Source organism: Bufo gargarizans, chromosome 2, assembly GCF_014858855.1.
Source record: "Bufo gargarizans isolate SCDJY-AF-19 chromosome 2, ASM1485885v1, whole genome shotgun sequence".
Classification (NCBI taxonomy): Eukaryota; Metazoa; Chordata; class Amphibia; order Anura; family Bufonidae; genus Bufo; species Bufo gargarizans.
Window position 1 is genome coordinate 8,537,126 of NC_058081.1, and position 144,179 is coordinate 8,681,304.

At 44.0% G+C, this 144,179-nt stretch overlaps 2 protein-coding genes across 2 annotated transcripts; one reads left to right on the top strand and one right to left on the bottom strand.

Annotated features, from left to right (window-relative positions):
• Nucleotides 1-30,452: 30,452 nt before the first annotated feature.
• On the top strand, nucleotides 30,453-110,859 carry LOC122925414 (olfactory receptor 1009-like). The gene is made up of 5 exons (XM_044276776.1): nucleotides 30,453-31,357; nucleotides 65,564-65,615; nucleotides 96,884-96,964; nucleotides 107,515-107,707; nucleotides 110,819-110,859. The coding sequence occupies exons 1-5, from the start codon at nucleotides 30,453-30,455 to the stop codon at nucleotides 110,857-110,859; spliced, it is 1,272 nt and encodes a 423-aa protein (XP_044132711.1).
• Nucleotides 110,860-113,661: 2,802 nt separating this feature from the next.
• LOC122925415 (olfactory receptor 1J2-like) lies at nucleotides 113,662-115,547 on the bottom strand. The gene is made up of 2 exons (XM_044276777.1): nucleotides 115,506-115,547; nucleotides 113,662-114,588 (listed from the first exon to the last, which is right to left on the bottom strand). Exons 1-2 carry the CDS (start codon nucleotides 115,545-115,547, stop codon nucleotides 113,662-113,664), a joined length of 969 nt encoding a protein of 322 aa, XP_044132712.1.
• Between the last annotated feature and the right edge of the window lie 28,632 nt (nucleotides 115,548-144,179).

Genomic DNA, 144,179 nt, shown 5'->3' on the forward strand with positions numbered 1-144,179 from the left:
GAAACTCTCCAACTTGAATCGACGAGAAGTTTTTCAAACTCATTGAGAGGATGATTGATGATCTACTTTGGGGAAGAAAGCGAGTGAATCTAAAGTTGAGCTATTTTTATAAGCCGTAGGGGCAGGGAAAGTTTAATCTCCCCTCCTTCAATGGCTATTTTATAGCTGGGCAGCTATGGTTATTTCCTCAAAGGGAGAAAAGTGGTCCGTGTAAGATGCTGGTGAAACGATCTCCATATAATAATATACAGTGGCGGAAATAATTATTTGACCCCTCACTGATTTTGTAAGTTTGTCCAATGACAAAGAAATGAAAAGTCTCAGAACAGTATCATTTCAATGGTAGGTTTATTGTAACAGTGGCAGATAGCACATCAAAAGGAAAATCGAAAAAATAACTTTAAATAAAAGATAGCAACTGATTTGCATTTCATTGAGTGAAATAAGTATTTGAACCCCTACCAACCATTAAGAGTTCTGGCTCCCACAGAGTGGTTAGACACTTCTACTCAATTAGTCACCCTCATTAAGGACACCTGTCTTAACTAGTCACCTGTATAAAAGACACCTGTCCACAGAATCAATCAATCAAGCAGACTCCAAACTCTCCAACATGGGAAAGACCAAAGAGCTGTCCAAGGATGTCAGAGACAAAATTGTAGACCTGCACAAGGCTGGAATGGGCTACAAAACCATTAGCAAGAAGCTGGGAGAGAAGGTGACAACTGTTGGTGCGATTGTTCGAAAATGGAAGGAGCACAAAATGACCATCAATCGACCTCGCTCTGGGGCTCCACGCAAGATCTCACCTCGTGGGGTGTCAATGGTTCTGAGAAAGGTGAAAAAGCATCCTAGAACTACACGGGAGGAGTTAGTTAATGACCTCAAATTAGCAGGGACCACAGTCACCAAGAAAACCATTGGAAACACATTACACCGCAATGGATTAAAATCCTGCAGGGCTCGCAAGGTCCCCCTGCTCAGGAAGGCACATGTGCAGGCCCGTCTGAAGTTTGCCAATGAACACCTGAATGATTCAGAGAGTGACTGGGAGAAGGTGCTGTGGTCTGATGAGACCAAAATAGAGCTCTTTGGCATTAACTCAACTCGCTGTGTTTGGAGGAAGAAAAATGCTGCCTATGACCCCCAAAACACCGTCCCCACCGTCAAGCATGGGGGTGGAAACATTTTGCTTTGGGGGTGTTCTTCTGCTAAGGGCACAGGACAACTTATTCGCATAAACGGGAAAATGGACGGAGCCATGTATCGTGAAATCCTGAGCGACAACCTCCTTCCCTCTGCCAGGAAACTGAAAATGGGTCGTGGATGGGTGTTCCAGCACGACAATGACCCAAAACATACAGCAAAGGCAACAAAGGAGTGGCTCAAGAAGAAGCACATTAAGGTCATGGAGTGGCCTAGTCAGTCTCCGGACCTTAATCCAATCGAAAACCTATGGAGGGAGCTCAAGCTCAGAGTTGCACAGAGACAGCCTCGAAACCTTAGGGATTTAGAGATGATCTGCAAAGAGGAGTGGACCAACATTCCTCCTAAAATGTGCGCAAACTTGGTCATCAATTACAAGAAACGTTTGACCTCTGTGCTTGCAAACAAGGGTTTTTCCACCAAGTATTAAGTCTTTTTTTGTTAGAGGGTTCAAATACTTATTTCACTCAATGAAATGCAAATCAGTTGCTATCTTTTATTTAAAGTTATTTTTTCGATTTTCCTTTTGATGTGCTATCTGCCACTGTTACAATAAACCTACCATTGAAATGATACTGTTCTGAGACTTTTCATTTCTTTGTCATTGGACAAACTTACAAAATCAGTGAGGGGTCAAATAATTATTTCCGCCACTGTATTTACTCTGTTGGAATCTGGGCGATTAATTAATGTCGAACAAGAGTATAGAGAGACTGGAAAACTATTTTCTAGATCTTGGACCACCATTAGAAGATGGTTTTGTATTAAAGGTTCTTTTTTGTGCACTCCTCTTTGGTATAATTTTTATTTACAGGATTTTGATAAATTAGTGGGGGATAAGTTTTAGGGAAAAAAAAGTAATATTGTGTATGTTTCATAAGTGAGAAATGGAGAGATACTCCCCTTCTCTTGTTTAGCACAAATAATCTAAGTTGGTTTAGGTATTTTCAGATACGTTCAGCAATTGCCAATTTAAAAGAAACTTCAATGTTGGAGATAGACGCTTCCTCTCTAGAGATGAGCGAATTTCTTCAAAATTAGATTTTTTTTTAGAATAGTGCCGCCCCGTTATTGTACCCCTCATATGCCGCGTTAATACATGATTGCTGCATCTGAGTGTAATTTTACACAGTTTTTAACAATAAAAAACAATAACATCAAACTTACTGGCTCCATTTGCTCATGACGGGCCGTCCGCAGCCATCTTGCTTGAAGATCTCGGCCAAAATCCTGTGCTACGTGAGATGTTGCAATCTTGCGCCACATGGGATTTAGGCCGAGATCTTCAAGCAAGATGGTGGCTGGCGGCCTATCCCAAGCAAATGGAGTAGGTAAGTTTGAATTTGTATGTTTTTCACACTATTTCAGGATAAATTGATTCACTGACACGAAGCTCGAGGAAATTCGGCTTCGGTGCAAATCAAATTTTTCCTGAAATTCGGATCGAATTCCACTTTGTCAGCTTCGATTCGCTCATCTCTATTCCTCTCCTTTGAATGAATTGATAAGAAATTTAAGCTTAAAGTGGAAGATTTCACAACTAAAACTTATTTTTTTTTAGTTAAGGCACTATTTAATGAGGTTGTTTCTCCGGGCCAAAGGGCTTGGGGAACTGATTGCCCAATGGTTTGGTAGAGGATTGGGAAATATATTAGGGGAATTTTGACTGGTATCACACAATTTGAATCAAATATTAGCACAGTTTAATATTTTACACAGAGTGTATATCACTTTGATATGGCTTAATAAATGTGGTTTATGAGAGTCTGCAAATTGTCCATGGTGTGATTCACAGATGATGGATTTTATGCACATGTTTTAATTGTGTCCCGACTTAAAAGTCTATTGGGGTATAATTCATAAGTTTACTACTCAAAAACTGAGGATAGCACTTCCATTTACACCTGAGTACTGGATACTGGGTGATCTATCCAAGGTGAACTGTCATAAATATAAAAATATCCTTTTGATTAGAATTACATTTTTAGCTAGACTCCTGATCACTCGAGTCTGGATGTCACACAATACTCCAAACTCTAAGGAATAGTTATTGTCACGAACTATGGATCCCACAGCTCTGACGTAGTGGTCTGTGACGGAGTCTGCGCACACACAGAGACCTCACGTGACCGGGGTATTACCATTCGGCTAACACCCCCCACTACACTTCGGTAACTGCCACCACGTGGGTTCCCGGTCCACGAGCCGACTATCCGGGTAATTCACTATCACACAGATCAGTGGATGAACCGGATATCACTTACTGACCAACCGCAGTCAATCACCCCCAGCTACAATTCCTAAATGCAATTTAACGAACTACCTGGTAACGTCTCTTCAAAGGCAAGGTACGTTGTTCAGCAGCTTAGAATATGGAAGACTTGGCCATTTAGATTTTATAATCTTTAATAAGAGGTAAAAAGCAGTGCATACAAGTCTAATGAAAATGAATATAAATCTACAGAATAATAATAACAATATAAATAATCACGACAGTTCAAATGAAAGGGAAAAAGATGAAAGAATACTTAGTTTCTCTGGAGGGTTTCAGATGGTCGTTCATATGTCCTTTTTGAATCCTTGCAAACCCCTTTTCAGTATGTATCAGGGGAGACCCTCAAAGTTCTTCTGATACAGGGATATGCCGTCAATGTCCAATTAAGTGGCTGGTGATGTTTCATGGGTCTCTCTCCTCTGTCCTTGTGCATGGATTTTTATGAACTCTCCCATGGGCAGGAGACTTACTCCTGACAGCCAATGGCACCCGAGTGACTGTGAAGCCTAGGGATGGCCCCCAAGTGTTTTATGACCCCATCAAAGTTCAGTTCCTACAATGAGGATTATACTTAAGCCCGTATCTCCTTGATACATCGGCATATTTTTATACAGAATACATATTTGCGATCCTTATTTATTTACCTACAGAATGAGACCACACACGGTAATGCTGGGACCTGTAGTTCTTCTACCACCCATAGGTCAGCTACGGAATCACATCCTCTAGTCATATTTGATACCCAATTAACCACAATACTCTGTAGAGCCCGGATCTGGTGTCAGAAAGGGCATAAGTTGATTCATAAATGAAATATGAAAGTGGACTGGTTTTATGCCCAGAGCTAATTAAGGGCTATTAGCTCCCCTCAAACCAGACCTGGAAATTAATGACGTCACGCTCCAGCCAGGCTTGACAGCGAGCTGATCTTATCTTACAGGACAGGATGAGCTGGGCCTGGTATAGCCTTTATGACCTTTTATTGCTGGCCTTACAGAGTAGTGGTAATAAAAGTGTCCATCTATATCATAGGTGACCCAGGCTTTCGGAAGATGAGAGTTCACAGTTTTTTTTTTTTACATATGCCAGAAGCATATAAGATGGCTACCCAGAGGAATTATGTATGTATGCCGGCACACCTCCCTCTTTTAAAAGGTTGCCTGGGGAAATGGCCACAAGCCTATTCCACAGCAACCCAGCCGTCTCCGTCCGATTCTCCCTGCCGCGACAACCCGTCGGCATTTCCATGTAAACTACCTTTTCTGTGCTGCACGGTGAAGTTGTACTGCTGCAAAATCAGGCTCCATCTCAGCAGTTTCGCATTGTCTCCTGCGAGACGTGCCAACCAGCTGAGGGGATTGTGATCAGTGATCACTGTGAAATTGCGTCCATACAGGTAGTGTTGTAGCTTTTGCAGGGACCACACAATAGCTAAACACTCCTTCTCTATTGTGGAGTAGCTGGTCTCCCTGGCCAGTAACTTACGGCTCAGGTATAGTACAGGATGCTCCTCCCCGGCCTGGTTCACCTGACTCAGGACTGCACCCAGACCAAAGGCGGAAGCATCCGTGTGGACCACAAACTTCCGAGTGAAATCTGGGGCCTGAAGCACAGGAGCACTGGCTAGTGCATCCTTCAGGGCCTGGAAGCCTTGCTCGCATTCCGGCGTCCATGACACCATCCTGGGCAGCTTCTTCTTGGTCAAGTCTGTCAGAAGCTTGGCCAGGGCGCTATAGTTCGGGATGAACTTCCTATAGTACCCGGCCGTTCCCAAGAAAGACATGACCTGCTTCTTGGTGAGAGGTGTTGGCCATCTCGTAATGGCTTTCACCTACTCTATTTCAGGCCTCAGTGTGCCTCCTCCTACTCTGTGGCCTAAGTAAGTGACCTCATTCATGCCCAGCTGGCACTTGCTAGGCTTAACAGTTAGTCCAGCCGCAGCAAGTTTGTCCAGTACTTGCGACAGGTGCACCAGATGCTCCTTCCACGTGGGGCTATAGACGGCAATGTCGTCTAAATAGGCGACAGCACATTCTTCTAGTCCTTCCAGCAAGTCATTCACAAGCCTTTGAAAGGTGGCTGGTGCATTCTTCATCCCAAACGGCATTACAGTAAATTCGTATAAGCCGAAAGGGGTGATGAAGGCCGACTTCTCCTGAGCCTCCGAGGTCAGGGGAATCTGCCAATACCCCCTGCTCAGGTCCATGATTGTCAGGTAGCTGGCTCCTGCCAACTTATCTAACAGTTCATCAATCCTGGGCATGGGGTAAGCATCCGAGGTTGTGATGGCATTCAGTTTCCGATAATCCACACAGAACCTGGTTGTCTGATCTTTCTTCGGGACCAGAACCACCGGTGAGGCCCAAGCGCTGTGGGATTTCTGAATGACCCCGAGCTGCTTCATCTCCTTGATCTCCCTCCTGAGGTCTGCCTGGACCTCCAGTGAGACACGGTAGGCGGACTGCTTTGTGGGAGCATGTGTACCTGTGTCCACATGATGGACTGCAAGGTGAGTTCTCCCGGGTTTCCCTGTAAAAGTGTCACGGTGAGCCGTCAACACTTCTAAGAGCTGAGATCTCTGCTGGGACGAGAGTTGAGGGTTGAGGGTTAAGTCCACCTCCAACTCTCGAGTGTCAGCTAGCAGATCTAGTAGGGGGTCGGCCTCCTCCCTTTCGGGCAGGCTGCAAACCGGCATAACATGTGGCGTTCTCTCGTGATGCTCCTTGAGCATGTTGACGTGAAACGTCTTCTGTCTCCTACCTCCCTCTCCAAGGCCCACCACATAATTTACCTTACTCAGACATTTGACAATGGGGTACGGCCCTTCCCATGCAGCTTGCAGTTTGTTTTGCCGCATTGGCAGCAGGACATAGACCTTCTGCCCCTCCTGGTAGATTCTCTCTCGGGCAGTGCGGTTATATCACTGCTTCTGTTTGCTTTGGGCCTGCACCATATTCTCCTGTACCAGACCTACCAGCGACTCCATTTTGTCTCGGAACCTGAGGACATAGTCTACTACAGAGACTTCAGTTCCGGCAACCTTGCCTTCCCAAGACTCTCTGATTAGGTCTAGGGGACCTCTTACTCGTCAACCATACAGGAGTTCGAAGGGCGAAAACCCGGTTGACTCCTGGGGAACCTCTCTGTAGGCAAATAGCAGGTGAGGTAGATATCGTTCCCAGTCCTTCCCTTGCGCCTCCACAAACGTCTTCAGAATCTGCTTCAACGTCCCGTTGAAGCGCTCACAGAGGCCATTTGTTTGTGGGTGGTAAGGGCTGGCCACGATATGGTTCACCTGTATTTTCCTACAGAGCCCCTGCATTAGTTCAGACATGAACTGAGGTCCTTGGTCGCTGAGAAGCTCAGCTGGGAACCCCACTCTCGTGAAGATCCCCAGCAGGGCGTCTGCAACCTTGGCCGTCCTAATGGAGGATAACGCCACTGCTTCCGGGTAGCGCGTCGAGTAATCCACCAGGGTTAATATGAACCGTTTACCCGAACTGCTGGGGATGGCCAGTGGACAAATGATGTCCACGGCCACCCTCTTGAAGGGTTCATCAATTATTGGTAAGGGATTCAATGGAGCTCGGTGACTGTCTCCTGCTTTGCCAACTCGCTGACAGGTGTCGCAGGACCTGCAGTACTTGGCGACATCTGCCCCGAGGCCAGGCCAGAAAAAATTCTGCATCACCCGGGACTTTGTTTTGGTTATTCCCAGGTGACCAGCTAAGGGGATCTCATGAGCCACTTGCAGTAATTGTTCCCTGAACTGCACAGGTACAATGAGCTGCCTCTTGAGTGGCCCCACCCTACTGTCACTGTGGGAGATGTCCTCCTTATACAGTTTCCCATTGTCCCAACACACTCGGTATTTGTCTCCCTCAGTGGGAGGGCTGGCAGCTAACCCTCTTAGCTGCTCCAAGGTAGGGTCATCTCGCAGGGCCTGCTCAAAGGCGGTACTACAAGTCCCAGCCAGCTGTCCTGTGGCGAACAGGGACAGTGGCTGAGGCTCTGACGCGGTTAAGTCCACGGGGTCCGAACCGGTGGAAGGGGACACTTCCACTTGCTCTTCCCTAATGGAGCGTTCCGCTGCGGCTTTTGCAGCCCTGCGAGTGACGGGCAACACAGGCACAATAATGTCATCACATTTAACACTTGCACAACTTGAATCAGTTAAACACATGTCCGCTACCTGTGTACATACACCCGCCATCCCCTCTACATCTCCTGTCATAGGAGAACTTCTCCCACACACCCCACCTCCCACCTCCCGATGTCCATCCCCAAGGTTATCTGATGTTACGCAAACATCTTTGTACAGTACCTCGGTATGTCCAGGGACCTCCATAGGAACGGGTGAGTCCTGTGTGCTTCCAGGGGGCACGTAGCACGAGACCAATCGTCCTAGGTCAGTGCCTAATAAAACATTTGTGGGGATCTCTGCAGAGACTCCCACCTCCCTTACTCCACTCCCAGCCCCCCAATCAAGGAAAACACGAGCTAGGGGAACATTAGGGCTCACCCCCCCAACTCCCGTGATGGTGAGGCTTTTGCCGGGAATAAGGTCTGCGTCATCCACTAGTTCAGGCCGAACTAGTGTGACTTCGGCTCCTGTATCGCGGAAGCCTGTGGTGCATCGGTTGCCCACAGTAGCCGACTGTAGGTTGTCTGCGGTGTGTCTTGCAGCTCTATTCACCAACAGCACAGATGATGGGTGGCGGGCAAGCTTGCCAGGGGGTGCTGTCTTCTTCTCCGGGCATGAGTGGCTGAGGTGTCCTGGCTTGCCGCACGCATAGCACTTGCGCGCGTCTGTCGGTGCTGGCTTGACTCCTTCCGGTCTTTGTGCAGGCCTGTGAAAGGGTCGCTGGACAGGAACCGACAAAGCTGGCCGGGAGGAAGAAGCAGATGAAGAGGTTTCTCCCAGACGGGACAGAGTGTCTTTGAATGCCCGAGTGCTGGGCATGGCGACATATTCATCGGCTAGCTCGGCCGCCTCTCGCGCACTCTTCGGCTTGTGCTCACATACATATTTTTGCACATCTGTGGGGCAATTGGAGACAAACTGTTCTCGGACCATCAGATCCACCAGGGACTGCTTGGTGTCCTCTGTGAGGGGATCAGACCACTGTTGGAAGGTGGTCTGCAACTTGCCCAGATGGTCCATAAAAGTATCTCCGGTCCCTCTCCACAGGGACCGTAACCGTAAACGGTAAGTCTCTGGAGTCAGCTGGTACTTGACCAGAATAGCCTTTTTGATGACCGCGTAACTGGTACGCTCTGCTAATGGTAGTCCGACCAGGGCCTCCATAGCTTTGCCCTTCAGTGCGGACATTAGATGTCCCGCCCACTGTGGCTCTGGTACCTGGTACTGTTGGCATGAGGTTTCAAAAGCATGCAGGAAAAGATCAATGTCACAGTTCTCAGACTCCATCACAGGCAGTTTTGGCTTGACCATCAGAGATGGGCCTGTGGATGTGGCATGCCGGTCGGACCCCTGAAGCTGTACTCGGGCCAGGTCCAGTTCATGCCTGCGGACAGCTTCCCGTTCTCGTTCTGCAGCCTCGCGCTCAGCCTTGCGCTCTGCAGTCTCAAGCTCAGCCTTGCGCTCTGCAGCCTTGAGCTCAGCCTTACGCTCTGCACGACGTGCCTCCAGCAGCTGAAAATATAAGTCCGGGTTATTGAGCATTAGTTGGTCCAGACCATTTTGGGATGGCATAGAGACAGAGTTATGTCCAGCTAGAGGACTGCAAGCCCCAGCAGGCTGTCCTCCTCCCAGTTCATCATCCTCATTCTGGAAGGGGTCACCTGGCTCAGGGGCCCCAGAGTCTCCTCCATTCTCTGAATCCTGCATGGATGACTCTTGACTCCTCCGTGCACATAACTCCTGGATGAGGACAGTCTTATTTTTCCCATATACTTGGATGCCTTTGTGCTCACACAGAGCTGTGATATCAGCCACGCTCAGGACGTCATAATTCACGGATTCGGACATTATTGCCAAATAAAAGATAGGACAGAAAACAAGAGAGAGGGGAGGGTACTGTCGTGAATTATTATTCTATCAAAACTAATGCACTGTGCTTCGTCTTCCAGAATTTTTCAATCCTTTAGTACAGAGTTATGGACATAACTTCATGCACTAATATTCTAAGCATACAGAATCCCGTAAGCTGCCACCAGAAAAATGTCACGAACTATGGATCCGACCGCTCCGGATCCCACAGCTCTGACGTAGTGGTCTGTGACGGAGTCTGCGCACACACAGAGACCTCACGTGACCGGGGTATTACCATTCGGCTAACACCCCCCACTACACTTCGGTAACTGCCACCACGTGGGTTCCCGGTCCACGAGCCGACTATCCGGGTAATTCACTATCACACAGATCAGTGGATGAACCGGATATCACTTACTGACCAACCGCAGTCAATCACCCCCAGCTACAATTCCTAAATGCAATTTAACGAACTACCTGGTAACGTCTCTTCAAAGGCAAGGTACGTTGTTCAGCAGCTTAGAATATGGAAGACTTGGCCATTTAGATTTTATAATCTTTAATAAGAGGTAAAAAGCAGTGCATACAAGTCTAATGAAAATGACTATAAATCTACAGAATAATAATAACAATATAAATAATCACGACAGTTCAAATGAAAGGGAAAAAGATGAAAGAATACTTAGTTTCTCTGGAGGGTTTCAGATGGTCGTTCATATGTCCTTTTTGAATCCTTGCAAACCCCTTTTCCGTATGTATCAGGGGAGACCCTCAAAGTTCTTCTGATACAGGGATATGCCGTCAATGTCCAATTAAGTGTCTGGTGATGTTCCATGGGTCTCTCTCCTCTGTCCTTGTGCATGGATTTTTATGAACTCTCCCATGGGCAGGAGACTTACTCCTGTCAGCCAATGGCAGCCGAGTGACTGTGAAGCCTAGGGATTGCCCCCAAGTGTTTTATGACCCCATCAAAGTTCAGTTCCTACAATGAGGATTATACTTAAGCCCGTATCTCCTTGATACATCGGCATATTTTTATACAGAATATTTATTTGCGATCCTTATTTATTTACCTACAGAATGAGACCACACACGGTAATGCTGGGACCTGTAGTTCTTCTAGCACCCATAGGTCAGCTACGGAATCACATCCTCTAGTCATATTTGATACCCAATTAACCACAATACTCTGTAGAGCCTGGATCTGGTGTCAGAAAGGGCATAAGTTGATTCATAAATGAAATATGAAAGTGGACTGGTTTTATGCCCAGAGCTAATTAAGGGCTATTAGCTCCCCTCAAACCAGACCTGGAAATTAATGACGTCACGCTCCAGCCAGGCTTGACAGCGAGCTGATCTTATCTTACAGGACAGGATGAGCTGGGCCTGGTATAGCCTTTATGACCTTTTATTGCTGGCCTTACAGAGTAGTGGTAATAAAAGTGTCCATCTATATCATAGGTGACCCAGGCTTTCGGAAGATGAGAGTTCACCGTTTTTTTTTTTTACATATGCCAGAAGCATATAAGATGGCTACCCAGAGGAATTATGTATGTATGCCGTCACAGTTATATCTTGTGAAAAAGGTAAAAAGATATGAGAGGGTCTTATATAACCAGAGAGAATCTGAGGAAAAATGCTCTGGGGGCTCTGGAAGTGGCAACTTTCTTCTTGTTACCCCCCCATTGGCCATTTTTTTAAATTTATTGTTATTATTACTATTATAGAGACGCATCGCTAGGGAGGGAGGGTAGGGTTGGCTTGAATGGGTTGGTGAGGGATAAAAATAGGGATAGTAATGTCATTGTTTAATTATGTATTTGTTATTTCTTAAATAAAAATTATTTAAAGAAAAAAAAACTAAAAAAATAAATACGTATCTGCTACTGCTACCACTACCACCACTACTACTACTATTACTACTACTACCACTACCAATAGTCAGTCGACCTACTGCCTTGTATGCTTCATGCTATGTTGCTTCTGCTGATGCTACTATTGGGGCCCCGTGCCTCTTATTACCCTACCATTTCCACATCCATACTGCACTGCTTCTGCTCCCAATTAAAAGGGAGGATTTTTTTTAGGCTTGTTCACAACAAGGCACTTTTTCTTCTGACAATTACCACTTGTGCATGTTGTATGGACAGCATGCTGACCCTATCAAGGCATAATTGTTGTGACACTTGGTTCCCCAACAAGCCATAACACTGTGCCTTTAAATGCCATCTTCCCCTGATAAGGAACAATTCAGAAAGCTTTGTAATGTGAAAATGCATGAGACATGTGCCTGTGTGGTGTGTTTTTAAACAATTAATTAAACAGTTATTTAATGCCATCAACCATGCGTTTACCCACAGCTATGTATGTCATAGTCACTCAGACATCATTTACTATTGTCATCATTGCTTTCTAGAGCTTGGGAGTAAAAAGGAATTGAAGAAAATGCACAAAAAGAGATAACACATTTTCCTAAAAAAAATATGAGTCCTAGGAGACTAGAGGGTGTAATTTCCAGAGCAATTGGAGCCAATCTGGGTCAGCTCAAACCTGTTTGGGTCCAAACAGAACGATTTGAAAAATTCGGCAAACCTGAACCAAACAGAACCTTGACACAGGTTTAATTATCCTTATTACATTGGTTTATGCACTCATTCACATTGTTCCTTCTATTTCTCTAAACACTAATCATGGCTGTGACAATATATTTTATTAACACTGGAGGACTTATTCTCTATCCAAAGGATAGGTGATAACTGTCATATTAGTGGTTGTCTTACCTCTGGGACTCCCGCTCTTTATCAGAAAGCGGGCCCCCTAACCCATGGAGATCCAGAAAATGTGCGGAGCGTCTAATTGGAAAAGCGTGCTTCCTATCCATTAATTGTGATGCGAGTGGAGATGATAGATGAGTACAGCGCCCCTTTAATAATGTAACATATAGTATACTAGTCCTCATACACTCTCCTAATGTCAATAAACACAAAATTTGGTCTAAAATAAAGACCAGGGTTGCTGGTGGACATGTTTTAATATGAGACTAAAGAAGAAACGGAGCTCAAAACGCCAAATGTGGAATTATTATAAATATTTATTTGTATCATAAAAGGACATCAGGGTTACATATAACAAAATGCAATAGGACAGGGGCAAAAAGGAGCAGGGAAAAAATTGCTAATAGCGCCACCCTGGATGGGGGGCTCCGGTCATAAATATAGGAAGGTATGATTGGCGGAATGAGTACATAGTAGTACAAATAGATAATAATGGCATAATAGCACCGCAGATACACAATAAATCAAGTAATGGAGGTGAGTCCAAAAATGTAAAAAGAACAAACAATGTGAATCAAGGTGAAAAGACCCATGCACAAAAGAGCAGGAGCGTCCGGTTTAAAAGGCAATGCTGACAGCAAAAAGGCGCTACCCCCATCCTGGCTGGTCCCCTCTTGGTCATTATTGTGGTGAGTTCCATTCTAGTGTGTACATTCCGGTTTTGCTCCACATGGATTTCCTTTTTGCTGTCAGCATTGCCTTTTAAACCGGACGCTCCTGCTCTTTTGTGCATGGGTCTTTTCACCTTGATTCACATTGTTTTTTCTTTTTACATTTTTGGACTCACCTCCATTACTTGATTTATTGTGTATCTGCGGTGCTATTATGCCATTATTATCTATTTGTACTACTATGTACTCATTCCGCCAATCATACCTTCCTATATTTATGACCGGAGCCCCCCATCCAGGGTGGCGCTATTAGCAATTTTTTCCCTGCTCCTTTTTGCCCCTGTCCTATTGCATTTTGTTATATGTAACCCTGATGTCCTTTTATGATACAAATAAATATTTATAATAATTCCACCTTTGGCATTTTGAGCTCCGTTTCTTCTTTAGTCTGATTTGTGCTCGGGAGCTTTAGCCGAGTTATTTCTTTGTGGGCGTCATTTTGGGTATATTGGGTGAGCACTGGCCCCCCTGGACCTTCCTGTCCCCACTCTGACGCCCCCAGGGTCACCCCCCTTTTTTATGTTTTAATATGAATCTATGTTTCCAGATATAGATTCTACCTCTACCACTAGAGTCTCTTCTGCTATACATAAACTAATTATTAAACAAGGTTAGGCCTCATGCACGCGACCATTTTTTTTTAAGGTCCGCAAAAACGGGGTCCGTAGGTCCGTGATCCGTGACCTTTTTTTCGTCCGTGGGTCTTCCTTGATTTTTGGAGGATCCACAGAGCCAAACGGATCCGTCCTGAATTACAATGCAAGTCAATGGGGACGGATCCGTTAGACGTTGACACAATATGGTGCAATTGCAAACGGATCCGTCCCCCATTGACTTTCAATGTAAAGTCAGGAGTCCCTTTAATACCATCGGATCAGAGTTTTCTCCAATCCGATGGTATATTTTAACTTGAAGCGTCCCCATCACCATGGGAACGCCTCTATGTTAGAATATACCATCGGATTTGAGTTAGATCATGAAAATCAGATCCGACAGTATATTCTAACACAGAGGCGTTCCCATGGTGATGGGGACGCTTCAAGTTAGAAAATGCTAAAAGAACTGTGTACATGACTGCCCCCTGCTGCCTGGCAGGTGCTGCCAGGCAGCAGGGGGCAGACCCCCCCCCCTGTATTTAACTCATTGGTGGCCAGTGCGGCCCCCCTCCCTTCCTCTCCTGTAGTTAACACATTGGTGACCAGTGCGGCCGCCCCCCCCTCCCTCCCTCCCCTGTAGTTAACACATTGGTGGCCAGTGCGGCCGGCCCCCCCTCCCCGGGCGCTCCTCCTGCTGGTAAGTGAAAGGTCTGTGCGGCGCATTGCTTATAGCACAGACCTGTCACTTACCAGTAGGAGGAGCGCCGGCCGGTCACAGACAGTGCAGCTCGCAGGTAAGTATAATGCTTCTAAAAATTTCTAAGTGACCATGACAACCAGGACTGCAGTAGCGTTCTGGTTGCCATGGTTACCGATCGGAGCCCCAGCGATTAAACTGGGACTCCGATCGGTACTCTCCACTGCCACCAATGATAGGGGGGAGATTTTAATTAGGAGGGGGGCCCACTGGCCACCAATAAATCTACAGTACAACAGGGGAGGGAGGTGGGGCCGGCCGCACTGGCCACCAATGTGTTAACTACAGGGGAGGGAGGGGGGCCAGCCACACTGGCCACCAATGTGTTAACTACAGGGGAGAGAGGAGGGGCCGGCCGCACTGGCCACCAATGTGTTAACTACAGGGGAGGGAGGGGGGCCCACCCGCACTGGCCACCAATGTGTTAACTACAGGGGAGGGAGGGGGGGCCGGCCGCACTGGCCACCAATGTGTTAACTACAGGGGAGGGAGGGGGGCCGGCCGCACTGGCCACCAATGTGTTAAATACAAGGGAGGGAGGGGGTGCCCACTGGCCCCCAATGAATTTAAAACTGGGGAGGGAGTGGGTCTGCCCCCTCCTGCCTGGCAGCACATGATCTCTTACAGGGGGCTATGATACGCACAATTAACCCCTCAGGTGCAGCACCTGAGGGGTTAATTGTGCGGATCACAGCCCCCTGTAAGAGATCGGGTGCTGCCATGCAGCAGGGGGCAGTCATGTACACAGTTCAAAGTATATTCTAACTAGAAGCGTCCCCATCACTATGGGAACGCCTCTGTTTCAGAATATACTGTCGGATCTGAGTTTTCACGAAGTGAAAACTCAGCTCTGAAAAGCTTTTATGCAGACGGATCTGCGGATCCGTCTGTGTGAAAGTAGCCTACGGCCAGGGACCATGGACACGGATGCCAATCTTGTGTGCATCCGTGTTTTTTCACGTGAACCGTTCTCCGTCAAAAAAATAGGACAGGTCCAATTTTTTTGACGGACAGGAAACACGGATCAAGGATGCGGCTGCAAAACGGTGCATTTTCCGATTTTTCCACGGACCCATTGAAAGTCAATGGGTCTGCGAAAAAAAACGGAAAACGGCACAACTGCCATGGATGCCCACAACGGTCATGTGCATGAGGCCTTATTTGGATATCTGGTGTTGAACAGAAGGGCCTGAGAGGGGCTTCACCTTCTCCTCCTCCAACGTTTTTAAATTTCTAAAACCCACTTCTCATTGGACTAATTAAGTTATGAAGTCACTTTTAGGGGTTTACATAATACAGTCCTGATCAAAAGTTTAAGACCACTTGAAAAATGGCAAAAAATCATATTTAGCATGGCTGGATCTTAACAAGGTTCCAAGTAGAGCTTCAACATGCAACAAGAAGAAATGGGAGTGAGACAAAACATTTTTTGAGCATTCAATTTAATGAAAACAACGAATAAACTGAAACAAGCTGTTTTTCAGCTGATCAAAGAACCACACCTCCCCCAAAAAACTAAACACCCCCCCCCCCAAAAAAAAATCCAACTTCCAAACATGAACTCAATAATGAGTAGCTCTGTTGTTATTGTTTATTACTTCAAAAATTAGTTTCGGCATGCTTGATGCAAGCGTTTCCATGAGGTTAGTGGGAACATTTATCCAAGTGGTGAAGACGGCCGCACGAAGGCCATCTACTGTCTGGAACTGTTGTCCATTTTTGTAAACTTCCCTTGCCATCCATCCCCAAAGGTTCTCAATTGGATTTAGATCAGGGGAACACGCAGGGTGGGCAAAAAGAGTGATGTTATTCTCCTGGAAGAAGTCCCTTGTCCTGCGGGCATTGTGTACTGTAGCGTTGTCCTGTTGAAAAAGCCAGTCGTTACCACAAGACTTAAAGGAAAATGGAGGAGTTTTTTTATTTCATTTTAATCATCCATTTTCCCTGTAACACACCAAGGGTTAACAGACAAATAAACCTCAAATATTTATTACCTTTATTCTGAAGTTTATATAAACACCCCATATGTGTTCATAAACAGCTGTATAGGCACACGACAGGGCGCAGAAGACGAAGAGCGCCATATGTTTTTTGGATGGCTGATTTTGCTGGTTTGATTTCTGGGTGCCATGTCGCATTTGAAGAGACAATGAGGTACCCCTACAGCGGAAATCGCCCAAATGTGATCCCATTTTTAAATCTACTCGCATCACATAATTTTCTCAGGGGTGTAGTGAGTGATTTTACCCCACAGGCATTTCAGACTTTAGAAACAAATGGCAAATGACAAATTATTTTCACAAGGGGAAACAGGATAAAAAGCACCACAGTTTGTTGCCCATTTTCTCCTGACAACACCCCATATGTTGTCCCAATCTGCTGTATAGGGACATGGCAGGGCTCAGATGGGAAGTAGGGCCATATGGATTTTGGAGGACAGATTTAAATGGAATTTTCAGTTGCCATTACACAATTAAACAGATTTTGACATACCCCTACAGTGGAAACTCCCAAAAATTTAATCTCTTGCAAAAACCACACCCACAATTTTTTTTTAGAAGGGTGTAGTGAATTCCTTGGCCAAACAGCTATGTCATAAAATCTGTTTCATTTAGGGTTAAAAAAAACACCTTTTTTTTAACAATAAAGTACCTTTTTGCCCTGTGCTGCATTCCTGACAGTCTAATAAAACCGCCAAATACTGCAGTTACATTTTTCGCCGAAAAATCTGAATTTTTGCTGCTATAAAGTACATTTGCGTCCTATGCTGCGTTCCTGTCAGTCAAATAAAACCATAAAATACCGCTGTTACATTTTTGGGCTTCAAATTCCCATTTTTGGTTGTAAAGTAACTCTGACAGACATGTGATAGGCAGGCACATAAATTCAGCAAATCCATCTGTTCCATTGTAGGGGTGATATATCCACCAATTTTCATGTTAAAAAAAACCCTGTGCTTTTTTTGTGAGAGTGAAATATAATCTCAGTTAAATCCATCTGTTTCATTTAGGGTTAAAACATTATTTTTTGGGGGAGCAATAAAGTACCTTTTTGCCCTGTGCTGCATTTATGGTAGTTAAATAAATACAGTGAAAACCATCTGTTTTATTGTGTGTGCAAAAAAAACAATTTTTTTAACAATAAAGTACCTTTGCTACCTGCACTGCATAGCAGACCGGGCAATAAGTTTAAAAAAACTTGTCTATTCCATTGTTGGGTGACATTAACCCATTTTGGCCGTCAAAAAACCCTGCTCTGTATTGTTCACAAGGAACTTAATTTTGTAAAAACGTCTGTTACTTCGGTTGGTGATCGCAAAAAATGAGGAGAGCGTCGAACAAGGGACATTGCCCTGGTTGTGGGAGAGGATGTGATTGATCTGTGCCAGCTACACGCCCAAGTGAAACACCTTCCTCAGGTGCGAGTAGGCGACAGAACCTTTAGCGTTATTTGGTAGGGCCTAATGCGGCTCTACGAATGGTGAGGCCAGAACAAGTACAGGTGATAGTAGATTGGATGGCTGACAGTGCCTCCAGTTCCTACACATTGTCTCCGACCTAGTCCCCTGCTGAAAGATCAAAGTTGGCACCTACAGCCCATGGCCATCAGTCTTTCAACTCACCCTCTTGCAAATCAGCCAAGCAGTCTGAGCCCAGAGTCATGCAGCAGTCTCTTCTGATTTCTGATGACTCTTCTGGCAGGGTTTCCCAGGGCCATCCACATAGCCCTGCCCCAGAACTGGAAGAGATTGAGAGGACCAATGCCCAACCACTTATGTTTCAGGATGAGTACATGGGAGGACCACCGCAGCATGTCTCGGATGATGACGAAACACAGGTGCCAACTGCTGGGGCTTTCTGCAGTGTGCAGACTGACAAGGAGAGCAGGGGTGAAGACTGGGTGGAAGATGATGTGGAGGACAATGAGGTCCTCGACCCCACATAGAATCAAGGTCATGTGAGGTTGCACAGAGCCACCAGCACAGCAAAAGAGGGAGCAGGGTGCAAAAGGGGAGCGGCCATCCCATAGTGCCCACTGCACCATGGGACTGAGCACACCAAAGCCAGCTCCAAGGAGTTCCCTGGCGTGGCAGTTCTTCAGACAATGTGCTGACGACAAAGACACGAGTGGTTTGCACGCTGTGCAATCAGAGCCTGAAGCGAGGCATAAACGTTCTCAAACTGAGCACAACCTGCATGACCAGGCATCTATGTGCAAAGCACGAGCTGCAGTTGAGTAGACACCTTAAAAAGCAAGAAAGGTCTCTGGCTCCTCCTGCTTCCTCTTATGCTGCAGTATCGGCATCTTCATCCACCTCTGGAGTGACAGTGCCACCCGCCACCCTGCAAACAGAGGATCTGCCAGCAACACCACCACCTGGGTCAGCAATCATCTCCACAATGTCCCACGGAAGCGTTCAGCTCTCCATCTCCCAAACACTGGAGTGAAAGAGGAAGTGCCCCCCTACCCACTTGCGATCCCTGGCCCTATATGCCAGCATTTTAAAATGACTGGCCTTTAAAATGCTGTCATTCCGTCTAGTGGAGACAGACAGTTTTAAAAGACTTATGGCGGTGGCTGTCCCACAGTACGTCATGCCCAGCCGCCACTACTTTTCCAGGCTAGTCATTCCTTTTTTCTGCACAACCAAGTGGGGGAAAAAAATCAGGTGTGCACTGCACAACGCCATCTGTGGCAAAGTCCACCTAACTACGGATACGTTGACCAGTAAGCACAGTCAGGGACGTTATATCTCCATAACAGCACACTGGGTAAATGCATTGGCGGCTGGGCCTGAGGCGGATAGCAGTTGGGCGCATGTCCTTTCACCACCGAGGATTGCAGGGCGCTTCTCTTTGCCTCCTATTGCTTTCTCCTCCTACTCCGCTTCCTCATCATCTACCGCCTCCTCATCCGGTCAGCGTAACACCTTCACCACCAACTTCAGCACAGCCAGGGGTAAACCACAGCAGGCAGTTTTAAAACTTATCTGTTTAGGGGACAAACCCCACACCGTGCAGGAGCTGTGGACGGGCATTGAACAACAGACCAATGAGTGGTTGGTGACAGTCAGCTTCAAGCCCGGCCTAGTGGTAATCTCGTAGAAGCTCTGGGACTAGCCAGTTTGACACACATTCCTTGCCGGTTAACATGTGCTGAATTTGGTGGTGCAGAGGTTCTTAAAAATTACCCCGATATGTCAGAGCTGCTGCATAAAGTGTGGGCCGTCTGTGCGCGCTTTCAGCGTTCTCACCCTGCTGCTGCTCGCCTGTCAGCGCTGCAGCGTAACTTCGCCCTTCCCACTCGCCGCCTCATATGCGACGTGCCCACAAGTTGGAACTCCACCTTGCACATGCTGGACAGACTGTGCGAGCAGCAGCAGGCGATAGTGGAGTTTCAGCTGCAGCACGCTCGGGTGAGTAGCTCTGCAGAACAGCACCATTTCACCACCAATGACTGGGCCTCCATGCGAGACCTGTGTTCCTTGTTGCGCTGTTTTGAGTACTCCACCAACAAGGCCAGTGCCGATGACGTCGTTCTCAGTGTTACTATCCCACTTCCATGCCTCCTTGAAAAAATGCTTTGGGCGATGATGGAAGAGGATGTGGCGCAGGAGGAGGAGGAGGAGGAAGAGGGATCATTTCATAGAGCAGGCATCCTCAAACTGCAGCCCACCAGCTGTTGTAAAACTACAACTCCCACAATGCCCTGCTGTAGGCTGATACCTGTAGGCTGTTCGGGCATGCTGGGAGTTGTAGTTTTGCAACAGCTGGATGGCCGCAGTTTGAGGATGCCTGTCATAGAGTTTCAGGCCAGTCATTCACAAGTGGCTCCGAGGGTGGGTCCCTGTACCCACAAAAGTCAGGTACACAATTGTCCAGCAAGGGCACAGTTCTGGAGGATGACGAGGTGGAGGATGAGGAGATGGAGGAGGAGGAACTGTGTTCACAGCAGGGTGACACTGAGACCAGCTAATGGCCATCACTGGTGCGTGGCTGGGGGGATACAGAGGACACAGACGATACACCTCCCACAGAGGACAGATTTTTGTTGCCTTTGGGCAGCCTGGCACACATAAGCGATGATTACTGCGTGGCCACCCCGTTACAAGGACAATGTACCATCCTTAATTCCGTCACTGGAGCGTGATCGTGAGATGCGTGAGAGTTCAAGCGCGTGATCGTGAGATGCGTGAGAGTACAAGCGCATGCTAATAGACGTGTTGCTAGTAGCATTCCTACCTAAAAGCGGGGGCACAGTGGAAGCACAAGTGAAGGCAGAGGAGGAGGAAGAGGTCGCCAATGCAGCTGAGACACTGCCAGCACCTCAAAAGGCAGGGTTATCATGACCAAAATGTGGAAAAGCTTTGTCAGCAGGCCACAACAACAAGCACCACCAGCTGATAAGGAACGTCTTAGCAGGAGGCAGCATTTCACAAACATGGTGGAGCAGTATGTGTGCACACACCTACACGTACTGAATGACGGGTCTGCCCCCTTCAACTTCTGGGTCTCCAAATTGGGCACATGGCCTGAGCTTGCCCTTTACGCCTTGGAGCCAGTGCCCTGCAGCCAGTGTATTGTCTGAACATGTGTTATCACAGACAAGCGCAGCCGCCTGTCCACAGCCAATGTGGACAAGCTCACATTTATTAAAATGAGCCAGGCATGGATTCCACAGGACTTGTCCGTATCTTGTGGACAGGTTAATAAATGTCACTAATTTTTTTGTTACATAGTTGGTTGACATTCACCACTTTTTGGCTGTGATATACTCCTGCTCTACCCAGTGGACAGGTTAATACATTTCACAAATTTTTCTGTTACATAGTTGGGTGAAATTTAGCAATTTTTGGCTGTGATATACCCCTGCTCTACCTAGTGGACAAGGAAATACATTTCACTAATTTGTTATATTCTTCTTTTTACTGTGAATAAATCCCTGCTCTGCATAGATGACAGGGACCAAAATTTGTAAAAATCGTCTGTTCCATTGGTGGTGTCATGGTCATATTGGTGTTTGACCGTGATGCGGTTGCCGTGCAGATTGGTTGCCAGGGGTAACGTGTAGTTTGTGGTTTGAACGTGCACTTCCCCTTTATGGTGTGCCTCCCTGATGTTTGGTGATTAAGGGGTTAAGGTGTGTCCTGGGTGTGGCCGAAAGCTTGATATAAACCTGTGGCTTGCTGGCTTGGTGCAGTTGTACTACAGCCTTGCTTGGTGTTGGAGCTTTGCTCCTTGCCTGGGTGTTCCAGCCCAGTCCTTAAAGGCCACCTTATGGAACATAAATTGTCCTCCCATTAGTACCCTCCTTGTTCCTTTACCCTCACTTGTTGTATGTGTTGTGTGGGTTTATGTTATGGGTTTGATAAGCATTTTGTTGGTTGTTACATGTCTGGGCTTTTGTTGGTGTTTGTCCCTGCATGTATGCTATACGTTACCCTGTTTGTTGATACCTCTGTGAGGGGGCTGGTTTCCCGGAGGGGTTAACAATTAGTTTGAATGCAGTGCTGCCTGGGCAGCCTGGCACACATGAGCGATTACCAGATGCTGCATTTGGTCATTTCCCTTCCACCTGTTACTAGGCAGCTGGAGACTCTGGTTTGTGTCCCTGAGGAACCGGTTGTCTCCAATTCCTGACCCCTATGCCAGGGACTGTCAGGGTCAGCAGGATCCAGGTTCCAGTGCATGAGCCCTCCGACCTTAAGGGTTTGCTCAAGCAGTCAGGAGATTGTGGCCTGCTCCCTTCATTGTTGTCTGGCCTAGTAACAGTTTCCATTATACTGTGGTGGGTTTCCCCCACTCCCCACCATGACAGGTGGTTGACATTAACCCATTTTTTGCGATGAAAAACCCCTGCTCTGCATAGGTGACAGGGAATTAAATTTCAAAAAGTCATCTTTAATTGACGCGCACCCCCTCCTTTCATTCAATGCTTCAACTTTAACAACTTGTCCAACATTTCTGCTCATTCCCATTGCAGCCATTGACCTCCCTTGGATGAGGTCTCCCTTTTTTTACGCTCCCTCTCCGGCGTCGAACCCTGATTCGCCGTTAACCGTGATCAACATGGTAGGCGCAGAAAAGAACATCGAAAGTTGATAGAGAAGATATCCAAATGGATCGTGGACATCATGGGGACGTGCAATCAGACAGAAGTTAACAAAGCGGCAGCCAGGGCCTCTCCTGTCTAACGTTTCCAAATCCAAAATACCCCAGTAACATTCCCTATAATTTTTTGATACTCATTCCAATAACAGGGCATCTTAAGAGTTTCTTATTGTTATTTATTGTCACTACCTCCCCAAGTGGGGAGTGGGCAATTGCCGCGCGCCCCCTTTTTTACTTTGAAGCTTCGGCTTTAATAATTTGTCCCATATTTCTGCTCGATCACATTTAATTTCATACATTGACCTCTCTTGGATGTGGTCTGCCTTTCTCACGCTCCCTCTTCGGCGCGGAACCCTGACTCGCCGCTAACCGTTATAAACATGGTAGGCGCAGAAAAGAACATCAAAAGTATATAGAGCAGATATCCAATTGGATTATGGACATCACGGGGACGTGCGACATGGTGGAGCAGTATGTGTGCACACGCCTACACGTACTGAATGATGGGTCTGCCCCCTTCAACTTCTGGGTCTCCAAATAAGGCACATGGCATGAGCTTGCCCTTTACGCCTTGGAAGTGCTGATCTGCACTGCAACCAGTGTATTGTCTGAACGTTTGTTTAGCACGGCTGGAGGAGTTTATCACAGGTTATATTTCCCAATGTTTTGGGATGTATTCTAATTTGAAAAAAATAAAATAAAAAAAACTAAATTAAAACCAAAAAACAGTGTTAGCTACCTCCTCCACCACCGCTGCTTCCACCTACACAGCCACATCCACCGCCTCCTCAACCTCCTGCTCCATATGGACCTCGTCCTCCTAGATAAAGATTTAATTTTTTTATTTTTATGTATTTTATGTTATTTTAAGTCATTTCCCTATCCACATTTGTTTGCAGAGCACTTGCCATGCTCTTAACCACACTTTGATGCCATTTGCTCTTAACCACATTTTGACTTTTTTAGAGCCATTTTTGTGCTCCAAAGTTCGGGTCCCTATTGACCTCAATGGGGTTCGGGTTCGGGGTCAAGTTCGGGTCCCGAACTCGAACTTTTTTGTGAAGTTCGGCCTAACTCGTCGAACCCGAACATCCAGGTGTCCGCTCAACTCTAGCTGTGAGTCTTCCGGCAACGGGAGCGGGTGCCGGGCTTCCTGTCGGAGCTCGAAGTGGCAGAGATCGTGAGCTCTGCTGCCTCCATCCAGTGCGTGGAGGATGAGGTGTCCGTGTCCGCCTCCACAGATTGTTCCTCCGTAACTTATTACCCAGAGGTGTCGGATGTAGAGCCCTTGCTAGTGTAGCTCGGCTGGCCGGCTATAAAGTATATATAGAGACAGATGTCAATTGATCAATTGTCCTTCATATATAGTCATGATCATATGAAAACGAATTAATCCTATTGGGAATTAATATATAAACATGATCCTTTAAAAATTATAATACATATTTATAATAAAATATATGGTTATTATTCTAAATAATTGGTGAAGATGATAATATACTGAAGTGCAAAAAAAATATAAATATATATATATATATATATATATATATACAGTATATACTCAGACACGCTGCTTCAGAATAGGTAAGGAATTTGTTAGACAGGTTTTTGCTATTGTCTGATTGCAAATGAGCATAGGGTGATTAAGGTGTTAAATTTGTTGCTTGGGTAGGAGCTTTTGTGTATATATTGCAACATAGTATTAGCTTGCCTAATTATAGCTTGCAGCATTCTCAAAGTGCAGCATTTATAAGTGCATTGGAGATATTCAGGAGATACTCATGAGGAGGATACAATCTAAAAAAGTTAGATTTGTTTGTTTAAAATCTTTCCCCTCTTTAAAATGGCAGATCTGGTTCTGTGTAGGAATTGTTGTGCTTTTATTTCAGGTTCCACTCTTCGGAAGTTTGGATGCTGTCTGATCTGTAGATAGTTCTCCGTAATGCAGCAGGAAATAGAATTTTTGAAATCTGAGATTTGTAAATTAACTGTTAAACAAACTCAGGCTGGTAACGTTGCAATGCCACTGCCACAGAGGCCCCCTTAAAATGGAAAATGGGTTATTGCAGGTTCTGGTAGACTTCGAGTTGTTGATAGAAGACATGTCCCACAGTCTGTGGCTCTCCATAATTCATTTGCAGCACTTTCAGAGTGCAAGAGCAACATGGAGGATGGCTCAGGCACAGTGGGTGAGGAACAATCATCTCCTATGCCTAAGGTATGGAAGACTGCAGCCAAAGATAAAAAGGATAAGGGGAGGACTAATAGTAAGCAGCTGTTGGTGGGTGATTCTATCATATGAGGTGTGAAGTTTAAGGCAAATGTTTTTTTGAGATGTCTCCCTGGTGCTACCGCTAGCAGGGAAAGACGGCATATCCTTAATATTGTTAGGCAAACAAAGCAGGAAAGGGAGGTGGATGTTATTGTCCATCTTGGGACAAATGATCTGGCTTGTAATGAGGTTTCAAAGGTGAAGGAAGCTTTTCACACACTTGATAATGATATTCAGAAGGTTATATCGACTGTTTCATTCTTTGCAGTTTTGCCTGTGCATAACCTTCAGCATGACAGGCAGATGCGCATTAAGGAATTCAATGTATGGCTTGGTGAATGGTGTCTGAACCAAGGGTTTGGCTTTGTGTCTCATGTTAGCTCTCGGAATAGAAAAGAACTGTACAAGAAAAATGGTTTGCATCTTTCTCTCAAGTGAACAAATGTCCTCAGTGAACAGTTCGAAATATTTTCTAAGGAGCATTTAAACTAGGAAAGGGGGGCAAAAGAGTGAAAATCCAGCAGTACGACTGCTCAGAGTCTTGTCTACAAATGCCCGCAGTTTAGGGAATAAGATTAATGAACGTGAGTCCATAATGGCATCTGAGAATATAGATTTAGTGGCTGTTACTGAGACATGGTTCAATGGGAGTAATGGCTGGGATATAACAATACCAGGGTTATCTCTATATAGGAAAGACAGAGAAGGCAATAAAAGGGGAGGGGTGGCCCTGTATGTGAAAGATAGCATACAATCTAATTTAATACAAGTTAGCGAGACCAATTTACGTTGCAGCTTGAAAATCATAAGGTAACTCGTGTAGGTGTGATATATAGACCACCTGGCCAAGTCAAAAAATAAGATGATCTACTCATTGAGGAAATAGCTAAAATGACATTGAAAGAGGAAGTTATTCTTACGGGAGACTTTAATCTTCCTGATTTAAACTGGAAAACCGAAATAGCTAGTTCTGCCAGGAGTACAGATATTCTAAATTCCCTACTGGGAATATCTCTACAGCAAGTAGTTGAGGAGCCAATCCGGAAGGAGGCCATTTTAGATTTAGTATTCACAAATGGGAATTTGGTATCTGATATTACTGTAGGAGAAAGCTTGGGATCTAGTGATCACCAGTCAGTGTGGTTTACTATAAGTACAGTAACTGAGTCACACCACACATAAACAAAAGTTTTAGATTTTAGAAAAACTGAATTTTCTAAAATTAGATTAGAGGTATATGAGTCCCTATCAGATTGGAACAGTTTCAATGGAGTCCAGGAGAAATGGGACTACCTAAAAGTGGCACTATTGAAGGCAACAAATAATTGCATTAGGCTAGTCAGTAAAAGCAAAAAAAGGAAGAGACCACTGTGATACTCAGCAGAAGTGTCCAAAATCATAAAAAATCTAAATTTTGGATAAATTTAGTATTTTTTTATAAATAAAAATGATTTATTTATTTATTTATTTTTACCACTGTCATGAAGTACGATATGTGACGAGAAAACAATCTCAGAATGGCCTGTGTAAGTAAAAGTGTTTTCAAGTTATTACCACATAAAGTGTCACATGTCAGATTTGCAGAAAATAGCCTGGGCAGGAAGGTGAAAACAGGCCCGGGGTTGAAGGGGTTAAAGGACTATGCCACCGCCCTGGTCTTTATATCAACGGTGGCCGGCAGGTGGACTCATGAGGTGGCCGTAGCCACAAAATTACAGTATGAACTCTTAATTGGGAGAGACTTCCCCGGTTTCCCGGAATTATGGCCAGATATGAAAGTTACCGATACCCGGGAGACAGTCTTAACCCTAGCAGAGTGGCCAGGCTCAGGTGGGAGACCAGAACCCTGGGAACCGGAGTCCAAAGGGCCAGTGGTAGGGGTGACCGCCTTTTGGTGAAAGAGGGGGAGACAACCTGCTAAGTGTGATGGTGGGAGACGTGGAGGACTTGACGCCGGGTCCGGAATTGGCAGACCTCAATGTTTCCGGAGATAATTTTGGTACAGCACAGCACCAGGACCCGACTCTATCCCAAGCCTGGGAGAATGTGCTAGTAGTTGAGGGTGAGCCGCAACAACCGGGGGCCAAGTCTATGTTTCCCCGTTTTGTGGTTCAATAGGAGATGCTGTACCGGGTAACTCAACTACGGGGTGAGCATATTGAACAGCTGGTGGTGCCCAAGGCCTATCGCAAGCTCGTGTTGGAGTTAGCCCACCAACATGTTCTTGGAGGACACCTGGGCCAGCAGAAAATGCAGGACCGGATTCTATGGCGGTTTCTACTGGCCCAGTGTATTCAGAAAGGTGGAAGAGTATTGCAAGTCTTGCCCAACCTGCCAGATAACCAGCCCCCAGCCACATTTCCACAGTCCTCTGGTCCCTCTCCCGATTATTGAGGTTCCATTCGAGCAGATCACTATGGATCTCATAGGCCCAGTACCGAAGTCCGCTAGAGGGCACCAACACATCTTGGTCATCCAAACTCATAGCTAAGGAGTTGGTGGAGATGTTTTCTCAAGTGGGTCTGCCTAAGGAGGTTCTGAGTGACCAAGGGACCCCATTTATGTCCAAAGTCATGAGAAAACTCTGTAAGTTGCTCCACACAAAACAGTTACGGACGTCCGTTTATCATCTGCAAACGGATGGCCTGGTAGAAAGGTTTAATCAAACATAAAAAAATATGTTAAAAAGACCAGTGTCTAAGGATGGGAGTGACTGGGACCTTCTTCTTCCCTATCTCATGTTTGCAGTGCAAAAAGTGCCCCAAGCCTCTACTGAGTTCTCGCCCTTAAAACTGCTATATGGAAGAGACCCTTGCGGTCTGTTGGGAGTCGCCAAAGAGGTGTGGGAACACCAACCCACACCGCACAAAAGTATTGTTGAGTACATCACCCAGATGCAAGGACGGATGGAAACAGTGTTACCTCTGGTTAGGGAGCATATGGAGGCAGCGCAGCGAGCCCAGAGTAGGGTCTATAATTGGCAGGCTCGGGTCTGGAACTTTAACCCGGGTGATCGGGTGTTAGTTATGGTACCGACTGTAGACAGTAAGTTCCTAGCTAAGTGGCAGGGGCCCTACAAGGTACTTGAAAAAATTGAAGAGGTAGATTACAAGGTACACCAGCCAGGGAGGCAAAAGCCGGAGGTGTACCATGTAAATCTGCTCAAACCATGGAGAGATAGGGAAACCTGTACGGAAGACAGCCCATAACCAGGGTTCTTAGGGAAAGCAGTTTCGGCCCCTCTGCCTGTATCAAGGGAAGCGGCTGCCACAGTCAAAATTGCTGACAGCCTCTCCTCTAAACAGGCTTAGAAAGCCAGGGAGTTCATTAGTCGGACCTCCCTGGACGCACGTCCATAATCCGGCATGACATTATCACTAAACCTCAGCCAAAAGTCTGGTTAAAACTGTACCAGGTACCCGAGGCTTGGCGACAAGCCATCGCGGGGGAAGTGCAGCTAATAATCCAGCTAGGTGTCATCGAGGAGTTAAAAAATGAATGGCCCAGTCCGATAGTCTTAATATCCAAGCCAGATGGGACATTGCGGTTCTGTAACGACTTCTGCAAACTGAATGAGGTGTCCAAGTTTGATGCATATCCCATGCCCCGAGTAGATGAGCTTATTGAGAAGTTAGGCCAAGCCCGGTATTTCTCTGTGTTGGACCTCACCAAAGGGTACTGGCAGGTACCCTTGACGGAGGCTGCCAAGCAAAAAAATGGCATTCATCACACCAGAGGGGCTTTATCAGTACAAGGTATTACTCTTTGGTCTACATGTCGCTCCTGCCACGTTTCAAAGGCTAATGGACGTTGTACTACGCCCACATCGTCGGTACGCTTCGGCGTACCTGGATGATATCATTATCCATAGCCCTGACTGGAAAAGTTACCTATCTAAAGTACAGGCTGTAATGGACTCCTTTAGGAAGGCTGGCTTAACTGCTAACCCACATACACACACATACATACATACATACACTCAGCTTTATATATTAGATAGTCATAACAGGACAACCATCTAAACAAAACATACTTTTCAAACATATGGATTCTTTATCAAAGTTTTACATTACAATTAGAAGCTTCCTTTAATGTGATGGCCTTCTTAAGTGAAGGGGGGCCTTCTGGTTTCCTCCTCACTCTCTGAAATAGTTATTTCCTGTAAATGGTGGAGATACCCTTGATGTTCTTCTATAAAATGTTTTTCTGCACCTGATAGCCTTCTAGAACCAAGGTGCAGAATAGACCCTATGTGTTCCACTACCCAATCGCTGAACAAGCTCTGATGTGCTCTTTCATTGTCCCCACACTGAGAAGGTGGCTGCATAAGTGGCGTATCTATCACAAGGCAAACAAGGCATTTGCCTAGGGCGGCACTTGCCAATGGGGCGGCAAAATGCCTTGTTTACCCCTTGTCCCATCAGTCTTATATGCCATCGGTATACTCAGAAGATCCGATGGTATATTCTAACCCCCAGGAGTTCCCATGGTGACGGGGACGCTTGCCTGGGGATTAGAATATACAGGGCCACGCCGCTCACAGGAGAACATTTAAAAACAAATCAGTAACTTTAACTTTATTCATTGGTGATCTCTTAAGATGCAAATTAAAAGGAATTGCATTAATGCAGCTTAAAATATAAATTTTGTGAAAAGGTTCAATATTCTCGGCTCAAAGTGTCACACTGTAGTCAGCTAATTAATCCATATCCCCTGAGCAAAGGGGACCTCAAAATTGTGACTTTGGGGTTTCGTAAGCTGTAAGCCATAATCATCCAAATTATAACAAATAAAGGCTTGAAATATCTCGCTTTGCATACTAAACGCATACTTTGTTACGAAGCAAATTTATTTTTATGTAGTGGACACAATGACAGGGATTGCTGCAACCTCCAACTCCTTCCTACCCCCCCCCCCACCCCCCTCACCCGCTTTTATCGTGTTTATTTTAGGCTACCATTTAGGCCTTTCGGGGGTAATCAGGGTTAAAAAATAAAATTAAAATTAAATACTCACCTTATTCATTTGATTGCGTAGAGGCCATCTCAGACATCTTAATTGAAGACACCGCAAAAAATCTTGTGTGGTGATGTGATGACATCATCACGCTAGGCGGCACAAGATTTTGTGGGGTATCATCAATCCTGATGGCCGCAATGGCCTCTTCGTGCGCAAAGTGATGAGGTGAGTATGTATTTTTTTGGGTTTTAATGCCATTGATTCGGAAAATTGATTTTTTACTACGAAGCTTGAGGAAATTTGGCTTCGCGGCAAATCAAATTTTTCCGGAAATTTGGATCAAAATTAATTTGTTTGACTTTGATTCGCTCAACACTAGTAACAATAATCACGTATTTGTCAAAACATTAAATCATAACAAGCTTCTCCTAATGAGCATCTTAATAATAAATTAATCTAAACAATGGGTCTCATCTGTTTACTTGATTCACTTGAGTGTGATTACCATGTCAGGATCCTGTGGGAATCTTCCCCTGACATTATAAAACACATACACATCTACAAAATTTCACCATTTTCGCAAGAAGACTTGACAACGCTTATAAAAATATGCAGACCACTTGTAAGCCTACTCTGGGGGAAACTGTAAGTAGATTATAGTACCTAATATTAATAATTGTTAATGTGATACATTATAAATCTTTTCAGACATGTATCTGCTTCAATTTTCTGTGTTTAGAGAAGATAAAACCCTGATATTCATTGCTATATAAATTATGTGTGAGGAGAATCAGACACAGGTCACTCAGATACATCTCCTTGGATTCCGAGGTCTTTACAATTACAAGACTCTTCTATTTATAGTGTTTTTACTGACATACACATTTATCTTAGTTGGAAACCTTTTAATCATCCTTTTAGTGATGACTTTTGACCACCTCAAAACCCCAATGTTCTTCTTTCTGAAACACTTGTCAACAGCGGATATCCTACTAACCACCAGTGTTGTCCCCATGATGTTGGACATAATATTATTTGAGGGAGATATTTTGCCCTTTTGGGGCTGTATTATGCAGTTGTATTCCTTTGGTATATTTGGATTTGTTCAATGTTTCCTCATTGCTGTCATGTCATTTGACCGATATTTGGCCATTTGCCACCCTTTACGTTACTCTTCAATAATGAATCCAGATCTTTGTCTCCAGCTCGTTATTGGATCATGGTTTTTAGTCAGTGTGTTGATATCCAGTGAAATTATTGTTATTATCCAATTTGACTTCTGTGGCTTGAATGACGTTGACCACTTCTTCTGTGACTTTGGTCCCGTAGTAGAATTGGCCACATCAGACATTTCCATTTTGATGCTGCAAGACTTTGTTATCTCCATTTGCATGATCTTTTCCCCATTTGCTTTTATTATTATGACTTACTTTTCTATTTTCATCACCATAATCAAAATGTCTTCGACTTATGGTAGGAGAAAAGCGTTCTCCACTTGTAGCTCTCACCTGACCACAGTGTGTGCATATTATGGAACCCTAATCACAGTTTACATGGCTCCATCTAATGAAAGCACATCTAATATAAACAAATACAGATCTCTATTGTACATAGTAGTGACACCAGTGATGAACCCCATCATCTACAGCCTCAGGAACAAAGAGATCAAGAGTAGAGTTGAGCGAACACCTGGATGTTCGGGTTCGAGAAGTTCGGCCGAACATCCCGGAAATGTTCGGGTTCGGGATCCGAACCCGATCCGAACTTCGTCCCGAACCCGAACCCCATTGAAGTCAATGGGGACCCGAACTTTTCGGCACTAAAAAGGCTGTAAAACAGCCCAGGAAAGAGCTAGAGGGCTGCAAAAGGCAGCAACATGTAGGTAAATCCCCTGCAAACAAATGTGGATAGGGAAATGAATTAAAATAAAAATTAAATAAATAAAAATTAACCAAAATCAATTGGAGAGAGGTTCCATAGCAGAGAATCTGGCTTCCCGTCACCCACCACTGGAACAGTCCATTCTCAGATATTTAGGCCCCGGCACCCAGGCAGAGGAGAGAGGTCCCGTAACAGAGAATCTGTCTTCATGTCAGCAGAGAATTAGTCTGCATGTCATAGCAGAGAATGAGGCTTCACGTCAGCCACCACTGCAACAGTCCATTGGCATATATTTAGGCCCAGCACCCAGGCAGAGGAGAGAGGTCCCGTAACAGACAATCTGGCTTCATGTCAGCAGAGAATCAGTCTGCATGTCATAGCAGAGAATCAGGCTTCACGTCACCCACCACTGCAACAGTCCATTGTCATAAATTTAGGCCCAGCACTAGTGTTGAGCGGCATGTCCCATATTCAAATTCGCGAAATTTTGTGAATATTCGAAAGAATATTCGTAAAATATTCGCGATTATTCAAATTCGTTATTATTTCGCATATGCGATAATTCGAATTTTCGCATCGCATAATACATATGCTATGCAAAATTCACATGTGCGCTAATGAAATCGCCTTACGAAGATTCGCAACTCAATTCAATCATTAATGTATGAATGCAATGCCCTTTGCCTCTGTTCTGGGACAAGTGTAGATATTCGCATGTGCGCTAATAAAATCGCCTTACGAAGATTCGCACCTCAATCACTTTCTAGGGAATGTGAGACTTTTGGGAATCAATCGAGATACAGTGGGGGGTGATGACAGTAGTTGACAGAGTACAGATCAATGTAATCTGTAAGGTGGAAAGTAAAATAAAAAATACGAATATTCGTAAATCGAATTTTACGAAGTTCTACGTATTCGCGAATATGGTGCTATACTATATGAATGCACAGGCCTTTGCCTCTCTGTTCTGGGGACAAGTGTAGATATTTGCATTTGCGTTAATAAAATCGCCTTACGAAGATTCGCAGCTCAATTCAATCACTAATGTATGAATGCAAAGCCCTTTGCCTCTGTTCTGGGACAAGTGTAGATATTCGCATGTGCGCTAATAAAATCGCCTTACGAAGATTCGCAACTCAATTCACTAATGTATGAATGCAAAGCCCTTTGCCTCTGTTCTGGGACGTGCCGATATTCGCATGTGCGCTAATAAAATCGCCTTACGAAGATTCGCGCCTCAATCACTTTCTAGGCAATGTGAGTAAGATCTGAGCTGTTGGACCTTTGGGAAACAATCAATTATATGTGTACTGTAATTTTGTGGGGGGGGGGGGGGGAAACAAAAAACGAATATTCGTTTTTACGAATATATAGCACTATATTCGAAATATTCGCGAAATCGCGAAGTTGCGATATTCTTGAAAAAAATTTGCTTTTCGAATATTCGCGCTCAACACTACCCAGCACCCAGGCAGAGGAGAGAGGTCCCGTAACAGAGAATCTGGCTTCATGTCAGCAGAGAATCAGTCTGCATGTCATAGCAGAGAATGAGGCTTCACGTCAGCCACCACTGCAACAGTCCATTGGCATATATTTAGGCCCAGCACACACACAGGCAGAGGAGAGAGGTCCCGTAACAGAGGATCTGGCTTCATGTCAGCAGAGAATCAGTCTGCATGTCATAGCAGAGAATCAGGCTTCACGTCAGCCACCACTGCAACAGTCCATTGTCATAAATTTAGGCCCAGCACCCAGGCAGAGGAGAGAGGTCCCGTAACAGAGAATCTGGCTTCATGTCAGCAGAGAATCAGTCTGCATGTCATAGCAGAGAATGAGGCTTCACGTCAGCCACCACTGCAACAGTCCATTGGCATATATTTAGGCCCAGCACCCAGGCAGAGGAGGGAGGTCCCGTAACAGAGAATCTGTCTTCATGTCAGCAGAGAATTAGTCTGCATGTCATAGCAGAGAATGAGGCTTCACGTCAGCCACCACTGCAACAGTCCATTGGCATATATTTAGGCCCAGCACACACACAGGCAGAGGAGAGAGGTCCCGTAACAGACAATCTGGCTTCATGTCAGCAGAGAATCAGTCTGCATGTCATAGCAGAGAATGAGGCTTCACGTCAGCCACCACTGCAACAGTCCATTGGCATATATTTAGGCCCAGCACACACACAGGCAGAGGAGAGAGGTCCCGTAACAGACAATCTGGCTTCATGTCAGCAGAGAATCAGTCTGCATGTCATAGCAGAGAATGAGGCTTCACGTCAGCCACCACTGCAACAGTCCATTGGCATATATTTAGGCCCAGCACACACACAGGCAGAGGAGAGAGGTCCCGTAACAGAGAATCTGGCTTCATGTCAGCAGAGAATCAGTCTGCATGTCATAGCAGAGAATGAGGCTTCACGTCAGCCACCACTGCAACAGTCCATTGGCATATATTTAGGCCCAGCACACACACAGGCAGAGGAGAGAGGTCCCGTAACAGAGAATCTGGCTTCATGTCAGCAGAGAATCAGTCTGCATGTCATAGCAGAGAATGAGGCTTCACGTCAGCCACCACTGCAACAGTCCATTGGCATATATTTAGGCCCAGCACACACACAGGCAGAGGAGAGAGGTCCCGTAACAGAGGATCTGGCTTCATGTCAGCAGAGAATCAGTCTGCATGTCATAGCAGAGAATCAGGCTTCACGTCAGCCACCACTGCAACAGTCCATTGTCATAAATTTAGGCCCAGCACCCAGGCAGAGGAGAGAGGTCCCGTAACAGAGAATCTGGCTTCATGTCAGCAGAGAATCAGTCTTCATATCATAGCAGAGAATCAGGCTTCACGTCACCCACCACTGTAAGAGTCAATTTTCATAAATTTAGGCCCAGAACCCAGGCAGAGGAGAAAGGTCCCGTAACAGACAATCTGGCTTCATGTCAGCAGAGAATCAGTCTTCATATCATAGCAGAGAATCAGGCTTCACGTCACCCACCACTGTAAGAGTCAATTTTCATAAATTTAGGCCCAGAACCCAGGCAGAGGAGAAAGGTCCCGTAACAGACAATCTGGCTTCATGTCAGCAGAGAATCAGTCTTCATATCATAGCAGAGAATCAGGCTTCACGTCACCCACCACTGTAAGAGTCAATTTTCATAAATTTAGGCCCAGAACCCAGGCAGAGGAGAAAGGTCCCGTAACAGACAATCTGGCTTCATGTCAGCAGAGAATCAGTCTTCATATCATAGCAGAGAATCAGGCTTCACGTCACCCACCACTGCAACAGTCCATTGGCATATATTTAGGCCTAGCACACAGGCAGAGCAGAGAGGTCCCGTAACAGACAATCTGGCTTCATGTCAGCAGAGAATTAGTCTGCATGTCATAGCAGAGAATCAGGCTTCATGTCAGCCACCACTGCAACAGTCCATTGGCATATATTTAGGCCTAGCACACAGGCAGAGGAGAGGTTCATTCAACTTTGGGTAGCATCGCAATATAATGGTAAAATGAAAATAAAAATAGGATTGAATGAGGAAGTGCCCTGGAGTCCAATAATATATGGTTATGGGGAGGTAGTTAATGTCTAATCTGGACAAGGGACGGACAGGTCCTGTGGGATCCATGCCTGGTTCATTTTTATGAACGTCAGCTTGTCCACATTGGCTGTAGACAGGCGGCTGCGTTTGTCTGTAATGACGCCCCCTGCCGTGCTGAATACACGTTCAGACAAAACGCTGGCTGCCGGGCAGGCCAGCTCCTCCAAGGCATAAAAGGCTAGCTCTGGCCACGTGGACAATTTAGAGACCCAGAAGTTGAATGGGGCCGAACCATCAGTCAGTACGTGGAGGGGTGTGCACACGTACTGTTCCACCATGTTAGTGAAATGTTGCCTCCTGCTAACACGTTGCGTATCAGGTGGTGGTGCAGTTAGCTGTGGCGTGTTGACAAAAGTTTTCCACATCTCTGCCATGCTAACCCTGCCCTCAGAGGAGCTGGCCGTGACACAGCTGCCTTGGCGACCTCTTGCTCCTCCTCTGCCTTGGCCTTGGGCTTCCACTTGTTCCCCTGTGACATTTGGGAATGCTCTCAGTAGCGCGTCTACCAACGTGCGCTTGTACTCGCGCATCTTCCTATCACGCTCCAGTGCAGGAAGTAAGGTGGGCACATTGTCTTTGTAGCGTGGATCCAGCAGGGTGGCAACCCAGTAGTCCGCACAGGTTAAAATGTGGGCAACTCTGCTGTCGTTGCGCAGGCACTGCAGCATGTAGTCGCTCATGTGTGCCAGGCTGCCCAGGGATAAGGACAAGCTGTCCTCTGTGGGAGGCGTATCGTCATCGTCCTGCCTTTCCCCCCAGCCACGCACCAGTGATGGACCCGAGCTGCGTTGGGTGCCACCCCGCTGTGACCATGCTTCATCCTCATCCTCCTCCACCTCCTCCTCATCCTCGTCCTCCTCGTCCTCCAGTAGTGGGCCCTGGCTGGCCACATTTGTACCTGGCCTCTGCTGTTGCCAAAAACCTCCCTCTGAGTCACTTCGAAGAGACTGGCCTGAAAGTGCTAAAAATGACCCCTCTTCCTCCTCCTCCTCCTCCTCCTCCTGGGCCACCTCCTCTTCCATCATCGCCCTAAGTGTTTTCTCAAGGAGACATAGAAGTGGTATTGTAACGCTGATAACGGTGTCATCGCCACTGGCCATGTTGGTGGAGTACTCGAAACAGCGCAACAGGGCACACAGGTCTCGCATGGAGGCCCAGTCATTGGTGGTGAAGTGGTGCTGTTCTGTAGTGCGACTGACCCGTGCGTGCTGCAGCTGAAACTCCACTATGGCCTGCTGCTGCTCGCACAGTCTGTCCAGCATGTGCAAGGTGGAGTTCCACCTGGTGGGCACGTCGCATATGAGGCGGTGAGCGGGAAGGCCGAAGTTACGCTGTAGCGCAGACAGGCGAGCAGCAGCAGGATGTGAACGCCGGAAGCGCGAACAGACGGCCCGCACTTTATGCAGCAGCTCTGACATGTCGGGGTAGTTGTGAATGAACTTCTGCACCACCAAATTCAGCACATGCGCCAAGCAAGGGATGTGCGTCAAATTGGCTAGTCCCAGAGCTGCAACGAGATTTCGCCCATTATCACACACCACCAGGCCGGGCTTGAGGCTCACCGGCAGCAACCACTCGTCGGTCTGTTGTTCAATACCCCGCCACAACTCCTGTGCGGTGTGGGGCCTGTCCCCCAAACATATGAGTTTCAGAATGGCCTGCTGACGTTTACCCCGGGCTGTGCTGAAGTTGGTGGTGAAGGTGTGTGGCTGACTGGATGAGCAGGTGGAAGAAGAGGAGGAGGAAGCCGAGAAGGAGGAGGTGGCAACAGGAGGCAAAGAATGTTGCCCTGCGATCCTTGGCGGCGGAAGGACGTGCGCCAAACAGCTCTCCGCCTGGGGCCCAGCTGCCACTACATTTACCCAGTGTGCAGTTAGGGAGATATAGCGTCCCTGGCCGTGCTTACTGGTCCACGTATCTGTGGTTAGGTGGACCTTGCCACAGATGGCGTTGCGCAGTGCACACTTGATTTTATGGGATACTTGGTTGTGCAGGGAAGGCACGGCTCTCTTGGAGAAGTAGTGCCGGCTGGGAACAACATACTGTGGGACAGCAAGCGACATGAGCTGTTTGAAGCTGTCTGTGTCCACCAGCCTAAATGACAGCATTTCATAGGCCAGTAGTTTAGAAATGCTGGCATTCAGGGCCAGGGATCGAGGGTGGCTAGGTGGGAATTTACGCTTTCTATCAAATGTTTGTGAGATGGAGAGCTGAACGCTGGCGTGTGACATGGTTGAGACGCTTGGTGACGGAGGTGGTGGTGGTGGTGTTGGTGGTACATCCCCTGTTTGCTGGGCGGCAGGTGCCAACGTTCCTCCAGAGGCGGAGGAAGAGGCCGAGGCGGCAGCAGCAGAATAGGCCGAGGCGGCAGCAGCAGAAGAGGTAGCAGGGGGAGCCTGAGTGACTTCCTTGGTTTTAAGGTGTTTACTCCACTGCAGTTCATGCTTTGCATGCAGGTGCCTGGTCATGCAGGTTGTGCTCAGGTTCAGAACGTTAATGCCTCGCTTCAGGCTCTGATGGCACAGCGTGCAAACCACTCGGGTCTTGTCGTCAGCACATTGTTTGAAGAAGTGCCATGCCAGGGAACTCCTTGAAGCTGCCTTTGGGGTGCTCGGTCCCAGATGGCGGCGGTCAGTAGCAGGCGGAGTCTCTTGGCGGCGGGTGTTCTGCTTTTGCCCACTGCTCCCTCTTTTGCTACGCTGTTGGCTCGGTCTCACCACTGCCTCTTCCTCCGAACTGTGAAAGTCAGTGGCACGACCTTCATTCCATGTGGGGTCTAGGACCTCATCGTCCCCTGCATCGTCTTCCACCCAGTCTTGATCCCTGACCTCCTGTTCAGTCTGCACACTGCAGAAAGACGCAGCAGTTGGCACCTGTGTTTCGTTATCATCAGAGACGTGCTGAGGTGGTATTCCCATGTCCTCATCATCAGGAAACATAAGTGGTTGTGCGTCAGTGCATTCTATGTCTTTCACCGCTGGGGAAGGGCTAGGTGGATGCCCTTGGGAAACCCTGCCAGCGGAGTCTTCAAACAGCATAAGAGACTGCTGCATAACTTGAGGCTGAGACAGTTTCCCTGGTATGCATGGGGGTGATGTGACAGACTGATGGGGTTGGTTTTCAGGCGCCATCTGTGCGCTTTCTGCAGAAGACTGGGTGGGAGATAATGTGAACGTGCTGGATCCACTGTCGGCCACCCAATTGACTAATGCCTGTACCTGCTCAGGCCTTACCATCCTTAGAACGGCATTGGGCCCCACCATATATCGCTGTAAATTCTGGCGGCTACTGGGACCTGAGGTAGTTGGTACACTAGGACGTGTGGATGTGGCAGAACGGCCACGTCCTCTCCCAGCACCAGAGGGTCCACTAACACCACCACGACCATGTCCACGTCCGCGTCCCTTACTAGATGTTTTTCTCATTGTTATGGTTCACCACAACAACAAATATATTATTTGGCCCAATGTATTGTATTCAAATTCAGCGGGATATAAATTTGAGGCCTAGTATTTAGGCGCTGGGTGACCGGTATGGATTTAGTGACAGAATTAGACTTGGAAATGCCCAGAAGCGTGTGTGTGAAGTTATTCTGAATGACCCAATGTGCACCTTGAATATTATATACCCTTTTTGGGATAGATTTCAAATAGCTCTGATATAGCAGAAACCACTAAATTATGAAATTGCTAAATTGGGAATTGTACTTCAACCCAGAACAAAAAATGTGCTTTGACGGACACTAAATAACTTTCCCAGCTACAACAGGACAACGGTAACGAGAGATTTAGAGGGATTAAATTTGAGGCCTAGTATTTAGGCGCTGGGTGACAGGTATGGGTTTAGTGACAGAATTAGACTTGGAAATACACAGTAGCGGGTGTGTGTGAAGTTATTCTGAATGACCCAATGTGCACCTTGAATATTATATACCCTTTTAGGGATAGATTTCAAATAGCTCTGATATAGCAGAAACCACTAAATTATGAAATTGCTAAATTGGGAATTGTACTTCAACCCAGAACAAAAAATGTGCTTTGACGGACACTAAATAACTTTCCCAGCTACAACAGGACAACGGTAACGAGAGATTTAGAGGGATTTAAATTTGAGGCCTAGTATTTAGGCGCTGGGTGACAGGTATGGGTTTAGTGACAGAATTAGACTTGGAAATACACAGTAGCGGGTGTGTGTGAAGTTATTCTGAATGACCCTATGTGCACCTTCAATATTATATACCCTTTTATGGATAGATTTCAAATAGCTCTGATATAGCAGGAACCACTAAATTATGAAATTGCTAAATTGGGAATTGTACTTCAACCCAGAACAAAAATGTGCTTTGACGGGCACTAAATAACTTTCCCAGCTACAACAGGACAACGGTAACGAGAGATTTAGAGGGATTTAAATTTGAGGCCTAGTATTTAGGCGCTGGGTGACAGGTATGGGTTTAGTGACAGAATTAGACTTGGAAATACACAGTAGCGGGTGTGTGTGAAGTTATTCTGAATGACCCTATGTGCACCTTCAATATTATATACCCTTTTATGGATAGATTTCAAATAGCTCTGATATAGCAGAAACCACTAAATTATGAAATTGCTAAATTGGGAATTGTACTTCAACCCAGAACAAAAAATGTGCTTTGACGGGCACTAAATAACTTTCCCAGCTACAACAGGACAACGGTAACGAGAGATTTAGAGGGATTTAAATTTGAGGCCTAGTATTTAGGCGCTGGGTGACAGGTATGGGTTTAGTGACAGAATTAGACTTGGAAATACACAGTAGCGGGTGTGTGTGAAGTTATTCTGAATGACCCTATGTGCACCTTCAATATTATATACCCTTTTATGGATAGATTTCAAATAGCTCTGATATAGCAGAAACCACTAAATTATGAAATTGCTAAATTGGGAATTGTACTTCAACCCAGAACAAAAAATGTGCTTTGACGGACACTAAATATCTTGCCCAGCAACAACAGTACAGCGGTGGGTAACGAGAGATTTAGAGGGAATTAAATTTGAGGCCTAGTATTTAGGCGCTGGGTCACCGGTATGGATTTAGTGACAGAATTAGACTTGGAAATACACAGTAGCGGGTGTGTGTGAAGTTATTCTGAATGACCCTATGTGCACCTTCAATATTATATACCCTTTTATGGATAGATTTCAAATAGCTCTGATATAGCAGAAACCACTAAATTATGAAATTGCTAAATTGGGAATTGTACTTCAACCCAGAACAAAAATGTGCTTTGACGGACACTAAATATCTTGCCCAGCAACAACAGTACAGCGGTGGTAACGAGAGATTTAGAGGGAATTAAATTTGAGGCCTAGTATTTAGGCGCTGGGTCACCGGTATGGATTTAGTGACAGAATTAGACTTGGAAATACACAGTAGCGGGTGTGTGTGAAGTTATTCTGAATGACCCTATGTGCACCTTCAATATTATATACCCTTTTATGGATAGATTTCAAATAGCTCTGATATAGCAGAAACCACTAAATTATGAAATTGCTAAATTGGGAATTGTACTTCAACCCAGAACAAAAAATGTGCTTTGACGGCACTAAATAACTTTCCCAGCTACAACAGGACAACGGTAACGAGAGATTTAGAGGGATTTAAATTTGAGGCCTAGTATTTAGGCGCTGGGTGACAGGTATGGGTTTAGTGACAGAATTAGACTTGGAAATACACAGTAGCGGGTGTGTGTGAAGTTATTCTGAATGACCCTATGTGCACCTTCAATATTATATACCCTTTTATGGATAGATTTCAAATAGCTCTGATATAGCAGAAACCACTAAATTATGAAATTGCTAAATTGGGAATTGTACTTCAACCCAGAACAAAAATGTGCTTTGACGGACACTAAATAACTTTCCCAGCTACAACAGGACAACGGTAACGAGAGATTTAGAGGGATTTAAATTTGAGGCCTAGTATTTAGGCGCTGGGTGACAGGTATGGGTTTAGTGACAGAATTAGACTTGGAAATACACAGTAGCGGGTGTGTGTGAAGTTATTCTGAATGACCCTATGTGCACCTTCAATATTATATACCCTTTTATGGATAGATTTCAAATAGCTCTGATATAGCAGAAACCACTAAATTATGAAATTGCTAAATTGGGAATTGTACTTCAACCCAGAACAAAAAATGTGCTTTGACGGACACTAAATAATCTTGCCCAGCATACAACAGTACAGCGGGGTAACGAGAGATTTAGAGGGAATTAAATTTGAGGCCTAGTATTTAGGCGCTGGGTCACAGGTATGGGTTTAGTGACAGAATTAGACTTGGAAATACACAGTAGCGGGTGTGTGTGAAGTTATTCTGAATGACCCTATGTGCACCTTCAATATTATATACCCTTTTATGGATAGATTTCAAATAGCTCTGATATAGCAGAAACCACTAAATTATGAAATTGCTAAATTGGGAATTGTACTTCAACCCAGAACAAAAAATGTGCTTTGACGGACACTAAATAACTTTCCCAGCTACAACAGGACAACGGTAACGAGAGATTTAGAGGGATTTAAATTTGAGGCCTAGTATTTAGGCGCTGGGTGACAGGTATGGGTTTAGTGACAGAATTAGACTTGGAAATACACAGTAGCGGGTGTGTGTGAAGTTATTCTGAATGACCCTATGTGCACCTTCAATATTATATACCCTTTTATGGATAGATTTCAAATAGCTCTGATATAGCAGAAACCACTAAATTATGAAATTGGTAAATTGGGAATTGTACTTCAACCCAGAACAAAAAATGTGCTTTGACGGACACTAAATAACTTTCCCAGCTACAACAGGACAACGGTAACGAGAGATTTAGAGGGATTTAAATTTGAGGCCTAGTATTTAGGCGCTGGGTGACAGGTATGGGTTTAGTGACAGAATTAGACTTGGAAATACACAGTAGCGGGTGTGTGTGAAGTTATTCTGAATGACCCTATGTGCACCTTCAATATTATATACCCTTTTATGGATAGATTTCAAATAGCTCTGATATAGCAGAAACCACTAAATTATGAAATTGCTAAATTGGGAATTGTACTTCAACCCAGAACAAAAAATGTGCTTTGACGGACACTAAATATCTTGCCCAGCAACAACAGTACAGCGGTGGGTAACGAGAGATTTAGAGGGAATTAAATTTGAGGCCTAGTATTTAGGCGCTGGGTCACCGGTATGGATTTAGTGACAGAATTAGACTTGGAAATACACAGTAGCGGGTGTGTGTGAAGTTATTCTGAATGACCCTATGTGCACCTTCAATATTATATACCCTTTTATGGATAGATTTCAAATAGCTCTGATATAGCAGAAACCACTAAATTATGAAATTGCTAAATTGGGAATTGTACTTCAACCCAGAACAAAAATGTGCTTTGACGGACACTAAATATCTTGCCCAGCAACAACAGTACAGCGGTGGGTAACGAGAGATTTAGAGGGAATTAAATTTGAGGCCTAGTATTTAGGCGCTGGGTCACCGGTATGGATTTAGTGACAGAATTAGACTTGGAAATACACAGTAGCGGGTGTGTGTGAAGTTATTCTGAATGACCCTATGTGCACCTTCAATATTATATACCCTTTTATGGATAGATTTCAAATAGCTCTGATATAGCAGGAACCACTAAATTATGAAATTGCTAAATTGGGAATTGTACTTCAACCCAGAACAAAAAATGTGCTTTGACGGGCACTAAATAACTTTCCCAGCTACAACAGGACAACGGTAACGAGAGATTTAGAGGGATTTAAATTTGAGGCCTAGTATTTAGGCGCTGGGTGACAGGTATGGGTTTAGTGACAGAATTAGACTTGGAAATACACAGTAGCGGGTGTGTGTGAAGTTATTCTGAATGACCCTATGTGCACCTTCAATATTATATACCCTTTTTGGGATAGATTTCAAATAGCTCTGATATAGCAGGAACCACTAAATTATGAAATTGCTAAATTGGGAATTGTATTTCAACCCAGAACAAGAAATGTGCTTGAACGGACACTAAATAACTCGCCCAGCTACAGCACTAGGGACAGATTTAGCTGGATATAAATTTGAGGCCTAGTATTTAGGCGCTGGGTGACCGGTATGGATTTAGTGACAGAATTAGACTGGGATATGGCCAAAAAATGAACAGACTATTGCTGGTTAAATGCACTTGGTGTGACAGCTTCACCCTGATGTAGGCTTTAGCCAAAAAACAACCACACCATTGAGGGTTAAATGCACTTGGTGACAGGCGCAGCTTGCCCCTGATTTTGTATATGGCCAAAAAATGAACAGACTATTGCTGGTTAAATGCACTTGGTGTGACAGCTTCACCCTGATGTAGGCTTTAGCCAAAAAACAACCACACCATTGAGGGTTAAATGCACTTGGTGACAGGCGCAGCTTGCCCCTGATTTTGTATATGGCCAAAAAATGAACAGACTATTGCTGGTTAAATGCACTTGGTGTGACAGCTTCACCCTGATGTAGGCTTTAGCCAAAAAACAACCACACCATTGAGGGTTAAATGCACTTGGTGACAGGCGCAGCTTGCCCCTGATTTTGTATATGGCCAAAAAATGAACAGACTATTGCTGGTTAAATGCACTTGGTGTGACAGCTTCACCCTGATGTAGGCTTTAGCCAAAAAACAACCACACCATTGAGGGTTAAATGCACTTGGTCGCAGCTTGTGCTGGCGCACCACAAGACACAAAATGGCCGCCGATCACCCCAGAAAAATGAGACTGACAAACGGTCTGTGCAGCCTAAAAACAGTGAGCAATTGAGGATCAGCAGCTCAATGGTCCACAGCTGCAGATCGATCAGTTAATCAAGTCCTTTGGAGGAGTTAATCTGCCTAATCTCGCCCTACTGTCGCAGCCGCAACCTCTCCCTACGCTAATCAGAGCAGAGTGACGGGCGGCGCTATGTGACTCCAGCTTAAATAGAGGCTGGGTCACATGGTGCTCTGGCCAATCACAGCCATGCCAATAGTAGGCATGGCTGTGATGGCCTCTTGGGGCAAGTAGTATGACGCTTGTTGATTGGCTGCTTTGCAGCCTTTCAAAAAGCGCCAAGAAAGCGTCACAAAAGCGCGAAGAAAGCGACGAACACCGAACCCGAACCCGGACTTTTACGAAAATGTCCGGGTTCGGGTCCGTGTCACGGACACCCCAAAATTCGGTACGAACCCGAACTATACAGTTCGAGTTCGCTCATCCCTAATCAAGAGGGCTATCCAGAAAATTATGAATCAATGAGTCATTCAAAATAGACGGGAAAGATGAAACATTTTACTCAATTTTATAGCTAATCTATATAAAGATTTCATTGAATGGTGCATTTAGTATCACATAGAAGGTTACAATAAAACTATGGTTTACATTTTATGCCAAAACTGTGTAGATTTGTATGTAGTTCTAAGGACGAATCTATGTTATGACTGCTTTTTTCCACTTTCAAAAATACATGCCTAATATATTGCTATTATCAAGCGATTACCCACCAATTTATTGGCTATTATGTGTTTTAATAGAAATAGAATGGAATGGTCACTCTTATATGGAAATATAGGACACTTTATTAAGCATATATATTGAGATTATGTGCAATACAATTACAATAAAATATTAAAACTATATAAAAAAAACTTAATCAATAATGCAATATAAAACGGACTAAAGCAGATATTCAATGGGTGCTGATGGTTCCCAATAAACCCCTCTATCATCCAGACTAATCAAGTCCCAAGTGCGATGACTCTGTCAACTTGCAGAGATAGGTTGGTGCAAAACCAGCATCCGTTTAGCTGAAAATCCAAATGGTTACAAAATACATCAGATATATAAAAAATTGAAGTGTATGATCCTATATCAATTAAAAAGAAATGTTACACCCTCGGGTCTGTAAGTCTCTGGATTTTTTTTGTAACAGAAAATCTTCACTTGAATAACCAACCACGGTTTGTTTGATTATGCGATACTTCTAAGTGTAGTACCCACTGCTGTGGGCTTACCTTCATCCTCGCTGTCGGTCACACCGGGACTTACTGCTAAACTCTCACTTCGTTGGGTCTGCCGGCGTCCCGGCTATGGAGCTGCTCGTGTCCCACGTGTCTCTCACAGGTGATGTTAGAATCAAGTCCAATGTGAGGATCACGGACCTTTCTTTGCTTGCGCTGTAGGATGACGTATCACAGTCTTCTAAGATGAATGGGTTCCTTTTCTTTATAGTGCACTATGTTGAGTAGGAAAGTGGGGTATTCATCCAAGTTTTCTTTACACCAGACGCGTTTCGGGGAGACGCTTCCCCTTCCTCAGTGGCATACCCCCATTCCATAAATCAATGTAATTTATACCCGATGGTGGTTTTTCAAGAAATCCGGGCTGGATTCGGAACTATAATTTCCAAAAGCTGGTCTGGAGTTTTTAGATTCCATTTCAGTACATTCATTCCAATTTCAATGGATTCTATCCTGATATATTTTACTCCAAATACTTATAGTCTTCAATGTGGATTCTCATTTTTCTCATATATGCTATTATTGTCATCTGTTTATACAGTATGTCTAAAAATAGAATAAAATCCATTTAAAACAATAAATATATATATATATATATATATATATGCATTCAAGGCAGTTTTCCCAAGCTCCTCCATTGAAAATCTTTCTCGAAAAAACATATTTAACCGAAAAACGCATCTGTAATTTCAATGCGTTTTTTGGGGAGATTTGATGCGTTTTCTCACCTATTATTTCTCTACCATAGTTATGGTTCATCAGGGATATTTTCTATATAGAATCTTCTATTTTTTAAGCACGTAACCAAAAAAAACGCATATGCGGTTTCAATGCGTTTTTTCAGGATTCGGTGCGTTTTCTCTCTTATTGTCTTTATACCATAATTTTAGTTCATCAATAATGTCTGTAGTATTTCATATTAAATGAATATTATTTTTTACAGACATTATTTATAATTTTCATTTCTTCTAAATGACTGTTTATTTGTAGCTAATAGGGGGGCACGTGTGGGGTAGAGGGAGAGTTGCAGTGCTGGGTAAAACAGCCTGATATGCAACTCTACATCGACACCCACACGGACCACCCGATATTTAGATGAACCCGAATATTTCTAATTCAGCATTTAAGCCTCTTGGTTGGAGGCTACCAAATTCATATATTTTTCTGGATTCTGCCCTTGATAACCTCTCAATCTGGTTTCCTCCTCGCCAATGCTTCTCCACCTTTTCCAACGCCATGAATGAGAGACCCTTAGAGTCTTAATGATGTACGTCCTTGAAATGCTTGGAAAGCAAATGTTTTTCGTTTCCTTTAATGATGTTATTTAGGTGTTCCGCTATCCTAACTTTCAAGGTACGTTTGGTTCTCCCGATATATTGTCTCAGACATGGACATTGGATCAGGTAGATCACATTTGAGGAGTCGCATGTGAGAAAGTGTTTGATGGTCATAGCGTGTGAATTTTGTGTGGAGGTGGCTATTGTCGTTTTCCTTGGGAACTTGGTTTTCCTACAGCCTGAGCATCTCCCACACCTAAAAAAACCTTTCGGTTGAAGCCAATTTAATGTTGGACCTTTTTTAATTATTTTTTTTACTGAAGGAGCTATTTGAATTCCTAAGTTGGGAGCCCTTGAGTATGTGATTTTGGGGATTGGGGGCAGGAACATCCCTATAGTTTTATCCCTGTGTAGGTGATGCCAGTGGGATTTTATAATAGATTCCACTTGTTTTGCCTGAGTGTTATAAGGCAAAATAATCCTAAAATCAGAATTATTTTCTCGTTCTGGTTTTCGTGTTGGTTCAAAAAAGGTTTTCCGATCTAACTCCTTTACTTTTTCAAGAGCCTCTCTAATAATTGCATCTGGATAGTCTTTTTCTTTAAATTGGCTGCTCATATCTTTGGCTTCTTCCTCAAAAATGTCCTCTTCCGTGCAGTTGCGCTTAAGTCGGCGAAACTGCCCGAAAGGGACGTTAATCAGCCAACATGGTAGATGACAACTTGAGAACGGGATATATCCATTCTTGGCCGTAGGTTTATGGAAGGTGTTACATAAATATCTATCATTTTTTCGTGTGATCTCAATATCAAGAAATTCTACTTTATCGCCTCCAAAATTAGAGGTAAATTTCAGATTGTTCTTATTGTCATTGATCTTACTGACAAATTTATTGAGACCCTCTGATGTTCCTCCCCAGATAAAGATGATATAGTCTTTATATCGCCGCTATAGGACCAGGTCTGCCCCCAGAGTCGGATCGATGTTGTTTATCTCCCACTGTGCCAAAAACAAATTGGCATAACTGGGGGCGAACCTGGTACCCATGGCGGTTCCCCTCCTCTGTAGATAAAATTGATCAGAGAAGAGAAAATAATTATGATGTAAGATATGGTTCACCCCTTCCAAAACATATTCTATTTGGTTTTTATCCCATGATTCATTTTCAGACAATCGTTCCCTCAGGGCTGCAATTCCCTGGTCGTGGTCGATAATAGTGTAGAGGGACTGGACGTCCAGGGTACCCATTATCCAATGGTCCTGGACGTCCAGGCCCTCCAAAACACCCACGATCTCAGTGGTGTCACACACATATGATTTTATCTTCCTCACCTCTGGCTGAAGTAAAGTATCTATGTACTGTGACAGGTTTACTGTTAGGGATCCAATGCCCGAAATGATGGGACGGCCCGGTGGGTCCACTAAACTTTTGTGGACTTTTGGAAGACAATAGAAAATGGGTAATCTACCCGGTATGTATAAAATAAAATTGTACTCTTGTTGTGTTAGAATCTTCTGTTGTAAACCTTTTTCACAGAATTGAGAAAGAGCCCGTTTAAACTCCTCAGTGGGATCCTTTTTTAAGGGGATATATGTAGTTTGATCTGCCAACTGTCTATAGCATTCCTTATTATATTGATCTTCCCCCCAAATCACTATTGCCCCTCCTTTGTCTGCAGGGCGGATGACTATTTTTTCATTTTTCTGTAGTTCCCTTATAGCTTTGAATTCTCCCTTTGTCAAGTTGTTTTTATAATTATTTTTTATTTTTATTTTCTCCAAATCCGCCTCCACACTTTTTTTAAATGTGGCTATTTCTGGACCAATCTCAGCTCTAGGGATTTTTTTTGATTTACTCCTTAATTGTGTGTGGATCTATAAATCCTGTGTCTGGTGTTCCATAGTGAGTGGGTTTTTGGTAAAATATTTCTTTAGGCAAATCCTTCGAATGAACTTTTGGATGCCTATGTAGGTGTCAAATTTATTCAAAGAAGATGATGGTGCAAACTTTAACCCTTTGTTTAGGAGTGTAATCTGAGTGGTGGTGAGATTTATTCCGCTCAGATTGATAATGTTATCTTTTGCATTTAATGGTGATTTCTGTGTTCCCCTCTTCCTCTGTGATCTTCGTGTCTTCCTCTTTGATAATTTTCTCTGTGGTGTATTTCTCGTGTGTTCCCTAAGTTGTGATTGTTCTGGGGATCTATTGTCCAAATCTCGTGTCTCCCTAGATCTACTTTCGGATGTATTTGACTCCTCTGTTCCTCTGGTGCTCTGTGTCTCAGATTGTAAGGTGCTCTGTGTATGTGGGGTGTTGTCCTCCTGTGATCTGCTGATTGGGGCTGTCTTGTTTTAACCGCGGAGAATGGTGAGGGGGAGTCTGATTTAAAAAATAATTATCCACCAAGGTCTCAAATCTATTCTGTGTCGGTATATTATACCTCCTTGGTTCTTTCTGTCCACTATGTTTAGGTTGGGAATTTTCTCTTATATATTCCCCCCTATTAGGTCTCTTCTCATCTATTTTAGTTGTATGTTTATATTTTTTTGTTTTTTTAGCTTTAATTTCTTGTTCCATTTTATCCAGACTTTTATGTAGCCTTTCCTGCCACATTTCATAGGTCTGGTCTTTTGGGAACTTGTCTAACTTTATTTTTAATTTCATTATTTTATCTGTCAGATCATCCAAAATTATAGTCCTCCTTTTAATGGTAAGCTCCATCAAAGCTCTTGATTGTAAATGTAGTAGGTCCTCCCATTCTTTTATGAAGCTCTCACTTGCTAGATCCTGGGCTGGAATTTTGATCAATTGTAGGCCTTTCGGGACTTTATCATGGCTTAAATATAACTGTAGGGAACGTATTTCCCAAATTTGTCGTAGTTTTTTATGTAGGAGATCCTCCAATTCTCGGAAGGATTCTACTATTGATATTTCTTCTAGATTACTAGAATTCCCTCCTTCCAAGTCATCAAAGCTTTAGGTTTCTGCCTTGAGTTGCTTTGTCTCCATATAGTTCCATATATCCATATTGAGAGTAGAGGGAGCTTGATCTCAAGTGGGTGAATTAAATTAGCAGTAGATTCAAAGAAAGGGATCCGCTCACCTCTATTCTCTCAGGAAAGGTGCTCCAAACCAAAATTTGAGTCACCCCTCAAAGTTTGAGATATATAATAGAAATAGAATGGAATGGTCACTCTTATATGGAAATATAGGACACTTTATTAAGCATATATATTGAGATTATGTGCAATACAATTACAATAAAATATTAAAACTATATAAAAAAAACTTAATCAATAATGCAATATAAAACGGACTAAAGCAGATATTCAATGGGTGCTGATGGTTCCCAATAAACCCCTCTCTATCATCCAGACTAATCAAGTCCCAAGTGCGATGACTCTGTCAACTTGCAGAGATAGGTTGGTGCAAAACCAGCATCCGTTTAGCTGAAAATCCAAATGGTTACAAAATACATCAGATATATAAAAAATTGAAGTGTATGATCCTATATCAATTAAAAATAAATGTTACACCCTCGGGTCTGTAAGTCTCTGGATTTTTGTTGTTCACTGATGTTTGAACACAATTTGTTCCAACGTCTGTATCAAAGACTGCTGCAAAAACTGATTAAATAGTGTCAGTTTTGCCTACTGCTGTCTGTTTGCAGTCTACTGTTGTTTCAAGTTGTAACAGAAAATCTTCACTTGAATAACCAACCACGGTTCGTTTGATTATGCGATACTTCTAAGTGTAGTACCCACTGCTGTGGGCTTACCTTCATCCGCGCTGTTGGTCACACCGGGACTTACTGCTAAGCTCTCACTCCGTTGGGTCTGCCGGCGTCCCGGCTATGGAGCTGCTCGTGTCCCACGTGTCTCTCACAGGTGATGTTAGAATCAAGTCCAATGTGAGGATCACGGACCTTTCTTTGCTGCGCTGTAGGATGACGTATCGCAGTCTTCTAAGATGAATGGGTTTCTTTTCTTTATAGTGCACCATGTTGAGTAGGAAAGTGGGGTATTCATCCAAGTTTTCTTTACACCAGACGCGTTTCGGGGAGACGCTTCCCCTTCCTCAGTGGCATACCCCCATTCCATAAATCAATGTAATTTATACCCGATGGTGGTTTTTCAAGAAATCCGGGCTGGATTCGGAACTATAATTTCCAAAAGCTGGTCTGGAGTTTTTAGATTCAATGTGGATTCTCATTTTTCTCATATATGCTATTATTGTCATCTGTTTATACAGTATGTCTAAAAACAAAATAAAATCCATTTAAAACAATAAATATATATATATATATATATGCACTCAAGGCAGTTTTCCCAAGCTCTGCATGGAGGGATTATCCCTCCTCCATTGAAAATCTTTCTCGAAAAAACATATTTAACCAAAAAACGCATCTGTAATTTCAATGCGTTTTTTGGGGAGATTTGATGCGTTTTCTCACCTATTATTTCTCTACCATAGTTATGGTTCATCAGGGATATTTTCTATATAGAATCTTCTATTTTTTAAGCAAATAACCAAAAAAAACGCATATGCGGTTTCAATGCGTTTTTTCAGGATTCGGTGCGTTTTCTCTCTTATTGCCTTTATACCATCATTTTAGTTCATCAATAATGTCTGTAGTATTTGATATTAAATGAATATTATTTTTTACAGACATTATTTATAATTTTCATTTCTTCTAAATGACTGTTTATTTGTAGCTAATAGGGGGGCATCTATTATGTGTTTTACTATGGTTTCTTTAAACCGTTAATAACTGTTTTCTGTGTATGCTGGGGGCATGTACAATGGATATAGAAAGTCTACATACCCCTGTAAAAAAGGGCAGGTTTTTGTCATGTAAAAAAATCTGACAAATTATTTCAGATTTATTTCCACCTTCACTGTGACATATAATCTGTATAATTCTATTGAAAAACTAACGGAAATCTTTTATTTTATAAACATATTTTAATAAAGGAACAAATGTACATCAATACAGTACAAAATAGAAGATAAGTTGATCAAGTGCCATTTAAATATGCTATAATTAGCAAGAAGAGAATATAATCAAACAATGTAGATTCACCAATGTAGGCAAGGAATAAGAGAAGGAAAAAAGGGAAGAGAAAAGGATGGCAAGGAAAGAAAGGGGGAGGGGGGGGTGAATATTAATCCTGGAATGCAGAGAAGGCAATTAGGAAACATTTATCTTTTACATTACTAGTACCAACGATCAGTGGGTCACCAGGTACTCTAAACCATATCAAGTAGAGAAATGTATAAATACACGCCTAGGGCTCTAAATACTTGTAAATTTGGTATCCCATCCAACAACTTGTTCCATCCTATAAATATTATCACTTTTCGAGACATTGAGATATTGAGGGTGCTGTCACCCTCCTCCAGTACAAGGCGAATAGTAGCCTAGCTGCTGCCAAGAGCTGCGTGACTAAAGCTCTAGATGAGGCAGGGCAGTTTATTTGGCCCATCAAACTCAATAGGCATAACTGTGGTGAGGTGTGAAGTGTAGCATCACAGACCCAGGAGAGGACCCCACATACCTCAATCCAAAAAAGGGTGAATAGCAGGACATTTCCACCATATATAAATATAGAAACCTACAGATTTATCACATCTCCAACACATCTGGCTAACTTCCTGAAACATTTTGTGCAATGTCTCTGGAGTATAATATCAGGGTGAGTACCTTTATAGTACCGCAATTCTTTTGCGATTTGACATATGTGGAAACTCTGGAGGTCAAAGTGAAGCAGCTTGAGAATGACAATTGTAAATCCATCTCCCATATCTTGATGTATTCAAAAACCGTAGGCCTGGCCTAGGAAACTAAACAAGTAGTGATGAGCGAGCAAGCTCGGCAAAATATCTGTTCGGCTCGAGCATCGCTATGCTTGGCACATGGCGGTACTCGACAATGCTCGAGTCTCCTCCCGTTTCGCGGGTTTTAAGTAGCCAATAAAGGTGCAGGTAAGTACTGCCCTCACTGTAATGCCATGTTGGCTGCTGGCATTACAGTGATTGGCTGGCCGGAACGCATCACCGGGTGCTATATAGCACCCGTTAATGTATGTTCGGCTCAAATGTAGAAAGGGAGAGCAGAGCGTAGGAAGGGAAAGACAGAATAGGGAGCGAATTTCCCAGTTTTTATTCTGAGAGCTTTTTCAAGACCCAAAAGCCCTTTTTTAAGGACTACTGTGTGTGTGTGTTATAGAGCAGCAATATATTTACCTGTGCTAAATTGATCAGGGACATCTGTGCTGAGGAAGAGACAGTGCAGTGAGAGAATTTTGCTGTTTTTACTACCAAAAGCTTTTCAAAGACCCCAAAGTCCTTTTAACCTCTTCCGGACACATGAAGTACCGGTACGGCATGTTGTCCCAATACTTAAGGACACATGACGTACCGGTACGTCATGTATAGTTCCGATCCAGTTCTATTCTTTTCCCCCAGATAACTATTTGAATCTTTCTTCTTTATTACTGGTATCAGCACTACTCCCATTAGGCACAGGTGGTTTTAATCACAGAAGTCTGCATATAAGTGGTCATTGACCTGTAGCTCCTGATAGCAATGGACATGTTGTGTTAGACAACTGTTCACATGGTGCAGTACTGCGTGGTGGCCTTTGTTTTAATATAGGGCAGAGAAGCGAGGTAGATCAAAGCATAGCATTGTGGATGTGCGATACAGTTCTGTTCTTCTCCCCCAGATATATAGTTCCGATCACCGCTGCCCAGCGGGCGGTGATCGGAACCCGGTGCCTGCTCAAATCATTGAGCAGGCACCTTGGCTCAATGCTCCGGGGGGTCCTGTGACCCCCCCATGTTGGCGATCGCAGCAAACCGCAGGTCAATTCAGACCTGTGGTTTGCTGCTTTTTCGGGTTATTCGAGTCTCTGGGGATCGCAAGAGCTGCACGGATCTCCAGCCAGAACCCCCATCTGTGCCCCAGCACCCTCATCTGTGCCCCAGCACCCCCAGCACCCAGGTAATTAGGGAAAGGTAAGGGAAAGGTTAGGTTAGGCATGGATATTTTAGGGAAAGTTAGTGAGAAGAAAAAAAATATATATATATTTTTGATTGTATCACCCTAAATCGGGTGTCTGGGGTCCACAGCACAGCTGTGTGACCCTAGACCACCCAGGGGTGCTGCAGTTTTTTTTTTTTTTTGTGCGTACACTGACTGTGGCCGGCACTCTTAGCGTCCGGCCACTGTTAGCGCATCACACACCCCACCGCTGATCAACTTCAGATGGTGGATCAGCGATTTTAAATATTTATTTTTCACATTTTTTGCCCTTTTTTTGTTAGTCTTTTTTTTTTGTCTGTTAGGTTTAGGGTGAGTTCGCAAACACCAATGCCTCCACATACACGCACACCCCACTTTCCTTTTGTCATCCGTGTCCTCCTAATCATCTAGCGATGTCACCAAGTGCATTTAACCCTCAATGGTGCGTTTGTTTTTTGGCTAAAGCCTACATCAGGGTGAAGCTGTCACACCAAGTGCATTTAACCAGCAATAGTCTGTTTATTTTTTGGCCATATACTACATCAGGGGCAAGCTGCGCCTGTCACCAAGTGCATTTAACCCTCAGTAGTGTGGTTGGTCAAGCTATCACACCAAGTGCATTTAACCAGCAATAGTCTGTTCATTTTTTGGCCATATACTAAATCAGGGGCAAGCTGCGCCCGTCACCAAGTGCATTTAACCAGCAATAGTCTGTTCATTTTTTGGCCATATACTACATCAGGGGCAAGCTGCGCCCATCACCAAGTGCATTTAACCAGCAATAGTGTGGTTATTTTTTGGCCATATCCCAGTCTAATTCTGTCACTAAATCCATACCGGTCACCCAGCGCCTAAATACTAGGCCTCAAATTTATATCCCGCTAAATCTCTCGTTACCGCTGTCCTGTTGTGGCTGGGAAAGTTATTTAGTGTCCGTCAAAGCACATTTTTTGTTCTGGGTTGAAATACAATTCCCAATTTAGCAATTTAAAAATTTAGTGGTTTCTGCTGTATCAGAGCTATTTGAAATCTATCCCTAAAAGGGTAGATCATATTGAAGGTGCACATAGGGACATTCAGAATAACTTCACACACACCCGCTACTGTGTATTTCCAAGTCTAATTCTGTCACTAAATCCATACCGGTCACCCAGCGCCTAAATACTAGGCCTCAAATTTATATCCAGCTAAATCTGTCCTTAGTGCTGTAGCTGGGCGAGTTATTTAGTGTCCGTTCAAGCACATTTCTTGTTCTGGGTTGAAATACAATTCCCAATTTAGCAATTTCATAATTTAGTGGTTTCTGCTATATCAGAGCTATTTGAAATCTATCCCTAAAAGGGTATATAATATTCAAGGTGCACATTGGGTCATTCAGAATAACTTCACACACACACGCTTCTGTGCATTTCCAAGTCTAATTCTGTCACTAAATCCATACCGGTCACCCAGCGCCTAAATACTAGGCCTCAAATTTATATCCCGCTGAATTTGAATACAATACATTGTGCCAAATAATATATTTGTTGTTGTGGTGAACCATAACAATGAGAAAAACATCTAGTAAGGGACGCGGACGTGGACATGGTCGTGGTGGTGTTAGTGGACCATCTGGTGCTGGGAGAGGACGTGGCCGTTCTGCCACATCCACACGTCCTAGTGTACCAACTACCTCAGGTCCCAGTAGCCGCCAGAATTTACAGCGATATATGGTGGGGCCCAATGCCGTTCTAAGGATGGTAAGGCCTGAGCAGGTACAGGCATTAGTCAATTGGGTGGCCGACAGTGGATCCAGCACGTTCACATTATCTCCCACCCAGTCTTCTGCAGAAAGCGCACAGATGGCGCCTGAAAACCAACCCCATCAGTCTGTCACATCACCCCCATGCATACCAGGGAAACTGTCTCAGCCTCAAGTTATGCAGCAGTCTCTTATGCTGTTTGAAGACTCCGCTGGCAGGGTTTCCCAAGGGCATCCACCTAGCCCTTCCCCAGCGGTGAAAGACATAGAATGCACTGACGCACAACCACTTATGTTTCCTGATGATGAGGACATGGGAATACCACCTCAGCATGTCTCTGATGATGACGAAACACAGGTGCCAACTGCTGCGTCTTTCTGCAGTGTGCAGACTGAACAGGAGGTCAGGGATCAAGACTGGGTGGAAGACGATGCAGGGGATGATGAGGTCCTAGACCCCACATGGAATGAAGGTCGTGCCACTGACTTTCACAGTTCGGAGGAAGAGGCAGTGGTGAGACCGAGCCAACAGCGTAGCAAAAGAGGGAGCAGTGGGCAAAAGCAGAACACCCGCCGCCAAGAGACTCCGCCTGCTACTGACCGCCGCCATCTGGGACCGAGCACCCCAAAGGCAGCTTCAAGGAGTTCCCTGGCATGGCACTTCTTCAAACAATGTGCTGACGACAAGACCCTAGTGGTTTGCACGCTGTGCCATCAGAGCCTGAAGCGAGGCATTAACGTTCTGAACCTGAGCACAACCTGCATGACCAGGCACCTGCATGCAAAGCATGAACTGCAGTGGAGTAAACACCTTAAAACCAAGGAAGTCACTCAGGCTCCCCCTGCTACCTCTTCTGCTGCTGCCGCCTCGGCCTATTCTGCTGCTGCCGCCTCGGCCTCTTCCTCCGCCTCTGGAGGAACGTTGGCACCTGCCGCCCAGCAAACAGGGGATGTACCACCAACACCACCACCACCACCTCCGTCACCAAGCGTCTCAACCATGTCACACGCCAGCGTTCAGCTCTCCATCTCACAAACATTTGATAGAAAGCGTAAATTCCCACCTAGCCACCCTCGATCCCTGGCCCTGAATGCCAGCATTTCTAAACTACTGGCCTATGAAATGCTGTCATTTAGGCTGGTGGACACAGACAGCTTCAAACAGCTCATGTCGCTTGCTGTCCCACAGTATGTTGTTCCCAGCCGGCACTACTTCTCCAAGAGAGCCGTGCCTTCCCTGCACAACCAAGTATCCGATAAAATCAAGTGTGCACTGCGCAACGCCATCTGTAGCAAGGTCCACCTAACCACAGATACGTGGACCAGTAAGCACGGCCAGGGACGCTATATCTCCCTAACTGCACACTGGGTAAATGTAGTGGCAGCTGGGCCCCAGGCGGAGAGCTGTTTGGCGCACGTCCTTCCGCCGCCAAGGATCGCAGGGCAACATTCTTTGCCTCCTGTTGCCACCTCCTCCTTCTCGGCTTCCTCCTCCTCTTCTTCCACCTGCTCATCCAGTCAGCCACACACCTTCACCACCAACTTCAGCACAGCCCGGGGTAAACGTCAGCAGGCCATTCTGAAACTCATATGTTTGGGGGACAGGCCCCACACCGCACAGGAGTTGTGGCGGGGTATTGAACAACAGACCGACGAGTGGTTGCTGCCGGTGAGCCTCAAGCCCGGCCTGGTGGTGTGTGATAATGGGCGAAATCTCGTTGCAGCTCTGGGACTAGCCAATTTGACGCACATCCCTTGCTTGGCGCATGTGCTGAATTTGGTGGTGCAGAAGTTCATTCACAACTACCCCGACATGTCAGAGCTGCTGCATAAAGTGCGGGCCGTCTGTTCGCGCTTCCGGCGTTCACATCCTGCTGCTGCTCGCCTGTCTGCGCTACAGCGTAACTTCGGCCTTCCCGCTCACCGCCTCATATGCGACGTGCCCACCAGGTGGAACTCCACCTTGCACATGCTGGACAGACTGTGCGAGCAGCAGCAGGCCATAGTGGAGTTTCAGCTGCAGCACGCACGGGTCAGTCGCACTACAGAACAGCACCACTTCACCACCAATGACTGGGCCTCCATGCGAGACCTGTGTGCCCTGTTGCGCTGTTTCGAGTACTCCACCAACATGGCCAGTGGCGATGACACCGTTATCAGCGTTACAATACCACTTCTATGTCTCCTTGAGAAAACACTTAGGGCGATGATGGAAGAGGAGGTGGCCCAGGAGGAGGAGGAGGAGGAAGAGGGGTCATTTTTAGCACTTTCAGGCCAGTCTCTTCGAAGTGACTCAGAGGGAGGTTTTTGGCAACAGCAGAGGCCAGGTACAAATGTGGCCAGCCAGGGCCCACTACTGGAGGACGAGGAGGACGAGGATGAGGAGGAGGTGGAGGAGGATGAGGATGAAGCATGGTCACAGCGGGGTGGCACCCAACGCAGCTCGGGTCCATCACTGGTGCGTGGCTGGGGGGAAAGGCAGGACGATGACGATACGCCTCCCACAGAGGACAGCTTGTCCTTACCCCTGGGCAGCCTGGCACACATGAGCGACTACATGCTGCAGTGCCTGCGCAACGACAGCAGAGTTGCCCACATTTTAACCTGTGCGGACTACTGGGTTGCCACCCTGCTGGATCCACGCTACAAAGACAATGTGCCCACCTTACTTCCTGCACTGGAGCGTGATAGGAAGATGCGCGAGTACAAGCGCACGTTGGTAGACGCGCTACTGAGAGCATTCCCAAATGTCACAGGGGAACAAGTGGAAGCCCAAGGCCAAGGCAGAGGAGGAGCAAGAGGTCGCCAAGGCAGCTGTGTCACGGCCAGCTCCTCTGAGGGCAGGGTTAGCATGGCAGAGATGTGGAAAACTTTTGTCAACACGCCACAGCTAACTGCACCACCACCTGATACGCAACGTGTTAGCAGGAGGCAACATTTCACTAACATGGTGGAACAGTACGTGTGCACACCCCTCCACGTACTGACTGATGGTTCGGCCCCATTCAACTTCTGGGTCTCTAAATTGTCCACGTGGCCAGAGCTAGCCTTTTATGCCTTGGAGGTGCTGGCCTGCCCGGCAGCCAGCGTTTTGTCTGAACGTGTATTCAGCACGGCAGGGGGCGTCATTACAGACAAACGCAGCCGCCTGTCTACAGCCAATGTGGACAAGCTGACGTTCATAAAAATGAACCAGGCATGGATCCCACAGGACCTGTCCGTCCCTTGTCCAGATTAGACATTAACTACCTCCCCATAACCATATATTATTGGACTCCAGGGCACTTCCTCATTCAATCCTATTTTTATTTTCATTTTACCATTATATTGCGAGGCTACCCAAAGTTGAATGAACCTCTCCTCTGCCTGTGTGCTAGGCCTAAATATATGCCAATGGACTGTTGCAGTGGTGGCTGACATGAAGCCTGATTCTCTGCTATGACATGCAGACTGATTCTCTGCTGACATGAAGCCAGATTCGTCTGTTACGGGACCTCTCTGCTCTGCCTGTGTGCTAGGGCCTAAATATATGCCAATGGACTGTTGCAGTGGTGGGTGACGTGAAGCCTCATTCTCTGCTATGACATGCAGACTGATTCTCTGCTGACATGAAGCCAGATTGTCTGTTACGGGACCTCTCTGCTCTGCCTGTGTGCTAGGCCTAAATATATGCCAATGGACTGTTGCAGTGGTGGGTGACGTGAAGCCTCATTCTCTGCTATGACATGCAGACTGATTCTCTGCTGACATGAAGCCAGATTGTCTGTTACGGGACCTCTCTGCTCTGCCTGTGTGCTAGGCCTAAATATATGCCAATGGACTGTTGCAGTGGTGGCTGACGTGAAGCCTCATTCTCTGCTATGACATGCAGACTGATTCTCTGCTGACATGAAGCCAGATTGTCTGTTACGGGACCTCTCTGCTCTGCCTGTGTGCTAGGCCTAAATATATGCCAATGGACTGTTGCAGTGGTGGGTGACGTGAAGCCTCATTCTCTGCTATGACATGCAGACTGATTCTCTGCTGTCATGAAGCCAGATTGTCTGTTACGGGACCTCTCTGCTCTGCCTGTGTGCTAGGCCTAAATATATGCCAATGGACTGTTGCAGTGGTGGGTGACGTGAAGCCTCATTCTCTGCTATGACATGCAGACTGATTCTCTGCTGACATGAAGCCAGATTGTCTGTTACGGGACCTCTCTGCTCTGCCTGTGTGCTAGGCCTAAATATATGCCAATGGACTGTTGCAGTGGTGGGTGACGTGAAGCCTCATTCTCTGCTATGACATGCAGACTGATTCTCTGCTGTCATGAAGCCAGATTGTCTGTTACGGGACCTCTCTGCTCTGCCTGTGTGCTAGGCCTAAATATATGCCAATGGACTGTTGCAGTGGTGGGTGACGTGAAGCCTCATTCTCTGCTATGACATGCAGACTAATTCTCTGCTGACATGAAGACAGATTCTCTGTTACGGGACCTCTCTCCTCTGCCTGTGTGTGTGCTGGGCCTAAATATATGCCAATGGACTGTTGCAGTGGTGGCTGACGTGAAGCCTCATTCTCTGCTATGACATGCAGACTGATTCTCTGCTGACATGAAGCCAGATTCTCTGTTACGGGACCTCTCTCCTCTGCCTGTGTGTGTGCTGGGCCTAAATATATGCCAATGGACTGTTGCAGTGGTGGCTGACGTGAAGCCTCATTCTCTGCTATGACATGCAGACTGATTCTCTGCTGACATGAAGCCAGATTCTCTGTTACGGGACCTCTCTCCTCTGCCTGTGTGTGTGCTGGGCCTAAATATATGCCAATGGACTGTTGCAGTGGTGGCTGACGTGAAGCCTCATTCTCTGCTATGACATGCAGACTGATTCTCTGCTGACATGAAGCCAGATTCTCTGTTACGGGACCTCTCTCCTCTGCCTGTGTGTGTGCTGGGCCTAAATATATGCCAATGGACTGTTGCAGTGGTGGCTGACGTGAAGCCTCATTCTCTGCTATGACATGCAGACTAATTCTCTGCTGACATGAAGACAGATTCTCTGTTACGGGACCTCCCTCCTCTGCCTGGGTGCTGGGCCTAAATATATGCCAATGGACTGTTGCAGTGGTGGCTGACGTGAAGCCTCATTCTCTGCTATGACATGCAGACTGATTCTCTGCTGACATGAAGACAGATTCTCTGTTACGGGACCTCTCTGTTACTGGGTGCCGGGGCCTAAATATCTGAGAATGGACTGTTCCAGTGGTGGGTGACGGGAAGCCAGATTCTCTGCTATGGAACCTCTCTCCAATTGATTTTGGTTAATTTTTATTTATTTAATTTTTATTTTAATTCATTTCCCTATCCACATTTGTTTGCAGGGGATTTACCTACATGTTGCTGCCTTTTGCAGCCCTCTAGCTCTTTCCTGGGCTGTTTTACAGCCTTTTTAGTGCCGAAAAGTTCGGGTCCCCATTGACTTCAATGGGGTTCGGGTTCGGGACGAAGTTCGGATCGGGTTCGGATCCCGAACCCGAACATTTCCGGGATGTTCGGCCGAACTTCTCGAACCCGAACATCCAGGTGTTCGCTCAACTCTATGCTTTGTCAAAATCAAGTGTACCAAAAGCATGTGGGATAATATAGTATGGTTTGCTGAGACCAAAATTGAACTTAACTTTTTAGGCATATTTCCAAAAGACGACAGCATTATTCTTTTTTTGCTGTTTTTATGCACCTGGAACTGGGGATGTAGTCAAGGTGGAGAAAATTATGAATAGTTCCAAATATCGGTCAATTTTGCCTCAAAGCCTTCAAGTCTGTGCTACAAAGCTGAGTATAAATTAACCCCTTCAGGACCCTGCCATTTGTCAACTTAAGGGCCAGGCCATTTTTTGCCAATCTGACATGTCACTTTATGTGGTGATAACTGTAAAACGCTTTTACTTATCCAAGCCTTTCTGAGATTGTTTTCTCGTCACATATTTTACTTCATGACAGTGGTAAAGTTGGATCAAAATATTTCATTTTTATTTATAAAAAAATACAAAATTTATCAAGAATTTTGAAACATTCGCAATTTTCCAAATTTTATATTCAAAAAGATGTTTGGATCATTTTGTAAATGACATTTTCTTTTTTGGGACGTTAGAAGGCTTAGAAGTTTAGAAGCAAATCTTAACATTTTTGAGAGAATTTCCAAAACCCAATTTTTAAGGACCAGTTCAGGTCTGAAGTCACTTTGTGGGGCTTACATAATAGAATGACCCATAAATGACCCCATTTTAGAAACTACACCCATCAAGGCATTCAAATCTGATTTTACAAACTTTATTAACCCTTTAGGTGTTCCACAAGTATTAAAGGAAAATAGAGATGACATTTTAGAATTTAACTTTTTTGGCAGATTTTCCATTTTAATCATTTTTTTTTCCAGTAACAAAGCAAGCCAAACAAAACTCAATATTTATGGCCCTGATTCTGTAGTTTACAGAAACACCCATATGAGGTTGTAAACTGCTGTATGGGTACCTGGCCGGGCGCAGAAGGAAAGGAACGCCATATGTTTTTTGGAGGGCAGATTTCACTGGGATAATTTTGCCATGTCACATTTGAAGACCCCCTGATGCACCCCTCGAGTAGAAACGCCAAAAAAGCGACCACCCTTTTAGAAACTATGGGATAATGTGGAAGTTTTGTTGGTACTATTTTAGGGTACATATGATTTTTGGTTGCTCTATATTACATTTTTTGTGAGGTAAGGTAACAAAAAATAGCTATTTATTATTTACTGAGTATGCCTTATTATACTTATTTTAAGATTTAACTTTTATTCTTATCATTTAAAATTATGATGAGACAGCTGAGTTTAGTGAAACTACTGCGCTAGTTAGTTAGAGAGAGAGGAGAGGGACTAGTTAACTAGTACTGGATTAGAGTAGTGTTCCTGTCTAATAGGCCTATTGCATATAGGGGGAGAGCCTAGTTAATTTTACTAGAAGTCCCTATGCACTTACCCTACTTGACCAAGTCTAGTCAGTGTGATAGCCTAAATGGCTGTTGTCGGGGCACTCGTCTTTAAAAAGACGACCCCCAGCCTCAGGAACCTCGGGCCTGTACTACAGGTCCCTATGCTCTTACCTCTCTACGGTTGATTTCCTTTTTCATCCGACGCGTTTCGCCAGGTATGGCTCTTCAGGGAATAAAGAGGATGTTCAGGCGCTGAAGGCAGTGGCTCTCGCCTGTATCGATCATGCGGCAGTGGCGGCGTTGTAATGCTGTGCGTCTCTTTTTGTGCGCCTCGCTCGTCCCCTACATGGAATTAACCAGTCAGCTGGTGTGGGCCCGGCGCACTGTTGACACTCCCCCCGTATATTCACCTGCCTACTTCACGATGGAGACATGCGCAGAAGTATTCCGCTTCTTCCATCGGGCGGCCTAGCTATGCTCCGCTGTAGTACGGAAGTGACGTGGTGCTTGGGAGTGGTTAGTCGTCATGGGGATCTCATACCGCGTCCCCGGCCAGCTTTCTGTGTAGCAGAGTTGCTATTGCCTGGAAAGTATTGACGGTTAGGTTAAATTTGTTAAAAATTAGCCAAAACGGCTCTCACAGGGCATGGATTATAAAGTCCTGTCTCTTCTTCAATGTTATATTACAATTTGTAGATTTTTAGTTTCTGTTGGTATTGACACCATCATTATTACAATGATATTTAGCTTTTAGAGATAATTTAAAGTATAGATGCATAGGATCATTCTTATTTATCATTTTAATACCTATATACATATAGACGGCCATTCAAAACTGCCCTCTGTATGTTTATTGTAAATTTATAGGAAGGGTTTGTAGGGAAGATATTCATTGAGGCCATTTGGTGTCACGGACTTCATTCTATAGATCCATCTGGCTTCTGCCTTCAGGATTAGTTTATCCCAATCACCCCCCCTCCTGGGTTTAGGGACATGTTGGATACCTATAAACTGAAGGCATGCCGTATTTCCTCCATGGCATTGGTTGATGTGCCGTGCCACTGATGTGTCCTTTTTATTTTGAATATCATTATAATGGTCTCTGATGCGTCTCCTAAATTCTCTTTTTGTCTTCCCTACATAGTCTAGGGGACAGGAGCACTGTGCTAAATACACTACCCCCATGGTGAGACAGTTCACGTAATCACGGTTGGTATATTCTCTCCCTGTATGTGAGCACGTAAATGTCTTTGTTTTCTTTATCTGGCTACAGGCCAGGCACCTACCACATTTAAAGGTACCTGTAGGTTTCCTGGATAGCCAGTTATCAGGGTTTGTAGGGGGTAGATAGTGGCTGTTGACCAAGCTATCTTTCAGACTTCTACCCTTCCTGTAGGTTATTGCTGGGTATGGTCCTATTATATCCTCCAGATCAGGATCAGTTTTTAGTATATCCCAATACTTTGTAAGTATCTGCCTAACTTGTTGGTGGACATTGTCAAAAGTCCCTATAATGCGAGTAATCTTGGAGGGAGCTGTATAGTCTGTCCTTTTTTTCTTTGGAATGAGTAACCTATCCCTATTCTTTGAGGCTGATGCCTCATAGGCCACTCGAAGTATACCATCCGGGTATCCTCTGTCTCTGAATCTGTACCTTAGATCCTTTGCCTCATTTTTGAATTTTTTAAAAGTGGAGCAATTGCGTCGGAGTCTAAGGTACTGACCCTTTGGTATGCCTTTCCGTATATTTGTGGAATATCAATATACTAGAGTCTGGTAGAGGTTGTGGCATTTGGGTACTTTTTAGTTTGAGTTCTGTAAAGGGACCCTCTGCTCTGTCTTTCTCCCCTTCCTCCATTAGACCAACAAGGGTCAGTGTGGCCTCAAGTTCCCTGGGATTCATGTTTAACTCAATTGCTCCACTTTTAAAAAATTCTAAAATGAGGCAAATGATCTAAGGTACAGATTCAGAGACAGAGGATACCCGGATGGTATACTTTGAGTGGCCTATGAGGCATCAGCCTCAGAGAATAGGGATAGGTTACTCATTCCAAAGAAAAAAAGGACAGACTATACAGCTCCCTCCAAGATTACTCGCATCATAGGGACTTTTGACAATGCCCACCAACAAGTTAGGCAGATACTAACAAAGTATTGGGATATACTAAAAACTGATCCTGATCTGGAGGATATAATAGGACCATACCCAGCAATAACCTACAGGATTGGTCAACAGCCACTATCTACCCCCTACAAACCCTGATAACTGGCTATCCAGGAAACCTACAGGTACCTTTAAATGTGGTAGGTGCTTGGCCTGTAGCCAGATAAAGAAAACAAAGACATTTACGTGCTCACATACAGGGAGAGAATATACCAACCGTGATTACGTGAACTGTCTAACCATGGGGTAGTGTATTTAGCACAGTGCTCCTGTCCCCTAGACTATGTAGGGAAGACAAAAAGAGAATTTAGGAGACGCATCAGAGACCATTATAATGATATTCAAAATAAAAAGGACACATCAGTGGCACGGCACATCAACCAATGCCATGGAGGAAATACGGCATGCCTTCAGTTTATAGGTATCCAACATGTCCCTAAACCCAGGAGGGGGGGTGATTGGGATAAACTAATCCTGAAGGCAGAAGCCAGTTGGATCCATAGACTGAAGTCCGTGACACCAAATGGCCTCAATGAATATCTTCCCTACAAACCCTTCCTATAAATTTACAATAAACATACAGAGGGCAGTTTTGAATGGCCGTCTATATGTATATAGGTATTAAAATGATAAATAAGAATGATCCTATGCATCTATACTTTAAATTATCTCTAAAAGCTAAATATCATTGTAATAATGATGGTGTCAATACCAACAGAAACTAAAAATCTACAAATTGTAATATAACATTGAAGAAGAGACAGGACTTTATAATCCATGCCCTGTGAGAGCCGTTTTGGCTAATTTTTAACAAATTTAACCTAACCGTCAATACTTTCCAGGCAATAGCAACTCTGCTACACAGAAAGCTGGCCGGGGACGCGGTATGAGATCCCCATGACGACTAACCACTCCCAAGCACCACGTCACTTCCGTACTACAGCGGAGCATAGCTAGGCCGCCCGATGGAAGAAGCGGAATACTTCTGCGCATGTCTCCGTCGTGAAGTAGGCAGGTGAATATACGGGGGGAGTGTCAACAGTGCGCCGGGCCCACACCAGCTGACTGGTTAATTCCATGTAGGGGACGAGCGAGGCGCACAAAAAGAGACGCACAGCATTACAACGCCGCCACTGCCGCATGATCGATACAGGCGAGAGCCACTGCCTTCAGCGCCTGAACATCCTCTTTATTCCCTGAAGAGCCATACCTGGCGAAACGCTTCGGATGAAAAAGGAAATCAACCGTAGAGAGGTAAGAGCATAGGGACCTGTAGTACAGGCCCGAGGTTCCTGAGGCTGGGGGTCGTCTTTTTAAAGACTAGTGCCCCGACAACAGCCATTTAGGCTATCACACTGACTAGACTAGGTCAAGTAGGGTAAGTGCATAGGGACTTCTAGTAAAATTAACTAGGCTCTCCCCTATATGCAATAGGCCTATTAGACAGGAACACTACTCTAATCCAGTACTAGTTAACTAGTCCCTCTCCTCTCTCTCTAACTAACTAGCGCAGTAGTTTCACTAAACTCAGCTGTCTCATCATAATTTTAAATAATAAGAATAAAAGTTAAATCTTAAAACAAGTATAATAAGGCATGCTCAGTAAATAATAAATAGCTATTTGAGACCACTGAGAATATTTTATAGCGGGTCTACCTTATAGACACCTACTATAAACACATGATATAACAAAAAATAGCTGTTTGGCACCGTTTTTATTTGTTGTTTTCTACAGTGTTCACCTGACAGGTAAGATCATGTGCTATTTTCATAGAGCAGGTTGTTACGGATGCTGCAATACTAAATCTAACTACTTTTTTGGTTGTTTGTTTCAGTGTTACATAATAAAGCATTTTTGAAAAAAAAAAGATTTTTTAGTTTCTCCATATTCTGAAAGCCATAGTTTTTTTTTTTTTTTTTGCGGGATGAGGTGTCAGTTTGATTGGTATTATTTTGGGGGGTATGCACCTTTTTATTGCTTGGTGTTGCACTTTTTGCAATGTAAGGTAACAAAATAAATGATTGTTTTAGCAGTTTTTATTAAATTTTTTATCTTATTTATTTTATTCTATGGCGTTCAGGCGAGGGGGTGGATCATGTGATATTTTCATAGAGACAGTCGTTACGGATGCGGCCATACCCAATATGTCTGGTTTTCTTTTTTTTCAATTTGTTTTGTACAATTATATGTGTTTTATTTTGGGAATTTCTTTTATTTATTTTTTTCACTTGAAACTTTATTTTTTTTTATTATGAAAACCCCTTTTTTTTTTACTTTTTATTCTTGTCCCACTCTGGGACTTTAACTTCTGGGGGTCTGATCTCCTCTGCAATGTATTACAATACATCCTGACAGCTTAAGGGCTGGATCTTACAGGCTTCCCTAGAAGGCAAACCCCCATGCCTATGGAAGGCATCAGGCTGCCTTCTCTGCCTTTAGGTCCCCATCACTGCAGCGCGGTGACCAAATGGAGATGCGGAGGGCACTCGTTCCCTCCGCAAACCCTCTGCATGTCGCGATCAGCTTTGACCATGGCATACAGGAGTTAATACGCCTCCATCCAACTCTTCACCAATGCTGGTGTATGCAGCAGGGGCCCCGCTATCAGTGACTGCCGGGTCGGTGCCGCTGATCAGGTGGGTGCAGGAGCATGTACGGCGCTGGACCTTAAGTGATGTCGACCAACTCCGTAGCATACCTCCACATCAACAAAAGTATGGCTTTTTTTAATGTCAGATGTGTTAATGGTAAAAACTAAAATACATCCACACATTTTGCTATCTGGTGTAGGATGTCTCTTAAAAAAGTGGCAACTGCTGTCTGCTGCGGGCATCCTCCATTGTAATCATTTTTTGCTGGGGATTGCCATTACTAATGGACCACGTGCAGGATTTGTTACCCTGTGTATAGATGCACAACTGCATAGGGGGTTGAGCATTTCCTGCCTTATAAGACCACGGTGGTATATAGTCTCTATATGTATGATTGGAGGTGCCTAAACTCCAAATTTGAATATGCCTTGGTTTTCATCTATAGGTAGAGTTGAGCGGACACCTGGATGTTCGGGTTCGACGGGTTCGGCCGAACTTCACAAAAAAGTTTGAGTTCGGGACCCGAACTTGACTTGAACTTGACCCCAAACCCCATTGAAGTCAATGGAGACCCAAACTTTGGAGCATTAAAATGGCTCTAAAAAAATCATGGAAAGGGCTAGAGGGCTGCAAAAGGCAGCAAAATGTGGTTGAGAACAAGGCAAGTGCTCTGCAAACAAATGTGGATAGGGAAATGACGTAAAAATAAAAAATAATATTGATCTAGGAGGAGGAGGTCCATATGGGAGTAGGAAGTTGAGGAGACGGTGGATGCGGTGTAGGTGCAAGTGGCGGTGGAGGAGGTAGCCAACACTGGTTTTTGTTTTTGGTTTTTATTATATATATTTTATTTATTATTTTGTTCAAATTTGGGTAGACCCCAAAACATTGGGAAATATAAAAGAATAAAACAAAGAGAAAGTGCGCTGGAGTACAACAATGGCTGGGTGATGCTGGTATACATGTCTATTCTGCACAAGATACGGACAGGTCCTGTGGGATCCCTGCCTGATTCATTTGAATGAACGAGAGCTTGTCCTCATTGGCTGTAGACAAGCGGCTGCGCTTGTCTGTGATAACCCCCTCCTGCCGTGCTAAACAAATGTTTAGACAATACACTGGCTGCAGGGCAGGCCAGCACCTCCAAGGCGTAAATGGCAAGCTCAGGCCATGTGCCCAATTTTAAGACCCAGAAGTTGAAGGAGGCAGACCCATCAGTCAGTACGTGTAGGCATGTGCATACATACTGCTCCACCATGTCGCACGTCCTCGTGACGTCCACTATCCAATTGGATATCTTCCCTATCAACTTTTGATGACTGAGGGAAGAGCGAGCATCGGATGCCCAGTGACGAGGATGAAGCTCCTGCCCTCAGTCTCCTGCTGATCGCACAGGCGCAGCCCTCAGTGGGTACTGCGCCTGTGCGAGAGTTCGTTCGGCCGTGAGGGAGGGGGAGGAGAGGGAGGAGAGGCTGTGGCAGGCTGGGGGCGGTTAGACAGTGCAAGGAAGGCGGGCTGGGCACTGTAAGAGGGGCGGTACTGGGCTCTCTAAGAGGAACAAAACGCCCCTCTGGGCACATTCAGGACTTATTTGCATATCCATAAAAGTCGTTTTTTGCAGAAACTACTGGACGGATTACAAGATAAAAGAGCACAGCCTAATCAAGGTAAGCTGTGCTGCATGGCTGCTTTAAAATCTGATTTTGGGTTAGGGGAGGTGACAGAATCCCTTTAAATTGCACACTGACTAATTCTGCAAAGGAACCAAATGTTGTATATTGCCAAAAAAGTGTTTTTTTTTAAACCAGATTATTAGTGCAGTATTTCAAGCTTGGATTTGAATGTCACAAAAGCACAGATGCAGTGCTGGTGCACTGAGCTTGCATGAAATGGCCGCTGCCCCCCACCTAACTAACAGACGGATAAAAGTTATTTTTCTCTGACACTGGGCTCAGGCAGGGTAAAAAGATTGTGCACTGCACCCACACAACTAAATCTATGTAGATCGCTGAGTTTAATTGGAGTTCTGATAACAGATCCTATCCTATTCTCTCCCTCACAGCAGCAGCATCCTCTCCCTACACTAGTAAGAGCAGAGTGATGTGCAGCGCTACGTGACTCCAGCTTATATAGAGGCTGGGTCACATGCTGCACTGGCCAATCACTGCCATGCCATTAGTAGGCATGGCTGTGATGGCTTCTAAGGGCACAGAGTTAAACGCTTGTTGATTGGCTGCTCTGCAGCCTTTTAAAAAGCGCCAAGAAATCGCCGAACATCGAACCCGAACTTTTACTGAAATGTTCGGGTTCGGGTACGGGGTCCAAAAATCCTAAAGTTCGGTACGAACCCAAACTTTACAGTTTGGGTTCGCTCAACCCTAATTGCAACCTTTAGAAAGTGTGTAGAAACAGATATAAGGAAAATGAGATATACTACAATATGAAGGAATATCCTTACAACATAAGAAATTTAGGCCATAAAACAATTGCAGAAACAAGAGAATATAATTATTAGATCGGCGGAAAAAGGGGGTGCTATTGTAATTTTAGAAGCAGAACAATACAATTTGGAATGTAAAAGACAATTATCGGATGAAATTACACATAAAAAATTAAAAGGAGATCCTGTTAAAGATTTTAATAAAACACTTATGGAATATTGTAGAAAAGGATTAGAAAAGAAAATACTTTTAGAACAGGAATATACGTTCATTTTGGGAACTCAACAGAGATTACCCATATTTTATTGTCTTCCAAAGATACATAAAGATCAACAAAATCCACCAGGCCGCCCAATCATCTCAAGAATAGGATCTTTGACTTCCAATTTATCTCAATATATTGCCAGAATGTTACAACCCATAGTTCAAAAAACATTTTCTTATATGAAGGGTACCACACAAATTATACAGATTATTGAAAAATTAGATTACGATTCACATTGGATTATGGGCACGTTAGAAGACAACTCATTATATACTGTAATAGATCATGATCAAGGTATTTCAGCAATGAGGAAACATTTAGAGATGAGTGTTCGGCTCTTTGTGGAACAAATACATTTTATTGCTGAAGGAATACGTTATATATTGACACAGAACTATTTTTTTTATGATTCAGAATATTTTTTTTACAAATGAGAGGAATCACCATGGGCACCAGATTTGCCCCCAGCAATGCCAATTTATTTATGGCACAGTGGGAACAACAAAATATATTACCTAGTCTGGGATGGATCTGGTGCTCTGGTGCAGATACATTGATGATATTGTTTTTATATGGCAAGGAACAGAAACAGAACTTCAGGTATTTTTGCAAGAAATTAACAATAACCTAAATAATTTACGCTTTTCTTCAAATATTAGTCAATTTTTTGATTTGTTAATTACAGTAGAAATGATAAACTAGTATATAGCACATACGTACCTACCATAAATCAGTAACTAAAAATAGCTATATTTTGTACTCGAGTTGTCATTTACCCTGATTTAATATACCAATGGGCCAGTTCCACCAGATAAAACGTAATTGTACGAGAAAAATTAAAAATTTCAGGAGGATGAAAATATGAGAGAACAGTTCATTATTAAAAACTATCTACTGTTTTAGATACATCTTTATAAAAAGTAAGAAACATGGATAGACAATCCTTCTTTACGAGAGAGAATATAGATAGAGAAGAGGGACATAAAGATGATGTCATAAGAATCATCTCACCTTTTAATACACAATATAAAAAAATAGAACAGAGTATAAAACGCCATTAGTATTATATCTGAAAGATAAGATCCTCGGTTCTTTATTATCTGCCACTCCTCAAATTACTTATTTAAAGGCTCTACATTTAGGCTGTATATGGGGAGGACAACAACAACATCACACATAGCATAAATTAATAAGTCACACTATGTCCACATATATATATATACTGTTATCGGTGTCTGTGAAGGGCCCCCCTGGTGGATTTACCTAGAGCCGCTTTCTGGTGCTGTCTTAGCGATGCTTGTGATCCGGATAGTGCGCAGAGATTCAGCCGCTGCTAATGGGTGGCCGCTGGTCGGCTTCAAATGCTCGCGCACCGGAAGTCTTCCGGACGCCGCGCATGCGTAGAACCACTTGTCTGCGCTCCAAGCCTCTCTTTGGAGCTAGAACTGAGTACACGCCTCGTTCTGAGTGTAGGATCGGCAGCATCACGCACGTAGGTGGCCAGATTAGTATATTAATGAGGGGGTTGGCACAATCTTATGAGCAATGCTGCTATCCTTATTGTACTTACTGTGAGTAATTATGCCTGGCATGGAATTTCCTTTCACCTATAGTGATCGTGGTGCAAATTGCACATATACGGACATGACGTGACATCGAATAGCATAGGATATCAGAGTTAAGATAGCGATATGGAGCCTCAGAATAACTTAACCAAAGCTGTATACACCTGTATATCGTTTGTGTAATGTCTTTTACATGTATATGCTGGTTGAACACTAGTATACATATATATATACATCTGGATATATGGTTTCTTTATTATTCATGCCAATTGTATTTTCAAATCAATAATGTACCATTTGTCCAATTTTCTGCTTTCTTTAAAAGAAAAAATCAATAAAAAGAGAACTGAAAAGAAAGAACACTAGTATACAGTCAGTATATATTTGTATTACATTTAGATGCTGTTTGGACACTTGTATACAGTCAGTATATATTTTTATTACATTTAGATGCTGTTTGGACACTTGTATACAGTCAGTATATATTTTTATTACATTTAGATGCTGTTTGGACACTTGTATACAGTCAATATACATTTTTATTACATTTAGATGCTGTTTGGACACTTGTATACTGTATTTACATTCACTGACATCGATAGAAAGTTTTTGTCATACAGAACTGAGCTGTTTCATCTGTACAGGAATAGAACAGACACAGCAGCTAATGATCAGCTGAGGGACGGGTAATTGATTCTATAATTTTCTGTGATACGTATAACAAAGCCGCCGCGCCTTATTTCCCTTATGGGGAATGAAAAGTTACAGGTTAGAGGGAAATAACGAAGGTGAGGCTGGAAAATTCCCAAAGCTTTCATTACATGGAAGATAATGAAATAGATGGAGATAATGTCAGATACATGTAATAGTGTAACCGAGGGACAGCGTTACATCATTACCAATGTAAAAATAGAATTCCACCCGGACGTCTGAGGCTGAATTACCAGACACCTCTCGTCTGGTCGCTGTAGCTAATGAGCTGATGAAATAATTTCCTCATTAGAAGTTTGCAGTAAAACCACAGAGGATATTCATAGAAGTCAGAAACAGAGAAAGATTGTGATTAACCGTTCACTGAAAATGTAATAATATATCAATATAAATATGAATACTATATTCACATAATTAATATCATATATAAATAGTATATATATATATTTATATATACATACATACATATACAGGTGAAACGTGAAAAATTAGAATATTGTGCAAAGTTCAATTATTTCAGTAATGCAACTTAAAAGGTGAAACTAACGTATAAGACTCATTACAGGCAAAGCGAGATATTTCAAGCCTTTATTTGTCATAATTTGGATGATTATGGCTTACAGCTTAATAAACTCCAAAGTCACAATTTTGAGGTACCTTTTATTGAGGGGGGTATGGATTAATTAGCTGACTAGAGTGAGACACTTTGAGCCTAGAATACTGAACCTTTTCACAAAATTCTAATTTAAAGCTGCATTAATGCAATTCCTTTTAATTAGCATTAATGAAATAAATGGACTTTTGCACGATATTCAAATTTTTCGAGTTTCACTTGTATATATATATATATATATATAAATAATAATTATAAAAATGAAAAAAAATATACTACTACTATTACTACTGTGCTGCAAAAAATTACAAGGAAGAGGCACTCCAAAACAGCTTGTATATCACATAAAGGAGGGTCTCAATCACATTGTGGTACAATTGTTCAGGTAGTGGGACTCCTACACTCATAACGCCTATGCACTAAGTGAAAGAGCTGCCTAAAAAAACGAGGAACCGGCACTCCAATACACTCTTTGTTACACATAAAGGAGGGGATCACACACGACCCTTGATAAATTATGATTGATGACCTGATGGTGACCCTCAAAAACATTTGGAGCAAGGGCCTGCTGATCTGACCATCTAAAACCTTAGGGTTGAGGTCCTGCTGCCGCATTGGTGACTCTAGATAACCTCTGGGTGATTGTACGTCTCTGTGACGGCAACAATCCATTTGGATGAAATCTGATTGGCTGTCGTTGCCTTGCCCTTTTTTTTTTTCCAAATTGTGAACCACCCAGAGAGGGTGGGTTAAGTTATTAAAGCACAAGAATCCAAGGAAGGCAGCAGGCGTGCGGCAATTAGCCACTCCCGACTCGGGGAGGTAGTGATAATAAATAACAATATAGCACTCCTAAGCGGCCCTGTTATTGGAATGAGTACACTTTCCGTTAACGAGGATCTATTGGAGGGCAAGTCTGGTGCCAGCAGCCAACTTGCTCCGGCATCCACAACATTCACTCAGTGTGCCATCATGGTGGACAAGTGGAAGCCGAAGGCCAAGGCAGAGGAGGAGCAAGAGGTCGCCAAGGCAGCTGTGTCACAGCCAGCTCCTCTGAGGGCAGGGTTAGCATGGCAGAGATGTGGAAAAGTTTTGTCAACACGCCAAAGCTAACTGCACCACCACCTGATACGCAACGTGTTAGCAGGAGGCAACATTTCACTAACATGGTGGAACAGTATGTGTGCACACACCTCCACGTACTGACTGATGGTTCGGCCCCATTCAACTTCTGGGTCTCTAAATTGTCCACGTGGCCAGAGCTAGCCTTTTATGCCTTGGAGGTGCTGGCCTGCCCGGCGGCCAGCGTTTTGTCTGAACGCGTATTCCGCACGGCAGGGGGCGTCATTACAGACAAACGCAGCCGCCTGTCTACAGCCAATGTGGACAAGCTGACGTTCATAAAAATGAACCAGGCATGGATCCCACAGGACCTGTCTATCCCTTGTGCAGATTAGACATTAACTACCTCCCCTTAACCATATATTATTGTACTCCAGGGCACTTCCTCATTCAATCCAATTTTTATTTTAATTTTACCATTATATTGCAGGGCAACCCAAAGTGGAATGAACCTCTCCTCTGTCTGGGTGCCGGGGCCTAAATTTATGACAATGGACTGTTACAGTGGTGGGTGACGTGAAGCATGATTCTCTGCTATGACATGAAGACTGATTCTCTGCTGACATGAAGCCAGATTCTCTGTTACGGGACCTCCCTCCTCTGCCTGGGTGCCGGGGCCTAAATTTATGACAATGGACTGTTACAGTGGTGGGTGACGTGAAGCCTGATTCTATGCTATGACATGAAGACTGATTCTCTGCTGACATGAAGCCAGATTCTCTGTTACGGGACCTCTCTCCTCTGCCTGGGTGCCTGAGCCTAAATATATGACAATGGGCTGTTACAGTGGTGGGTAACATGAAGCATGATTCTCTGCTATGATATGAAGACTGATTCTCTGGTGACATGAAGCCAGATTCTCTGTTACGGGACCTCTCTCCTCTGCCTGGGTGCCTGGGCCTAAATATATGACAATGGACTGTTCCAGTGTTGGGTGACGTCAAGCCTGATTCTCTGCTATGATATGAAGACTGATTCTCTGCTGACATGAAGCCAGATTCTCTGTTATGGGACCTCTCTCCTCTGCCTGGGTGCCGGGGCCTAAATATCTGACAATAGACTGTTCCAGTGTTGGGTGACGTGAAGCATGATTCTCTGCTATGATATGAAGACTGATTCTCTGGTGACATGAAGCCAGATTCTCTGTTACGGGACCTCTTTCCTCTGCCTGGGTGCCTGGGCCTAAATATCTGACAATAGACTGTTCCAGTGTTGGGTGACGTGAAGCATGATTCTCTGCTATGATATGAAGACTGATTCTCTGCTGACATGAAGCCAGATTCTCTGTTACGGGACCTCTCTCCTCTGCCTGGGTGCCGGGGCCTAAATTTGTGACAATGGACTGTTACAGTGGTGGGTGACGTGAAGCCTGATTCTATGCTTTGACATGAAGACTGATTCTCTGCTGACATGAAGCCAGATTCTCTGTTACGGGACCTCTCTCCTCTGCCTGGGTGCCGGGGCCTAAATTTATGACAATGGACTGTTACAGTGGTGGGTGACGTGAAGCATGATTCTCTGCTATGACATGCAGACTGATTCTCTGCTGACATGAACCCAGATTCTCTGTTACGGACCTCTCTCCTCTGCCTGGGTCTAAATATCTGACAATGGACTGTTCCAGTGTTGGGTGACGTCAAGCATGATTCTCTGCTATGATATGAAGACTGATTCTCTGCTGACATGAAGCCAGATTCTCTGTTACGGGACCTCTCTCCTCTGCCTGGGTGCCGGGGCCTAAATTTATGACAATGGACTGTTCCAGTGGTGGGTGACGTGAAGCATGATTTTCTGCTATGATATGAAGACTGATTCTCTGCTGACATGAAGCCAGATTCTCTGTTACGGGACCTCTCTCCTCTGCCTGGGTGCCGGGGCCTAAATTTATGACAATGGACTGTTACAGTGGTGGGTGACGTGAAGCCTGATTCTATGCTATGACATGAAGACTGATTCTCTGGTGACATGAAGACAGATTCTCTGTTACGGGACCTCTCTCCTCTGCCTGGGTGCCTGGGCCTAAATATATGACAATGGACTGTTACAGTGGTGGGTGACGTGAAGCATGATTCTCTGCTATGATATGAAGACTGATTCTCTGGTGACATGAAGCCAGATTCTCTGTTACGGGACCTCTCTCCTCTGCCTGGGTGCCTGGGCCTAAATATCTGACAATAGACTGTTCCAGTGTTGGGTGACGTGAAGCCAGATTCTCTGCTATGGGACCTCTCTCCAATTGATATTGGTTAATTTTTATTTATTTTATTTTTATTTTTATTCATTTCGCTATCCACATTTGTTTGCAGGGGATTTACCTACATGTTGCTGCCTTTTGCAGATCTCTAGCCTTTTCCTGGGCTGTTTTACAGCCTTTTTAGTGCCGGAAAGTTGGGTCCCCATTGACATCAATGGGGTTCGGGTTCGGGACGAAGTTCGGGTCGGGTTCGGATCCCGAACCCGAACATTTCCGGGAAGTTCGGCCGAACTTCTCTAACCCGAACATCCAGGTGCTCGCTCAACTCTAATGGCAACCATTACATTGTGTACGGCTGCTGCTTTCTTCATTATGCAACCACCACTATCATGTCACTGCTACAGCCTGAAGACCATCATCTTCTTGTCTTTTATATTTACATGGCATTTGTACACTTGTATACTGTCAGTGTAATGTCTTTTACATTTACATGTTATTTGGACACCTGTATATCGTTTGTGTAATGTCTTTTACATGTATATGCTAGTTGAACACTAGTATACATATATATATATATATATATATATATATATTTATGTGTGTGTGTATTGTCAATACATCTGGATATATGGTTTCTTTATTATTCATGCCAATTGTATTTTCAAATCAATAATGTACCATTTGTCCAATTTTCTGCTTTCTTTAAAAGAAAAAATCAATAAAAAGAGAACTGAAAAGAAAGAACACTAGTATACAGTCAGTATATATTTTTATTACATTTAGATGCTGTTTGGACCAGTCAATATAAATTTTTATTACATTTAGATGCTGTTTGGACACTTGTATACTGTATTTACATTCACTGACATCGATAGAAAGTTTTTGTCGTACAGAACTGAGCTGTTTCATCTGTACAGGAATAGAACAGACACAGCAGCTAATGATCAGCTGAGGGACGGGTAATTGATTCTATAATTTTCTGTGATACGTATAACAAAGCCGCCGCGCCTTATTTCCCTTATGGGGAATGAAAAGTTACAGGTTAGAGAGAAATAAGTAACGTAAGGCTGGAAAATTCCCAAAGCTTTCATTACACGGCAGATAATGAAATTGATGTAAATAATGTCAGATACATGTAATAGTGTAACAGAGGGACAGCGTTACATCATTACCAATGTAAAAATAGAATTCCACCCGGACGTCTGAGGCTGAATTACCAGACACCTCTCGTCTGGCAGCTGCAGCTAATGAGCTGATAATATCATTTCCTTATTAGAAGTTTGCAGTAAAACCACAGAGGATATTCATAGAAGTCAGAAACAGAGAAAGATTGTGATTAACCATTCACTGAAAATGTAATAATATATCAATATAAATATGAATACTATATTCACATAATTAATATTATATATAAATAGTATATATATATATATATATATATATATATATATATTTATATATACATACATACATATACAGTTGAAATGTGAAAAATTTGCAAGTTTGCAGTAATGCAACTTAAAAGGTGAAACTTTGTCATAATTTGGATGATTATGGCTTACAGCTTAATAAACTCCAAAGTCACAATTTTGAGGTCCCCTTTGTTGATGGGGGTATGGATTAATTAGCTGATTAGAGTGAGACACTTTGAGCCTAGAATACTGAACCTTTTCACAAAATTCTAATTTAAAGCTGCATTAAAGCAATTCCTTTTAATTAGCATTAATGAAATAAATGGACTTTTGCATGATATTCTACTTTTTCGAGTTTCACTTGTATACATATATATATATATATATATATATATATAAATAAATATACTACTACTATTACTTCTGTGCTGCAAAAACTTACAAGGAAGAGACACTCCAAAACAGCCTGTATATCACATAAAGGAGGGTCTCAATCACATTGTGGTACAATTGTTCAGTTAGTGAGACTCCTACACTCATAACGCCTATGCACTTAGTGAAAGAGCTGCAAAAAAAAACAAGGAACCGGCACTCCAATACACCCTTTGTTACACATAAAGGAGGGGATCACACACGACCCTTGATAAATTATGATTGATGACCTGATGGTGACCCTAAAAAACATTTGGAGCAAGGGCCTGCTGATCTGACCATCTACAACCTTAGGGTGATTGTACGTCCCTGTGACGGCAACGATCCATTTGGCTGAAATCTGATTGGCTGTCGTTGCCTTGCCCTTTTTTTTTTCCAAATTGTGAACAACCCAGAGAGGGTGGGTCAAGTTATTAAAGCACAAGAATCCAAGGAAGGCAGCAGGCGCGCGGCAATTAGCCACTCCCGACTCGGGGAGGTAGTGATGATAAATAACAATATAGCACTCCTAAGCGGCCCTGTTATTGGAATGAGTACACTTTCCGTTAACGAGGATCTATTGGAGGGCAAGTCTGGTGCCAGCAGCCAACTTGCTCCGGCATCCACAACATTCACTCAGTGTGCCATCATGGTGATGATTGTGTTGACCAGACTCTTGGCTACTGAGACTGGACTTGTAGGTGAGGGTTCTGCCGGTTTGTTGACTCTAGATAACTTCTAGGTAGGGATGAGCGTACCCGGACTGTATAGTTCGTGACACGGACCCGAACCCGGACATTTTCGTAAAAGTCCGGGTTCGGGTTCGGTGTTCGTCGCTTTCTTGGCGCTTTTGTGACGCTTTCTTGGCGCTTTTTGAAAGGCTGCAAAGCAGCCAATCAACAAGCGTCATACAACTTGCCCCAAGAGGCCATCACAGCCATGCCTACTATTGGCATGGCTGTGATTGGCCAGAGCACCATGTGACCCAGCCTCTATTTAAGCTGGAGTCACATAGCGCCGCCCGTCACTCTGCTCTGATTAGCGTAGGGAGAGGTTGCGGCTGCGACAGTAGGGCGAGATTAGGCAGATTAACTCCTCCAAAGGACTTGATTATTGATCGATCTGCAGCTGTGGGTCATTGAGCTGCTGATACTCAATTGTTCACTGTTTTTAGGCTGCCCAGACCGTTTGTCAGTCACTTTTTTCTGGGGTGATCGGCGGCCATTTTGTGTCTTGTGGTGCGCCAGCACAAGCTGCGACCAAGTGCATTTAACCCTCAATGGTGTGGTTGTTTTTTGGCTAAAGCCTACATCAGGGTGAAGCTGTCACACCAAGTGCATTTAACCAGCAATAGCCTGTTTATTTTTTGGCCATATACTACATCAGGGGCAAGCTGCGCCCGTCACCAAGTGCATTTAACCCTCAATGGTGTGGTTGTTTTTTGGCTAAAGCCTACATCAGGGTGAAGCTGTCACACCAAGTGCATTTAACCAGCAATAGTCTGTTTATGTTTTGGCCATATACTACATCAGGGGCAAGCTGCGCCCGTCACCAAGTGCATTTAACCCTCAGTAGTGTGGTTGGTCAAGCTGTCACACCAAGTGCATTTAACCAGCAATAGTGTGGTTATTTTTTGGCCATATCCCAGTCTAATTCTGTCAGTAAATCTATACCTGTCACCCAGCGCCTAAATACTAGGCCTCAAATTTATATCCCGTTAAATCTGTCGTTACTGCTCTACTGTTGTGGCTGGGCAAGTTATTTAGTGTCCGTCAAAGCACATTTTTTGTTCTGGGTTGAAATACAATTCCCAATTTAGCAATTTCCTAATTTAGTGGTTTCTGCTGTATCAGAGCTATTTGAAATCTATCCCTAAAAGGGTATATAATATTCAAGGTGAACATAGGGTCATTCAGAAAAACTTCACACACACCCGCTACTGTGCATTTCCAAGTCTAATTCCGTCAGTAAATCTATACCTGTCACCCAGCGCCTAAATACTAGGCCTCAAATTTATATCCAGCTAAATCTGTCATTACTGCTGTAGCTGGGCGACTTATTTAGTGTCCATTCAAGCACATTTCTTGTTCTGGGTTGAAATACAATTCCCAATTTAGCAATTTAAAAATTTAGTGGTTTCTGCTGTATCAGAGCTATTTGAAATCTATCCCTAAAAGGGTATATAATATTCAAGGTGCACATTGGGTCATTCAGAATAACTTCACACACCCGCTACTGTGCATTTCCAAGTCTAATTCTGTCAGTAAACCCATACCTGTCACCCAGCGCCTAAATACTAGGCCTCAAATTTATATCCAGCTAAATTTGAATACAATACATTGGGCCAAATAATATTTTTGTTGTTGTGGTGAACGATAACAATGAGGAAAACATCTAGTAAGGGACGCGGACATGGTCGTGGTGGTGTTAGTGGACCCTCTGGTGCTGGGAGAGGACGTGGCCGTTCTGCCACATCCACACGTCCTAGTGTACCAACTACCTCAGGTCCCAGTAGCCGCCAGAATTTACAGCGATATATGGTGGGGCCCAATGCCGTTCTAAGGATGGTAAGGCCTGAGCAGGTACAGGCATTAGTCAATTGGGTGGCCGACAGTGGATCCAGCACGTTCACATTATCTCCCACCCAGTCTTCTGCAGAAAGCGCACAGATGGCGCCTGAAAACACAGGTGCCAACTGCTGCGTCTTTCTGCAGTGTGCAGACTGAACAGGAGGTCAGGGATCAAGACTGGGTGGAAGACGATGCAGGGGACGATGAGGTCCTAGACCGCACATGGAATGAAGGTCGTGCCACTGACTTTCACAGTTCGGAGGAAGAGGCAGTGGTGAGACCGAGCCAACAGCGTAGCAAAAGAGGGAGCAGTGGGCAAAAGCAGAAAACCCGCCGCCAAGAGACTCCGCCTGCTACTGACCGCCGCCATCTTGGACCGAGCACCCCAAAGGCAGCTTCAAGGAGTTCCCTGGCATGGCACTTCTTCAAACAATGTGCTGACGACAAGACCCGAGTGGTTTGCACGCTGTGCCATCAGAGCCTGAAGCGAGGCATTAACGTTCTGAACCTTAGCACAACCTGCATGACCAGGCACCTGCATGCAAAGCATGAACTGCAGTGGAGTAAACACCTTAAAACCAAGGAAGTCGCTCAGGCTCCCCCTGCTACCTCTTCTGCTGCTGCCGCCTCGGCCTCTTCTGCTGCTGCCGCCTCGGCCTCTTCTGCTGCTGCCGCCTCGGCCTCTTCCTCCGCCTCTGGAGGAACGTTGGCACCTGCCGCCCAGCAAACAGGGGATGTACCACCAACACCACCACCACCTCCGTCACCAAGCATCTCAACCATGTCACACGGCAGCGTTCAGCTCTCCATCTCACAAACATTTGAGAGAAAGCGTAAATTCCCACCTAGCCACCCTCGATCCCTGGCCCTGAATGCCAGCATTTCTAAACTACTGGCCTATGAAATGCTGTCATTTAGGCTGGTGGACACAGACAGCTTCAAACAGCTCATGTCGCTTGCTGTCCCACAGTATGTTGTTCCCAGCCGCCACTACTTCTCCAAGAGAGCCGTGCCTTCCCTGCACAACCAAGTATCCAATAAAATCAAGTGTGCACTGCACAACGCCATCTGTGGCAAGGTCCACCTAACCACAGATACGTGGACCAGTAAGCACGGCCAGGGACGCTATATCTCCCTAACTGCACACTGGGTAAATGTAGTGGCAGCTGGGCCCCAGGCGGAGAGCTGTTTGGCGCACGTCCTTCCGCCGCCAAGGATCGCAGGGCAACATTCTTTGCCTCCTGTTGCCACCTCCTCCTTCTCGGCTTCCTCCTCCTCTTCTTCCACCGGCTCATCCAGTCAGCCACACACCTTCACCACCAACTTCAGCACAGCCCGGGGTAAACGTCAGCAGGCCATTCTGAAACTCATATGTTTGGGGGACAGGCCCCACACCGCACAGGAGTTGTGGCGGGGTATAGAACAACAGACCGACGAGTGGTTGCTGCCGGTGAGCCTCAAGCCCGGCCTGGTGGTGTGCGATAATGGGCGAAATCTCGTTGCAGCTCTGGGACTAGCCGGTTTGAGGCACATCCCTTGCTTGGCGCATGTGCTGAATTTGGTGGTGCAGAAGTTCATTCACAACTACCCCGACATGTCAAAGCTGCTGCATAAAGTGCGGGCCGTCTGTTCGCACTTCCGGCGTTCACATCCTGCTGCTGCTCGCCTGTCTACGCTACAGCGTAACTTCGGCCTTCCCGCTCACCGCCTCATATGCGACGTGCCCACCAGGTGGAACTCCACCTTGCACATGCTGGACAGACTGTGCGAGCAGCAGCAGGCCATAGTGGAGTTTCAGCTGCAGCACGCACGGGTCAGTCGCACTACGGAACAGCACCACTTCACCACCAATGACTGGGCCTCCATGCGAGACCTGTGTGCCCTGTTGCGCTGTTTCGAGTACTCCACCAACATGGCCAGTGGCGATGACGCCGTTATCAGCGTTACAATACCACTTCTATGTCTCCTTGAGAACACTTAGGGCGATGATGGAAGAGGAGGTGGCCCAGGAGGAGGAGGAGGAGGAAGAGGGGTCATTTTTAGCACTTTCAGGCCAGTCTCTTCGAAGTGACTCAGAGGGAGGTTTATTTCAACAGCAGAGGCCAGGTACAAATGTGGCCAGCCAGGGCCCACTACTGGAGGACGAGGAGGACGAGGATGAGGAGGAGATGGAGGAGGATGAGGATGAAGCATGGTCACAGCGGGGTGGCACCCAACGCAGCTCGGGCCCATCATTGGTGCGTGGCTGGGGGGAAAGGCAGGACGATGATGATACGCCTCCCACAGAGGACAGCTTGTCCTTACCCCTGGGCAGCCTGGCACACATGAGCGACTACATGCTGTAGTGCCTGCGCAACGACAGCAGAGTTGCCCACATTTTAACGTGTGCGGACTACTGGGTTGCCACCCTGCTGGATCCACGGTACAAAGACAATGTGCCCACCTTACTTCCTGCACTGGAGCGTGATAAGAAGATGCGCGAGTACAAGCACACGTTGGTAGACGCGCTACTGAGAGCATTCCCAAATGTGACAGGCCAGCTCCTCTGAGGGCAGGGTTAGCATGGCAGAGATGTGGAAAACTTTTATCAACACGCCACAGCTAACTGCACCACCACCTGATACGCAACGTGTTAGCAGGAGGCAACATTTCACTAACATGGTGGAACTGTACGTGTGCACACCCCTCCACGTACTGACTGATGGTTCGGCCCCATTCAACTTCTGGGTCTCTAAATTGTCTACGTGGCCAGAGCTAGCCTTTTATGCCTTGCAGGTGCTGGCCTGCCCGACGGCCAGCGTTTTGTCTGAACGTGTATTCAGCACGGCAGGGGGCGTCATTACAGACAAACGCAGCCGCCTGTCTACAGCCAATGTGGACAAGCTGACATTCATAAAAATGAACCAGGCATGGATCCCACAGGACCTGTCCATCCCTTGTGCAGATTAGACATTAACTACCTCCCCTTAACCATATATTATTGGACTCCAGGGCACTTCCTCATTCAATCCTATTTTTATTTTCATTTTACCATTATATTGCGAGGCTACCCAAAGTTGAATGAACCTCTCCTCTGTCTGGGTGCCGGGGCCTAAATATCTGACAATGGACTGTTCCAATGTTGGGTGACGTGAAGCCTGATTCTCTGCTATGACATGCAGACTGATTCTCTGCCGACATGAAGCCAGATTGTCTGTTATGGGACCTCTCTCCTCTGCCTGGGTGCTGGGCCTAAATTTATGAAAATGGACTGTTGCAGTGGTGGCTGACGTGAAGCCTGATTCTCTGCTATGACATGAAGACTGATTCTCTGGTGACATGAAGCCAGATTCTGTGTTACGGAACCTCTCTCCTCTGCCTGGGTGCTGGGCCTAAATTTATGAAAATGGACTGTTGCAGTGGTGGCTGACGTGAAGCCTGATTCTCTGCTATGACATGAAGACTGATTCTCTGGTGACATGAAGCCAGATTCTGTGTTACGGAACCTCTCTCCTCTGCCTGGGTGCTGGGCCTAAATTTATGAAAATGGACTGTTGCAGTGGTGGCTGACGTGAAGCCTGATTCTCTGCTATGACATGAAGACTGATTCTCTGGTGACATGAAGCCAGATTCTGTGTTACGGAACCTCTCTCCTCTACCTGGGTGCTGGGCGTAAATTTATGAAAATGGACTGTTGCAGTGGTGGGTGACGTGAAGCCTGATTCTCTGCTATGACATGCAGACTGATTCTCTGCTGACATGAAGCCAGATTGTCTGTTACGGGACCTCTCTCCTCTGCCTGGGTGCTGGGCCTAAATTTATGAAAATGGACTGTTCCAGTGGTGGGTGACGTGAAGCCTGATTCTCTGCTATGGGACCTCTCTCCAATTGATTTTGGTTAATTTTTATTTATTTAATTTTTATTTTTATTCATTTCCCTATCCACATTTGTTTGCAGGGGATTTACCTACATGTTGCTGCCGAACCCGAACATTTCCGGGAAGTTCGGCCGAACTTCTCGAACCCGAACATCCAGGTGTCCGCTCAACTCTACTTCTAGGCAATCGCACATCCCCGTGCCTTATCAACTTTGGGGCCATTTTCAACAAGGACCTTTTGGTATAGCACAGTTTTGCTTGTCCTCTCCACCAGAGGAATGAGAGATAAGAATGTCTCTTTGTAGCGGGGGTCAAGAAGGGTGAACAACCAGTAATCCTTGTTGTCTAAAATGTGTATAACGTGCATTTCATGGGAAAGGCAGCCTAACATGAAGTCAGCCATGTGTGCCAGAGTACCAACAGGCAAGACTTCGCTGTCATCATCAGAAGGTGAGCTGACCCTGTAAAAAATTGTAGGTGAGGGCCTATATGTGATCTGACCCTGTAAAACATTATATGTGAGGGTCTGCAGTTGAGCTGACCCTGAAAAACATTACATGCAAAGGCCTGCAGGTGAGCTGACCTTGTAAAACATTATATGCAAGGGCCTGCAGTTGAGATGACCCTGTAAAACATTATATGTGAGGGCCTGCAGGTGAGCTGACCCTGTAAAACATTACATGTGAGGGCATATATGCGAGGGCATTATATGCGACAAATAAGCATGTTGATATGATGGAAAAGGAGGAGGAGGATTAGAAAATAAATATTCAACCATATACACATAAAGGAGGGCCTCATTCACATTGTGGTACAATAGTTCAGGTAGTGTGACTCCTACACTCATAAAGCCTATGCACTAATTGAAAGGGCTGCCAAAAATTGCAAGGAACCGGCACTACAATACACCCTTTATTAAACATAAAGGAGGGCATGATATACACCCTTGAAAAATTATGATTGGTGGCATAATAGTGACCCTCAAAACATGCTGCTGAGCTGACCCTCTACAACATTAGGGGCGAGGGCCTGCTGGTGAGCTGATGCTCTAAAACATTATATATGAGTGCCTGCTGGTGAGCTGAAGCTCTAAAACATTATATGCTAGTGCCTGCAGGTGAGCTGATGCTCTAAAACATTATATGCGAGTGCATGCTGTTCAGCTGACGCTCTAAAAATTTTTTTTCAAGTGCATGTTATTCAAATGGCGCTCTAAAACATTATTTGCGAGTACCTTCAGGTGAGCTGACTCTCAAACATTATATGCGAGTGCATGCTGTTCAAATGACGCTCTAAAACATTATATGCGAGTGCATGCTGTTCAGCTGATGATCTAAAACATTATATGCAAGTGCCTGTAGGTGAGCTGACGCTCTAAAACATTATATGCGAATAAATGCTGTTCAAATGACACTCTAAAACATTATATACGAGTGCATGCTGTACAGCTGACGCTCTAAAACATTATATGCAAGTGCATGCTGTTCAAATGATGCTCTAAAACAATATATGCGAGTGCATGAAATTCAGCTGATCTGATAAAAAAAAATTGAGTTGAGGGCCTGCAGTTGAGCTGACCCTATAAAAAAAATGTGAGTGTGAGAAATATATACAATCTGGATGAGGAGAAGGAAACAAGATTTAATCATATACTCTTTTTTGTGGTGGAAAAGGTGCATGGAAATACACTACAGTAGATTGAGTGCATTATAAATGATAGATTTATTAATTCAAAGTTTATTTATCATTTTTTTCTTCTTATTAAAACAAAAAAAACATAGATAAGAGAATAGCCATTACAAAAAGCACAGATATACATCCTCATATTTAACAAGAGCATACCCTGACAGCTTTTCCCCCTTCTTATTAATTATACCGTAATCCTAAAAAAAAAAAGAAAGAAAGCTTTCCCCCTCCCCTCCCATCCCCACACCCACCCTCCCCTCCCTCCTCCCCCCTACCCACTTGGTTGTCTTGGGAGTGTCCTCAAGGTATTTTGTTTCAATGGCCTCTTTTCTAATAACTTATATCTATATTTCCCCCTCCTTATTCCTCATTTAATTACCCATCAGTTTCACCTGCCTGGCTTTCTCATAGCTTGTCACTCTTTCATATAGATTTTTCCATTCTACCACTCTTGGCGGGCGGTCCGCTCCCCATCCTCTGGCCAACACAACACGTGCCAGCATTAGCCCTTTTTCCCATTTCCTTTTGCTTTCTCTATCTCCCCCCATTATTCTAATGTCTCCCAGGACTGCCGTACTGATCCCCAGAGGTACAGGTCTCCCTGTTTCTCTCTCAAGGTCCTCAAAAACTTTAACCCAATACCCCTGTACAGTCGGGCAGGACCAAATCAGATGCACAAAATCAGCCCTTTCCTCTCCACATTTCCAACATTTTGCCTCTCCTGTTCTGTACATCTTACTCAATACCATGGGGGTAATATAGGTCCGGTGAAGGATAAAAAACTGCGTCAGTCGGAAGCCACTGGAGATTGTACTCCTTTTAACATTTTTATATATACTTCTCCAATCTAAAGTTGCGGGTTCGACCTCTCGTGCCCATTTTTTTTCACTATTAAATCTAATCACCCCTCCCAGTCCCTTCTTTATTTTTTTATAAATCTGTGAGATTGACACTTTACTCCCTATTCCCTGATAACAAAATTCAACAAAATCTGAGTGCTTCGTGATAAAGTATTCTCTATTCTCCGTTTTATCGAAAGCATGTTTTAATCTAGCATATCTAAACCATGTGAGACAGTCTTTATCTATATTAAAACCCATTTCCTCTGGTGTCTTCAACTTTCCTTCCACCACCATCTGGTGCACAAACCTAATACCCTTTTTATCCCAAAATACAAAGTCTTCAAACTTCCAAAATTCCTTCAAATTTATATTTCCCCAGATGGGGGAGATCTCTAGTGAGTGATTTATTCCTAGTAATTTTTTAACATTAACCCAAATTAAGTGTATCATATTATTGATTGGGCACTGCCTACCCTTTATTTTTATCATTCCTGTTTCTAAAGTACTAATGATATTATATTGGAGACCCTTCAGTTCCCCCTCCAAAAAGCGGCGCAGTCTGTCATCCTCCATCATTAACCACTGAAGCTGGGATGCAAAGTAATAACCCCTAAAGCATGGGACGGACAGGCCGCCATCTTCCTCATCTAGCCATAAATATTTTTGTTTCAGTCTGACCCTTTTTTTCCCCCAGATAAGATCATTTATCACTCCTTCTAGTGCATTAAAAAAGTGATCCCCTATCCAGACTGGGCAGGATGATATAACATACAAGATCTGTGGTAATAAGACCATCTTTATTATCGCTATTCGGTCCACTTGTCGTATCAGCAATTTTTGCCAGGTACTTGTTTTTTCCTTGACTCTTTTTAAAAGAGGCTCAATATTAAGTTCTAAATACTCCTGTATCCTTGAGCTAACTTTAATGCCCAGGTATTCAAACGACTCCGTGGATTTCTGAATTTTGACCTTAATTTCCTCTAGCCCAATTTCCTGGCCAATTGGAAGTAATACCGACTTTGTCCAGTTCACCCTAAGGCCGGAGATAAGGCCGAACTGATTTACTATTTCCATCAAGTACAGTACCATTGGTACCCCTCCATCCACAAAAAACAGAATATCATCAGCATAGAGGCATATTTTATCCAATGCACCATTTCCCCCAAACCCCCTTATTTTTTCATCTGCCCGGACCTTACAGGCCAATGGTTCCACAAATATGGCAAACAATAATGGGGAGAGAGGGCACCCCTGACGAGTACCCCTCTGCAAAGGTATTGGCTCTGAAATTTCTCCATTAATTTTTATCCTAACTTTCGAGTTCTTATATAAAAGCTGTACCCATTTGATAAATTTTTCTCCCAAATTAAACTCGTACATGACCTTCCATAGGTATGCCCATTCCACCCTGTCAAACGCTTTTTCAGCGTCCAGGGACAGGATGGAATGGGCACCCTCTCCTCCCATCTGCATGTTCAGTAATGTCCGTCGAATGTTGGTCTGAGCCTGGCGTTTGGGTATAAACCCTGATTGGTCTGGGTGTATTAACTTCGCGATAACTTTTCCTAGGCGGTTTGCAAGTAATTTAGCACATATTTTAAAATCGGTGTTGAGAAGAGAGATGGGGCGATACGAATCCACCTTTTTCTCGTCCTTACCCTTTTTACCTAATAAACTTATTACCGCCTCCGAGAGGGAGGGCGGGAGTTCGCCTCTATCCATTGACTCGTTTAGGACCTGCACTAACACTGGAAGAATGACATCTCCATATCTTCTATATATCTCGTAAGGGAAACCATCCAGCCCAGGACTGGAGTTCCCCTGAATAGTTTTCAGTGTCTCTCGTAATTCCTCAACTTCAATGGGGGCGTTCAGCCAGTCCCTCTCCTCTTCCGAGAGTCTGGGGATCGATACTCCCTCCAGGAAGCTTCTAAATTCTTCAAGCCCCCCCCCTCCCTCCGAGGAGTAGAGGCCCCTATAATATTCAATAAATTCGCGCTCTATCTCTCTCTGGCTGGATGCCATCCCCCCAGCTCTCCTCTCAACACCGCCAATCCTATTTCCCGTCCTTTGACTCTGTATAAGAGTGGAGAGAAGTCTTCCTGACTTCCCAGATTCCCTAAAATATTGTTCCCCCTCAAAAAACACTTTTTGTTGTGCCTTGTCCATCAGATAATTCCTCAATGCCCTTTTTGCTTGATCCAGCTGGTCTATCAGTTCAGGGATTTTCTTCCTCATAAGTTCTACTTCTATTTTTTTAATCCTCTCTGTCAGTTCTCTCTCCTGTTCTGCAAATCCCCTCTTCAGGCCCTTAATTTTGCTAACCAAAATACCACGTAGAAATGCTTTAAAAGCATCCCAAACATACCCTGAACCTGCTGATCCCAAATTATATTTCCAAAACTCCTCTATATCCATTCTAATATCGTCTTCCTCCTTAATTAGATTCAGCCAGTGTGGGTTTAGACGAAACTCACGACTTTTTAATCTTTGATTTGTTTTAAACCGCAGGCAAACAGGGGAGTGATCTGAGATACTATTTGCTTCATACCTCATGCTGGAGATCTTATTTACTAAATCTGAACTAACCAGTGCCAGATCTATTCTGGACATTATTTTATTTCCCCTGCTAAAGCAGGAAAACCCTAGTTTATCACCATATAGGTATCTCCATACATCTATTAATGATAATTCCTGCGATATTTTCCCCAGCACTGATTGTCGCCCAGTCAGCTGTTTGTTCTTCGGGATCACAGAGTATCTGTCTAATTCGTCATTCATAACATTGTTAAGATCCCCCATTATTACTATGGGACACTTGCCTCTAGAGTCTGCATACTCCATTAGTCTATGGATGACCGTTAAAGAAAAAGGGGGGGGTATATACACAAAAGCCAAAATACACACAATCCCATTCCATTGACAATGAAGGAATACATATCTACCCCTCTCATCTATTTTCTCGTCAAATGGGAGGTAATCTACCATATGATGAATGTATACACTAACTCCAGATGAGTATGTAGAAAAGCATGAGTGATATTGATACCGGGCCCATTTCTTGTTTAAAAAATGTATCTTATCTTTTGTACTATGCGTCTCCATAAGTCCAACTATAGCCGGGAGATGTCTGGTAACATTATCAAAAACCATTACCCTTTTGACCCTATCTCCGAGCCCGCGTACATTCCATGTCATAATACTACTCATTCAAATCTGTCGCTTTTTTTTTTTTTTTTTTTTCCCTTCACCTTAAACCCTGCTAGACCTCCCAAGATTTAAATTGCCTTTATGTTCATCATCAGCTCAGCTCTCCTCTGGTGGAGTTGAGAAGTCAGGGGCAATCCAGGCCTTGTTCATTTATATCTGCGTCAACCTGTCAGCATTGCCAGTGGACAAGCAGATACGCTTATCTGTTATAATGCCACCAGCAGCACTAAATACACGCTCAGACAAAATGCTGGCGGCAGGGCAGGCCAGCACCTCCAAGATGTAGAGCGCAAGTTCGTGCCACGTGTCCAGCTACGACACCCAGTAGTTGTAAGGCACTAAGGGATCATTGAGGATGCTGACACGGTCTGCTATGTATTTTTTCACCATCTTCCAAAACTTTTCCCTCCTTGTACCACTAGGCCGCACTTCATTGTGAAGTTGCTGGTGGGGTGTCATGAAAGTGTCCCATGTCTTGGAGAGTGTTGCCCTGCCTTTGTTGGAACTGCTGTGTGTTCCCCTTGTCTCCCTTCCTCAGTTGCCTAAGGAAGTACGCACTCTGCCGGCCGCGTTGTCAGATGGAAAACTTTGGAGCAATCTCTCAGTACCTTCTGGTATTGCATCGTTCTACTCGTCCTCTCCACCATAGGAATGAGAAGTTCTCTTTGTAGCGGGGGTAGAGAAGTGTGAACACCCAGTAATCCATGTTATCTAAAATATAACGCAAGGGTCATGGGAAAGACAGCCTAACATGAAGTCAGCCATGTGTGCCAGAGTACCAACAGGCAAGACGTCAATGTCGACATCAGGATGACTCTCCATCTCCTCCTCCTCCTCCTCCTCTTCTCTCAATCCACGCTGAACAGATGGAATTGAAGTTCCATGGGTACTATCCTATGTAGCAGAGGCAACTGTCTCCAGCTCTTCCTCCTCTTCATGGTCCAATTCGAGCTGAGAAGACACACTGTGGGTTGTCTAGCTATCACCCTCTGTAATGTCCTCCCCCAGTTCCTTGTCTGCCACATACAGAGCATTGTCCTTAATTGTGAGCAGCGATCATTTGAGTAGACACAGCAGTGGGATGGTTAAGCTGATAATAGGGTTATCGCCACTAACCATCTGTGTGTATTCATCAAAGTGTTTTAAAACCTCACAGAGGTCTGACATCAATGCCCACTTCTCGCTTGTGAATAGTGGCAGTTGACTCGAAAGGCGACGACCATGTTGCAGCTGGTGTTCCACAACTGCCCTTTGCAGCTCCCAAAGCCTGGCCAACATGTAGAATGTAGAATTCCAGCACGTGCTCACGTCGCACAAGAGCTAGTGATCTGGAAATTTCAAGTGCTGCTGCAGCGTTGACAGACCGTCTAAAGCTGTTGATGACTTGCGTAAATGTGCACACATGCGGCGCACCTTCACTAGTAGTTCTGGCAAATTGGTGTAGGTTTTGATAAACCACTGAACCACAAAGTTTAAGACGTGGGGTAGACATGGGATGTGTGTCAGGTTGCCGAGCTCCAAAGCCGCCACCAAGTTACGGCCATTGTCAGACACAACCATGCTTGGTTGTAGGTTGAGTGGCAAGAGCCATAGCTCGGTATGGTCCCTTATACCCTGCCATAGCTCTGCAGTGGTGTGCTGTTTGTCCACTAAACAGATCAACTTCAGCACGGCCTGTTGACGCTTACCCACAGCAGTGCTACACTGCTTCCAGCTAGCAACTGATGGCTGACTGGTGCTGAAGGTGGATGTGGAGGAGGAGGAAGAGGAGGAGAAGTGAGGTTGGGGCCAGTAACATAGCTGCTAGCGGAGACCCTGATGGACTAGGGCCCGTAAACCTGGGCGTGGTAAAACTTGTGCCATGCTAGGGTACGACTCACTCCCGGCCTCCACAACATTCACTCAGTGTGCAGTCAGGGAAATGTAGCGTCTCTGGCCACCAGCACTTTTCCATGTGTCCGTGGTGAAGTGGACCTTCCCAGTAACTGCGTTGGTCAGGGCATGGGTAATGTTCTGGCATACTTGCTGGTGAAAGGCGGGCAAGGTGGCGGCTCGGCACTGCGCACCGAGGGACGGCCACCGACATCAGGCTCCGGAAGGCCTCAGTGTCCATAAGCTTAAATGGCAACATTTCAAGGGCCAGTCATTTTGAAAGTTGCACATTTAGTGCTATGGCCCGTGGGTGGGTATTTCCACTTGCATTCAAATGACTGTGTTATGGACATTTGGACGCTGCGCTGGGACAGGGAAGTGGATGTTGTTGTTGATGGTTCATGAGAAGGTCCAGGTGCAGGACGAGGAGCATTTGGGCCTGCGCCTTCGACAGGGGATTGGCCAGCAGTGCGTAGCACAGGGGAAGAGGAGGCAGTGGTGTGGCCTGCAGACCCATATTTTGGACCCAGGCGTTTGGCCTACTTATTAGGGTGCTTGGATGCCATGTGGCGGATCATGCTAGTGGTGGTGAGGTTGCTAGAGTTCACGCCCGAGCTATTTTGGTATGGCACAGGTTAAAAACTACTACTCTTTTGTCGTCTGTACTTTCCTCAAAAAAGTGCCATACTGCGGAACACCTACCCCTTGGCAAGGTAGATTTACGCATGGGGGTGCTCGGTGTAACGGTTGAAGGCCTGTTTGGTGTGAGCAGAATTCTCCCTTTTGCAACCCCACTGCCTCTTTTAGCCTGTTGCGATGCTGCGGATCCCTCCCCCTCTGTACTGAAGTCCTCACTTGGCTTTTTAGCTTCCCATGTTGGGTCAGTGACCTCATCTCTTCCATTTCCTCACTCTGCTCATCCTCCTGACTTTACCTAACCACAACATCAGTGATTGACAACTGTGTCTCATCATCATCCACCTCGTGAACTAATGATTGCTGTTCACCATTGTCATCTTCTTGAGACTGTGAACAGTGATGAGCGGCAGGGGCAATATTCGAATTCACAATATTTTTTGAATATTTGGGCGAATATTGATTATATATTTGCGATTTTGAGAATTCGTGATCTCCAGTCATTATTTTCTTGATTGCAAAAATCGACAATTGGAAAATTTGCAATAAAATTTGTGATACGAAAATTTGGAAAAAAATCTAGAATATTTGCGATTACGAAGAAATAGCACTATATTATATTTATTCGCAAATTCTCGAAGTGCCAATATTCGCGATAAAAATTTGAAAATAGAATATTCACGATGAACACTAACTGTGAAGGCTCAATAGGTTGGGAATCAGGGCACAATATCTCAGGTTCCTCTTTAAGAGTGCTGGGCGCGAGGGCCAAATGTAATAGTGGCACTGGAAAGAGCTCCTTGAAATATCTGAGTCTGGGATCACTTGTTTGGCAAGCCACTCCATGGTGGGATGATCAGAGTGAGGACTCGATTGACCAGGCTCTTGGCTACAGAGACTAGACTTGGTGGAAAAGAGGGTGGTGCTTAACCGACTGGAAGCATTATCATTATCAATCCTACCGATCAACTGTTCACACTGGTCCGACTTGGACAGTGTTGTCCTGCACCGCCCAGTTAAGTTGGACATGAAGCTGGGTATGGTGGATGTTTTTTTTTTTTTATGGTGCACTGGCACAGGCACAGTTTCATTGCGGCCAGGGCCATGGCCTCTGCGTGCACCATCAGCATCACGGCCACTTCCCCGTCCCTTAGTGCTCGCCTTCTTCATATTAATGGTTTTGTCACTAGATGTGGCGCAGATTGTTTTACTGTCCGCTAAAGACACAGAATATGGACACTAGATTAGGCTCAGATTATTGGAATTTGCAATACAGACACTGTTTTCTTATGTAGTACAGTATTGGTTACAGAACACCACAGATTATGGACACTATATTAGGCCCAGATTTTTGGAATTTGTAATACAGACACTGTTTTCTGATGTAGTTCAGTATTTTTTACAGAAAGCCAAACACTATAGACACTAGATGTGGCCCAGATTATTAAAGACACAGTCTGCGGATGATGCACAGTATATGTCACTAATAGGTGTTAAAGAAAAATATCTTGCTGCTGTCAAACACACACAGTAGTCCTTAAAATGACTTTGGGGTCTTTGAAAAGCTTTTGGTATTAAAAACAGTAATTATCTCTCCCTGCACTATCTGTCCCTTCCTCCGCACTGTCCCTGAGTCTGCAGGTAAATAGATTGCTGCTCTAAAACACACACACACACAGTAGTCCTTAAAAGGACTTTTGGTTCTTGGAAAAGCTTTCTTCGAATAAAAACTGTGAAATTTGCTCCCTACTCTGCCTTTCCCTTCCTACACTCTTCTCTCCCTGTCTACGTTTGAGCCAAACTTGCACCATCGGATGCTATATAGCACCCGATGATGCGTTCCGGCCAGCTAATCACTGTAATGCCAGCAGCCAACATGGCTACTGGCATTGCAGTGGGTGCAGTAATTACCTGCACTTTTATTGGATGATTAAAACCGGCAAAACATACGGAAAGGATACTTGACCATTTTGCTCGAGCACATGCGGTACTCGGTCGAGTACCGCCATGTGCCGAGCATAGCGATGCTCGAGCCGAACAGATATTCGGCCGAGCATGCTCGCTCATCACTAGTTGCTACATTAAGTGGACTAAGTGAGGACGGACAGGACGAAGTTGCAGGGAGGACGATGTGAGAGGTGTTGGTAAGTAGGGCCCGGGTAGGTAAGGGTTAAGGCTGGTAGTGCAGTGGATGGGAGGAGTGGTCAGTGGGGGGTTGGCCGTAGGAGTTAAATAGGAAAGTGTGTGGGAAGCGGGCGCCATTTTGAGGGAACAGAGCAGGAGAAACGAACTGAACAGAGCAGGAGAAACTAACTAACTGAACTCATCGGAGCGATGTCGCAGGACATGGAGGCCTTGTTGTGGCAGCTGTGGGAAGCGGTGGAGTCCAGGGAGCCTGGGTGGCTGCAAGCGCAGGTAGCCGGACTGTTACAGGGAGAAGGGGTGGGTACAGCTAGCCTGTAGCCCAGTATGAGACATGGGTTCAGGGTTAAGGGAGTTGGGGGCGGCACCTCTTCAGGCTTGGGGTGTAGGGGCTGGTGTTGGTGGGACGGCAAGTGGTTCTAGTGTCGGGTCAGGTGGTTCGGTGTCGGTGCAGACGCAGGCGGGTGGCGAGGGGGATAGACCCAGGGTGGCTGATGCAGCGAAAGGGGAGGTGTATGTGTGTTTCGAGGGCCCCCTCGGAGCGCATTTGAGACAGGAGGTACGTGAGATGATTTGGCAAGGGGAGTATATAGAAATGTTTTCTCTTCTCCCCTAAGAGCGTTTTAACCTGGATACGGTTAAGAGGGATGCGGAAAAGAAGGAGGAGGAAGACAAACATAGTCATCGGCTGATTCCGCACACGTTTAGGAATTGGCTACAGGCGTTTGCGATTTTAGCGAGCATGATTGGCGAAAAGTCGCCGGACTGCTGTTCAGCTCTTTTCTGTTATTTGGATGTTATAGGCGAGGCTTATAGGGTGTATGGGGGTTCAGGGTGGCTTAGGCATGATGAAGAATTTTGTCAAAGGAAGGCGGTCCGCCTGACCATGCGGTGGGATCACAAGGACATCGGGTTGTGGATGAGGGTGACTGCGTCGGGAAGGCCAGGGCAGTCCTTTCGGGGGGAATGAGGGGGAGCAAGGCAGTCCGGTTTTGCGGCAGCGTCGACCAAGGGATTGTGCTTCCTGTTCAACGAGGGGAGCTGCAAGTTTGGGCAAAAATGTTAGTTCAAACATGAGTGTTCATCATGTGGGGAGGTCATGGGGCTAGCCGGTGCTTTAGGGGCGGCAGGCAGAGAGGGGGAAATATTGCAAAAGGGGCGGAGCCCAGTCCAGGTGGAATTTTTTTGGGGGTATCTAAATAGATATCCGAAACGGGAAGTGGCTGTATTTTTGGAAATTGGTTTTTCGGAGGGGTTTCGTATTCCGTCTAACCCTTTGCCAGTGGGAGAGTTGAGAAAAAATCTGCATTGGAGCACCCGGAGGTGGTGTTGGATAATGTAGCAAAAGAGGTGGAGTTGGGGAGGATGGATGGGCCTTTTTCAGAGCTGTCATTAGCAAATTTACGAATTTACGTGTTTCCCTGTTGGGGGTGGTTCCCAAGAAGGAGGCAAATAAATTTTGGCTCATTCACCATTTATCATTTCCAAAAGGTACGTCTGTCAATGAGTGTATAGATCCTGAGCTTTGTTCGGTGGCTTATACTTTCTTTGACGCAGCTGTGGAGTGGGTGCGGAAATTGGGTCCAGGAACTTAGTTGGCAAAGGTTGACATTGAGTCTGCGTTTCGGCTTTTACCTGTCCATCCGGAGAGTTTGCATTTGTTGGGTTGTTTTTGGGATGACGGGTATTTTGTCAATAAGTGTTTGCCGATGGGGTGCTCCATGTCGTGCACATATTTTGAAACATTCAGTTCGTTCTTGGAATGGAGGACGCGTCTGGTTGTTCCTCTATTATTCATTACCTTGATGATTTTCTTTGTTTGGGACCGGTGGATTTGCGTGTTTGTGCGTTGTTGTTGTCTACGTTACAGTCGGTTTTTAAGTTGTTTGGGGTGCCTTTGGCGGAGGGGAGAACGGTGGACCCGATGACCAAGTTGAGTTTTTTGGGTAAAGTAATAGATACTGTTAAGATGGAGTGTCGTTTGCCAGAAGACAAGGTGCAGGATCTGAGGGCAGCGGTGGCAGAAGCGATGCGGGCGAAGAAAATACGGTTGAGAGACTTACAGTCCCTTTTGGGGAAATAGAATTTTGCTTGTCACATTATCCCTATGGGCCATATTTTTTGTAGGCGTTTGGCCTACGTTTCCGATAGTGTTGGCAACGACGCTTTGGGGTAATGAGTTCAGAAATAAAAAAGTTTGTTTTCATTTTGACAATCTGGGGGTGGTGCAGGCTATTAATGGTTTAACGGCATATTCGCCTCCAGTGGTTCGTTTATTGCAGCATTTAGTTTTGCGTTGTCTGACGCTTAACGCTTGGATTGTGGCTGTCCATGGGCCGGGGATTTCCAATGGCATTGCTGATTCTCTTTCTCGTTTACAGTGGGAGTGTTTTCGTCAGCTGGCCCTAGAAGCAAATGCAGAAGGATTGGTCTGTCCGGAGTCCCTGTGGGAGCTCTTGGAGGTATGGTAGCGGGACTTTTGAGGAACTCTTTGAGCAAGGGAACTTGGCGGGCTTACAATAGGGTGTGCCGTAGTTGGGAACAGTGGTGTGGGGAGTTGGAAGTGGGAGTGGATTCCGGTGAGATACCTTTGCTGTTATTCATTGGGAGTGTTGAAGAAAATGGTTGGTCTGTATCTCAGATAAATAGTTGCATGGCGGGTTTGGCTCTTGGTTTTAAGTTGTGGGGTTTGAGGGATGTTACTAAGACATTTTTAGTCAGGGGTGCAGGCGGGGTAGGTGGACAGTGGATTCTAGGTGGACAGTGGATTTTGCTTTATTGTTACGCTTAGGTGTTCAAGCAGGTTTGGTATGTAGGTCACCCAGCAAGGGTCGGTTGTTTAGATTGGCAATTTCACTGGCTTTTTTCGGAGCATTTCGCTTGGGGGAATTAGTTTGCAAGGGCGTGCGGTGTGAGGGTGGATTATATAGGAATAATTTTGATCTGTACGGAGACAGGGTGGTGGTTTGTATTTGTTTTTCAAAAACGGACAGGAAGGGTATGGGCTGTTTTGTCACATTGTTTGAGGTTCCTGGGTGTTTGATATGTCCGGTTAAGTGCTTGAGGGAGTACAGGTTGGGCTCGAGTTTTATGGGAGGCCCCCTTCTTAGACACGAGGAGGGTCATTCTTGTCCTGATTCCAATTTGTAGCGGTGTTTAAGAAGTGCTTGAGAGCTTTGGGAATGGACTCTGGAGATTTTACGGGTCATTCCTTTCATATCGGTGCGGCCACGGAGGCGGCTAGATTAGGCATGAGTGACGAGGTGATTAAAAGGATTGGTAGGTGGTAATCGGCCCGTTTTAGGTCGTATGTGAGGTTGAGAGTTATGTGAGGTTTTGGGGTTTTGTAATTAATATGGGTGTTTGCTTTTTGTGTTTCAGGGACCGGGGCCGTTCTCGTTTGGATTTTAGGTCATTCCTTTGTGTTTTGGGGGGTGCTGAGAGCTGATGTGTGGCCGAGCAGGCGGAAATTGTGGGTTTGAGCAGGACGTTGCGATAATCAGGTGGCTCGGACGTAGAGGTATGTTGTGGGGTTCTGTGTTGCAGGAGATCATAATGCGCGTTTGGACCGGGCTCCTGACATCCTAGTGTTACATGTTGGGGGCAATGATTTGGGAGTTAGGCCCTGTAGAGAGCTGATCAGGGACATTAAATTTTATCTTTTGCATTTGTGGTCCCTTTTCCCGGCCCTGATAACGGTGTGGTCAGATATTGTGCCGAGAAAGTCATGGCGGGAGGCGAGATCAGTGGAGCGGGTAAATAAGGCCAGGATAAAGTTAAATAAGGCAATAGGGCGGTTCTGTGCAAGAAACGGTGCAGTGGCAGTGCAACATCCCGAATTGGAGGCTGGCAGTGGTGGTTTTTGGCGGACGGATTGGGTAGACCTTAACGCACTTGGTATTTTTTTATGATCACTGGGTTTGCAAGAAGGTATTGAGAGGGCGTTGAGGTTGCGGAGGAACGCGCAAGCTTGAGGATGGTAAGGTCAAGCTGTGCGTTGTTGGCAGTGGGAGGTCCTAGAAACTGGTGGTACAGGATGGTATAGGTGAATGGGAGGGCCTCAATGAGGGCTGGACTCTCATAGGTTGAGCACCTGGTTGGTTCGGAGAGGCGTTCATCAGTTGGTATCTCCGAGCTGGTGTTACACGGCTGGAGGCAAGATGGAATCGCCATGGTGGTTGTTTATGGAGATGTATTTTCTGGGGCTTCTACGACCTCACTCGTCAGGTTTATTGTTAATATTAACGTTATTTATGTTATATATTTTATTTATTAATAAAACGGCTGCTGTAGCCGATTTAATCCGAACAGTGGCTGTGTGTTTCTTTTGGGGGAAAGGGGAACTGGGGGAATCTACAGGAGGGGTGGGGCCCAAAGAACAACCAATAACCTACTCATGGCATTGTATACTAGTAATTTTATTAGTGCCTTGCCTACCTTTTTGGTATCAGCAATCCTTCTATTCGGACCATGTGTTTTAGTTAGCAGGAGACTGCATATAGGTTAAAGGCTACTTGGTCTCAGTTTAAGTTCTGAGACTCCATGGACAGGTCAGTCCTAGATACCTGTTCACATGGTGCAGTACTGCATGGTTGCTGTTAAGGCTTTAATGCTGTGTCTATGGGTTGGTGGGGCCCATTACCAAGGAGGCTCAGTCTGACAGCAGAGGTGGTGTTGGGCTGCTGGGTCTCACTGCATGTGGGTGCTGTGTTTTGGCGGCGGTGGTTGCCACATGGCGCTGCGTCAAATTAGAGTAGGTCCCTCTTGAAAGAAGCTACCTTGATGTGCTGAGTGGGCTTATGCACTTTAATCAAAATATATATAAATGGCCTCGTGTACATGAACCCCATAAGGACACGTGCCGGACGTGACTTAAGGACCAGCGCTGTATATGTACCAGGGGCAGACTGACTGGTCGGGCACTTCAGACGTGGTCTAATGGCCCAGCCAGGATGGCAGCCATGCTAAAGAGCTTTTTTTCACTGAGTATTTCACGTTCCTGCATCATGTGACCTATACCTCCCAGGAGCCCGTACATTATAGGCTTTCTCTAGTTGGAGGAGGCTAAAAGACCTTTCATGATGTCACGATCACGTGATCCTTCGTGGGTGGAGTCAGTCTCCAGGCTGTTCAGCCGGAGGAGGTAAAGGACCTGTAATGATGTCACATCCATGTGATCCTGTGTGGGAGGGGTCAGGCTCACAGGCTGTGCAACTGGCGGAGGTAAAAGACCTGAGATGACGTTGCAACCCTGTGATCCTATATGGGCGAGGTCAAGCGGATCATTTGACATGTGCTGCTGTACTTGTTGGATAGTTACTAGAATAGAGTCGCTGCTGGTAGGTGTGATGTCACCCAAGGAGGTGGAGACTGGTAGTCAAATAGGCGGAGCCTCTTTCTAACAACTCCAGTCTGCCTCCCCAAACATCCCGTGTACAGAAATGCAGGTGGAGGTATGTGTGTAGTCTCCACCATTTTCTGTCAATAACCCCTTCACTGCCAGCTCTCTGCTCTTGAATTACATCCTATTTCTTATTAACACCAGGAGGCGGCTAAAGGGTGTTCTCTGAGTACAGACCTCCTGGGAGTATTATTTCTATACTGTGTAATGGACTTATATAAGGGGCCACATGACCCTGATGCTGGTTCTGCTCCTTGTGTGTGTCCTCCTGCCCCTTACCTCATCTTAGTGATGGTCCCAGCCCTTCTGTACCTTGTTGCCCCCATTACAGCACCTGCGTTACAGTGTGTCAGCACACAGAGAGCCCTGCCTACAACCTGCTGACTGTCTCAATCTAACATAAGCTTTTCCATGGTGAGATCCACCTGAAGCTGCTCGGTTCTTTCTTTCAGCCAGATGTTCTCTGTGATTTCTGGGATCTGTCTACAGACGAGCTGTTGGGCTCGAATTCTGTGAGAGTGTGTCCCTGTGTGTGTGTGTGTCTGTCTGTCCCTGTGTGTCTGTCTGTCTGTGTGTGTCTGTCCCTGTGAGAGTCTGTCTCTGTGTGCGTGTATCTGTCCCTGTGTGTGTGTGTCCGTCCCTGTTTGTGTCCGTGTGTGTCACCATTACCATGCCCACAGTGTTCCTATGTCTTGATGCAGCTGGATCAGGAAATTCTGTGCGGGGCAAGAAGAAGAAGAAGGAAGAGGAGGAGGCAGCGCCGCCAGCATGGAGTCCGTGGGAGAGACACAGGGAGGCACACTAAGGACGTAGGTAACACTACCACATTATCAGCACTAGTGTTATCTGTAGTTTTACATAAGACTGCAGGGGACATCTACTATATTATCTGTACCCCAAGAGTTATCACTATATAGGGGGGCCCACTAGGACTTTATTGCCCAAGGACCTACATGAGCCTGGAGCTGGAGCGGCGCAATATGTGGGTGGGTCTGTGTGTGGGTGTGGCTTGAGGGTGGACACAGGGCCCCCATAATCTCCTATTGCCCGTGGGCCCCATGAGTTGTCAGTTATGTACAATGCGCTGATCGGGCTGGTGCAGGAGCTGCGCCCACCAGATCAGCAGCAGGGGTCCGGCAGTCACTGATAGCTGGAAGTGCTCCAGCTATCAGTGACTGCCGGACCCCTGACGGCTGTATGCGCCGACATCGATGAAAACACCAATGCCAGCACTTTAACCTTTGCATGGCAGCGGTTAGTGTTGACTGCGGCACGTGCGGGATAGAGCCAGGTGCGGGATGTCCATCGTGTCCCCGCGCTGCTGTGACAGGGTCCCAATGGCAGGGAAGGCATAAAAATAAAATATAAACTGTGCTTAAAAATAATTTTTAGTCACCTTAAATCACAAAAAGTGCAACACCAAGCGATCAAAAAGGCATATTCCCCAAAAATTGGAGAAATCTAACAGTCACCTCATCCGCAAAAAATGAGCCCCAAACTAAGACAATCCCCCAAAAAAGAAAAAATTATGGCTCTCAGACTAAAACAATTTTTTTTGTTTCAAAAATGCTTTTATTCCATTCCTTTTCAAACAGCTCTTGATGGCAGCTTGACTGCTAATCCCAAAACACTGGCTCTCCTCTGCACTTCCTTCGATAGAGCACTGGAAATTAAAAGTTGACCAGATCTTCCGATTTGAGGAGATCTCTTCCTGGGAAGCTAGGAACCATTCGAAATTTAGACAACAATGGCACCTATTGCAGAAGAGCAGACACCCGAGCTATACGTAAGTTCTATTCCTCTGCTCAGAGTGAGTTAGAAGACCTGCACTAGCATAGCATTATCACACAGGGAGTCTAGATCCTTCGTTAGCCTACCTTTTCCTACTATTACATCTTACACTTTACAATTAGGGCTACCCTAAAATTGACCAAACCATGTGGTCATAATGTCCCCAGACTCATTACAATGGCAGTCCTGTCCCGCGATATATGCGACTACTTACCATTTGCCTGCTTAATATACCGAGGTGGACTTGTCTGAATGATCGGAAGCTTTGTGTAATTGGTATTTATTTGACATTTATTAGGTGTTTCCCTTCCTTTGCATTCCAACTGGGTGGCGTGCAATTCGTTTTTACGTAATTGCGTCTACATTTCTGTCGAACGCCATGTACGATGGGTATATCTATATTAATGTACCTTTTGAAGTTCTATTATGAAACTCTCACTCTTCTGTATTCGCGATTGCCTATTCTTTGCAATGTCCAGTCTACTGAGAATGCCACTTTTGTGTAGTCTTTGACCTTCTACTCATTGTATGACATGATCTATACTTGATGTAATGACTTCTATTCTCCTGCTACACATCTTGCAAGATGTGCAAATCTATATTAATGTACCTTGTTACGTTATGAAAATAAAAATTTTAAATAAAAAATAAAAATGCTTTTATTGTTTTAAATGTAAAAAAAAAATAGTTGACATATTAGGTATCGCCGCGTCCATAACAACCTGCTCTATAAAAATACCATATGACCTAACCCCTCAGGTGTGCACCGTAAAAAATAAAAAAGCCATTTTTTTTCACCTTACATCACAAAAAGTGTAATAGCAAGCGATCAAAAAGTCATATGCACCCCAAAATAGTGCCAATCAAACAGTCATCTCATCCTGAAAAAAATGATACCATATCTAAGACAATCGCCCAAAAAATAAAAAATAAACTATGGCTCTCAGACTATGGAGACACTTAAATATGATTTTGTTTCAAAAATGATATTTTGCAAAAAATAAACTTAAATAAATAAAAAAGTAGACGAAAAATTACTTAAATAAATAAAAAAGTTGACATATTAGGTATTCCTACGTCTATAACACCCTTCTCTATAAAAATATCACAGAACCTAACCCCTCAGGTGAACACCGTAAAAAAAATACAAATAAAAATAAAAAGTGTGTCAAAAAAGCCATTTTTTGTCACCTTACATCACAAAAAGTGTAATAGCAAGCTATCAAAAAGTCATATGCTCCCTAAAATAGTGCCAATCAAACCGTCATCTTATCCCGCAAAAATGATACCCCAAAAAATAAAAAAATATGGCTCTCAGAATATGGAGACACTTAATCATTATTATTTTTTGTTTAAAAAATGCTGTTATTGTGTAAAAAATAAATAAAAAAGTATACATATTAGCTATCGCCGCGTCAGTAAGAACCTGCTGTATAAAAATATCACATGACCTAACCCCTCAGGTGAGCACAGTAAAAAACAAAAAATAAAAAGTGTGTCAAAAAAGACATTTTTTGTCACCTTACATCACAAAAAGTGTAATACCAAGCGATTAAAATGTCATATGGACCCTAAAATAGTATCAATCAAATCGACATCTCATACTGAAAAAAATTAGCCCCTACATAAGACAGTCGCCAAAAAAATAAAAATAAAATGGCTTTTAGAATATGGAGACACTAAAAAAATCAATAATAAAAAAAATATATATTATGTAAAACTGAAACAAATAACCAAAAAAGTTGTCATATTTGGTATTGTTGCATCCATAACAACCTGCTCTATAAAAACAGCACATGATCTAACCTGTCATATGAACATTGTAAATAACAAAAAATAAAAACGGTGCCAAAACAGCTATTCTTTGTTACCTGTTAAAATTATCCCAGTGAAATCAGCCCTCCAAAAACCATATGGCGTTCCTTTCCTTCTGCGTCCTGCCATGTGCCTGTAAAGCAGTTTACGACCACATATGGGGTGTTTCTGTAAACTACAGAATCAGTGTAATAAATATTGAGTTTTGTTTAGCTGTTAACTCTTGCTCTGTTAGCAGAACAAAATTGATTAAAATGGAAAATCTGCCCAAAAAGTTAAATTCTGAAATGTCATCTACATTTTCCTTTAATTCTTGTGGAACACCTAAAGGGTTAAGAAAGTTTGTAAAATCAGTTTTGAATACCTTGAGGGGTATCGTTTCTAAAATGGGGCCATTTATTCGTGGTTTCTATTATGTAAGCCCCACAAAGTGACTTCACACCCGAACTGGTCCTTAAAAAGTGGGTTTTGGAAATTTTCAGAAAAATTTCAAAATTTGCTTCTGAACTTCTAAGCCTTCTAACGTCCCAAAAAAATAAAATGTCAAATTACAAAATTATCCAAACATGAAGTAGAAATATGGGAAATGTAAAGTAATAACTATTTTAGGATGTATCACTATCTGTTTTAAAAGCAGAGAAATAGACATTTTGAAAGATGCACATTTAAAAAAAAAAAAATCTTTGGTATTTTATTAGTAATAAAAATGAAATAATTTGACTCAAATTCACCACTATCATGAAGTACAATATGTGACGAGAAAACAATCTCAGAATGGCCTGGATAAGTAAAAGTGTTATAAAGTTATTACCACATAAAGTGGTAATAGTCCACTCCATAGTCCACTTAACCCCTTCAGGGACCTGCCATTTTTCACCTTAAGGACCCGGACATTTTTAGCAAATCTGACGTGTCGTCAGATTTGCTAAAAATGTCCGGGTCCTTAAGGTGAAAAATGGCAGGTTCCTGAAGGGGTTAAGTAGACTATGGAGTTGTATACTAGTAATTATGCTGAAAAGCAATAGATCAATGCAGAGCCTGTGGATGTTAGTGATGAGCGGCAGGTGCCATATTCGATTTCGACCAAATTCGCGAATATTCGATAGAATATTCGTTTTATCTTCATCGAAATCTAATATTCGTCATTATTCTAGTTATCGCGATTAATATGCAATTGAAATAATTGCGTATTGCGATTTTAACTTATGGTCACTCTCCTATTGTTTGATATCTAGAATTAGTGAAGATGACGAATATGACAAATGTATTCGTCATATTCCTCAAAACGAAGATAACTAAGTATTCTCCATCTTCGTTTTAGCTACCTATTCGTCAACTTTTTTTTTTTATAAATAGAATCATTATAATAATCAAGTATTTAACTATTCAATAAAAAAAAAGCAAAGTAATATAATCGCATAGCGAATTCAAGATCTAATAATCGAATTCCGATTTCAACTTAGCACTCTTATATTCCATATTCGTTAATTCTAGCCTAATATGGAATATAGCAGTGCTAAGATAAAATCGAATTTCGATTATTATAACTTGAATTAATCGCATTGCTATTTCAACTTGCAGCTGTCCAGATTGAACCAAACCAACCAATAAAGTGAATCCTGCTCTATTTTCTTATTTGTTAAATCTAATAGTCAATTGTTCACATTAGGGCTCTTTCACACTTGCGTTCTTTTCTTCCGGCATAGAGTTCCGTCGTCGGGGCTCTATGCCGGAAGAATCCTGATCAGTTTTATCCTAATGCATTCTGAATGGAGAGAAATCCGTTCAGGATGCATCAGGATGTCTTCAGTTCCGGAACGGAACGTTTTTTGGCCGGAGAAAATACCGCAGCATGCTGCGCTTTTTGCTCCGGCCAAAAATCCTGACGACTTGCCGCAAGGCCGGATCTGGAATTAATGCCCATTGAAAGGCATTGATCCGGATCCGGCCTTAAGCTAAACGTCGTTTCGGCGCATTGCCGGATCCGACGTTTAGCTTTTTTAGAGTGGTTACCATGGCTGCCGGGACGCTAAAGTCCTGGCAGCCATGGTAAAGTGTAGTGGGGAGCGGGGGAGCAGCATACTTACCGTCCGTGCGGCTCCCGGGGCGCTCCAGAGTGACGTCAGGGCGCCCCACGCACATGGATGACGTGATCGCATGGCACGTCATCCATGCGCATGGGGCGCTCTGACGTCATTCTGGAGCGCGCCGGGAGCCGCGCGGACTGTAAGTATACCGCTCCCCCGCTCCCCGCTCCTACTATGGCAACCAGGACTTTAATAGCGTCCTGGCTGCCATAGTAACACTGAAAGCATTTTGAAGACGGATCCGTCTTCAAATGCTTTCAGTACACTTGCGTTTTTCCGGATCCGGCGTGTAATTCCGGCAAGTGGAGTACACGCCGGATCCGGACAACGCAACTGTGAAAGAGGCCTTAGTCAACTTTCCAATTAGTCCCCCACTATAAGTTTTGATCGCGTTGGAATGGAACATTAGAGCTATTAGTCTGATTTACTATTGGTTGGCTCAATAGAATTAAGTTTCATTCGTACACGAATACAACTTAGAGCGAGGTACCAATATGAAATTTGCCTGCCTATACAGTTCGTTATCTCGATAATACGTAATTTAAATAATCGTGAGCGTGCGTCCGTGCGTGCATGCGTCTGTGCGTGCGTGCCTGGGATCGCAAGGAGAGTGGAGAGAGACCGATTCTACAGACGAAAATGGCAAGAAGCAATTTGGATGAGGAAGAGCTGGAATATTTGATCACTGTAAGTAATTCTACCGGAAAAAGTATGTCACTGTGCTGTTGTCCAAGTCCAAGGTGCGCCCACTGTTCCAAGTCACTCTTAAAGGGCAAGCCACTTTTCAAGTCACTCTTAAAGGGGAAGAAACTATTCAAGTCACTCTTAAAGGGGAAGCCACTGTTCAAGTCACTCTTAAAGGGGCGGCCACTGTTATAGTCACTGTTAAAGGGGAGGCTACTGTTCAAGTCACTCTTAAAGGGGAGGCCACTGTTCAAGTCACTCTTAAAGGGGAGGCCACTGTTCAAGTCACTCTTAAAGGGGAAGCCACTGTTCAAGTCACTCTTAAAGGGGAGACCACTGTTATAGTCACTGTTAAAGGGGAAGCCACTATTCAAGTCACTCTTAAAGGGGAAGAAACTATTCAAGTCACTCTTAAAGGGGAAGCCACTGTTCAAGTCACTCTTAAAGGGGCGGCCACTGTTATAGTCACTGTTAAAGGGGAGGCTACTGTTCAAGTCACTCTTAAAGGGGCGGCCACTGTTATAGTCACTGTTAAAGGGGAGGGCACTGTTCAAGTCACTCTTAAAGGGGAAGCCACTGTTCAAGTCACTCTTAAAGGGGAAGCCACTGTTCAAGTTACTCTTAAAGGGGAGGCCACTGTTCAAGTCACTGTTAAAGGGGAAGCCACTGTTCAAGTCACTGTTAAAGGGGAAGCCACTGTTCAAGTCACTCTTAAAGGGGAAGCCACTGTTCAAGTCACTCTTAAAGGGGAAGCCACTTTTCAAATCACTCTTAAAGGGGAAGCCACTGTTCAAGTCACTCTTAAAGGGGTGGTCACTGTTCAAGTCACTCTTAAAGGGGAGGCCACTGTTCAAGTCACTCTTAAAGGGGAAGCCACTGTTCAAGTCACTCTTAAAGGGGTGGCCACTGTTTTTGTCACTCTTAAAGGGGAGGTCTTTGTCAAAGTCACTATTAAAAGGGCGGACTCTGTCAAGGTCACTGTTACATGGGAGGCCATTCTTGAAAGTCACTGTTAAAGTGGCGTCCACTGTGGAGTTTAATTCTTATATTTGCTTTGAATAAAAATGTTTTTATTTTTTCTTTACTTTCATATAGTTCCATAGGGAACTATATAAATATCTACTCTTTTACCATTTTCATATAAAATTTAATTTTTTATGGTTGAGATGACTATAATTACTAATAATTGTATTTTACAACTTTGGGATTACATCCTTTAATTGTTATCTTGCAGACTATGTTGCAGAAGGGATATGACGAGCTGGGTTCTCGTGGAGAGAAACAGACCACTGTGAGGAGAATGGCTAACATCCAGTGGCAGAGGAATGGCAAGATTCATTCTAAGGGAGCCTATTTAAAAAAGTGGTCAGACCTAAAACGCCACAAAATGGATCTCATAGAAGAGATCAGAGACAAAAATTGTCCAGGTACGATGCTTACATTAATTTTCTATCAACCACCTATTGTTATTTATGTGTTCAGTTATGCAAATAAGTATTTCTATCCCTTTACAACTGATAACTTAGTTGAGTGGTGTCGAACCGATGGGACGGGTGCTAGAGGCGGCACTCAGAGCCCTCTCTGTGGACCGCATACCCTTGAAAAGGTCTAAGGCGTACTAATCGGCTTTAGACATTTCCTACCATACAGCTTGGCAGGCACACTATTAACAGCACAGTCAGCATATTGAATGTAGGCAGCTGTTACAGCAAAATGATAATTGTGTGTAAGACAGACTATACTGGTATCAGGTACAATGGGAACGTTGGAAATTTGCAATAAATAATTTTGTTGGGTTTCTCTTCTGCCTAAATGTTCTCCAGCACGAATTTGATAAATGTTGGGACACGTAGCTGATTATCCCTTTACAATATATACAGACACTCACAGCGAGATACAGATATATGATGTAAACCCTTATCCAATGTCAAAACAGTTGACTTGGTCCACCTCATTGAAATAACCCTGCAACAGTACCTTGCAAACCAATACCCCCCGCTACCTCATCCTAGCTATTAACATACTCAACTCTCAACCATCTGAAAGACTTCATTCATAGTTTCATCGAACACCAAATCATGTGAAATCAAACATAGGGGTAATCATTTTCCCATCCAGATACCACCATAGATTAATTTGTGTACCGTTAGCTTTTTTTTTTGCTTTGCTTGTTTATCTTGGAATTTTTGTAAAATTTGTTCATTACAGGGGTGCCTCTTCCAAAATTGTGCGCTAAGCGCTCGAATAAGAAGAAGGTGGTGGAAGAAGAGATGATGGAGGATGAGGAGGAGGATGAGGAGCAGCCAGGACCATCAGGGCATCAGGCCCATAGCCCACCTGAGGCAGATGAGGTCCAGAAGGATGAGGAGGAGGAGGAAGACGAGGTGGTGACCACCCCCCGCCAGGAGGGTATATATTTTCTGTTGATGTTTTAATGTCCCCACACACATACAGGTGTCAGTTTAGTCTTCACCACAGGCAGATTTGATTCAAGAAAACAATTATATACAAGTTCAAGTTCAACCTCTAATTGTTATTCAGACTTCAGATATTGCATAACCTAAAGTCCCCCACTTTGCGTTCACTCCAAGCAGTGTAACAAAAATATTAGTATATCACCAGTCTTTAGGGTCTGCCAGAGACCATGCTCATTTCTCTGCAGGTTCAGTTTTCACATCTCCTGTCCACACTTGAAAAGAACAGCATTTTTAATCCAAACTTTATTAAAAAGGCTTGATGGAGTACGGGAGTGAGCTGTGCCACTATATCTGTCTGGGCACTCAATCCAAAAACACGGACCCTAATTAATTCCACATAAAGTTTTTTTTACAGCTAGCTGATGTTACTGGTGTACTGATTTCCGTAAAGTATCTGAATCAGGCATACTGTTTAATATTGGATGTAACGAGCATCCAAAATATAAAAATTTTCTTAGACTAAAAAATAAAGTGCACAAAACCATATTAATATTTATCTAAAAAATGGTGTAAAAACTATGAAACTGTCAACAAAGAACGTACAACAGTAATATAAAACATGAACACTATAAAGTAATTAATCTACATAAAAAGTATCAACTTAACTACTAAGTCCATAACCCTAAAGTCTAAAGAACTATTATTAATCCTAACTAAACCAATATATGATGTATTAACATAGTAACATAGTACATTAGGCCGAAAAAAGACATTTATCCATCCAGTTCGGCCTGTCATCCTGCAGGTTGATCCAGAGGAAGGCAAAAAAAACTGTGAGGTAGAGAGTTCCATAGTCTCACTGCTCTTACCGTAAAGAATCCTCTTCTTTGTTTGTGTACTAGCCTTCTTTCCTCCAGACGCAGAGGATGTCCCCTTTGATAATCTTTCAGGGTACTGTAGTCCATCCATTCCAGTTATTACTTTAGTTGCCCTCCTCTGGACCCTCTCCAGCTCTGCTATGTCTGTTTTGTTCACAGGAGCCCAGAACTGTACACAGTACTCCATGTGTGGTCTGACTGGCGATTTGTAAAGTGGTAGGACTATGTTCTCATCATGGGCATCTATGCCCCTTTTGATGCAACCCATTATCTTATTGGCCTTGGCAGCAGCTGCCTGACACTGGTTTTTGCAGCTTAGTTTGCTGTTTATTAAAATTCCTAGGTCCTTTTCCATGTCAGTGTTACCGAGTGTTTTACCGTTTAGTATGTACAGGTGACATTATTCCTTCCTATGTGCATAACTTTACATTTATCAGTGTTAAACCTCATCTGCCACTTATCTGCCTCCAATCTATGCAGATCCCTCTGTGGTAGTATACTGTCCTCTTCATTGGTAATTACTTTACACAGTTTAGTGTCATCTGCAAAAATTGATATTTTACTATGCAAGCCTTCTACAAAATCATTAATAAATATATTGAAGAGAATAGGGCCCAATACTGACCCCTGAGGTCCCCCACTAGTTACAGTGACCCAATCTGAGTGTGTACCATTAATAACCACCCTCTGTTTTCTATCATTGAGCCAGTTACTTACCCACATACAAACGTTTTCTCCCAGTCCGAGCATTCTCATTTTATATACTAACCTTTTATGTGGTACAGTGTCAAATGCTTTGGAGAAGTCCAGATACACGACATCCATTGATTCGCCGCTGTCAAGTCTAGAACTTACCTCCTCATAGAAACTGATTAAATTAGGGTTTGGCATGACCGATCCCTTATGAAGCCATGCTGATATGGCGCTATTTGCTTATTTCCGTTGAGATGCTCTAACATAGCATCTCTCAGAAAACCTTCAAACAGTTTACCCACAACAGATGTTAAACTTACTGGCCTATAGTTTCCGGGTCTGTTTTTGGACCCTTTTTGAATATTGGCACCACATTTGCCATGCGCCAATCCTGTGGGACATTCCCAGTCAGTATAGAGTCTGCAAATATCAGAAATAAGGGTCTGGCTATGACATTACTTAATTCCCTTAGGATACGGGGGTTTATGCCATCTGGTCCTGGCGATTTGTCTATTTTAATCTTTTTAAGTCGCTGATGTACTTCTTCCAGGGTCAGACAGGACTTCATCTGCTTTATACACCAAACAATGATTGTCTTTTAAAGTAGATTTAAAATTTATATTTCCTTTACTTTTACAGCAATAAACAACTTAATTAAAGAGATGAAAAATGTGCAGCAGGAGCAGTGCGAACGCATGAAAAAGTTGAGGGTGCAGCTGATGAGAAGGATGAGGGATGAGCTGACCCTAGCAGAGGAGGCCAACCAAAAGGCCCTGGATGGACTGCTCCAAAAGCTCCAAAAAATTAAAAAAATTGCCTTAATTTTTATTTTCATTTGTTTTTTGGGGCTTCAGTTATTTATGTTCTTAATTTTTTTTTTCATTTAAAGATTGTTTTATAAAACTTTATTGTTCTATAAAATTTGTTGTGTTTTGTTTTATTGTAACAAATGTGGTTACAGTGCGGACAATTTTGTCTGGGCCAAAGTAATAATTCATTATCATTACATACAGCAGCCGCCGTTACATGAAAACATGGTAATAGACATGGCGCCGCTTATGGTCGCACCACTTATTCACTATGACTATTTTCTTGTGCCAGTGGTCATGTGTGTGCCACAATTCAAACCAAATACTGCAGACTGTGGTGCTCTTAGCAGCACGCGTGACGGGACCAGGTCCAATCATAGACCTTGTACAACATGCATACATGTAATCCAAAACTATTAAAATACAAGTATTTGTACTTAATGTGATCATGTCATCAAAAAAAAAAAAAAAAAATTATGGCTATAAATGGAAAAAAAATTATTTTAGGTTACCGTTATAACATTACATTGTATTTAAATTGCATGTGTGTGGGGTATGAGCAATGGGGTATTGGCCAATGGCCATTTGAGGAGAGGTGTACCTGTGTAGTGAGGTGATGGTACGCTATGGGGTGTACAGCTGGTTCGCCTCCACGTGGTGCACCCTGGGTTATGGTAAAAGAACCAGCGAATACTGAAATACTGGGGGTCAATCATTACTTCTCATAAACTGTGTGTGAGTGAGGAGGTGGGGGGGACATGAAGGAGGGGGGTTTAAGGTGGTGGAGGGTTTAAGGGAGAGGGGGGGTTGGTGTGGGTTTAAGAGCGGATATACAGTGTGTAGCACGTAAATAGAGGTGCGATGTTTGTCTGCTCTCCATACATACATGTTACAGACATTGTAGTGTGATGTAACTCCTTTAATTTGGATTCTCAATGTGGTTACTAATAATAGGAAATATTATCACATTGTGATTAAAAATTAGCACTGCTAGATTCAATATCAGTTAAGTTAGTTAATTCTAGACCCATTCCATTAGAGACCCAGCAGCAGCCTCAAGTTGAAATCGCAATGCGATTAATATAACTCGAAGTAATCGCATGGCGATTTCAACTTAGTACTGCTATATTCCATATTCGTTAATTCTAGCCTAATACGGAATATAGCAGTGCTAAGTTGAAATCGCAATTCGATTAATTCAAGTTATAATAATCGAATTGCGATTTCAACTTGGACCTGGTTTACTATGGTTGGCTTGGTAGAATTAGCGAATATGACGAATGTATTCCTCATATTCCACAAAACGAAGATAACGAAGTATTCTGCATCTTTGTTTTAGCTACCTATTCGTCAACTTCGCTAATTCTAGCAATCAAATAGGAAAGTTCACTATAGAGACAGCTAAGTTTAATTCGCTATGCGATTATATTACTTTGCTTTTTTTATAAATAAAATAATTATAATAATTATCAGGTATTATAATTATTCTATTTATTTAAAAAAAAAAGCAAAGTAATATAATCGCATAGCGAGTTAAACTTAGCTGTCTCTATAGTGAACTTTCCTATATGATTGCTAGAATTAGCGAAATTGATGAATAGGTAGCTAAAACGAAGATGCAGAATACTTTGTTATCTTCGTTTTGTGGAATATAACGAATACATTCGTCATATTCGCTAATTCTACCAAGCCAACCATAGTAAACCAGGTCCAAGTTGAAATCGCAATTCGATTATTATAACTTGAATTAATCGAATTGCGATTTCAACGTAATTCTCAAATCCGACAGTACATTCTAGTATATGGAGACGTTCCCATGGTGATGGGGACGCTCCATGAGCACGGAAGTCGGCAGAAGCGGCAACGGGCACTGACTGGAGCAGCCAGGAATCCTAAGGACAGGTAAGAACAACTTTAGGGAAGTGGGAAAGAATAAAATATAACAATAAAAAAATAAAGAATATTCGAAAAAATCAAATTTATAGCACTATATTCGAAATATTCGCGAATTAGCGAAGTGCCGATATTCGCGCTCAACACTAGTGGATGTGTGGATCAATGTTTTTTGGAACTTTTGTTGCTACTCTACTGCTCCAGTCTACTTTTGGAGAGGTCATTCAGCATCTAACACTGAAGATCACAAGATTGCTGACAATGGCTACTTATAGCTAGCCCTGTAATGCCAATGTTTGCCTGACCATGACGTTCCATACTCTATTGCTAGCAGAGGATCTCAAAACCAGAGGGAAACACTTCAGTTTTGTCCCCATTCATTTTCAATGGGGACAAAACTTAACAAACAGGAACAGAGTGCACCAGAATGCATTCCGTTCCGGTTTGTTACATTCCCATGCTGGACACAAGACTGTTGGACATGAAAAAACTGGACCACTTACAATAATTTTTGTGCTGGATCTGGCATGTTCATTTTCAATATAATACAACTGGATCTGTCCTGAACGGAGGCAGCCAGTTGTATTATTCAAACGGATGTGTTTTTCTGTGGTTTTGAGACCCCATGTTGGATCTCAAAACCGAACAGCAAAAACTGATATGCTAAAGTAGTCTAATTTTGGATGATTATTCATATCTCATGTTTATCAATTATTTCTTGTATGGCTTTTCTAATGTCTTTATTTCTCAGGCTGTATATAATGGGGTTAATCATAGGAGTAAATACAGTATACAGCAGGGAGAGGATTTTGCTTATTGTTAGTGTTTTCCCTTTTGTTGGGACAACATAAACACTGAATATAGTCCCATAGAATATGGAGACCACAATGAGGTGAGAGCTACAGGTGGAGAAGGCTTTCTGTCTACCAGTACTGGATGGGATCCTCAAAATTTCTAAACCAATGTAAACATAAGAAATTATAATGATTGTGGTTGGTATTATTACAATTGGAATACTTAGTAAATAAATCTCTAGTTGGATAATAAGGGTATCAGAACAAGCAAGTTTTAGTAACGGGACAATGTCACAGAATAAATGGTCAATGGTATTTGGTCCACAAAAATGTAGTTTTGCCACTGTTATGATGTAAGTCAAAATAAAAATGCATCCAAATATCCAAGAGAAGAAGGACAATATCACACAATGGGTACTTGTCATGATAGAGGTGTAACGGAGGGGATTACAGATGGCCACATATCTGTCATAAGACATCACTGTGAGAAGAAGACATTCTAAAGTTTCTGAGGCACAGAAGACATAAAGCTGAAAGATGCAGTTGTTAAAAGTAACGGTCTGGCCATTATTCAGTAAGATGTGGAGCAGGTTGGGGACAATATCAGTGGGTAACAAGATGTCGCTGATGGACAGCTGCGAGATGAAGAAGTACATTGGAGAGTGGAGATTCTTGCAGGTGGACACCAGGGTGATGATCAGGAGGTTCCCACACATTGTCCCACAGTAAGCCACCAGGAGGAGACAGAACAGGGATATTTTTAAACTTTGACTGATTTGAAATCCTAAAAGAAAAAACTCAGAGACTACCGTCATATTGTTCTCCTGTGTGTAGAAGAATGGTACCTAAGCTTCAATAATCCAAAACGATTCATTGAATTTATCATAATAATCTAGAGCAAATTCACGTGCTAAACAATGTACATATTATATGATATACCATACTTACAGAACTACTTCTTCTTCCAGATTACTCCACACATCGTGTGAGAAGACTCGGTGGCGCAGTATAATTCCGTTCACTTGAATGGGTTAAGTACTTGCAATGAGACTGCTCCACTGCTGCAAGCGAGACAATGCGCAGTGTAATCTTGAAGAGGAAGCAGCCATCTAACCTATCTATCCACAGTATCTGTTATACTGTATATGCATTGCTTTTACAATATATTTATATTATGTTGTATACTTTGTAACTGTGGATGAGTGAACTTCCGTTATAGATTCCGTATCACGGTATATAACGGAATGCTATGTCTCCTGTCCTGAAACCAGACAGATCCGTTATGCTGCCCATTGACATTTATTATGAGGAAATGCAAAACGGTATGCCTCTTGAAGGCTTTTGTGGTGCATTCTGTGATTATATTCTGTGATACCGAATACATAACGGAATTCCACTAATGCCCGAACTTGAAAAACACAAGTTCGCTCATCCCTATTTGTAACATCAAATACCAGATCTGTCTAAAATTACTAAAATCATTCAACACAAGTTGTACATTAAATATCAACGATAACTATTTTTTAAAGTTTCAATTATGTTAGAAAAGAAAACCCTTTTATGTATTTTGACCTGAATTTAGGACACTTGAAAATAGGATAGTACTGTTCTTTTAGGGGCCAGCTGTTCCGTTCCACAAAATACGGTATGCACATGGACGTCAATCTTATTTTTTGAGGACCGTAAAATACATACGGTCGTGTGCATGAGCCCTTGGACAATAATTTTCCTAACTACTCACGTTAGGTGTTCCTGTGTTCTTGGCATTCATTTCCAGATTCATATCTTTTTCTCGTTGCCCTCAGATCTCTGTAAGACAGCTTTGTTGTCAGCTTCCGTGACTGAGACCACATGTAGCATTAAGGATATTTATGTAGAAGATGAAGGCGAGGTGCCAAGAAAATTATCAACCTGGAGATGTGCTAATGTCTAATATGTCTCTAGTGTCACAGTCTTTGGAGAAATATAAAAATAAATCATTTACAGATTAAGATTAAATTCTTTCATTTATAAGAATATATGAAACAAACTTTTTTTTTATACCTGAGGGGAGATCTAATAACTAAGGATACATATATAAGAGGTCAGTACAGAGAAAACTCCCATCATCTATTGTATTTATACCCAAAATTGTGACATAAACAGGAAGCATTTTCTTCGTCTGAAGGAAAGAAGGTTTGTACACAAACATAGAAGAGGATTCTTTACGGTAAGAGCAGTGAGACTATGGAACTCTCTGCCCTAGGAGGTGGTGATGGTGAGTACAATAAAGGAATTCAAGAGGGGCCTGGATGTATTTCTGGAGAGTAATAATATTACAGGCTATAGCTTCTAGAGAGGGGACGTTGATCCGGGGAGTTATTCTGATGCCTGATTGGAGTCAGGAGGATTTATTTCCTCTAAGGTAAGGAAAATTAGCTTTATGACAGCTTTTTGCCTTCTTCTGGATCAACTCTGCAGATCAGGATAACAGATTGCACTGGATAGACGTTTCGGGAGGTGTCTGGGCGGTGGTGGTGGGGGCAGCATGCTTTGATGTTACTTTGTTAAAAAGAGCTAGTTATGGATAGAGCTTTTCACTATATGGGGCATTTCCCCACCCTTCAGCATGACATTTATAAAAGGTTCCCTTTAAAAGGGTTGTCTGGGCAATTACAATAAACCTGAGCAAACCTGTCAAGATTCAGTTCAGATCTGATTAGATAGTAACATAGTAACATAGTACATAAGGCCGAAAAAAGACATTTGTCCATCCAGTTCGGCCTGTCATCCTGCGCCTATCCCCACATTATTTGTTTGATTGTATATATAGGCGTATATTTAATATACCACTCTAGTTTATTTTCCATTTAGTCCAATTGCAACACAGGGAATGGCAGGCTTTCTGTCTAGCAGCATTGACACCGCTCAGTGGATGGGAGACCCTAGTGAGGTGTTCTCTGAACGAGACATATCCTTTTCCTCCCAGACTATTACCATCTCATCTGCTTTCAAACAAGTCACCAGGATCTATAAAAATTTTGTTAGATCTTGGTGGGAGGTGCAGTCCTTAGAAACATACATTGGGAATAAAATTGTCCCACGTGGTTTGAGGAACCCCATTACACCAGCAGTCCGACTGAGATCTATGGATTTTCTGAAAAAGTGGGAGAAGGAATCCGTAGATTCATCTTTGAGACTGATGAAACTCCTATTGGAGGAGGAAAAGAGTGTTGTGACATCTCTGGAAAGTGAATTGAAGGAAGCGATTGAGGCAACCAAAAAATTTAGTAGTCATACTGACTTCAATAAAAAAGAGTCACTCCTTCAAATCTCCGTGGAAAAATATACTGCCCAGTTAAAAGAAAAGAAACACTCCCTCTTCAATAGGGATATCAGAGACTTCAAAGAGGGCAAAATCTTTGATTATAGCACTAAACACTCAGATGCCCTTGAGCTAGATACAGAAGTTTCTTCCTCAGAGGGTGAACCAGACTCAGAGGCTACTGGTGGCACAAGAAGACCATATGGTGGTAGAAATAGGGGTCAGGGCAGCAGAAGGGGACGAGGGGGTAGAGGTCAATACGGTAGGGGGGGGTTTTTTAGACGATACCCCGCCGATTTCTCAATACCTACTGAGGAACAAACATTGACATCCCCCTGCGTTTCCCAAACAGCATCCCAATTTTCATCTAGATCAGCGAGGGATGAGTTACAAGTTATTAACTTGTCTTCACGCATTCTGACCACCATGGAGACTCAAGTGTTACAAAAGGGCCTTTCGTTTGTCCCGATGCGCAGATTTGATTGTTTTGGGTGGGTTAAAGACCTAAATCTATTTGCGCGCAAACTCAAATGGCGCAAATTCTTTGTCACCCATGACCGCAGAAAATGCGAGGAACTAGGAATTGATATGTCAGATCTGCCAGAAGTCCAAATTCTATCAGATCTTCTTGCTGAGGGACAAAGAAATCCAGGCGATGGTCCATTCACCAAGCTCAGATTACCCTCAACCAAAATGCCGCCTATTGGTGACTGCACCCCAATTGACACATCCATAGTGTCCAATAAGCTGAGTCAGATTGATACGCATGGACTCAGCAGCGACAATCTGAATGATCAAGAAAGAGGGGCTTTGTGGTTATTGCAGCAGGATAAGGAAGTGGTGATTAAATCATCAGATAAGGGCGGGAATATTGTTGTTCTTGGGCACGAACAATACCGCAACATGTGTATGAGCGTGCTCAAGGATAAGCTCACATATGAACTACTCCCGTCTGATCCCACTCCAGCCTATAAGATGGAACTGTCCTGTATTTTGAACCAAGCCCTAGAGAAGAAACTCATTGATAAGACTGAATTGGCTTTTTTGTTACCTGCACACCCAGTCACTGCGGCCTTCTATTGTCTCCCCAAAGTTCATAAGGGGTATGAACCTCTAAAGGGGAGGCCTATAGTGTCTGGGAATAACTGTTTGACAGCCAATATCAGTACTTACGTGGACACCATCTTGCGTCCATTTGTCAATAGTTTGCCCTCACATGTAAGGGATACTATGGATGTGCTGGGACGTTTGGATGGTGTCCAATGTGTCAAGGGCACCTATTTAGCTAGTTTGGACGTGGAGGCGCTCTACAGCTCAATTCCTCATGGGTTGGGCTGTGGAGCGATCCTAACGTTCCTTCAGCAGAGGGGTGAACAATACAGGGACCACAATGCTTTTGTCATGGAACTGTTGAGTTTCATACTCACACATAACGTATTTTTGTTTGACGGCTGTATTTTCCACCAGCTCAGGGGGGTCGCAATGGGTAGTCCCTGTGCCCCTACTTTTGCGAACCTGTACCTGGGCTGGTGGGAAAGAGAGGTAGTGTTCTGTGAGGACATGGAGCGATTCACGAATGTGGTCCCCCTCTGGATCAGATACATCAATGATGTGCTGATCCTGTGGGGGGGGGCGACAGTGAGCTGTTCCTCGAATTTGTTGCGGTCCTCAATAAGAATACTCTGGGACTGTTCTTCACCTCAGAAATTGATATGAACAGTATTTCCTTCCTGGATCTTTCCATCTCATTGTCGGCTGATGGGCATATTAGTACCAACGTTTTTAGAAAGCCCACAGCCACGAATAATCTTCTGAAATGGGAGAGCGCGCACCCTTTGGCCCTCAAGAGGGGAATTCCTAAGGGCCAATATTTGAGGGTGAGGAGGAACTGTTCCCATCTTGGTGACTTTAGGGTGGCTGCTAAAGATCTTCAGCAGAGGTTTCAGTGTCGTGGTTATCCTCAGCAGTGTCTAAAACAGGCCTATCAGCACTCAATGAGCACCAACAGGGATCTGTTGTTGTCTCCGAAAAAGAGAGACACTGGTGACATCGTGAGGATTATCGGGACGTTTGACAGTGCCCATGATAGGGTGCGTCATGTTCTTGCTGAGCACTGGGACATACTTAAATCTGATCCAGATATTGGTTGTTTGATTCCAGCCAACCCCTCAGTCACATATCGGCGCAACAACAATCTATGTGATATGTTGACGCATAGCCTATACACTAGCCCCCGTCCGCAATCATGGCTACGAAACCCACTTGCAGGCACATTTCCTTGTGGATCCTGTAAATTTTGTGGGTTCATTAAAAAATCTAAAAGCTTTACCAACAGTACTGCGGACAAAACGTTCTTCATTAAGTCTTTCTATAATTGCAAGTCGGTTGGTGTTGTGTACTTAATGACATGTGTATGCAACATCAAATACGTGGGCAAAACCATCAGAGAGCTAAGAAGACGGATTGGGGAGCACATCCTGGACATCACGAATCTTCAAGATACGCCAATTGCACGCCATGTTCTTGACCATCACAGAGGGGATACATCATCGGTCAAGTTTCAAGTGATCGACTCTGTGAAGTTATCATCTAGGGGTGGTGACTGTGATCGCATGTTGCTACAAAAAGAGGCGAGATGGATTTTTTCTCTGAACACCATTAAACCATCCGGCCTCAATGATGCGATCTCATTTGTCCCCTTTATATAATGACAAGGCTGGTTTTTGTGATATTGTGCAATGTATTGTAATAAAAGATTCAGATGGGTCCTTGTGTATATATAAGCATATGCGGCTGCTCGTTCATATATATCTCTCTGTTGTGATCCTTTTCCACTGTATACCTATAGAAAGGTGTCCATGCTGCGGTAACTGTATTTAAAGCCGCCTTGTTAATTCCCTGTTGTATTAATGCGGCGCTTTTGCGCTTCCCCTGAGACCCACTGAGTTCCTCCCTCTATCAGCCATTGGTTCGCCTTGTACCGTGCCTCCTGGCCGGATTGGCTGTGTGACGGAGGCGTGTCTAGCAGGGCGGGGTTTCACCCTGTAAAGTTCGGCGTTCTGTGGGCCGCTTTGCGGCCATCACAGTGCCGATTCACATGCATACTAGCACGCAGCACCTCAACCTAGAGGCTGCTAGCTCAGGCAGGATAGTAGCTTGTTTGTTACAGCTCCGTACCTCACACTAGAGGAATACGGCGCTAGGCAGGTACTTCTATTGCTGTCTGTCCGTCCACTACCTCGGTCAATAAAAACATAACTGAGGCTTTGGGCTCCATTCTAAGTTTGGTGCACATAGCTCCTGAAGAAATGCATCCTCAATGCAGGGGGTATGTCAGGGCAATCCTTGCTCCGCTAATTTATTTTGGAGTGATGGCATTTGCTCTGCCATAGTCCTGCACCTGCGATTATCAGTACAGTGAGAGTCTGCGCGCCGGCTCTCGCTGTTTGGAGTGGTGTTTGGTGAATCCCCCATACCAGACATCCCCTGGATATAGTCTTCACCCTGGGTCATACATCTTGAACCCTGTGGTGTATTGAGCCCTCTATGTGTTAGTGAGTTTGTGAGACTGTTCTGGCATCCCAGATGGTGGCGCTGTTTGGCAGATGTAATTATTTTCTCACATACTTAGTTATAGTCAGTGTTGATTGTCACACTGACGGGTGATATCCTCTTTTTTAACCGTACATTTAATAAAGACATTATTATTTTGTTTTAGCGCCTATCCCCACATTATTTGTTTGATCCAGAGGAAGGCAAAAAACCCCTGTGAGGTAGAAGCCAATTTTCCCCACTTTAGGGGAATAAAAATTCCTTCCCGACTCCAATCAGGCATCAGAATAACTCCCTGGATCAGCGACCCCTCTCTAGTAGCTATAGCCTGTAATATTATTACACTCCAGAAATACATCCAGGCCCCTCTTGAATTCCTTTATTGTACTCACCATCACCACCTCCTCAGGCAGAGAGTTCCATAGTCTCACTGCTCTTACCGTAAAGAATCCTCTTCTATGTTTGTGTAGAAACCTTCTTTCCTCCAGACGCAGAGGATGTCCCCTCGTCACAGTCCTGGGGATAAATAGATGATGGGATAGATCTCTGTACTGACCCCTGATCAGTGGCGACTCTAGGAACAATATATAGGGGGGGCACAAAGATACCACAGTCAAAAATGGGGGGGCAAAAACAAAATAAGATTACAAAATACGAGAGAGTTGCGGTCTGCAGGGATACAGTTATAATAAAACAATTTACTTACAAAAGAAGCTATTCAGTCGTCTGCTGTGCCGTCCTCTGCTTGCTTCCACGGATTCTTTCCCCTTCTTTCTGTCTCTCGTCAGTGCACAGGCGCACTGTTATGGTGGATCTGTGGAAGACACACTGTTATGGGGGATCTGTGGATGACACATTATGCCTCTCATTAGCCCTCATTATGCCTCTCATCACTCCCATATCAGCCCCCATATAAGCCCTTATGCCTCATTAGCCCCCATTATTCTTCTTTTTAGCCCCATTGGCCCCCATTATGCCTCATTAGCCCACATTATGCCTCTAATTAGCCCCCATTATGCCTCTTATTAGCCCCCATATGCCTCCAATTAGCTCCCTGTGCCTCCAATTAGCCCCCATATGCCTCCTATTAGCCCCCATATGCCTCCTATTAGCCCCCATATGCCTCCTATTAGCCCCCAATTAGCCCCCATATGCCTCCAATTAACCCCATATGCCTCCAATTAGCCCCCATATGCCTCCATTAGCCCCCATATGCCTCCAATTAGCCCCCAATTAGCCCCATATGCCTCCCTATAGCCCCCAATTAGCCCCTATATGCCTCCAATTAGCCCCTATATGCCTCCAATTAGCCCCTAATGCCTCCAATTAGCCCCCATATGCCTCCAATTAGCCCCCATATGCCTCCTATTAGCCCCCATATGCCTCCTATTAGCCCATAGACCCCATATGCCTCCAATTAGCCCCCATATGCCTCCAATTAGCCCCCATATGCCTCCAATTAGCCCCCAATTAGCCCCCATATGCCTCAAATTAACCCCATATGCCTCAAATTAGCCCCCATATGCCTCCAATTAGCCCCCATATGCCTCCTATTAGCCCCAATTAGCCCCATATGCCTCCAATTAGCCCATAGACCCCATATGCCTCCAATTAGCCCCCATATGCCTCCAATTAGCCCCCATATGCCTCCAATTAGCCCCCATATGCATCCTATTAGCCCCATATGCCTATTAGCCCCATATGCCTATTAGCCCCCATATGCCTCCAATTAGCCCCATATGCCTCCTATTAGCCCCATATGCCTCCTATTAGCCCCCAAATATGCCTCCAATTAGCCCCCAAATATGCCTCCAATTAGCCCCCAAATATGCCTCCAAATGCCCCCATACATCTCCAATTAGCCCCCAAATATGCCTCCAATTAGCCCCCAAATATGCTTCCAATTAGCCCCATATGCCTCCTATTAGCCGCATATGCCGCATATGCCTCCTATTAGCCCCCATAATGCCCCCAGCAGCCACATTTTTTATAAAATTAAAAAAAAAAACACTTACCTCTCCTGCTCCTGGACGGACGCCGCCTGCCATTTTCTCCCTCCTCAGTCGACTGTGCGTGCTCTAAACTGGCGCGCACAGCGTGAGGTCACAGAGCGACCTCACGCTGTGCGCAGCCCTGCACAGCCGACAGCCGAGGACCAGGAAGTGGTGAGTACAGAGCGTTCACCACTTCCTGGTCCTTCTGTACTAATGAGCGCTTCCTTAATGGAAGCGCTCATTAGTATTCACTCGGGGGAATCAGCGGGGGGGCACCTGGGGGGGCAAGGAACAACATAGGGGGGGCAATTGCCCCCCCTCGCCCCCCTCTAGCGACGCCACTACCCCTGATATATTTATACATATTAATGTAGATCTCCCCTCAGTCGTCTTTTTTCTAAAGGGAATAACCCTAATTTTGACAATCTTTCAGGGTACTGTAGTTGCCCCATTCCAGTTATTACTTTAGTTGCCCTCCTCTGGACCCTCTCCAGCTCTACTATGTCTGCTTTGTTCACTGGAGCCCAGAACTGTACACAGTACTCCATGTGTGGTCTGACTAATGATTTGTAAAGTGGTAGGACTATGTTCTCATCACGGGCATCTATGCCCCTTTTGATGCAACCCATTATCTTATTGGCCTTTTGCAGCTTAGTTTGCTGTTTATTAAAATTCCTAGATCTTTTTCCATGTCAGTGTTACCGAGTGTTTTACCATTTAGTATGTACGGGTGACTTGCATTATTCCTTCCCATGTGCATAACTTTACATTTGTCAGTGTTAAACCTCATCTGCCACTTATCTGCCCAAACCTCCAATCTATCCAGATCGCTCTGTAGTAGTATACTGTCCTCTGTAGTGTTAATTACTTTACACAGTTTAGTGTCATCTGCGAAAATTTATATTTTACTATGCAAGCCTTCTACAAGATCATTAATAAATATATTGAAGAGAATAGGGCCCAATACTGACCCCTGAGGTACCCCCACTAGTGACAGTGACATCCATTGATTTGCCGCTGTCAAGTCTAGAACTTACCTCCTCATAGAAACTGATTAAATTAGTTTGGCATGACCGATCCCTCACGAAGCCATGCTGATATGGCGTTATTTGCTTATTTCCGTTGAGATGCTCTAAGATAGCATCTCTCAGAAAACCTTCAAACAGTTTACCCACAACAGATGTTAAACTTACCGGCCTATAGTTTCCAGGCTCTGTTTTTGGACCCTTTTTGAATATTGGCACCACATTTGCCATGCGCCAATCCTGTGGGACATTCCCTGTCAACATAGAATCTGCAAATATCAGAAATAAGGGTCTGGCTATGACATTACTTAATTCCCTTAGGATACGGGGGTGTATGCCATCCGGTCCTGGCGATTTGTCTATTTTAATCTTTTTAAGTCGCTGTTGCACTTCTTCTTGGGTCAGACAGGACACTTTTAATAGGGAATTTATTTCAACATTCGGCATGTCATCTGACAGTTTATTTTCCTCAGTGAATACATTGGAGAAAAAAAATATTTAATATTTAGACACATTCTTGAAAAGGTTTGGTTCAGACCCGAAAGGCTTTGTGCTTAACCAAATTGGCTCCAATTGCCCTGGAAATTTGTATATAACACCCTCTAGTCTCCTAGTACTAAGAAACTTTTGGAAACATGTTTTATTTTTTGTTTTTGTTTTTTATGATTTTTTTCAACCCCCCCTCCCTTGCAAAACTGTTGAACACAATCAGCAATCGCAAATGATGTCTGCATGCATAGTGTAAATAAGGGTGATAGTAGGGGATTAGCAGAGAGCAGTAGGAGCTGTGGTGGTGAAAGAAGCAGCAGGCAGGCAGCATGATGATGGAGTCAGCAGCAACCATAGGGAACACGATGGTAGGCAAGCAGCAGCAGAGGCATGATGTCGAAAGCTTCATTATGGAGGCAGCAGACGTACGGAACATGATGGTAGGCAGCCAGCAGCAGTGGCATAAAGGTTGTAGCAGCATAATGGAGACAGCAACAGTAGACATACAGAACATGATGGTAGGTAGGCCACAACAGTGGCATGATGGAGGCAGCCATATGGAACATGAAGGTAGGCAGGCAACATGATAGTAGGCAGGACGTCAGGAAGGCAGACAGCAACAGTGGCAATATGGGCACCGTCAGCAAGGCCAGATCTGTTTACAGGCCTCATTCAGAGGATTGTGAAAATCTTCCCAGTTCCCGAGAGCTTCCCTTTCAGGCACAATGGTGGCAGGAGTCTGCCCGTCAAAAGCTATACCAAACTACATACACAGAGTTGGTAATAATGTCATTTTGCCTCCATTTCAGAGGGAGGAAAACAATCCGCCATTTTGCTTTGATAGGGAGGATCTAAAAGCATGGCTATCCAGTAATCATCAGACTGCTTGATGTCAATGATACACATGTCACTATGTAAGGAAGCAGGCATATAGCTCGCCATTCTGTCCAGCATGCAAGAGGAGCCAGTTCTTTTTAGCTCTGCACCCCACTAAGACGATTGGGTGTCCAGGTCGGTGTCATCGTCAACAACATTCTCTTGCTCATCCACCTCCGACTCCTGCTCCTCCTCTTGCAGTGGCAGATTCTCATCTTCTTCATCCTGCTCCTCCTCAATGGCAGTTTCTCTTTGTGGTTCCCCAAAAACTACACAGCGGGCAGCAAGATGCGTTAGCAATTTTTTCACCATAGTCCCTGCTGCATGAGCGTCAGCATCTATTCTAAAATACAGATGAGGGGGATGACATCATTCATGCCGCAGTTGTCCCTGTCAAGAAACTTTGTGGCCTCTTTAAATGGCTTCAGCACCTGACAGGCATATGAGAAGAGCTGCCGCTGCCTGACCTTGAAATAACCCATGTTCCCAGCTGCTGAGGTGGTCTAATGCATGAAAAGATATCATTCACGGCTTTCCACTGCTCGTTCGGACAGTCAAGCATGTGTAATGCTAAATTCCAGCAAGTTAGATTAATTAATGTAGCCACAGACCATTTTGTCGCTGCAAGTCCAAGAGTATATTCCTGGACATTGCCAGTACCTTGCAAAAGCTGGTGTACTTATTTAAAAAAAACGTTGCACAACAAGATTAATTTACGTGTGCCATGCTGGAAGCATGTGTTATTTCCAACAGGTTCACGGAGGCCAAGATGTTGAGTCCATTGTCACTGACCACCTTGCCCAGTTGGAATTTGTGGGGTGACAGCCAGTGGGAATTTTGCTGCTTGATGCTTGCAACTGCTCACATGTGTTGCGAATCTCGCCCAAGCCAATGAGCTCCAATATGGTGTGGCAACGTTTGACTTGAAACATGTGATAGGAAAGAGGGGGAGTGGGAGACACACTGTGCCCTGCTTCTGTTGGGGGTGGGAGTATGTCCAAGTTGAAAGAGATGAAGGAGGCAGATAAGTACCTGGTGTGGGAGCCAGGCCAATAGTGGAGGGATCAAAAGGACCTGGCCTTGATGCCAGGGTACTACCTCACTGCTGCAGCAAAAAACACTGGGCCATAAAAGACATGTACTGTTCCTGTGCCTAAAGGGCTTCTCCAGGTGTCCACCATGGTGTTTACCTTGCCACACAGTGAGAATCGCATGGAGTGGCCAACATTGTCTGCCATGTGAAAGTACAAGGCAGAGATAGCATCTTTTGAAGAAATTATGCCAACTTGGTATCTTCCAGTGAGGCTGAGTGCATGGCATCAGCTCCCTAAAGGGTAGCAGATTCCACTAAATGGTATGGCAGCCACTACACTGCCAGCAACTTGGCCAGATGGAAATGAAGCTTACACACCAAAGGATTTCTAGAGAAGTTTTTTCCTAAGTATGCATCCCGTTATCGATATATGACAGTGGAGTGGAGGAATCTGAGTGGGAGAAACAGAAAGGGATGATAACGATGTGAAAGACACTGTACTGCTTGTGGATGCGGCCTGGCTGCCTCAAGGGTGACCGGGAGAATGAGGGAACTCCTATTGCAATAGCCGGCTGCCATGTTTGCTTGCCCACTGCATGGAGTGATGCTGCTTCATGTAGTTCAATAGAATTGTGGTGTGTGTGGTGTTTATGTTTGCCATGTCTTATTTTGCTCTTGGACCGTTTGCACAAGGCAATAGTAATGAGCGGCAGGGGTCATATTCGAATTTGCGATATTCCGCAAATATTTTGTAGAATATTCGGCAAATATTAGCGAATTTGAATATTCGTTATAGTCTATGATTTTTTAACTAAAAAAATCGACAAGGTAATGATCGGGTAATATGCAAATTTTTATCACAAATTTTTCAATTGCCAAGTAAAAACATGATTTCTCCCTGCTTCTTGCTTGTAGGGCAATGAGTCATAGCACTATATTGAATAAATTAGTTTTTTCGAATATTTGTAATATTCTAAAACAAGAATATATAGCAATACAGCGAATATTCTAAAAAAACAAATGTAGAGCAATTTAGCTAATATAGTGCTATAATCTTTTTTTAAATAGTTGTAATTTTTTTCCAATCTGAACCTTTTTCCGAATATTCGCTATATTGCTATAAATTCTTGTTTTAGAATATTACAAATATCCAAAAAACTAATATATTTGTTTTTCGAATATTCATAATATTCTAAAACAAGAATATATAGCAATATAGCGAATATTCAAAATTATATAGAGTGATTTAGCTAATATAGTGCTATAATCTTTTTTTTCAATAGTTGAAATTTTTTCCCAATCTGAACTTCAGATGAGAAAAAAATTACAACTATTAGACAAAGAAGATTATAGCTATATTAGCTAAATTGCTCTATATTAGTTTTTTTTCCCAAATATTCACTATATTGCTATATATTTCTGTTTTTAAAATATTACGAATATTCGAAAAAAAAATATATTTGATATAGTGCTATATATTAAAGTAAAGAGAAGTGGCGCACTGGATTGGTGCTAACAGCTGGAGAGGTGCTCTCAGTAAAAAGGACTCACCCTTCCTTTGGTACAATGTAAAAAATGTTAAAAAGATACTGGGCACTCTCTTAATATAGGAACCTCATAGTTTATTAATATTACCACACATAAACAATTCATACATTACTACTTAAAATGATAAACATGCAATATAGATAATAAAAGATTCCTCAAATATTTGGTACCAATCACACATAAAATTAATAAAATATGGAGTGTCTCTGGGTATTTGAGGGGTGAAACAAGACTTCAAATGTACTGTCCATCCAACTTTGATTTAGATGTAGAAGAGATCGTTTTTGGGAGTATTGCGAAAAATTCTCCACAGAACGAAATGGCAATACAGCTAATGTTGCAGTGATCTATTAATGCGGCGTCCCGCTATTACTCACTGTTTCGCTGTACACTTGTGCTCCGCCGCTATGTCCGTACTGTAAACTCAGGGATGTCTTGTAATAGTCGCAATCCCTTAACTGTCTTCCCGGCGCTGCTCCGTAGATCTAAGAGCCGGCACTTGGGTGAATTTACAGACTCCTTGTACCGCGCTGGGCTTGCTGTATAGGTGAGCGTGATATGCTCTTACAGCCAGTCCTCAGAGGTGCGCGTCGGATCTGCAGTTTAAGACAGGAGTGGTTTCGATGCAGGCGGTGTATTAGCACAAAGAGTCCAAGTCCATCAAGGGGTCCTAGCACCAAACGCGTTTCGGGGTCTATTGTTACCCCTTCCTCAGTGGTAATGCTACCCCCTTCTGCCTTTCTTTATATAGTCTTTTGGTAATTGGATAATCATCCTCTGCTGTGTGGATCGGCTTCTTGTTTCAAAACCTGATGTGGACTTCCAAATCACCCATTTCCCCACACGATTCGCCTGTGTCTCTTATATACTGTTTGTTATTATATGAATTCTTTAATCGCTCCTCTATATAACAATGTTGACTACATTACTTATACAATAGCACATTACATAAATATTACAAATATTCCGATACCGGCATAAATCCAGTGTGACTCGTCTAATGTTGTATAGTGTTTTATTTGCAACATATACGCAATGTGTCCTGCGGTATGCGTGCGGTTTTCATTCCTGGTTTTTATTTCTACTGGATTATAATGTCGTGCATTTCCCTCCCAACTTGCTTTTTACCATATCTGTTACATATATATATATGTCAAAATGTAGATAAAAATATTATTTATTTAAAAAAACTCACTTCACTTATTTATAATTTTCCCATTTTTTGGGGTTTGTAATTTTCTATAGATCTATTATTCATTGTATTTTCATAAAATATTTTTCACACAACTTTTAAAAAATTCCTTTTAAAAAACTTTTTACCCCCCAAGTCTTCCTATATGAACAACACATATTCTTGCAGATATAAATGTCCTTTTACAATCCATACCTTCCTTATATATATTTTTCTATAGTGTAAGTGCTATATATTAGTTTTTTTGAATATTCATCATTTTTCCCATTTTAAAGTCATGATTCCTCCCTGCTTCTTGCTTGTGGGCCAATGAGTCATTGGCCCACAAGCAAGAAGCAGGGAGGAATCATGTTTTTACTCGGCAATTGAAAAATATGCGATAAAAATTATCATTACGAAAATTTGCAATAAAAAAAATCTTGAATATTCAAAATTACGAATATATTACTATATTCTAAATATTCGCAAATTTTCAAAGTACCTATATCCGCAATAAAAATTTGCAATTTGAATATTTGTGATATATATCTACATATGTGTATGGACCTCCTAAAAGACAGGGATGGATATAGGGTATTATTATCAAACCCAACCCTGTCCTTTATATTATTGAGGGTTTTGAATACAAAGGTGATCAGCACCTCTGAGTATGAGTTCCTTCTTCCCTTACACCCCTGTATAGCGATGTTCTACGGGCTCCCCAAGATACACAAAGGTACAACACCACTAAAGGACCGTCCGATTGTGTCAGGGGTTAATTCCCTCACACAAAACTGCGGCATTTATCTTGACCAAGTACTCAGGCAGTTAGTTGTGTACCTACCTGCATATACGAGGGACACAATGGACTTCCTCAATAAGATCGATACCCTCAATCTGGACCCTGAGTGCCTGTGTGCACAACACCTTCATCCTGCAGTTACTTGACTTTACCCTTACCCACAACTTCTTTCTCTTCAATTCACGATTCTACCACCAGGGGGGCGGCAATGGGGAGCCCTTGTGCCCCTACTTATGCCAACCTCCTCCTGGGCTGGTGGGAGGATACCTATGTATTCCCCGACGGACCGTTTTGGTAGGTCGAAACCATCGTATTTTGGACACGCTACATTGACAACATCTTTTTGGTTTGGAAAGGGGGGTCAGGGGAGTTTAGGAGGTTCATTGCTGAACTTAACAACAACGAAATTGGCCTCCGGTTTACCTTTGAACTAGATCCTAATACCATTACTTTCCTTGATATATGGGTAATAAAAGAAGGGCGATAGACTTGTGACGGACAACATGTATAGGAAAGCCACGGCCACTAATTCATTGCTTCACTGGAAGAGTCATCACCCCACCCCCCTCAAAAGGGGTATACCAAGGGGTCAATACCTCCGGAAAAGGACAAAATGCTCCGAGGGTGAATCTTTTTACAGTGAAGCAAGGAAGCTACAGGACATATTTAGGGGTAGGGGGTACCCACAGACAATTCTAAAGGAGGCCTTCAAAAATGCAAAACAAAAAAATCGGACAGACCTCCTGGTTCCAAAACATAGGGCCAAAGACGAACCCCAATCACTACGTATTATCTCTATCTACGATTTAGCTAATCCCGAAGTGATGGCTGTCTTGAAGAGATACTGGCCCATTTTGCATATGGATTCTGACTTATCCGATGTCCTAACTGATCGCCCCTCAGTTACGTACCGTAAAGGGAAAAGTATAAAAGACCGGCTTGTCCATAGCCACTTTACACCCCCGACCAAGAAGGGTACATGGCTGGACCGTAAACCCCTAGGTGTCTTCAGGTGCGGTTCTTGCAATGCATGTGAATACATTTCAATTGCAAAGACCATTACGTGCTCTGTGACCAAAAAGGTTTTTCAGGTCAGGGACTTTGTTAACTGCAGAAGCAAAGGGGCAATCTACATCTGCCAATGTACGTGTCCTATGGACTATATAGGTAAAACAGTGAGAGAACTTAGGAGGAGGGTTCTTGAACATGTTAATGACATAGTGAAAAAGAATGTCACACCTGTGGCATCACATGTCAATGAGTGTCATGGGGGGGGCCCTAAATGCCTTAGGTTCTCAGTTCTCGAATTGGTATCACCTTCCCCCCGGGGGGGTGACTGGGATAGGAAGATCCTCCAGAGGGAATGTGAATGGATACATCGGTTCCGGTCCCAGTCCCCCCTCGGGATCAATGAGAGACTAACATTTTCCTGTTTTCTCTGAGTGTAAGGATGACGGTATAATAATTGGTGCCTATTCTCCTTCTCCTTGTCGGACACTGCCGGGCCCAGTCTAACAACAAAATCTTTAATATTCCGTAACTGGCCGGATGCGGGAAGCATCCGAATAAATACTATCATAATCAATGAATATTACCTTTTCATTTTGATAACAAGGACACTTTTTATATAACTTTAGGGTGTTATGGACGGTATGAGACTCTGGTTTCATAATTCACCTCATCTCATCAATACACCGTAATATTTTCTCCACCATGTGCATTATTCATATGAGTCATCTTATCTAATGCTGCTACAGACTGCTAGAGGCTATATATACCTTGTGAGGCTGTTGTGTTAACATTAACGAGGTATTCTATATGTTAAATACTCTGTATTTTTTCTATATTGATGAGTTTAAGCACAAACCCTCCTGATCCGATCATATGACTGGGGGAGGATGCAGTCGCGTCCTGATGACGCTTGGTGGGAAGTTTTGAATGCGGTGAGGATGTTTATAAAGGGGGCACCTGGCGTACATAGTTATAGACAGATGGAGGAGACGGGGTGACCGGACCCTGAGAAGGACGACTGACTGTAAGTAAGGATATCTATCCCCCTTTAGCCTTCTCTATTCCAATTGTGACCGGTGACTGTGAATGTTTATTTCTCACAGTCTAGGTATTTTATGCCTTCTGAGGCTATCCATAAAATATTTGGACCCTCAATGTCTACACAGAGACTGTGAGTTCTATTTTTCACTTGTGGTTAATGGTGTAGGCCATACATGGGCTGTATGTAGTCCTACACTACAAAATACTCCAGTCATGCTGGCTAACGACTTTGGCATGTTCCTTGTACAGTCCGTCTGACCGTGATCTCCCCCTGCTATCATTGAGTGGTCCCCAATCTACCTTTTTCTTTCAACATCGAATTTAAAGGGATATCTTATTATCAAATAGATATCCGCTATCCAGAATGTATTGACCCCCTGATGATCCCACAGTGTGGGGGAAACACGTCGGGGTATTATTAACGTTTATGTGTTCAAGTTAGGATGCACTGTGTACCTGGCTGACTTTGATTAGCAGTACTAGGGCTGTATACACAGTTCACCAATAGGCCCTAAACTATTAGGGTAGCTTTATGTGTTTTTTTTGTCTTGTCTATCTGTTGTCACGGACGGTGTACAGGAAACAAGGCAAAGCAACATGTATAAACGAATCGCTGGATCCAAAAACTAAGGAACCAAGGGAGACCCCTGCAGAAGACCTGGCACTTTCCCTGGCTGCTCAGCCTATGCAAAGATCCGAATAGTGGAGGTTTGCATATCCACGAACCTTGACTATAAAGCCCTGAGCACCCTACAATAGTGAGGGGACACGACCACCAGCTCCCTACACAAGATATGGAGGGAGTCAGGGTCACCTGGGATCCAGCAAACAGAAAATAACAGATAAAGGTACAACACTTAGCTTTGAAGCAAACAGGAGGACAGAGTCAGCGTGCACACACACTCCAGGAAGTAGTATAAGCCGCCCAGAAAAGCCTTCTGGGGAAGAATTTAAAGGGAAGCAATTAGTCCAACACATGACAGCTGACAGAGGCTAACGAGAGGAGGAGCTGAATACCACAACACAGAAACTCAAGGAGGAGGTTCTGAAAGGCCTCTGTCAGAGCTTCTCAGCTGTCTGGTTGTGACATCTGTCCACTTTTAGCACCATCTAATTCACCTTCCCACCCTTTAGGACCACCGTGTTAGGGATGTGTGAGGTCCAGAGTAGCCCAGGTTCGAGGACAGGGAGCTCCCACCTTCAGGGGTCGTCCCTGGGCTGAGTTTCAGACCAGGGAGAGATAATAGGGACAGCTCTCCCTTATCCCCTGTTATGAATTAAGGTGCGTATTGTGGCAATATATCTGAGTGGACCCTCAGTTATTATGGTCCTTATTGTCGATGTCTCCAATTATTTTAAGGATTTAAATTAAAGTATATTGCTTTTAATGGGTTATATGAATTGCTGGACTTGGTTTTGTATTTGCTAACCCTCTAATAACTTTACATACTGTACCTAACTGCTGAATTAGGATTTTGTAACCTTCCTCTCAGGGGTTTTCCCCTCGTCTTAGGTTAAGCACTATTAAATAGTCTGTTTACAGTACTAGCACTTATTGATGCCAGAGGTGATTGCCAACCTCACCTCGAGTAGAGTTCCCCTAATGATCATATTGTTCATTTCGTTCATACTGTTCACACTGTTCACTCTGGCCGATTGCAGGCTAGGTAGAACTCCACAGACCCCCTCGCCTGAACAGGCTCGGCCACAGGATACCCCTCAGCCGTACGGCCTGAGCTGCTTTAGGCGATTTGTGGTGTTTCTTTATCTAAAGTTGTTTCAACTTTTGCTATTTGTTAATATGTGTTGTATTGTCTGGTCTTGTCTCCCCCCCCCGTGTACTTCCCCCCAGTGGTCACGCATGCATCTTCTACAGGTCCTGGCGAGGTTGCAAATATATTGGCTTATGCCAACTATCCTCATTAAGCTGCATTTCTCATAAACTTACATCATGACTTCTGTCGTAATAGCTTCTTTTAATGTGAGAGGCCTGAACGAACCCTGCAAACGAGGCCAAATCCCGTCGCTCCTTCAGAAAGACAAAGCTACAATCATTTATCTTCAGGAGACGAACTTCAAAACGGATAAGATACCTAAACTTTCCTCCACACGTTTCTCACACTGGTTCCATAGCTCTTACACTTCGGCCAATAGGGGTGTCAGTGTCGCCATCCACAAACAGCTTGCCTTCAAACACTTAGCTATGACCACTGATCCAGAGGGGAGCTACCTTTTCGTCTAGGGCGTTCTTGCTGATCAGTTGATAACTTTTGCTAACATTTATGCCCCAAATAGAGGTCAGATTCCCTGGCTGATCCAGACTCTGACTCTACTATCCTCATTCCAAGAAGGCATGACAATTCTGGGTGGGGATCTCAATGTTGCCCTAGAGCCGGCCTTGGATTCCTCAACCAAACGCTCAGCCATATTGCACAAGATGTTGAGATGGCTCAAAATACATCTGAAGCGACTGGGGGTTGTTGATGTTTGGTGTTCACTGAATCCCTTAGAAAGAGACTTCACCTTCTACTCACATGCTAAGTCCTCGTACCAGAGATTAGATTATCTCTTCTTATGTTCTTCTCACATTCAAAAAGACTTCCTTGCTAGCCGAATTCTTCACTATTAATAATGCAGGCCCCTCACCACCCCCCCTATCCATTGTTTGGGAAGCCCATAAATCTAAAATCAGAGGGGATCTGATAGCAATAGGCTCCTACGTCAATGCTCTCCTTTCACAGATCTCAAAGTAAGAATTAGCCCACAAGAGACATCAAGCACTAGCCACAGCCAACGCACTGTCTGTTGCCCGAACCAACCTAAAAAACTTGCTAAATGTCACCTCTGCCAAGCTGCTCTTAAGGTCCAAATTTCGGGCTTATGCCCACGGAAACAAGGGTAACAAGATAATGTCCGCTCTGGCCAAAAAACAACAGGCTCTATCCCATATTTTGAATATTAAAGATACTTCAGGAAACCACCTGATATCCACCCCAGAGATAGCCAAGGCATTTTGCAACTTTTATGCTCAATTGTATAGTTTGCCGCCTTCTAGTAAAATGTCTGTCCCAAATGTAAAGATGGCGACGGATAAATTCCTAAACAGCCTGTCACTTCCTTCTGTTACTAATGACAAACGCACGATTATGGCAGCCCCAGTGACTGAGACAGAAGCACTTAAGGTCTTGGCCACTATCCCCTTAGGTAAAAGCCCCGACCCAGATGGCTTCCCTATCCTATATTACAAAACCTTTAAAGACAGCTTGATTCCCCACTTTACAGCCCTATGTAACCATCTCTTATCAGGGGGCAACCTGCCACCACAAGCATTAGAAGCCCACGTCACTATCATCCATAAATCAGGAAAAGACCCCACTTCCTGTGGCAGCTATCGCCTGATTTCCATCTTAAACACTGATATTAAGTGGTGGGCAAAAATCCTAGCAATGCGGCTCCAAGAAGTCCTTCCGGACATCATAGATGGGGAGCAAGTTGGCTTTGTCCATGGCAGACAGGGAGATAAAAATATGAAGCATCTTCTTCACTTACTCAATTGGCCCAAATCAAAATCCATGCCTCTGGCGCTATTGAGCACAGATGCTGAAAAGGCATTTTGACCGAGTAAGTTGGAGCTTCATGTCCCTGGCCATGGCAAGATTCGGCCTGCCAGCACAATTTATAAAGGCAGTTTTGACGCTTTATTCGACCCTTTCTGCCAGGGTCAAGGTCAACGGCTCCCTTTTGCCCCCTTTACTATCTCAAATAGTACCAGGCAGGGTTGCCCCCTATCTCCAGCACTCTTTGTGATTGTGATGGAAACTCTCCTATGTCGCATTCGCCAAGACCCTGACCCGGGGACTCTCCATAGGTAACCAGACCCACATCACTGCCACCTTCGCAGATGATTTATTAATTATGACTTTCAATCCCATGACCTCCTTCCCCAAACTGCTAAATGTATTCGAGGAGTTCGGAGGAATATCCAACTTAAAGATTAATTATAGCAAATCTCAGGCCCTTAATATCACCTGCCCCCTAGATGCAGTCAGAGAACTGAAGCGTTTGGCCCCATTTGCCTTGGAGCCTCACTCTATCCAATATCTGGGGATCCACATCTCGGCTAATCTAAATAAACTGTTTAGCTTAAACTACCTTCCGTTACTTAAAGAGGTTAGACAGCACCTACAGACATTAAAATTACCCTTTATATCTTGGATAGGGAGAAAGAACTATCTCAATATATATATTGTTCCCAAGTTTATTTATTTACTACAAACACTCCCGATTTGGCTACCCGACTCCTTCTCACAGATATTAAGAGAGTGTTTGCATCCTTCATCTGGAAGGGGAAAAGGGCTAGAATAGATTATACGACCCTCACAAGGGAAAAGAGGTTTGGGGGTTTCGGACTACCTGATATCCGCTTGTACTATAAGGCCGCACAGCTAATTAGGGGATTTACCTTGTTAGGAAATCAACCATCCTCAATGTGCTCCCAATTGGAAGCTACTCTTCTCTCTTACAGAGAGCAACTCTCCCTATGGGGCATCCGCCCCTCCTTGTTTAATACTGCTAATATATCCCCCATGTGGAAAGGAACGCTAGCAGAATGGTCGAAACTATATATGAGTAATGACTTGAGGTTCCCACATCCAGCCCTTCCATTGCCACTTTTACAAGCTTATCTTCACAATGATAGAGGGGCCCCTTCGGGAGTATGGGCTACTCTTCAGGGACTTACCCTAGATTGCATCCGCAGGTCAGAAGGGGATCTAACTTGGAATGCTATTCTAGATCTACCCCAGGCTAAAAACTCTATGTTCCTACATCTGATAAGCTTCCGCAGTGACATCAGAGCACTCAAACTACCCCCTACCCCGACTGACCCCCCTACTTGGCTAGAAATAAAAATAGGGTCTAAACCCCACGAACGTAGAACTTTGTCCATCATGTATAAGGAGCTGCTCTCCTCCACGCCTCCATCCCTCCACTACATAGATGCCTGGGAGCAAGAACTTTCCATAAAGCTCTCTGCACCTGAAAAAGCTGCAATTTTAGATAACTCCCAAGACTTCTCGCGATGTATCACTATCCAAGAAAACTCATATAAACTATTAAAAAGGTGGTACAAAACACCCATATTTCTACATAAGATAAACCGGGATATTCCAGACACTTCCTGGAGGTGTGGAGTAAAATCGGGCACACTACTTCATATTTGGTGGAGTTGTCACAAGATACCTTTTGGTCTCAAATTGAGCAATACATAAACCAGATATGTTCCCCACAGCCGCCGATCCAGTTGGACCCTAAGTTGACCCTACTCTGGTGTCCGAATGTGTATCTCATCCTGGCGAAAAATTGCTTTTTGACGACTCTTATCACTGCAGCCAGATTAATAATTCCTCTATACTGGAAATGTGACTCACCACCTTTGATTGAGGCCTGGCTAGGGAAAATAGATAAATTGTTCAGATTTGAGGAATTTTGGCTCTCGCCAAAAGTTCCTTGACACCTGGCAACGCTGTAAGAAGTTCAGGAACCTCTGCTGACTTGCGTGCGGCCGCAAAACCCTTCACCCCCCGATCCCTTATTTCTCCCCCCCAGTCACAATGTTGTAACTCCTTCCCTCTCTCCCTCCCCCCCATTTTTTCTTTCCTTCTTGTCCTCATTGTCTGTCGTCTATTGTTGTTGTTGTGACTCGTGCATAGAGTCTTACTATTATTATAACAAACGGAAGTATCCCACTGGAGGTTGCAACGCTATTAAATTACAAAAGAAATAGAGTTAGGTGGTCACTTGGACCTAAGCGTGACTTTGCAGCCTCCATGACTAGTATTAAAACTCGATCTTTATTTCACTATATTAAGAAACATATAAACTTCTTGGGAACATTTTAAAACTCTCAGGAAATTATTGGTTCAGGGACATGAAACACTTATACTTGTGTATATGTATTCACATGTCGTACTTTGCCGACCATAAGGGATTAACCACCCTCTAAATCTCCAAATTGTCACAATAAGGATCCCTGCCTTCCATTCCTGCCTAAAATTTTGAATCCTGTGTCCCTACATGTTTCGCCCAACGATTTGGCGTCTTCAGGGGATACTATACAGGCTCTGAGTTGGGGGCGGGGTCTGGGCTTATAAATCCTCGGTTTGACTAAGGTATTCGATTTGACCAATCACATAGTTATTAGGGTAGACTGACACATATGCCCACCAATGGGTGAAGGTATCTGGATATGCATCATTACATCGTCAGCGGCGACGTCATCATGCTGTGCCGTAAGCCGCCTACTGCATCTTCCGTCGCCCGTGATGTCATCAGTCGTGCGCCGCGCATGCGTCATTACCGGCACTTAGATCTGTTATCCCTTACTCTCTTCTGCGCTCGCGCCATACTGCTGTGTAGCCCGATCTTACCTCTTCGGCGCATGCGCCAACAAACAGTGCTTCTTTTGCCATATTATTCTAATGCGCATGCGTCCATACTTAGAAAATTCTCTTCAGGAGCCTTACGGGCCCCAATAGTAGGTATCAAAATTATATATATATATATATATATATATATATATTAGATTGCCTATGGATCGACATGTGACCCTTCCTAAACACTAATTATCAATACTATGTCAGATGTCTGTATTGATGATACTGTTCTTACTATTTGTTTATATATACATTATTAGTGTTATCAAGGGGCTTAAAGGACACTGTGGAAATAGATATTGTTTTTAATGCTTTTGATGCCATACCCATTTTAAAGCAGTGCTTCTTCACCTCATCTATCAATATGGGGTAAGGCATTTATATATCACATATAATATACAGTCCCCTGAGAGACTGAGCTTGCCCTCTGTGGATGCCCTTCGTGCAGGATGAGAGTACTGAATAGATGGGCCTGTGGATGGAAATAGAAATGTTAAAAGAGTAGATAACCCATGGGAAAGTTCTAAAAATACATATACAAAAATTAGAATAATAAAAAGAAAAAAGAACATATCCCAGGGGGACTGTATATTATATGTGATATATAAATGTCTCTGATACTGAATATCTGTAAAGCCCTTGAGAAAATGGTATATCATCTGACTCAATGCATCTAATTGGCTTTATTAGTGTACTGCTTTACATAGAACCATTTAATTTTATATCTTATATTCTTCATTCTGCTGTTATCTGTGTTGGAGATTATGATGTTTCATGCACACAGATTTTCTATTTTCCAATAAAAAGAACATTGGTAAAGAACTGCAGGTATTGATATTCATTGATTCATACATATCTTTTACCACATTACTAGAGATGTATCAAACACCAAGATAATCTACCTATATCCCTCCACCACTAACATACTAACACCATTTCACCAAAAATATCCTAGATACAGCCTTGATGTAGGAGTGCCTGTTAATCCAATTAATTATTATCTATATTCAATGAGGTTGTTTTAGGGAAAACCTCTTCTAGCAGAGCACCCTATTCCATCTTGTTAGGTGAGCCACAACATTCTGAATCAGTTAGGACTCCATGTTGTGTCTCCATGTTTGTATTTCATACTGCTATTTTACATTAATGAACTGTGAGCTTCTCGTGGAAAGTTACTGTAATTTCAAGGTCACTGCTAGCCCCTACCAAAGCTTGTTAGAAAGGAATCTTAATAAGCACCCATAGTTAAGATTAAGGAGACGTTCTAGGCATATAGCCAAGAAGATGCTCATTTCAGATTGTGTTTTTAATGAGTTAATGACATAAATGTTTGAAATTATCCAGAAAATCCCCTTTTTTTTTTTGTAAACTTCTCTTTATTGAAAAGCACAGGTAAATACAGTATTCGAGTAGAAGAGACACACCTCTCGATGTACATTATGATAACATGTATAGTTTTTGCATTACAGAGTTCCTACTTCTGGTGGTACAATTATACATGATAAAGACACTTCTTTTCCACCGAACCCGCCTCTTACATGTCACTTTCTTTATTTTATATTTTGTTTTTATTTTTATTATTTTTATTTCAAAACATCCACAACAAAATCCCCCCTCCCGTCCACCCCTCATCTCAGATACTCACTTATTGCAAAGGTTCCCTTAATCGCGTACTCGTTATCATGCACATGGCGGATTAAATTACAAATGACTTAGTTAAATCTAACTTCCTACTCTTGGCAGTTGCGAGGAATGCTTCGTATGGATTTGGCACCATTTATCTGATGTTCCTAACTTCAAGTACCACTCTGTATATATGAACGGACCAATATGAGTGACCTGCTCTGGTAGTAATGCTTCCATATATTGTCTCCATTTTTTGAAAAAGGGTTCCGTGAGCTTCATTTTTGTTTGTTCTGCTTCTATCCTTTCAAGTGTCAGACAATTGTTAGTCTGCTGTATCACCTCTCCTATACTCGGCATTTTTGTAACCAGCCAGTGGCTTAACAGACACCTCTTAGACACCTCTAGTAGAACATGAAAAGCTGGTGGGATCTTTGGAAGCAGCTCATCCCTCCCTACATGGAACAGTAAGATTTCTGGATCCATAGTAATTTTCAGATCACATTTTGAGCTCAACACATCTAAGAGAGCCTTCCAGAAAATTTGCACCGTAGGGCACTCCTACAGCCCATGCGTGACATTGGTGTTTGATGTGTTACATTTTGGACAGTGCGTCAATTTTTCTGTCGACATTTGAGTGATTGATTTCGGTAAATGAAAGCCGTATATTGCCCTGTGCATAAGTTTGAAATATGTTTCCCTCCATATCTCACTACCTAGCACCTTTCTAATAAGATTCCAGCCTTCTAGGAGCGGGTCTTGCAGTATCAAATTAGGGAAGAACGTGAGCCAGGATTTAAAAAGTGAGCCATCCCCCAACTTAGAGTCAAAATCTCTCAGAAGACCATAGATGGTCGATAGATCTTTTTTTGGCACTGCAGAAAGCAAGAGTGAATCAAACGCATTGGCCGAAAACTCACTGGACAAATCTCTGACTCTGGATGACAGAAATGATATTAATTGTCGATATGCCAAGAATTGAGATGCCTCCAATTGGAATTTCAGCCTCAGGTCTTGAAAAGTATAGTATGTGCCACTTTCTCGATTCCAGACATGATCCACAATGGATATCACCTTGTCTTTCCATGTAGCAAATTGAGAATTAATGCTAAGAGCTTTAAATTCCAGATGATCCCAGAGGGGCATAAGCTTAGATATTTGAAAGGGGAGATTGAACATCTTTCTTACCGCTTTCCACGCTGCTATTGTGTCCCTAAATAAGACACTACGTTTAATGTTGCAAGGCAATTGCGCATATTTGGTATGCAGGAGAACAGTTAGACTCCAGGGGCGCGCCATTTCCTTTTCAACCCATATAACCGAGTAGTGTGATGTATTATGTATCCAATCTACTCCATGTCTCAGTAGGCTAGCCAGATTGTATTTCCGAATATCCGGAAATCCTAACCCACCTCTATCTTTTTGCTTGCTCAGGGTCCTCATCGCTATCCTACTCCTTTTAGATTTCCATATGAACTCCCTGAACACTCTGTGCAGATTCTGGATGTCTTTATGTTTCAGGAGAATGGGCAGCGTCTGCATAAGGTATAATAGTTTGCTGAAACTCATCATTTTAATAAGTGAGCACCTACCTAACATCAATATGGGTAAGTTCGACCAATTGTGAAGTTCTGAAACAATTTTCTTAAATAGAGGGGGATAGTTAAGCGAATATAAAGTGTCAGGTGTCTTACCAATCTTTATACCCAGATAACTAATACACTAATTTGTTACCATAACTGGTACATCTTTCAACATTGCAGTTGTTATGCCATGAGAGGGGGATAAATTCAGCAATTCACACTTGGATTTATTGACTTTAAACCCCGACAATTGGCCGAAATCATCGAGCAGTTTAAATAAAATAGGAAGTTCGGACTGTGGTTGCGATAAAAATACTAAGAGATCCTCCGCAAATAACGCATGCTTAAGGGGTTGGGACTTGATACTGATACCTTTAATGGACTGGTCCTGAACAATCACTTTAGACAGTGGTTCTAGAGCAATATTGAAAAGCAGGGGTGAAAGTGGGCACCCCTGCCTTGTTCCCTTTTGAAGAATAAACAGTTTTGATAGAAATCCCGGTATTAATATCCTAGCTATTGGGGAGCTATATAGTTTGTCTATGTACGTCCTAAAGGCGTCACTAAACCCCATCACATCTAACACCTCGTTCAACCATCTCCAGCTTACATTGTCAAACGATTTTTCAGCGTCAATGGCCAAGAAAGCTGGAGATGGGTGACAATGTGGTCTGGCTCTGATGTCATCGAGAATTGCCAAGACTTTGCGGATGTTATAACCCGCCGATCTACCCTGAACGTAACCCACCTGGTGCGGCGAGATAAGCCTGGGAAGGAAAGTGGCCAATCTGTCCTCCAAAATTTTGGAAATATATTTTAGGTCGTTATTAATCAGAGATATTGGGCCGTATGATGAAGGCAAAGTACAATCTTTACCTTCCTTCGGTAGGACTTTTATGTACGCTGTATTCATGTTTGTGGTATCTCTTGCCCTTGTAAAATGTTGTTATACAATGTCGCAAGTATCGGGGCGATCTGAAGATTTAGTGCCTTGTAGAATTCGTTAGTGAAACCATCAGGCCCTGGCGCCTTCCCATTGCTGGAGTTCCCAATGACCCTCTGAACTTCCTCCTCTGTAATCGGGTTGTTTAAAACATCTAACTCATCTCGGGACACTATCGGTAAGAATAAGGTAGCTAGCCATGGCTTTTCTTGAGTTCCTGGGCTCATAGTGGAAGCGTATAGTCAGAATAAAATGTCTTAAAAGCAGGGGAGCACCCAGGAATTTTGTCTAGGGGGTCCGAAAGGCAAAAAAATGTGGCATGTGTAGTGTGCTGTGCTAATAAAAGTTTTCAAAGCCCCCTTTATATTTAAAAATGCAGGGAAGGGGTGTAGTGTGTTGCGCTGATTCTTTTACTTGGCGATTCTCAAAGCTCTGTAGGAAAATAACAATGCGGCGCGCGAAGCGCGGCACAATTTTTTTGGGCCCCGTCCATTATTAAAAGCCCCTCCTACATATAATAGGCCACTCCCAGCACTGTACAGCTGACATTCTATAGTTGCAGCCTGTCTCTACACATCATACGGAGAGAGGAGGAGGTCTGTCCTGGCTGCACTGCCTGCTTCACATTATACAATAAACAGCAGGCTACAGCCAGAAAGCTCCTCCGCTCTCCTCCCTCCCCAGATCCTGCTCAAGGCTTGTGGTTCCCCCCACCATCTGTCACCCGCCCGTGGCCTGCTGCCCCCTTGACCGTCCTCACCCAGCTCTGAATCCTCCTTCTGCAAATGGCAGGGGGAGGAGCCGGAGCATTTCCTCTCCTACATAGCACCTCATACCTCTTACATCCAGTGATGTCACCTTTGTTGTAGACGTTCTCTTTCCTCATCTTCTCCATTCAGACCAGACCGCCATGATGATTTTTCAGCCATCTCCCGTCTCTGCAGAGATTAACAAACAGACATTAGTTTCCCACATTTCCATCACATTTCCATCATCTTCACATCTTCTGAACACCCTTTCCTGCCACCCCCAATACTGTGCCCGCTGTTCCCCCAATACTATACTGCAGAAACAGTCCACCTGGAAATACTATTACCACACAGATAGTGCCCCAATACTGTGCCCGCTGTGCCCCCAATACTATACTGCAGAAACAGTCCCCCTGGAAATACTGCTACCACACAGATAGTGCCCCAATACTGTGCCCGCTGTGCCCCCAATACTATACTGCAGAAACAGTCGCCCTGGAAATACTGCTACCACACAGATAGTGCCCCAATACTGTGCCCGCTTTGCCCCCAATACTATACTGCAGAAACAGTCCCCCTGGAAATACTACTACCACACAGATAGTGCCCCCTTCAACAATTATTGGCACAGGTGCTCTAAAAAAATAACTGTGCCCAGACACTAATAGTATAAAGATAATGTCCCCCAAAAATTATTGTGCTAAGCTGATACTGTGGCAGGGTGCCCCCCAAAGTAACAGGGCTCCCCAAAATAGAAATAATTCTCTGCCAGAGCACACTTAGTAGTAATAATGCCCCTATAGTGCCCATACTAGTAATCATGTTCCTCATAGCCCCCCAGTATTAGCAAAGCTCCGCATAATACCTCCTAGTACTAATAATTCTCCCTACAATATGACAGTACATGAAATACCCCTGCTTAGTGCCCGCTGTTGAGCTAATGTCCCCATAATGTATGCCAGTATAAAATACCCCTATATAGTGCCCCAGTCAATGCCCTCATAGTGCTCCTCTGCCTCTTCCCCATAGTGTCCCCCATAATATGCCAGTAAAAAATGCCCCTTCTAAGTGCCACCATATGCCCCAATAGTGCTCCTCTCCCCCATAGTGCCGCTCTCCCCTATAGTGCCTACCATAATGTGCCAGTAAAAAAATGCCCCCTTAGTGCCACCAGATGACATAATGCCCCCATAATGTGCCAATAAGAATAAAGGCCCCTTTAGAGCCCCCACTTCCC

Coding starts and splice junctions, on each gene's coding strand:
- LOC122925414 (XM_044276776.1), top strand. CDS start 30,453: ATGTGTGAGGAGAATCAGACACAGGTCACTCAGATACATCTCCTTGGA. Junction 31,358..65,563: donor GAGATCAAGAGTAGAGTTGA/GCGAACACCTGG, acceptor TATTCCCTGAAG/AGCCATACCTGGCGAAACGC. Junction 96,965..107,514: donor CCCTGTGGGAGCTCTTGGAG/GTATGGTAGCGG, acceptor GTTATCTTGCAG/ACTATGTTGCAGAAGGGATA.
- LOC122925415 (XM_044276777.1), bottom strand. CDS start 115,547: ATGAATCTGGAAATGAATGCCAAGAACACAGGAACACCTAAC. Junction 114,589..115,505: donor AGAACACAGGAACACCTAAC/GTGAGTAGTTAG, acceptor TTCTACACACAG/GAGAACAATATGACGGTAGT.